The sequence below is a fragment of the Sciurus carolinensis genome, chromosome 12 (assembly GCF_902686445.1).
Source record: "Sciurus carolinensis chromosome 12, mSciCar1.2, whole genome shotgun sequence".
Lineage (NCBI taxonomy): Eukaryota > Metazoa > Chordata > Mammalia > Rodentia > Sciuridae > Sciurus > Sciurus carolinensis.
In genome coordinates, this window is record NC_062224.1 from 27,358,538 (window position 1) to 27,460,766 (window position 102,229).

At 36.9% G+C, this 102,229-nt stretch overlaps 1 protein-coding gene across 1 annotated transcript; it reads right to left on the reverse strand.

Annotated features, from left to right (window-relative positions):
* Positions 1-15,818: 15,818 nt before the first annotated feature.
* Positions 15,819-99,649, reverse strand: Mrc1 (mannose receptor C-type 1). Its single transcript, XM_047521459.1, has 30 exons — positions 99,473-99,649; positions 86,483-86,884; positions 83,118-83,291; positions 78,974-79,138; positions 72,043-72,156; positions 67,955-68,101; positions 63,712-63,897; positions 60,818-60,975; positions 59,118-59,228; positions 57,299-57,414; positions 54,333-54,481; positions 51,177-51,376; positions 48,015-48,142; positions 47,455-47,542; positions 46,093-46,237; positions 44,528-44,569; positions 43,170-43,333; positions 42,043-42,110; positions 40,583-40,683; positions 39,668-39,810; positions 39,029-39,143; positions 35,987-36,153; positions 33,065-33,167; positions 29,516-29,748; positions 26,141-26,306; positions 25,198-25,347; positions 19,699-19,812; positions 19,033-19,197; positions 17,787-17,828; positions 15,819-16,749 (listed from the first exon to the last, which is right to left on the reverse strand). The coding sequence occupies exons 1-30, from the start codon at positions 99,531-99,533 to the stop codon at positions 16,499-16,501; spliced, it is 4,368 nt and encodes a 1,455-aa protein (XP_047377415.1). The 5' UTR covers positions 99,534-99,649; the 3' UTR covers positions 15,819-16,498.
* Positions 99,650-102,229: the final 2,580 nt, after the last annotated feature.

Here is a 102,229-nt window from a genome sequence, read left to right on the forward strand (position 1 = left end):
TCACTCCAAACAAGATGTGTGACCCCTCTCGGTTTTAGTGCATCAGAAGTCCAAAAAAACTCCATGGGCTCCTCTGCTTTAGGGTCTGTCACAAGGTCACAATGCAGTTGTCACCAGGATTGGAGTTCCTTTAGAAGGTCCATGTGTTGGTCAGCCTTATATCACTGTGATCGAAATAACTGACAAGGAAATTTAGAAGAGGCAAAGTTTATTTTGGCTTCACAGTTTCAGAGGTCTCAGTCCATGCTCAGCTGACTCTGTTGCTCTGGGCCTGAGGTGAGACAGAACTTCGTGACTGAACACGTGGCAGAGGAATCTTCTCAGCTCATGGCAGCCAGGAAGCAGGAGAGAGAGAAAAAGAAGAAGTGAGCGTGCAAACCACAAAGAACAAAACACAAACGCTGTAGTCACACACCCAGTGAGCTACTTCCTCCAGCCACCCCTGACCTGCCTGCAGTTACCACTCAGTACAGAAATCCATTCGGGGGCTGGGGAGATAGCTCAGTTGGTAGAGTGCTCGCCTCACAAGCACAAGGCCCTGGGTTCAATCCCCAGCACCAAAAAAAAAAAAAAAAAAAAAAGAAGAAATCCATTAGAATTATGGATTGATACCCTGATCAGGTTACGGGTCTCCTAATCTAATCATTTCACTTCTGAGCATTCCTTCATTGTCTCACACATGAACTTCCAGGGGACATCTCATATCCAAACCATAATGGTCTGACTGGGCAAGCATCCCCTTTTGAGTTCCTGTGGTTGCTAGTAACCTGATGGAGTCTAATCATAGAGCGACATCCTTATTTTACTCTTAGAAGTGAATCCCACCAATCCTCAAGTAGATGAAAAGGTATAGGACATGAATACCAGGAGGCAGGACATTATCGGGTGCCTTATGGTACCAAGGGTAGAAGAGTGGAGAATTTTGAGTCATCAGATTACCACAACATTCTAAAAGACTGTCACCCATACTCTTTTCTGAGGAACATGTAGCTTCTCACATTTTCTTCATCACTTAACCACTCTAACTTTACTTGAGTTAAAGGACCCATGGATTAGCTATAAATAATACCAAACAAGAGATACAGTCTCTTGATTTATTTCATTAATATTTAATTTATTATTTAATATTTATTCAGAACCTTGAGTACTAATGTAAAATATTGGGGATTTTCTTTTTAATTTTGTTTTTATTTTTTAATTTGCTGGATCCTAAAATTAAGAACTCATTATAGTTTGAGATTTAAGGATAACCATAACCATTGCTATGGTTTGGATGTGGTTTGTCCCCCACTCTGTTAGAAGCTTCATCCTCAGGGTGGTGGTGAAGGGACATGGTGTGAAACCTTTAAGAAGTGGGGCCTCCTTATCGGTCCTTAGGACAAAGTGAGCTGCCTTGTAAGAATTTGAGGTAGCCCACTTAGGACCCCTAAGTTTTAAGACTGAGCCTGACTCGTGAATCTCTTTTTGGCTTCCTGATTTGAGATGTGATTGCTTCCTCCTACATGTGATTTTACCATCATGATGCCAGTCACTGCTAGAACCTACCAAAGACTGTAACAATGGAGTCCCTCTGATCTTGGGCTTTGAACCCTCAGAACTATGAGCTAAGTAAACCTTTTTATCGGTATAAAGTTAACCTGTCTCATATATTTTGTTATAGTAATGGAAACAGACTTATATAACCAAACATGTTATTTCACAAACCAAAAATATTACCATCTTCAGAAAGTTTTTAGAAAAATAGACCTCTGCTTAATGCTTTATTCTGCTTTTAAGATTAAAATTTCCCTTTTGAATAGCTTTAAACTACTGACAATTTAAAAAAAAAAAACTTTGAACTCAAATATTGCCAAGAAAGAATAAGTTGACATTATTTAACATTATTTATATTACTTAAATTATTGGCATTGACAAACTTTCCACCAAATAAACTATTCAATGTTTATTCTTCAATAAATTTTAATCTTAGTATAAAAAGGAATCTTTCTAATAATTGTGCAGTCTATGTCATTTTTTAATCATTTATATGTAATGTTATATAATGACTATGTAAAATATACACATGGCAAAATAGTATATCATAAAGTATAAATGATATTTTTCCTCTTAGGGATGAAATACATAGGGTTTTCCTTCTATGTTTTATTCTTCCCAGGTTTTCTATATAAACATGTATAATTTCACATAGCCAGGAAAAAAAGAATTTTTAAAAAATGAAGATTGGACTAAACCAATGAGTTTTCTCTGTATAGATGGTTTGTGTTAGCCTCAAAACTCTTCCAAAACGTTCCTAGAGGGTACTCTGATCTATAATCCTGAGAAGAGTGGTCCCTGTGTTTTCGAAGTTATGTTATATTGTTTGTGGAGCTGAAGGTCCTCCTTTGAAACCGAATTTTAAAACCACAGGCCTTAAATTGGGCTATGGCAGCCGTGGAGTCCCACAGAACTGAGAAACAGAGCATCTGCTCCAAGTAGGACTTCTTAAGGAACCTCTGATTCTTCCTTGTTTCATTTTTAAAATAGAAGTACATCTGTCCCTGGGACCTTTTGGGGTTTTGCACATCCAGATGCTCAGCTAATGGGACTTTCACACCCAATTATTATCCAAGTTTTACTGTGTCATTCTCAAAGAACATCCCCCACTAGTCTCTCTCCTTTTGGCTCCTTCTCCAAAGTCACCTTCCTTTGCTTCTATGACACTACACTTATCCCAGACTGCAGTGGTCCTTTCTCCACTCTCTATTTTAGGTTCCAGCTTAAATACAACTTCCTTTGGAAAGCCTCCCATGATTCCCCCTGGTGGTAGAACCTCCATCACATATGTCCTATAATACTTTGTTTTTATGGTAATTAATACGTTTATATCTGTTCTTACCCATTAATGGGGCCTGGGTCTTAATCATCTTTGTATCCCGAGCATCTAGCCTTGTGCTTGATAGCACTGTGAGCTGTCTACTTTAATAGAGCCACTTAGCTGTATCTGACATTACCCAGTTTGAAAAAAAAAAAGTGGATACAAATCAAGCTTTTCAGAATCTACTGATAAAGGTAGAATCAGAGAATGCCTATGAATGAATGGAATTCCTATGTTGGAGGAAAGGCAGGACTGGCAGCAGAAGGTACCAGTTTAGTGAAGATAAAATATGACAGTGCCCTTGAGAGCCAGAGGTGGGCAAAAGCAGCACACTATGGAACCTCAAGTTGGTCCACCAGTTTTCCCAAGAGGACATTTCAGGAGTATGTCACTGAGGAAGTAGAACTTGCTTTGCAGTCACTTGGCTAAACCCAACTATCTAGTATTGAGAAAACCATTCCTTTTCCAAATGGCTATGTCTATCAGTCAATAGGTACGGTGCTATTGACAGAAAATTAGAGTAGTAAAGGTGTGTGTGAGAGAAACATGGTTTCTCTTTATTTGCTTTTATCAACTTCAGTCTAACTCTGAGCCTCCATGGAGGTTGGTTGGAGAGAAATTCCATCCTAAGGTAGAACCAAAGTCCTAGGTCAAACACCAGGGAAGCCCTGAATCTGTGCAGCACTCTGGTGATTGCTAAGGGGTCTCTCATTCCAATTCCTGTGTCTGCTTTTGTTCACTGCCCTTGCTATTTCCACTCTGCATGTGGGGGTCTCAGAATCTTTACTGAGGCTGGAAACCTTTTTGCCTGGTTGTAGGTCCCCTCTGAGGCCTTGTTATCTAGGCCACTGCTTCAGTACTGCGGTAACTTTCTAGTCCCCAGATGACCCCATGCCCTTGTCAGTGACATATCCCTTATTCCTCTCCTTTCTCTCAAAAATGCTTTCTTCTCTCCTCTCATCTTCAAGGACCCCTGGCATCTTTTTGATGAAAATTGGCTCTTACAAAAGACAGAAGGAGCCTTTGATACCAATCAGTTCTGCCTTCTCTGTGCAAAAACTCTGGAGGCAAAAGAACACTAAGATTCTAGCTACTGGCTTGGGATATGGAAGAAAATACAGATTTTAAAATAAATAATCCCAGAATGGTTAATGTTAGGGAATCAAAGTTGTCTTTACCATTTATTTGAAGAAATGTTTCCCTTAACAATATTTGAGAAATGATTTCTAAAACTTCTTTAATAAATAATGATTTACTTACACAAGCACACATTTTGAATGTGGTATGTGAAATAATTTTCACATACTATACTATAGTTTGTGGGGAAAACGAAGATCTATACTATCGAGGCTGTTCTCCCATGTGCTAAGTCCATGGGAGATCACCAACTATCCCCAAATAACCCTAATATGAAGGGGCTGAAGATACAGTTGTTGTTGGGGGGGAATTGCTCAAATCTAACTAGAGAGGTTAGTACTTCATCTTAATGGACTGAATCCACTGTGAAAAATAATTCCACTCAAGGATTTCCTTTTTAATTAAGATCCACAGTATTCTCTTTAAACTTGATGGTGTTGAAATTAGAAAGGAGACCAGCAGAGTAGAGGAAGGGGACCAGGGGAGGGAGGAGGAGAGGGAAAGAGGTACTAGGAAGTGAAATTGACCAAATTATGTTATATGCATGTATAAATATAGTCATAATATATGCCCCTATTATGTACAATTATAATGCACTAATTTAAAAATTAAAAAATTAAAAAATCTGATGTTGAAAAATGACACAATAAAAACAAGTTCACTGGACAGACACTTTACAGAAGAAGACAGACAATTAATAAATATATGAAAAAGTGTTCAACATCTCTAGTAATTAGAGAAATGCAAATTAAAGCAACTCTAAGATTTCATCTTACTCCAATTAGAATGGCCATTATCAAGAACACAAACAATAATAGATGTTGGCATGGATGTGGGAAAAAGGCACACTTTTACATTGCTGGTGGAGTTGCAAATTAGTGCAGCCACTCTGGAAAGCAGTATGGAGAATCCTCAGAAAACTTGGAATGGACCCACATTTTTGACCCAGTTATCCCACTCCTCGGTTTATACCCAAAGGACCTAAAATCAGCAAACAACAGTAACACAGCCACATCAGTGTTTATAGCAGCTCAGTTCACAATAGCTAGATTGTGGAACCAACCTAGATGCCCTTCAACAGATGAATGGATAAAGAAACTCTGGTATATATACACAATTCAGCCATAAAGAATAATAATATTATGGCATTTGTCAATAAATTGATGGAATTGGAGCATATCATGCTAAGTGAAATAAGCCAAGCCCCAAAAACCAAAGACCAAATGTTTTCCCTGATAAGTGGACAATGATATATAATGGGGGTGGGGGGTGGGGAGGGAGAGAAGAATGGGGGAACTTTAGAATATGTAGAAGGAAATGAGAGGGAGGAGGGTATAAAAAATGGTGGAATGAGACAGACATCATTAGGCTATGTACATGTATGATTACAGGAATCGTATGAATCTACATTGTGTACAACCATAGAAACAAAATGATGTACCCCATTTGTGTACAATAAATCAAAATGCAGTTTGTAAAAATTTAAAAGCTAAATTAAAAAAAAAAGAAATAAAAATAAAGTTCACAATGAACTGGCCGTACTGATGGAATTTCTGCCTCTTTCTAGTCAACATCATGACTTTTTTTTTTCTTGAAAAGAGAAAGGATTCTTTAAAATAATGAAATTAATTTCACAAGTCTTTTTATAATCTGGATTTCTTTTAAATTGCATCAGAATAATTGATAAAACACCGCTTGTTTTAGATTTCCAGATTGAAAGAGAAGAGTTCCCAAGACTTCCAAGCACATTTAATTCAGAAGTAGTCCTTTGTGTAAATGTCATTCCAATGACTCCATAATCTTTCTAAATGTGATCTATTAATTAAGTGCTCTGTTAGGTATAGTCCTACTTGTAGCTTTTAATGGTGAATGTGGAAATAGGAATGAAGAGGACCGCCAAGGGGAAAGCTATCAAGTTCCATTCAGAAACTTTAATGACATGGTGCAGGTATTGCTCAAAGTATCCGTGCTGTCTTGGATTTGTTGTTGGGATCTCAAGCATCCTTTTATACTCTGCCAATACAGTGGCGAGAGTAATTTCAACACCAAATATTTCTTTCATTGATAGTTAGCATATATCTCAAACTCCTTGTTGAAAGTTGTAAGGTGTCTATGTGACACTGGTCCTTCAACTCCGTCAGGGCAGGCGCCACGTATGCTATAGACTCAACTCTTCAAGTCTTGGTAGTGATCAATGTCTAAGAGATGAATCCATCGGGTGACAGCATTGATCATTCCTGTGACTGTGATTTGGGTCCCAAAGCTCAACCAAATGGACATGGTATTATTTTCTGTGCTAACTACAGAATGGCCTGATAGAGTCACTAGTCACCAGGGTGATACCCTTTGCAAATGTGTCAAATGTTTCTGGAGTTTGATGTTATAATCTGTATGTTTAGGAGGACAAGATATATATGACCAGGTGCCCTTGACAAGGACCTGGCCACAGCTTTTAAGCTCAAAGCTTACCTTGTTGTCGGTATTCTGTTTTGACTGTTTACATTTTACAACTTGATGCTTCAATATCAGATGCAGGGGAAACTGAAATGTCATTGGTTGAAGATGTGAGCTAAAAAAAAAGTCAGAGCTAAAATAAAAAAATGCATGAGTTATAGATTTTGTTAGCTGCCCAGGTGTTGTGCCTGTGATAGTTCTTGAAATACCACATTTTTCTCTGTTATTTTTTATTTTTTATATGTGTGTGTGTGTGTTCCTTGGGATGGGTGGCAGCTATCATCCCAAGGCAGAGAATAGAAATTGTTGGAGACATTGTGACTCTTTCCACCAAGAGCACTTTCATGGTCCTGGGGCTTTTTTTGGTTTTTGTCTTAGTCTGTGTTGGCAGGTATAACTTCTTGGCTGACTCATTCTGTTTCCTGTGAAGGAACAAGTGTTTTGTAAGCAGTTCTTTGATATCCTGAGGCTTGGCACTCTGGACTACACTTGGTTGAAGACAGTCCAAAGGAACACAGTGGCTTGGACAATGCAAGGGTCAACATCAGGAAGGGTTACCTGATCCTGTCTGGCTCTCCAGGCTTGTTCTCCAGACTCCTTTCTACCCACATGGAAAACCCTGAGATTTTGCTGCCTTTCGGAGAAGGAATCTGGCTTTCAAGAAAGAACAAGAAAGAAGCAAATTAAGCCCAAGACCTATACACATCCTGAGGGGAAGCTCAGAGGAAAGCCATGGTTTCAGAAGCACCCGTTGGCTGAGACTCCTCAGAAATTGTGCCAGATTCTTTCCTGCTTGGCAATGGAGTTAAGTCAGCTGCTCAGGCTGGAGTTCCAGCCGTGTCTGTTTTCTTCATGTTCTGCTAGTTTGGCTGTGTGTCTACACCGGATGAGGCATGGCCCTGCATGGAGTGAAGACAAGAGACCCAGTACCTACTTCATAATACATATATTACAGGTGCCTGAGACTAGTAGCAGGTGCATCCAGCCAGGTTGCCATCTATGTGACTCACAGCAGAAGTAGCCTGGCATATACAATATAGGAACAGACACTTCCCACAAAAGCATTTCTTGAATAATTCATCTCTCACTATAGCCTATTGATACATGGCAGCACCTGAGAGAATCCTGGCATGGCCCCGTCAAATTAGAACTTCTTGTAAGACTCAAACTCAATAACCCAAAAGGCACAGAAACTATAGAAGTGTGGCCCATCTCTTAGCTCAGAACTTTTCTGATGAAATCAAACCTTACCAGTCAGACAAACTGTCATATTCAGAGAAGTAGATTCCTACAGACTATCACCACATAACCTCCCTTCTTCTCTGCTGGAAACTTTAAATTCCCCTCTTTCTCTGTCCCCATCAGCTCAAGAGTCAGAGCCTTTGAGTTTCAGCATCAACCTTGGGGTGGCACATGCCAATCAACAGAGCACTTCAGGATTATGTGGAATCTCATTTGGTTACATGCAAGTGTGTCTAGGATATGATAGGTAACCAGTTCCCCCATTACAATTATATCCAAGTGATACTCTGATTTTCAAAAAAACTGAGTAAGAAGAGACCGAATCCCCTTCAAAATATCCTTGGTGATTATTTTCTCAAAGAAGCTGATATCATTTGTTTCATCTGCCATCTCTTTTCTAAGGAGAATAAAGCTGGATTACTAAATCTTGACAGTCACAAGCACCAGAGGTTTCCACTTTACTTCCTTTTAGAGGATGAGCAAACCCTGACCCAAGAAGCCTGGCATCTTTGTGGAGTACATCTCTATGGTGAAAACACTCTCTTGGTATTACCCACAGCCCAGAAAAATGGTTCTTTCACGAAGATCTAGGTTCTTACCAGGATTACAGAATGTTTGGCCCTTCCCTTCCTGGGGTTCATATTCCAAGATTAGACAAATAAGGCAAATATTTGCATGTACATACTCCTCAATGGTGCTAGTAAAGGAGATGTGGGAAGAGTATAGCACCTAGAAGAGAGTACAGGGGAAAGTGCTGTGTTAGCTCTCCATCACTATAATAACATATCTGAGTCAATAAGCTTATAAAAAGAAAAGGTGATTTTTGACTCATGGTTTTAGAGGTTCCAGTCCATGATTAAGAAGACCCATTGTTTCTGGTGGTGTGATAGCAAGCACTTGATAACAGAGGTGCACAACAGAGCAAGATCACTTATATCATGATCCAGTGAGCAAAGAGGAAGAGAAAGGGGTTGGAGTCCCACAATCCTCTCCAAGTGCACATACCCAATGACCTAAGGACTTTCTACAAGGTTCCCACCTCCCAAAGGTTCCATCACTTTCCAATAGCACCAGCCGGGACCAAGTTTTTAACGCATGGGTCTTTGTAGACATTTGAGATCCAAACTATAGCAAGTACAAAAGTGGATTTTAGTCTCTATGGTTCTTAGTTAATAAACAGAAAGAATAGAGAAGTTGTAGCTTTAGTTAATGCCTGTGCTCTTGGACATGGATTATGTAAGATTTCCTTTGGGGAAATTCTGTTTCAATACAACATGATTCCAAAATAGAGTGCTCATCAAAGTCATAGTCTAAGACTGCATACCTCAATCTCCTGAGATGTCTACTGAGATGCATATTTCAAGACTCTCATGCAGGTCTATTTAATCAGAATTACAAGCATGAATCCAGATAGAAATGAGTTTTGAACAAGCTCATGTGGCTCTTAGACCCAACAAAATTTGAAAACTCCTGCTAAGACCAGGAATCAAAGACAGACCCAGAGAATTTGAACTTTCTTGCCTTTAAAGAAAAAATATTGAATCAACAGGAAAAAAATAACCTGTGTTACTTTATAGGGTTCTTTAAAACTCCCAGGGAACTGTGTGCACAGAAACTATAATCAGACCCCTAAAAGGAAAGTCATGATAGGAAAGATTGCCACTCATCCTTCAGGGCTAGTCAATGTGATCAATAATGGTTGCCAAAGCCTAATCAGGTAGAGCCACCATGAATAATGCTAATATTTTAAGGCCACCACAGTACAGTCAGGATCTCCTGCTGGTTCAGGAATCTTTCTGAAGTCAGTGTCACTTTCCTTTGAAGAAGCTTCCTGTCCAAATGAAAAACACTGTTTACATAATGTTAAAGAAATGCTAACACCAAAAGGCATGTTCCTGGTACGCAGTTCAGTGGTTTGGGTGAAATTTCCTGTTGAAACAGTCTCTTGATACATTTTTTATGATAATATCTATTGAGGTTTAACCAAAAACAATGTCCTAAGGAAATTTTCTTATTTGATATTTGGACACAATATCAACTCCCTAAGAAAAACCAGAAGTATGAAAAGGGAAATTATAATGTGGCAATTTTGGGTCATAACTTCTCTGCTAAAAAATGCATTATGAGAAGCTATTCTACAGCAGGAAATTTACCAACTGCTCTCCCATAACTGTGGGAGACATTACTATGTTCATGTTCCCAAGAGTTTGACCTAATGGGGAATCCTGAGGAATAATTAATACCTTCAAGCTAGTACTATTTAACATTTTTTTTCTTCATGTCTTTTTTGCTTTGTGCTGCTTTAAGAGAAAACCACAGACCGGGCAATTTATAAAGAACAGCAAAACTTAACTTCTCACAATTTTGAAGGCTAAGTTCACGTTCAAGGCTCTGACATCTTGAGAGGGACCTCTCACCTGCTTGCTATCCTCACATGGCGAGAGGCAGAAAGGCAATAGAACTGAAAATCTCCTGTGGCCTCTTACTGAACCTTAAATACATTCACAAATAAATCCTCTTTGCCTAATCACTTCTTAAAGGCCCCAACTGTCAATACTATTTCAGTGACTTTCAACACCTGCATTTTGTAGGGGACACAGTCAAATCATAGACTTTGGTTATCCAATAGAATCACCTGAAGTTTCTGTTTGCTTACTCTACTGTGTTAAGGTGATGCCTGAATCCCACTTCCAGGTTCTAATCTAACTGTCTGGGGGAAAGCCCAGGTAATTACAATGTGCATAAGAACACTCACGGTTAACAAAATTGTTTTTCCGTAATATGTCAGCAGAGAATAAATTCTCACTCATATAGGTGCTTTATGTTCTTATTAATACAAATGTTTCCAAATTAAGATAGAATTTTCTACCTCCTATTTTGTTACGAAGAAAATTGTTCTATGCATCCCATAGTTATAGGATCTAAATTTCTGGGGTGTATCTGAGTCTAATTCATCATTAATCTACTAGGGTAACATCATGGCCTGAGATTTGAATATCTGAGTTTAAAGGAGTATTATTTTTGGCATCTTTTAAATGAGACCAGATAGCACATAATGCAAGTTTGATTATGTAGAGAGACATGGAGTCTCTTTGGTGGGGTTACATGGGTAGAGCCGAATACCACATCAGGGTGTTATGAATGCAGATCAGCTAGAGGGAGGACCTCACAGAAAAATGACTCCTGTCAATATTTGAGTGTGAACCCCACGCTCTAGTCCCCGACCACCTCTTGGTCCTCCCATTTTATGCCCAGCTATTTCTCAGTCCAGTGACTTTGCTCAAGTTTGTCCTCTATCTAGTGTCCATCTCTGCCTTTCTTTTTCCTCCAAGATGCTTTCTACTCATCTTCAACGTTCTGATCAGGTGTCCCCTGAGTGGCACCTCTCTCGGGACTGTTCCTGACATTCAGAGTCACTCTGTACTAAAGCTAAAGAAGCTTACTTTTCAGGGCCACTCACTTGCAATGGGTCCCTTCCAAGACCCTAGCTGTCTTTACACGGGGTCATATTTTTGAAATAAAATTTGTATATTTTAGCCACAGTTGACTTAGACTTTTCATTTTAACTACAGCTCCATCACAATCCTCTTGTGTTGCATGGTGTCGAGTTGGTCATGAACATTCTGGAGAATCAGGGTAAACACACATTGAGTTTAGAATACATTTGGTTTGGGTTTTAATGGAATAATATTTTGATATGGCTGTTGATACAGGAATGGTATATCAGTCAGGATTCAACCAAGAATACAAATCCAGTTGGAAATATTAAGAGACTGATGATCACGAATAGTGACGTATGCATGTACACATACAGATACACATTACAAGGAATTGGCTTATACAATGTGTCAGACTGGCTATGTTAGCTTCTTGTTACAGTGATCAAAATACCTGACAAGAATAACTTAGAGGAGAAAAAGGTTATTTTGGGCTCACAGTTTCAGAGGTCCCAGTCCATGGTTGGCCAGTTTCATGGCAGAAACATCATGGCAGAAGGGCATGGCAGGAGGAAACCTGCCCAGCATATGGAAACTATGAAGCAGAGAGAAAGAAGCCAGGCGCAAGACAGAGTTCCAAAAATTATACCCCAATCAGGCATCAGACCTAATTCCTCTAGCCATGACCCATCTACCTACAGTTACTACCGAGTAGTCCATTCAAATTAGTAATCCACCAGTGGATTCATTAATGGATGAGGTTACAGCTCTCATAATACAATCTTTTCAGCTCTGAACATTGCTCCATTGCCTAAGACATGAGCTGTTGGGGAAACAGTCCAGATCCAAACTGTAACACTGGATAAGCAAGTCTGAAGTCTGTAAGATAGGCCATCAGAAAGGGAAGATGAGGCAGCCAGAGCTTCATGGGCCAAAGTTATACTCCACAGGCAGGAGTCCCTCCTTCCCTTGCTTCTCCCAAAGAAGAGGCAAAGCCCAATTTTAAGGCAATTCAACTGATTATGTCAGACCAATGCAGGATAGTTTCCCTTTCAACTGACTAATGCAGGCGCACTCAGGGTAACCTTCTGAATGGAAAGTCAATGAATTAGGGACTTTACCTCTGCAACATCTCTTCACTGAAAACTCAGGTTTATGTTTGAGTAACAGTACCAGAGCTCAGCCTACTGAAGAGGACACATTAAAATGCCACCTCCCAAATAGCTTCTGGTAATATACCTGTCATCCCGGGTGCAAAACTATCCAACCTGACAGGAAGATTGAGGGTCAGATTTTACAAAGTATTAGTGTATCCTGATGTACCCAAAGCAAATAGGAATTAGAGGAGAAACAAGATTAGAAACACTTGAAACCCAATCTACTCCACACAAACTTTTTCTATCACCAGAGTCTAAAAAAATGTAAGTTGAAATTTTAATTATAATCAATGCCTACTTAAAGTGGAAGATGTAAATAATAGTGTAGACAATTGTACACCCATTATAATTGCTTTTATAATTTCAATTTTTCTTTTTTCTATTTTGATGAAGTTTTGTTACTAGAGTTCTGGCAAATATACAATTTTAACTGTAACTTGGAATGTTCCAATTAAAAATTGAGAAATTCTTCAATAGATTCTGGCAGACTGAAGATTTAGGTGTATGAAAAGTATACATCTAAATCATACTCATCATTTTTTAAGTTAATTAAAGAATTAGGAGAAAATACAAACAAGGTTAATGGGAATATGAAACAAAGCAAATAGTCGTGAAACCAATGGAGATTATTCTGAGATCCAGAAAGAAATTTTTATAAGAGAATTTTTTATCATTCCCAAAATAGTAATTTATAATGAATAGATAAATTAATGAAGAGATTATTAGATTATATCATAATTTAGTTAATGAAAATAAGTAAATTCTATGAACAATAGTGGAAAAAATAATTAACTTTTAAGCTTAATTTGACACAGAATTCAACTTCACAAAAAACTCATAATATGTTGCCATGGTTTGGATGTGATATATCCCTCAAAGATTCATGAACTAGAATCTTGTTCTCTAACATAATGGTATTGAAAAATGTTAAGACCATTTAAAGGTGGGGCCTATAGGGAGGCAGTTAGGTAAGGGAGGCACCACCCTTCTGAATGAATTTGTATTTCTGGAAAGACTGGGTATGTTAGCTTTTCTTCACTGCAACCAAAATACCTGACAAGAACAACTAGCAGAAGAAAAGTTTATTTGGGCTCATGGTTTCAAAAGTTCAGTCCATGGTCATCCAAATCCGTTGTTCGGAGTCTCAGGTGAGGCAGAACATCATGGTATAAGGGTGTGGTGGAAGAAAGTTGCTCAGCATGTGGCACTTGGGATACAGAGGAGGAAAAGGCCATGGACAGACATAGTCCAGGCTATCCAGTGATTTATTTCCTCTAATCATACCTCACTTGCAGTGACCACCCCGTCATTCATTTAAGTTATAATCCATCAAATGGACTGATTCACCAATATGGTTACATTTTGCATAATCTAATCATTTCACTCCTGAACATTCCTGCATTACCTAATACGTAAGCTTTACAGGGGACATTAAAGATCCAAACCAAAACATTCTGCTCCTGGCTCCCCAAAGCTCCATCTCACAATACAAAATGTACTTATTCATCCTCCAAGAGTTCTCCTAGTCTTAGCAGTTTAAGCACTGCTCAACTGTCCAAGTATAAAGTCTCCTTCAAGACTCAAGGCAGACTCTTGACTATAAGCTTCTGTAAAAATCAAAAGCAAGTTACACGCATCCAATGTCTAATGGCACAGAGTAAACATTTCATTCCAAAAGGGAGGAATAAGACCATAGAAAGGAAGGGATCACAGTAAGACTGAAACCTAGCCTGGCAAATACTGGGTCCTGTAATTCTGGCCCACAAAACTTGGCTGTGCCCTGCTAGCAACCAGGTCTGTATATCTCACTCTCCATTTATACCTTTGGCATGTTCTACTAACATATCTGCTATATTGTTTCGAAATGATCTGCTTGTATCTGAAGCACCACTAGACTGCTCTTCTTATGCTTCTTAGCTATATTTGAATCTACAGAGGCTAGCTCAATGCCTGTTAATATATATCAGACATGCAAGAAATATTTGATGAAATAATGGATAAAAATGTAAACAGACACATGAGTGAATACTAAAAAATGGATGAGTCGAGGATCTCCCAGCCTCTATGGACACCACCTTTATTTTTAGAGTTCAAGTAACCGACTTTTCACATTGAGTTCAACCAGGAAAAAATATTCAAAAAATTCTTCCAGCAATTGAATTTTGATGAAAACCTGATATGGTGCAAAAGATAGTGAGGAGATCAACTGCACTTAAATATCCAATCCCCAGAGAGAACTTCCAGTTAACAACAACAAAACAAACACAAAAAACACTAAAATGACCAAAAGCAAATGAATAAAACAGCACAAAGACTGTTCTTCCCCACCCAGCACCTTCTCCCAAAACATGTTGCTGATATTTCAGTACTATGTTTGGATATGCATGACTTATCTATTTGATTATGTGTCAGAATGGATAATGTGAGAGTGTGAAATACAATACTCAGCAACCCTGTCAAACAGTTTCTGCAAATGATAAGATATATATATTGCTTGGAGTCCAAAGTGTTTTCTGTGAGCTACAATGAAAAGACTTGCACAAAGAATTTGTAAACCAGGCTCACTTGTGTATATCTACCATTCCATATTTCTAATTTTCTCACATATTTTGAAGGCAGAAAACACACACACACACACACATACACACAGATTCCCTTAGTACAATTCACCGCATACTGCTTGACTCTATAGCCATTATTTCCACTGGAATTTCTTCAAAGAGAACATGCTTTGTTTTTACCGAGAAAATGAAAAGCAAGTTGTTTTCTATTATTTGTGCTATAAAAGGAAGTTGTTTGAGCCCAAGCTTATTTTCCACACTTGATCACGTTTCCTTACTTCCTTTTGCTCTCTGTCACCAATAAGTTGGGGTATTAGAAATTCATCATGTTCCCCTACTTATTTGGCTACTTCTTAATCTTTTTCAAATTATGAACTTTCTTGAAAATATAGATATCCATCCCCAGATAAAGAAGGAAAAAATGTGAATAAACATGTTTGCATCCCCACCCCATTGCCTCCTCAAGGCCATTTAAGGAGTCCAGTCCCGTTCGTTGGCCCTGGGTAAAGAACTCCTCCCCACCAGTAAAACCTTAAGAAAATAAACGGATGAGCGGGTGGGAGCGTGCTGGGTGTGACCGTGAAAGCTGATATATTTCACAATATACATAAAGCTTTATTTATGACAAAACTCTTAAGCAAAAAGGAAAGAAATTATTATTTTTGTATTTTAATTATTCAATTAAATTTATTAATATAATAAAATAATTTAATTATTTTAGTATTTAATTTTTTTAGCATTGTTGGATTCTGAGTTGAATCAATATTCAAGGGAATATCTGAAAAAATGTGCAAGTATGGTGAAAAACTCATATTCCACTGTGTTTTAACAACATGCCTTTTCCAAACAGATGAAGAGTTCAACTTAAAGAATTCCTCTGCTGATAACATCATTTATTTTAAGATTAAAATTTAAAGTAAATAAATCTCATTTTAAAAGCAAATTTACACTTAACAAGAGCACCAACATGCAAATCTATTAAAAATAGACCTTGTCTTTAATGTTTATTTCACATAATCCAAGTACATCCAGTTAAGGAAATTTACATTTTTCACATCTTTGCCCTCCTGATATACATATAACAGTACAAAGAACAATCTGTAAAGCCTGGCTTAAGGAAACAAGAGTCTCAACCACTTTATTCTTCTGCATGTGGACAAATACATTTCTAAATTATTGGAGTGAAATCAAGACTGGTGAAAGTGAAAACCCACTAAATTTTTATTTCACCTGAGGTTATTTGTACTGTTTTTAAAATTGTCTTCTAGTTGTTGGATTACAATTTAGTGGGTGCATATTTTGGGGAGCTCCTTGAAATATTTCAAGAGGCTTAGTTAGTTATTTCTAGAGCTCTTATAATCTGCATGAAGTTGATACTGCTTACCCGGTAATGATGTGTAAAAGGTGGCATTGTAGTGCTATGTATTCACCTAAGATATTTCAAACAGTGCTAATTGACATTACTAACTTTCTTTGGTGAAAAAATTAGCAATTACTTCTTCAATTAGGCAAGGAAAAAGGACATACTATTATAATACAGTCCTAATTTTTAAAAGGAACAATCACATTGAATCAAAGAATTTAAAACTTTAGTTACAATTTTCTGAAATTCAAATACAACAAAATCACATTATGAAAAAAAATCACATTATGACACTAGATGACCACGTGTTCATTCTGCTCAATGTTGCTCATGAGATCTTTCGTATCACTAGTTCCTGGGCTCGATCGACTGTTAAAATAGAGAGTGTTTTCAAAGGTGCCCTCTTGAGGTAGGTGCACACGTCTTTTCTTATACAAGAAATAGGCAGCAATGCCAGCACCCACTAGAATCAGGAGGATGACAAAGACCACAGCTCCTGCCACGTTGGAAGACGGTCTGGAAGGTTCCATCTTCCTTGAGTCAGCTATAAATAAAATCATTAGGAAACAAGTGGAGAGAGAGAGAGAGGGTTCTGCTAAGGAACACAATACAACTTTCCTTGTTGAAAAACTAAAATACATGAACATTCTTTCAAGTGATATTTATCAAGCAGAAATGCAAGGCATAAAAACAAAATCAACAAGACATAGAGGATGATTTAGAATGTTAAGACTATGATTCAGTTGCAGGAATGTTGTATGTCATAGCACTGAGCTAACTAATCAATATTTTAAAAATTACACTCACATACGCGTTTTGTTTCAAAGTAATTCAAGACAAACACATTATAAGAAGGTAAATAAAAATTATAACAATAATAATGGTTATTTAAAATAAATGAAAAAATTTAGGGAAAAACTAAGAATGATGGAGATTTAAATTCATGAATATAATTAGTACACAAATAGCGTTCATGAGGATAATAAGGGCACTCTAGGCAAGCCATAAATTTCACCTTGAGCTTCTTTCAGCAGTCAACAAAATGAGTAAAATAGGATTAATTACCTAATTCAAGTTGTCCATAAAAGTTAAAACAAAAAACTTTGCTATAAAAAGAAAAGATTATCTGGGTGTGGTACTATACATCAGCAATCCCACCCAGTCATGGCAACTTAACAAGACTGTCTTGAAACAAAAAATACATATATATATTTAAAAGGCCTGGGGACATAGTACCTGTCTGGCATATCCATGCCCTGGGTTTGATCCTCAGTACCACCACCAAACATACACACACAAACCCTACTAGGGTTGAGAGAAATTTCAAGTTTCCTCCAGGGGTTCTCATAAATTCTTTGTAATAGAGCCAACAATGTATTCAATAACTTCGTAACATAAAAATACCAACCTGACTCCAAGTCCTATTTTACTAAAATATCAATCAAGGTAGATTGATGACATGAGAAAGGCTAGTTAACTAAAACAATTTTACTTAAAATGCAAGAGGAGTAGGAAATAATTATTATGACTTTTAAATGAAACTATCATATTACTAATACTGAAATTTCATAATGGTCTTACCTTTTGTTGTCATTAATGTATGAGTAGGTTCAGCATCAACAACTGTAAAAAATTTTTAAAAATATTTATAAAAGTCCAAAGTAACTGCACGTAGATAGCAAATTTTATTTGGCTCAGTAATATACGGAATCCTGCATATTTGGTGATATGGTATGACATGGATGGATGGATGGATGGATAGGATCAACAGAGAGATACAGATACAAAAAATCTCCATCTCCATATATCTATTTTTCTGTCTATCCAAGCTATAGTAGCATCCTACAAATATACAGTGATTGTGGACACATTGGAAGATCTGAAAATGTGATTCTCTAACTTGTACTTGAGCACTGATATTTTATAAAATCCTACCAAATCTACCCATAAATAAAATATTCTAGGCTAGGAGTATTGAAATTCAGCCCACTGAAGCCTAACACATCACACAACATTTGAATGAAAAGTAAAATAAGGCAATCTTGGACTCTGGGGTGCAAACCATTAAACCAACATTCCACCGGAGGGTGTAGAATATTTTGAGTTAAAGAACACCAAAACTTTGAACAATTCTAAAATAACAAAACCAACCACCCAAGGCCCTGGGTTCAATTCCCAGCACCAGAAAAAAAAAAAAAAAAAAAAAAAAGAAAACAAGGCAATAGAAGTAATTTGTCTAATTTGTGTATTGAAACCTCTATCTCATTAATCATTTTCTCTCTCAGAAGGATATTAAGCTGGGTGGAATGGCATCAAAATATTATTGAAGTCCATACAGTGACACATGGTGAACCATTAACACTCTTAATTTCTCAATCCCTTTCCTTTCATGGTCTTCCACTCCATCTCAGATGGAAACTGAGTTAGTCTTATATGACTTATTCCATGATCAATTCTGATTCCTCTCCAGAGTCCTGGCCTCTTCTGTTTTGAACTGGTGACTACTTTACCCCTTTCCTCTTGTGTAGTAAGGCTTTGTAAATGGGCTGTCCAGATCACTTGCAATTTTGCAAATCCATAGGCATGAACATCCCATTATAAACATATTGAGAAACCAAAATCACTATGTCAGCTAGCAGCCAGAGCATTGTTCACTCACTCACAGCTGGGCAGCAAATGATCACCATGGCAGAATGAATTTTTCACTATTAATGGAAGAAAGCTTGCAATGAACCTGTAATCAATTAGAATCCCACACCTAGCATCTTACTATATGAAAGAAACTGGCCTGTGAACATATTTGCCACATGATAAACTTCTTACTTACTTTTTGGTCTTTTACAAATATATCCTTTGTAGGAAGAACAGTGAATATTATTCCAAAACCCAGAAGATGCGTCTAAAGCTACACAATCATTTCGTTCACCAGAGGGATCGCCTGTATTCCAGTTGACAAAGGAGACTGGATTGTTGTTTATCCAGAGCCAAATTCCTAATCATCAAATAAAACCAATAAAAACAGAAGCTAAAAATAACTCATCTCAAAACAAGTTCAGCTTGCTGTGCAAAATTTCTAAGCATATTATTTTATACTAGAATCAATAACTGTTTACAACTAAACAGGAGAGACTATGTTTATTATAGTGAAATAAACCAAGGAGAATATGTTTATTATGTAACTTGAGTTGAAAATATTTTTCTAATTAATACAACTATGTACAGCTATCCTTCCCGAGTTTTTTTATTTGGGAAAAAAAATGTTCTTTAAACCTTCTTAAACTTAGCTAGAGAATATATTTTTTTGTTAGCAATTGTGAAATAGTATAGTAGATAAGAACTTTGGGGGTTTTATCTCAAATAAATATGAGTTTGAATTTTCAAACTCATCACAAAGTAATCATTACTTAAGGCAAGACTTTCTGAAACTGAAACTTTGTTGTATATAAAAAATTTTAAACTATTTGCAGTTAAGCAACAGTTCTGCAAAAGTTACCTTCAACATTTCTGAACAATCCTATCCAAAAATTGGTTTTACTTTTAAGAGGTTCAACACGATAGGATAGAAAACTGGATTCGGCAGCATTTTCAATGGAAACCAGAGTGGAACCTGAAAAGTATAAAAGTATATATGAGGGGTGTAACTTTAAGTAGCCGAAAATATTTTTATAAACAGTATTGATGACAAGGGCAATAAAAATCAGCCAAGCATCTCCACTAAAGAGGAGCAATTTCAAAGAGTGAACATTTGTCTTTTTCAGTTACCATTCTAGGGTAAAAATGTAGCTTTCCAAACCTCATTTGTGTACAAGCCTTGGACTAGAACCCACAAACATGAGGAAGACATAGAATAAGTCAATGAAGTTATGGTTCAGGGACCAGTTACAAATTCAGAATATGTTCAAAGGAATGTAATAAGAGAAAAAAATCAGTGCATTATGCTTCAGACACATCAACTATTCATTTTGGGTGAAGCAGCTAAAAGGGAGGATGGAAAAAATAGAATTTAAGTAGATTGGAGTGCAGCATTTTATGTACAAGGGAACAAAAATAATTCCAGGAAGAAATAATAAGAGGAAAGACAAAGAAAGGAAGTGTAGAACTTCTTTAGGATCAGAGACGGCTCAATAGTCAAGTGTAACACTGATCTGGTCAATGGGGAGATTAAAAAAAAAGATATGGATTAGGACTCTCTGCAGATGGCAGAAGATTGGTATTTAGAGCAACACGATAATAAAGAACAATTTTTTGAGGCAGCAGAATGATGCCATGTCTATAGGAGTATTATTCCAGCTTCATGAATGTCTTCCATAGGACCATTCGAAGTCAGAAGAGAGAAAAGTGGAACTCAGATGAGCATGAAATTAATAATTCATAATGAACTGTCAGTATTAGATTTTATAGTAATAATCTATAGATTTATAATAATAACTAGTATATTCCAAGCATTTAATGACATTTTATTTTGGACTTTAGAAGCATTATCTCATTAAATTTTCACAAGGCTTTATTAAGTAGGTACTGTTAATACCCCATTTTGTAGATAAGGCAAATGAAGCACAGAAGATAAGTAATTTGCTAAGATCCTAACACTAGCAGGGTAAAGACTCATGGTATGACCCAGCGTCCTGAATAAATCTTACACCTATATCCCATTCTACTGGATCCTGAGTTGTTCTCTTGGTGATTGGTTGGTTGTTTTTTGTGTGTGTGTGTGTGTGACATATTGATGAATGAAAATCATTCATCTTATTGGCCAGAGAATAAAATCACCCACAAATGAAAATAAAGTTCCTATATATTCATTGCAAAATTTTAAACATACTTAACAACATGAAAGAAAAACTTTTTTTTTTAAATTTAAAAACCCCAAAGCAGTCTTCAATTGACATTAAAAGAAAAGACAGAGTAAGGGTCTCCAAAAATCATTTCCTTTACAAAAACACTGAGAACAACAACAAATTTGTCAAAAGCAACTTTTGTCAAAAGCAAGTTTTTCAGAATGCTGAAAATTAGACAGAGGCTTGCATTTTATGTAAGAAAAATTATTAGATCTTGGTAATAACAGTAAGAGTTGTGGTGTTTTCACTTGTCCTAATACCATTGTCATTAAGGTCTATAGTACCCTTAAAAACCAACAACCCAAAACCACAGTAAAAATCAACAGCTTAGAAGGCACTGAAAGGATGAGTATGGTGTTGGAGCTCTTTCCCAGCTGTTCTCAAATGCAAATGTTTGTTATTTAAAATATTATTAATAATGTTAATAATTAATTAATAATGTTAATAATGTTAATAATGTTATTATTAATAATATAAATATAATCAAATATTATTGATTAATTATTAATTATTGTTATTAATAATCAAGATTAATTGTTATTCTTATTGATAAACAATATTTATTATTATTAATAAAGAATGTCCATTATTTAACCTGCCAGATAATTTCCTAGAAAAAAACCACTTGAAAAGTATATCCTCATTTGATCTTATTCAGAGATCACTCATTGCAAACAGTTTTTCCTGGAAACATTGATTTAAAAAAAATTATCAGTGGCAATTACTGAAGACATTGATAAGAGTAGGGGCAAACAATAAGCTAACAAAAAATTAATAGTAAGAGATAGGGAATGAAATGTCTATAGGGGACTTTAAAAGTATTGACACATTTTTAGGGAACTAGAAGTTCACAGACATGCACTGGGTATGTAATGCCCAGGGTGGTGTGCATGCCTAAAAAAGGAAAAGGTCTTAAGTTCTTACTTCTATCTAATCTTGAGGCTCTACAAAAGCAGGAGGTGAAGGTTAATGCAGAGTATTAAACTGCATGAACGGGTGTTGAAAGCACATCCCAACACACAGACAGATTCCCTTAGCAAAACCTGGGAGACGTAATCAGTTCTAGGCACTTTAAAACATCTGTGTGTATGTACCATGTCTAGGAGACCCACATCTGTACATGTCCTAATCAAATTGTCAAAAGACTGAGCATCGTGAAACCAGCAAGAAGGACATGACAACGCATACAGAGATTATTTTTTTTCTCAGTAGAGGGTATTGAACCTAGGACCTCACACATGATAGAAAAGTGCTCTACCATGCCCCTAGCCCACCAGATATCTTAACACTAATTTCTCATCAGAAACCACAGAGGCTAGAAAGCTGTCAGAGGAAATATTCAAAGCTCTAAAAGAAAATGTGTATTGATCAGGAATTTTCTATCCAGCAAAACTATCTTTCAAAATCTCAGTGACTCAGGAGGCTGAGGCAGGATCAAATGTTCAAGACCAGCCTCAGCAACTTGGTAAGATTCTGTCTCAAAATAAAAAATAAAAGGAGGCTGGGGATGTAACTCAATAGTAGAGTGCCCTGGGTTCCATTTTTAATCCACAGTGCTGAAAAATAAAAGAAGGAAATATTAAAACATTCCTAGATTTTTCTAAAATGAAGAACCAGGCATGGTGGCATATGCCTATAATCCCAGTGACTCCAGAGTCTGAGGGAAGAGGTCCACAAGTTCAAGGCCATCTTCAGCAACTTGGCAAGGCACTCAACAATTTAGTGAGACCCTATCTCAATATAAAAAATTAAAATGACTGGAAATATAACTCAGTGGTAAAGCACTCCTGGGTTCAACATCTAGTACCAATAAATAAATACAAAGAGAATTTTGCATTATAAGAGACACTAAAAAGGATTCTTCCAAATGGAGAACATCATGCTAAGTGAAGTAAACCAGACTCAGGAAATCAAGGGGCAAATGTTTTCTCTCAGGTGGAAGTTAGAGCAAAATAAGGGAAAGAAAGAGGAAGGATTGAATTTAGATATAAAGATATAGTGAAGACCAACGGAGTATAAGGTGGAGAACAAGAGGAACAGAGGAAGGACAGGAAAGGGGAGGAAATATGGAATGAATTTAACAAAATCATGTTATATGCATATATAAATGTACCAAAGGGAATTTCACCTTTATGTGTATGTAGAAAGCACCCGTCAAAAATAAATATAGGAATGAAAGAAAGATCAGTAGAATAGAGGAAGGAGAAAATGGGGAGGGAGGAGGGGAGGGAAAGGCAGAGGAATGGGGATTGAAAACAGATTGCTTGCATGTATGATTTTGTCAAAATGAATTCCATGACTGCATAACCATAATGCTATGAAAAAAAAAGAGGATCCTTTGGCCTGAAATATGAGAGCATTGTGAAATTCAAATCCACATGAAGAAATAAAGAGTGCTAGGAAAGGTAACTTCATAGGTATGTGTAAAAGATGGTACAAATGTATGGTTGTTTACAACTACTTTGTATTGTGTCTGATTTAAATATCGCTACATATAGCAATAATTGTCAATCTTTGTTGAAGGGTACTTTGTTGAAGTGTACAAAGTATACAGGTGCTTTTGTGTGACAGTAACCGCACAAAGCAGGGCAGAGGGATTGGAGATTTGTAAGAGCAAAGGTTTTGTATACAACTAAAATTAAATTTATGTGAATCTGAACTAGATTGTTGCAAATTAAGATGTTAATTGCCATTCCCATGGCAACTACTAAGAAAATAACTAAAAATATATAGATGCTCCCTGATACAATGAAATTATGATTTTATAGACGATTGTAATGTGAAAACATTTAAATTGAACCATAAGAAGTTAGATGGCTAACTTGAACCATCTACATAATAAAATGGAAAACTAAAAATTATCTATTTAACATAAAAAGGTAGAAATGGAGAAATAGGAAAACCAAAATGCTTAAGACATAACACCGAAAAAAAAATGTCAAAATAGCAGATTAAATCCTACTTTATCAGTAACTACACTGAATTTAAATAGAGTAAACACTAATGGAAAAATTGGAAACTGGCAGAACACTAATGTTAATTGATTAGAAAGAGCCTACTAAATAAATATATCTAAAAAGGAGATACACTGGAGATACAAAGACACAAAGAGTTTGCATAGATAAGAATAGATTATGCAAACAATAACTTAAAAAGAACTGGAGTGGGTATACTAATACTAGACATTCAGAAAAATTATTAGTAGAGACAGTGAAGATAAATTTTCATCAAGAAAAGATAATTGTAGACCTTGTACCTTACGACGGAGCCAGCCTCAAAACAGATGAACCAAAAAAAAAAAAACAAAAAAAAAAAACAAAAAAAACAGATGAACCAAAAATTGATAAAGTAGATTTCATCTATTCAGAATTTAAAATTAGAGGTCAAGGTTGACTTTTGAATAAACCCAAAGACAATGATAATATAGCCCTTACATCTGTTAGATGAAGAACCCCAAGTTAGGGAAATAAAAATGTAGCAAAAGTAATTCAGTAAAATATTCAGTGGGATTTAACTAAGTAACTTTTAAAATGTGCCTTGAAAACCTTTATTTTTCTTGGACTATTTTTTCCAAAGGGAAAATCATTCAACTATATCATGTCTATTTGAGTTTTACTTTGCTTTTCTTCATTCATATAACAGTCAAATGTAAAAAACATGTCTGTTAATGGTAAAGCAAATTGGTTCCTAAGTCAATGAGTGATAAGAGTTTAAGCATATTTTGGAAAACTGAGGATGAGAATCCAAACAATTTAGAACTCTGGGGTAGAAAGATTTGTTTAGCAAATAATCGATTTTTATCTGAATTTCCTAAAATTTCAAAGTTACAAAATTAGAAATTGCATTTAAGGGACATGACGTGGGCCATTCTGTTATTGATTAAAAAAAAAATTAAAAAATAAATAGGTAGAGCTGAGGATGTAGCTCAGTGGTAGAGCGCTTACCTCACATATATGAGGAACACATATATGGGTTTGATTATCAGCAACACATATAAATAAGTATAATGAAAATCCATTGACAACTAAAAAATATTTAAAAAAATAAATAGGTAATTTTACATTCCTTATATTTTTAATGTATAGTGTTAGTAATGTCATTGAACTGTAGGATACACAATTGTAGAATTTTCTTTTAGGAAATGTGGCTCTTACCCATTCGAAGGCACTCTAGAGAAGCTTGACCCCAGTTCCTTGTAAATGAAGACTCAATATAGTAGCAGTGACCATGGAAAGGAATCCAAGCAGAGTGCTCTGACTCCGGACATCTGCCAGGCAGTTGTGGAGGTTCAGTGGCAGGTATTTCTATTCATAAAAAGATAGTTAAAGCAAAACCTGAAGTTTCTACTGTATATAGAATAATATTTTCACAGCTAAGGAGAATTATTATCATCTCAAATAATAAAAAAGAAAACTTCTAGTGTTCCTCATGTGACTTCATTTTTATTGTTGGCTTGTCACTTATCATTTTAAATATATTTCAACAGAATGCACTATGATATAGTAGCAATCAATCATAATTATAATTAAAGAGTGTAAACTTATAAATACCTATAATAATGTTAAAAGTTTAGAAGAGGATATTTGTAAAGGAATTCCTTTTCAAGTCACTCTTTTCTTTTTCTGGAACCCTAACTACTACAAATTCTTCTTAACTATAATAATAATCCTTGTAGTATAATTTATGCTATACTTAAGAATTCCAGGGTTGTGTCCATATTATCATTGGTTCTGATGAATCTGCATGCATTCTGATATAATTCTATTGAGAAGGCTGTGTTTTTGACATCAAAAGAAACATAATTTCTTAGGGAATTTATCATTGTAGATTCGAGGACAACCTCAATAGCAGACATGCAGAGATTTATAAAGAGCAAATAAACTCTAGAAATGAAGAAAATTTCCTCTCTCCATTATTTTGACCTATATATATAGGTTGACAGCCAAGTTGATCTTTGATTAGGTGAAGGAAGATGTTTTAGTTTATTCTTAGCTACACATGACACACTTATTCATAATATCAACAATGGTGCATAGTCGCTTATTCAGAAAATTCCAAATTTTCCAACTGTTTTTGTATATTTGTATATCCAATTACCATCTGATCTTTTGCAGAGAAAGTAAAAACTTTCATTGCAGTATGATGTCTTCCAGTAACCATCAACATCCAGGTAAACACATGCTGATTTCATCTTTGGCTCATCAGCTGCCCAATTAGTGTACCTCATCCTCCATTTATCAGTCCAAACATATTCATTGTTGGTCTGCAAGAATAAAAACAACCATGAACGTGGACACCATGCTTCATTTAGAAAATGCCAAAAGAACTAAGTGAAGAAGTATATTCAAGGCTGTGATTTGACCAAGAATCTTGAATATCTGCCGAGGAGCAGAAGGAAATGGAAAATCAAGTGACTAGTCCAGAGAAAGCGGAAGAAGAAAAACTAAAAGCAAATTATCCTCACGTGGGACAAAAGCCTGGAGGTTCAGATTTTAAGAAAACGATTGCAGAAAGGACAAAAATACTTTGATTCTGGGGATTACAACATGGCAAAAGTAAAGATGAGAACAAGCAACTTCCTACTGCAGCGCCAGATAGGACAGAGGTCTCTGGTGACCAAAGGACCTTCCTCAACTGGAAACCATCCCTTGTTGCTAGCAAGCTGGCTGGCTGATTAAAAGAGCGGTTCTGCATGAATTTTCTAGTTCCCATTATTCTCTTCATATGTTACTTATCCACTTTTTATTCCTTTCATTCACTAAGTCATTTGAGATTGACACTTTGCAGGTACCAATGGTGTGTGCTGCTATTGTAAGGGAATATACATGTGTAGAGGTTTTGATTAGTTTTAACAGTGACTGATGAAAAGGATATGTTAGAGCAACATAAGTAATCTACTTGAGAATATTTGTAGACATTACCTAACTCCTAGTGTGGGTTCCAACAAGCAAATTTTACAATTTTAATGTTTTGGCCTTCCTCACTTCATCTTAATTATAGCTTGGTATGTTACTCTTATTTAATGTAACTTCTGCCTTCATTTCTTCTGTATTTTCCTTTTGGATTTTGTAAAACAGAAGACCACACATTGGAAGAAAGGTCACATAATTCAAACATAAATAGAAGGGACTCCGAAAGATTTGTATAACTGTGCTTGAACTTGAATGACCTTAAACCTGTTTCAGCTTTAACAGTAGAATTTTACTTGAGCAGTATTTGCCCATTCTGGTTAACTTACGTGATTTCAGTGCTTCACAACTGCCCCCGAAGCAAGTATTCTTAATTAGATCTATAGTGCTAAATACCTTTCATTGTTGAAGATGTGAAAAAAGTATGCAGGTGCATCAACTGTTGAATTCACTTTTGTGCCATTTTTGTAAATACAGTAGTTTTTACTGTATTTACACACAACCTTTCATAAATATCTATATTAATTGCACATATTAGAAAGTAGATGATAAGGGGCTGGGGATATAGCTCAGTTGGTAGAGTGCTTGCCTTGCAAGCACAAAGCCCTGGGTTCTAACCCCAGTAACAAAAAAAAAAAAAAAAAAAAAAAGTAGATAATAAGCCAACTAGAAGCACAAGAGTTCCTCCTACACAAAACTCTGTTTTATTCCATTTGGACACTTAATTTCTTATCACATTTAGTCAGACAAACTTACGGTCACAAACTGATAGCATCAAAAATATTATTTATCAATAGTGTCCTTTTAACCATCTAAGGTATTTTATAGCTGACGTATAACATTAACCAGAGATAATTTGATTTTTTTTTAAATTCAAACATTTTCCCCCTTTTAACTTCATTATTTAATTTACCAAGTCAATTGTCAAAGATCCAATGACAAAAATTTAAAGCATGTGTTATCTCATTGGAGCTGGAGAATATCATGCTAAGTGAAATAAGCCAATCTCCCCAAAATCAAAGACCCAGTGTTTTCTCTGATATGTGGATGCTAATTCACAATAAGGGGGTGGAAGCTAGGGAAGAATAGAGGTACTTTGGGTTAGACAGAGGGAATGAAGGGAGGGGAGGGGATCTGGGGGTAGGAAGGATAATAGAATGAATCAGATATTATTACCCTATGTACATATATGATTACACAACCAGAAGAGTGAGAAGTTGTACCCCATTTATGTATGATGTGTCAACATGTATCAACTGTCATGTATAACTAATTAGAACAAATTAAAAAATCAAAAAATAGAAAAGATCACTTTATATACCAAAAAAGAATTTTTTTAGTATTCTCCCATGTTTGATAAAATAATCCCTGAAAAATCACTGATTCCACAGACATAAAGTACTGTTTTAGTCATAAATATTGGGATTTTGGAAAACTAATCATTCTAAAAGTAAAGAAAAGCCTAGTTTAAACTCATAAGAAAACTGTGACCACATCTGTGAGAAGAAAATGAATGATTTGTCGAATGGATTAATTATTAAAAACACAGTCAACAGAAATGTAAAAATGTCTCACCTAAGTTTAATCACTAAAATCATTATGGATGATTTTAAATATTCACTTCCCTTCTTAGAAAATACTCACTGCATAAAGTATAAATGTCCAGCACTGCATCAAGTCACTGGAAGTTGTATAAAATCTGACAGCAATCTACTTTCCAGTTTCACCTCCCTCTTATCCTTTTCCCTCTTCTTGGCATTTCTTCTACCATCCTAAGCTACATTTTAAAAGGCTGACTTTCCCGAAAAAGCCCTCTTGGTCCTCTGCCCTGGCCCAGCTCCTTCAATAACACTTCATAGGTGCCTCTCTTTAAAACTTCTGGTCTTATCCCTTAATTGACACCTCTATTTCCTCTATTTTGGAGGTTTTTGAGTTGACTGACTCGGTCAATATGGAAGGACAGATGGGCCACAAAAAATCAGAAAGGACTCATTTAGGAATATTTTGGCAACTTATCACTCTTAGTTCTGGGCCTTATCCCTTGCTCTGCCTATTCACTGCCAATCTCCCTTTTCTATGAAAGATTATAGGAAATTGACTGCAATGAAGTAATTCTCACATTTGAATGAAAGCTCTACAATTTGGGGACCCATAACAACTCTAGAATAGTTTTCCACAAAAAAAATCAAAAGTATTCCCATCACCTAGATACCCTGACCTGCTTTCTTAATTCCCATTTCAGAGTTGTAAGCTTGACACTGGAAAGAAATAAGCAAATAGTAAAAACTGCTCAGATGAAGAATATAATTTTAACATTTAAAAGCAAGAATAGAATGAATAGCGATCAGAAAAATTTTAGTTTGATTTCTGACACACATCACTAGCCTACTAGATCCTTGAAGGCAGTGAATCCTTGAAAGATGGAGTCTTATTAATGCTAGTACCATTCACATTGCCCACCACAGTTTATTTCACATAAGTGTTCAACAGAATGAACAGAAAGACAATCATTTAACCACAATTTATCAATCATGTCAAGTTGTACATGTTTTCAGCATCTTACCAAGTTACTGTTCAGGGCAATCCATACAGGCACATTAAAAGCTTGCATCTGCATCCATGCAAATGCATTACTGTAGGGATCCAGAATACTAGAAATTAGAGAATTGTAATCCTTGCAATATTTCTCTGCGTCATGCCATGTTAACTTCAATTTCATGAGTGAATAGCTGCTTTCACCATATTTAATAAAGCCACCTTTGGGAGTTGTTGTTGGAGAATGAGGCAAAGAAGGGTCTAGAAAAAAATAATTATTTTCATTAGCATTACCAGTAGTCATTAATCGAACATCATAAATCCAGACTGTCAGGTGTTAAAGTATCTTCATGAGCCCTTTTGCATCAGAAAGCAGAAACTTTATTTTTTAATCCATTTGCCTAATTAAACTAAATAATTTCTGAACTATATTTAGAATACTAAGGTGGATGTTTGATCAAGTATCCAAACTTAAAAAAAAAATGATTGCAAATTAAGTGTGATCTAATAACTGGATGAAAGAAATACCACAGTTTAATTCCACAAATTAAAGAAAACCTGTCATCCTGTCATGCCTGATTTATTTTTCTACCTTGGTCAAATGTCAAAGTCAAGCAGAGTCTTCCTCTCCTGTCCACATTTATTCCACTCTATCCTTGAGTTTGCATTTATTCATACCTGTTTGACTTTACCTGTGAATAATTCACTTTCAGGAGATTGTTATAGATTCTCAAGTGACATTCTACAAACAATAGTTACTGGTTCATTTAACCTTGGTCTAGAATCAAGTTTTACTCTTACCAATGATCTTCTAGATCCTTCCTTAGGCCCTGACATCTTATCCAAACTGAGCCAGGGAGCTGAATCCCCTGTAAGTTAGAGTCACTTCAGCTCTGGATCTTTCCTTCTTAATGTCCTAGCATGGGTTCCTAATCCCTGCTTTATGTTCATGCCAATATTCCAGGTCACATAAACAAGACACAAGGCAAAGCTTGTTTTTGTGGGCCCTAGGTGATGCCCTGGAGCAGAGGTCAGCAAAAAGCAGCCAGAAGATTAAATCTAGTCTATTTTAGTTTTATAGCCCATGTACTACCAATGGCTTTTAAACGACAGGGAAAAAAAATATTGCTTGATATGTAATCATGATATAAAATTCAAATTTGCATCCGTAAATAACATAGTTTTATTGGAACACAGACACACTTATCTGTTTACAAGTTATTTATGACTGTCAATGACCACAGCAGAGTTGAACAGTCCCAACAGACATTTATGGCCAACACAAAGTAAAATATTTACAACCAGGCTCTTAACAGAAAAAGTGCCCCCTGGCCTAGGGTTCTAGATATCCTTGCCTACCTGTTTTTGTCCTGGCCAATTTTCTGACCTCTTACAATTTATACCACCAGTCTACCACCTGCCCTGTTCTGTTTCTATAGAAGTACTGAAAACTTTCTTTGGGTTGTGCCTCCTACGAAGTGACTTCATTTCAGCAAGGGACAGTCTCCCTTTCTTCTGCTGTTGCTGCCATCTTGTGTTGACATAATATCATTAAACTAAGAGACCCTAAAATGTTAAGGCTCACGTGGAACTGCCTTACAGCTCCCCAACACGAGGACATCTGGGCTCATAATAATGACACTGAGAAATTTTGAACCATTAAACATAACAGGTGAAGCTTGAGGTAAAACTAATAGAAAAAAATGTTCACAGGTTATATACACCGAGGTAAATTTAGCTCTTCTATCCATTTTGCTTATTCAGAAAAACATTCATAGAAAAAAAAAAGTAGAAGGAAAAAAACCTAAAATATTAAGAGATTGTTTCTAGTGATTAGATCATAGCAAAAATGTCTTATGTCTTTTTTTAAAACAGTGTTTCTTTATTTTAAAAGATTTTCCTATCTAAATAATATATTTTGTAGAGGATTTGGAAAATACAGAAAACCAAAATGAAGGCACTTCAGCTGCCCTTTATCCCACTATCTGAAGATAACAATTCATTCCTATTTTCTCCTATTTCCTCAGTTTGTTTATTCTTGATTTTTAAGGGGATTGTGATAGCAATTTTGATCATTCATAGTTCATGTGATTTCATATGCTACCTTTTTTCACTGTAGCACTGTGAACTTTTTAAAATATCTTCAAAATATTCTATCACTTAAGTTTATAAGGAGAAAAATAAGATTTTGAATAAGCTTGTGAATCACTATTCAATTCTGAAAAGAGTTCCCTCTTTGCCCATAGAACACAAGAAAGATGGCAGCTCTGATACTCCTGGGCCACAGTACAGGCATCTCTAGGGTCAGCAAGGGGATTAGTCCCGGGACATCCCTTCCTTCCTTGGATCCAAAACCTGCAGGTACTGCAGTTGCCTATATGAAATGACATCTAATCTGATTTAAACATTACACAATATATACATGTATTGAAACATTGCATGGTACTCCCTTGATATGTACAATATTTTATGTTTTTATGTATCAGTTAAAATTAATTGAATAAACAATAAAATAAGATGATGTATCCACTGTGCACATATATGTATATTTTAATCATCTCTAGATTATGTATAATACCTAACACAATGCAAATGCAAGGCAAATGTTGTTATGCTGTATTGCTTAAGGCATAATAACAAAAGAAAACATCTGTACCTGTTCAGTACAAATGCAATTATTTTTTCCAAATATAAAAATATCAAAGATCTGCATCTGGTTTGATCCATGGATGTTGAATCATGATACAGATACAGAGGGCCAACTGTATAAAGAGGGAGGGACATGGCCTAGGGCTGACTTGTCGATGAAGAGTTAGAATATCTGCAATAATTTTCAAACATCTGAAAATATCCAAAGTGATTTTCAGTCCTGTCATGAGCTAACATTAGTTTCCTGATTCCCCAGAAAGTGTTGAACAATCTGTTAGGTCTGGGAGAACAAGTGCCTTCTAACTCAGTCTCATCCTCCGAGGGCTGTTCTCAGGATAAATCCCTTCCTACTCTCAGCCCTCACCTCTAATTGATTTTTAAATTTCTGATTCTTTTGTGTAGTTAGACATTATTACCTAGCCTATTAGCAAATTCACTAAACATTACAATGTGTTGCAACCCTCGTATTGATTCACAGTCAATATTCATATGTTCTGTTTTATTTTTATTTAGGCATGTCCAGTCTTCCTAGGAAAAGAGAAACTTAAAGACAGATCTCTACAGTTTTTAAGATACAGGATATAGGACAAATAATGATGCTTTGTGCCAGCCAATGCTTCTCACATTCTGTGCATTGAACTGTAGTATTCCTATGCTGATGTTTAGAACAAGGTACCCGTAGGAAAATATTCCAGGTTTCTAACAGTATTAGGTTTTGAGTTCAAGTTCAATCAGCACGGAGCTCTCTGTAATGATGAGGGAGCAGACTCCTGAATGAAGAGTGGAAGTGGCTCTCTTTCATCTATCAGCCTCGGATGAAATAAAGCGACGAACAAACCAACCAACTGATGTGCAAAAATGGTTCAGTTTTTAAAAACACACTCTAGAACCTTTCTTTCACAGGCAGGTGAGGCCTGCTAGGACTCACCAGAATCAGTCTGGCATATGTAGCCTCGCTTACTGTCACAGGTGTCGTCCATCCAAGTCCCTGCATCTCTCGATTTGCCTCCAATGATAACAACACAGTCGGCCTGCACATTTATGGATAAAGAAAAAAAAATGAATTAACAACTATTAAACCAGTTTGTTAATAAGCAAAAAAGATCCCTTGATATTCTTAACTTTTGAGTTTTAAGGTAGTCTAAATTACAGTATTAGTTTCCAACTAACTGTATCCACCCTCTGTGCAGATCCTTCACATTTGAACCCTTGCTATCTGATTTTAAAACCAAACAGATTGGGAAATATTTTAGACATAAGTCTGAAACTTTGCTATCAGAATTTTTATTAATTGCTACTGAAACTTAGGAATTCCATATGACTCCTCACCATCCAAAACCAGAAGTAAGTATTTTATGCTTAAGGGAAAATGAATATAATCCATATTTTTCATCATTAACTCAATTTATAAAAGTATTATTTCAGTTTCAGAGCAAATCGCTAGTTCAGCTAGAAAGTTTCACATCTTATTTATAATTTTACTAGGGAGTATGACAGGGTTGGAGATATATTCCATTTTTTAGTTGTGAATGTGTTTTCACTTTCAAGTTTCCTTAGAATAGTCTAACAATCAAAAGTGAATGAGAAAAGTCTCATGAAGACTGTACCTGCCAGTGATTTTTTTTTTAACCTAGCCATTATAATGACTACAGCTTACATTAATAATGTCTGACGCTGGTCTAAGTGCTATGCAAGTAATTAATTCATTTAAACTCACACCCATCCTGTGAGGTAAGTACTATGACTGTGCCAGTTTTTAAGACAAGAGAACTAAGGCACAGGGAAGCTAGAGAGCTTTCCCAAGGTCACACTGCTTAGAGCACTCAGGCTGTAAGCCTACACATTAATGTCAAGTACCACTGCTTCCCAATGAGTGAGAGACGCAAGGTGCCCTGGGGGCAGTAGGGCTCCCAGGGAAAGGGGTCACATAGCCACAAAGGAATGGAAGATTAGATGTAATGCCAGGAACTTTTCCCAGTCTACCAGCACGCCAAGGATAATAGAGCAGAAAGATGGAAAGAACTTGCATCTGTGGCATTGCTAGTGATCCATGTATCTCATTTCACCAATTTTAAGATGCGCATCTTTTGTATACTAACTTTTCTAAAATAAAAGATGCATGTCATGATCAGAAGCACATCAGAGTTTAACTGGCAGTTATGTTTTTGAGTGGCACATACAATCACAGTGAATTTTTCAGTCTATGGTAACTTAGGTATTATACCTTAGATGTAATGAAATACTTGTAATTAGTCTTTCAGACTCTGGACTTTGTGTCATGGAAATGATCCATATTCCTTACTGTTGAAACTGGTTTGGGGTGTGTGTGTGTGGTTTTGTTTGTTTGTTTGTTGTGGGTCTGCTTTTTTTTTTTTTTTTTTTTTTCGTATTTATGGACTACAACATCAGTCTAGATAAACTCACCATCCCATAGAACTAAGTCACTGGTGCTGGGTCACCTAACCACATGAAAGTGGGTGAGGACATGAATGCAGTGGCCAGTTTCTGAAAATTTCACCCAAGTACAAGGCTATGGACGACCCCATCAGCTATCCTTAGCTCAACTCTGCAAAGAGTTAGTTTTGAATCATTTAACTTCCACCCCTATCTTCCTTCCATTTCCCCTTCCTTTTTAAACTTAAATATAAGAAAAATGCACACTTAGAGTGTGCATTCTCTTTCACTCTACAAAACGTACCTTAACAATTTAAAAGAATAGAAATCAGACACACTAAACTCTACACCACAATGAAAATTAACCAGAAATTAGTAACAGCTAGAAAACCCGAAAATACTTAAAATGAAAGAAAATATTGTCAATGATAATAAACTGATGATACAAAAATTTAATTTTTTAAAAATGTGACTGCAGTTCATCTAAACAAAGCAAAATGACAGAAGTATCACTGTGAAGTAAACCTAGCTTTAACCCATTCCCTGAGCCACGGTTGATGGCAGCCCACGCTGCCACATGGCCACCATGTCGACCTCCATGCCTCCAGCATCCTGGTACCAAGAGCCTCAACTATCCTGTACCCTTAAATCCTACGTTCCAAAGATTCTCCACCCACCCCCATCCACAATCTGAGTTCTTTTCTTCCATTAGCCTGGCTCAGAGTCTCTACTCTACTCCAAAAATCCTGTGGGTTTAAGTGTAAGCCTTTTAAAGGTAAAAACAAAATCTTACGTTTCTTCACTCTTCTCACAATTCCTAGCATGCTGCTGGACATCAGCAGGGTGACTGTTCTATTATATAAGAATAAAAGTAGTAGAATAAAGAAGCAATAGTCTGGGCTGGGGATATAGCTTAGTTGGTAGAATGCTTGCTTTGCAAGCATAAGGTCCTGGGTTCTAATCCAGAGCACCGCAAAAAAAAAAGAAGCAATAGTCTTTGGCTAATGAACAAAAACACTTAGCACAATATTTGGCACACAAAACATCCTGTCCATAGGATCTCTGTCATGATGATGCTGATGCTGATGCTGACGATATCTTTAGAAGCAGTAGTAGCTTCCAGACCTGGACCCCAAATACTACAACAGCTGCAAGGAGAAAGAGGCAGCTGATGGAAACAAAGTTGAGGACCCTGGTTTCAAGTGTTACCACCAGCAATCCATCTTATCACAGATCCAGTTTTCCTCCTGCTTACTACCACCAATCTCCCAAAGCAAAGTGCTCCCTACCAAACATATACCCCTTCCCTCAAGGCCTGAAACGGTTAAAATCTGTAAGAATGAACCACAGTAAAGAGTAGTCTTGTAGACTTTTTTCCATGGGAAGTTAATCAATAATAAGATGACTCTATTGAAGCTGAGAATGTATAGAGAAGTGATCTGAAAGTCATATTTACATCTTCATAAGAAAGACTGCTTCTTCTTCCACCAGGGTAACCTTTCCCCCAGTTTGTATAATGAACTCCTCGCCCATCCGTCCAAAGGAACGTGTGCTCTGAATTGACATCGTTCAGCCCAGTCCAGGCATTGAAAGTGGAGTCCTTCATAAGATAGGTAAGAAATGCTAAAAGAAAGTTTCACAAAATCATTTTAAAACTCAAAATATGGAAAATATTTTTAATATGTTCATTTTGAAATACAGAGCATGTAAAAAAAATTCAGAGCATGTGATTCAAGTCTTTATTATTATTTAAAAGCACTTACGGTGAAAACAAACACATACCTTAGTATCATGTTAGCCACTGAGCTCTGGACTTTGAAAAGTTTCCTACCATAAAAGACTAGGTTTTATCTAGGCTACTGGACACAGTTGTGCAAGCTGCACCCTGCACAAAGCACCAGGGTGAGAGACACAAAGGAGGCTGAAGTTCATCCCATGCCCCACTCTCCATGTTATACACCCTGATCTGGGTTGTGGTTCCCTACCATCCAGAAGAAAGAGGTACATTTTTTTTAATTCATAAGAAGTCATCCTATGAATTAGCAGCTCTCCTTATTATGAAAATAAAACACTCCAATTATAACTACTATAGAAGAGAAGGCTCTTAACTCAGAACACTTCCAAAAATTGAAACAAGGAGCATTAGTTTCTCAAACTAGCTGTATCTCAGATTACTGAAGCAAAAGAGCTACCCAGGTGGGATTCCTTCTGGATGGCCAACTCCTAGGGGTCACTGGTACTGAGTGTTCCTGGATCCAGTGCACATATGATGCTGAAGTGTTCACATCATTGGGTAAAGAGATCTGGAGAAATTCAGATCATGTAGAACAATATGGCATCTTGTTCCTTTATCGGTTCTGTGGCGGAGAGGACAGTGGCAAATACCCAGGATCTACAAAAGGTTTCAATGTACATGTGCCACATTCCCTTTCTTTAGCCCATCCCCATTCCACTGTGCCTTCTACTGCCAGCAACTGTGCCTAAACCTTTGGTTTCTAGGTGGATGAGTGCCTGCTTAAAAGAACAGCATTCTGTGAACATTTATGCTTAATCATGTCTCCTGAATGTAAATTGGAATGAAATAACTAAGTTCTTGGGGTTTCTAACAGAAAATGCACTTGAAGTCTACAGAGGTGCATTGGTCTGTTTACTGATGAACCAGTAATTCCAAGAATCGGCCATTGTCATATGCTAACTCTTTGCAGAGTGGTAGAGCAGTAATCAGCTCACCCAGAGACTTACATTTTTTTCTCCATTAACTAAAGGTAAAAAAGCAATAACAAAAAAAAGACTTCTTCCAACATGTTTCAGAGAAATAAGAGCATGGGTAGATATTTACTTTGGTTTTATTTTGCTTCATGAGTAAGATCCTAACTTTTGCCTATTCCCAACTTGACATGAAATGTGGAAAAGTTCCACCTGCCAATATTCAGCACTGACTTTTTTCACTGCCAACAACCACAATAAGAATTCAACAATGTGTGCCTGTTTTGCCAGGAATAATGTTATTTTATCTGAAAATTGTTTCCTTCTGTACATCTCTATTACCCAGGTTCTAATTTTGCTATGCCAGGAATCAGTACTTTGTGGTTAAGAGAGGAAATCAATTATTGTGTTTCTCTGCTGGGTAGCTAAGCCCAAAATATGGAGGCCAGTTAGAGAAATGTGAATGTAATATTCTTGTAATGTGTGCTGTGGTTTGACCCTTTGCTTTGGGTGTCTGGCAAGTTGTTGAACTTGTCAGAGGTTCTCAGTGAACGCTTAGTTGGTCTGTTGTACAATTTGTTCTAGAAAAGCACATGACAGCATTTATACAATAAACACAAGGAAAGCACCCCACAGGTTTCTAGTTCCTTCTTTCTTATACGTTTGAAAATATGTCATTTTTGGTAGTCAGTGATTTTGGAAGTCAAAGAATCTCAGAACAAAGAAAATGTAGAGAATATCCAGTTCACATTTTTTTCCTACAACATTCTCATTAATTTATACATACAACAAACATCTAATGAACCTCTTTGCTACAGTAAGTGTGACTCTATCAAGTGTCCACCTGAGTGTCCCCCAATTTAAGTCTTTGTGTCCTTTGGAAACCTCAGCTCCCTCACTAAGCATCTGATCTGATCAGGTCTTGATATTGGAATGGCCTCTTCATTTTGAGTCCAAATCTATAGCCCTGTAACTGCCACTCACTGGTCCTAGATCTTTCTTTGGGGGCTGCTCAGGATAATCCTTCAAACTGTTGAACCTTAGGGTCTTTGATTCATGACTCACTTGCAGTGGTTCCCAACCTCTTTATCATTAGACTGAATCTCCTGCAGTTGGTCAACATCCTCCTTAAAAAGTGAAAATCACAAATCTAACCTAATACCTATCTTAGCAAAGTCTGCCCCCAAAAGACCACACAAAGTGGTCAAGCAATTCTTTGGCAACAGTAGAATGAATTTCACCATCTGCTATAGGGACATGGCAATATCTCTCCTTTGATGCTCTTCATCACTCTGGTTCATCCTTACATTTGATAAAAAAATTTTTTTCTATATTTGTTCGAAGTTCACATTTATCAGTTTGATTGTATTATAAGTTATAGGATCATGTGACTAGAAGAGAAGTAAATGGGAAATCAGCAATGTTTCCTTTTAGTCTTGGAACCACTCTTCTCTGGATCTTTGGGAAACAAACTGAAATCCAAACTTCACTTTTACCAGTGAAGTTCCCTGACTCAAGTCTCTCTGAACACCATTTCCTCACTCTCCAAATAGGATAATAATTCCTGCTTCATGGAGTGGCTATGAAAATAGAAAAATATTCTATGTCAGAAGTCTACCATGACGCCTGCAACTGAATAAAATCATTCTAAATAAGTGTTGCTGTTGTTGTTGTTGTTTCCCCTTACTGGTTTCTACTCTGAAAAACCAAAAAGATACAATCAGCAATCCTACCATCCATGAGCAAACTTACATATTTAAATTCATCAATGACTGGGAAATGGTCTGCTTACCTTGCTCTTTTTCATTGCGTATGGATACCAAATTTCCTTTAAATCCTATGCAAGCTTTCCGTGCCTCTTGCCAATTTTTTCTTTCTTCTTCAGCAAATCCAAAGATTTTGAAACACTGAGATGGAAGGAGAAAAACTTAGGTTAATTAAAGATAATAAAGTTTGCTCTGTGGAAATCAAAATTATTTTGGCTGGGGTTGTAGCTCGGTGGTAGAGCACTGGCTTACACCTGTAGGACACTGAGTTTCATCCTCAGCACTACATAAAAATAAACATATAAAAATAAAGTTATTGTGTCCATCTACAACTAAAAAATTATATATATATATATACATATATATGCATATATATAAAAACAGAGCTAAATACAAATTTTCTTAATAACCAAATAGGGATTGAAAAAAATGTTAACTTTTGACTTACAAAGTTTTACTCTCCCTTGAGATAAAAGATACAATGATTTGGATACCTCAAGCATGTTCTCACTTTCTATTGAGAATTTGTCATAGGAACCTCCACTTATACTTGCCAAAACTTTCCTAAAGTGCTGAGTAGGCAAAAGCTAACTTTGAGCAGAGAGATTTGCAATGTCATGCTCCAGACTTGTCAATACCAGGACTGCAAATAATTCTCCTAGTACCTTGTTATTGTACAAACTCCAACCTTCTTTACAGCCGCCTGGGCTCGGGGGTGTAGTAGGCATAACAGTGGCATTGATGCTGCTGTTGTGTCTTTGGCAAATGAAGGCATTTGGATAGCCACAGTTAATGTCATTCCAAAACCCTGGCAAAGAGCAAAGTAGTTAAATTAGTCTTACATGTTTATGTTTAAAAACACTTACTCTACTTTAGAAGTGTGTTTATATTATATAAGGATTCTCAAAAATGGCCTAGAATAGGGCTGGGGAGATAGCTCAGTTGGTAGAGTGCTTGCCTTGCAAGCACAAGGCCCTGGGTTTGAACCCCAGCACTGCAAAAAAAAAAAGGTCTAGAATATAATCAAGTGGTTTTTGTACCAGTGACTAGAAGAATCCATGCACTATCCCTTTTGTTATGTCCTTAGACCAATAATAACTCAGCTTTATAGAGAGATTTCTATGAACCAAGCATGTGCTTGGTGTTGCAGATACATTAACTAATTAATAATCACTAATAATAATAATCTAACAATATCTAAGCATCTGTACAGTTTTAGATGCATTATCTCATTTAATCTTCACAAAATCAGATTATATCATTATTCCCATTTTAGAGCAATAATATGGAGCTAGAAAAAGAGATAAAGGTGATAGATAAACATTCTGGATATTGACCACATGTAGGATCATGAAAAAAAATTTAATTTGGGAAGAAATGAGAAGATTGACTATCATTTATTAGTTTAATGGTAAGCATCCTTACACATTTCTCCTTATAAATTGATAGCCATGCCATTAAGATTAGAAATCTCCTTTTCTTGCCTGACTTAAGTGCACACTTGCTACTTTTAGCCTAAGGATGTAGGAAATGACACATAACACCACAAAACAAACTCCAGAAGATTTTTGTGTTGTCACCTGAATTTGTATACATGGTTACACAGTTTTCATCCTCATTTGCAAAATTGGGTTCACCTGTGGCCCAAGCTACGTAATCCACTTTACTTCCATCCATCCAACTGGAAAAGAAAATTCAAGCATTTTGCAACAATTCATTCAGTAATAGTGGGCTACAACCTAGAGATGGGAAAGGGCAAGTCAATCAAGGGTAGGGAGCACAGGATGCTAAGCAAACAGAAGAAGGAACCAAAAGAGACTGGCAGGAAAATCCCAAATGCCCAGGCACTTGGTTGTCCCTTAGCACCATGCCCCTCTGTAGCAACCCTCATGTCTCTGGGTCAAATTCACAAACAATATAAAATTGGATTTAATCTGGCAAAATATCAACTATCTTTGTTTTAGGATATCATCAGTTATTAGTAAATCATCCACTAAAATGTATTATACAGATATGAATAATGGATACTGGTCAGTCTATCTTCTTTCCCTTCCCTGGAAGAAGCTACCTTTAGACCTGAAGTAGGAGAAGAAATGAAGATCCCAATTACTCCGGAAATTGACCAGAAGCAGAAATCCCTCCACAGTAGTATTCAGGTATGATTCCCACATCACCCATAGAGAGGCAGAGAATACAGAATTTCTCATGGGGTTCATTCTTTCAATATTATGTTTCACTCTGGTTATTTGTAAGGTAGGTGGGTCAATGCCTGTTTTCCTAAATTATAGAAACCCAAAGATTGTGAGAGCTGGAAGGAAAAGAGATCATCAGATCCTGCCTTCTCATTTTAGAGATGATAAAATAGGTCCTTTAAAAATAAAGGGCTTGAAGTAAAGACTCTTGCTCAAATAAGTTAATAAATGTCACAGGGAACATATGTGGCTACAATATCTATGCATAAGCCAGGAGGCCATATCTGTGCTTCAAATTCAGAACATACATTTTAATAAATAAGGAAAGAAATCCCAAAATAGTACTAATTTCTTCCCTCCTGCACAGTTTTTCTTGTTTCTATCCAACAAAAAGCAGAACAATCATTTTTTTGAAAGGAAAGTACTTTGAGCAGTTGAGACGTACTCAAAACCCTACAGCTAGGCAGTTCGTAGGAACCAGCAGTCAGAAAAGGATCCTGTGGGTCTAGGAACTATTAGTCCAATGGGACCATGATTTTTAAAATAAATTGAGCATTAATATCTATCTAATTTCCTAGTCGATGATTTACTGATGGCTGAAACAAAGACTGGTGGCATTTGCAGATTAAATTCAATTTTGAGTTGTTTGAGAATTATTAATGTTAAAAATATTTAACAGGATCAATTATAATTCTTTTTTACTTTCTTAAGGAAGACTTCAGAACAAAAAATACTATATAACGCTTTAAAAAGCATTCAGCAAAGCATTCAGCAAAATGCAAAATAACTCAAAGATATTTATCAGATTACTATCCTAAGCAAAGTTGTTGTAGCTTGATTTTACTTACGTAAACTTCTTATCCAAGCTAATCAATAAACCAATAAAATATGGTGTCTGTGCACCATTCCTGTTAACCTGGAAGATGAAATTTTACATAAAATTCAATTCACAACCACATAATAATCAAGTTCTTAAATAAAATCTACATATTAACAAGTCTATATGGAATCTTTTCTAAGGTTCATGAAGAAATGTTTTATGTTCTTCATAGTAATAGAAAAAGATATACACACAATGTATCAACCCACATTTATAAAGGAAATTTCTTAAGTCATTCTCCATAATATCAAATGCCCATAGTAGGTGTTGAAAACACCCTTTAAAACAAAGTAGCTAGAAGAGATTATGCATCAAAGCAAATACTTTTATATATATATGCATATATATGGATTTATATACATTGTATATATTTAATGCATATTACTTATATTTTATATATGGATTTAATACATAATATATAATATAAATATATATAATATTGCATAAATAATGCAGTCAGATTACATACTCATACTGATGTAATCAAATGAATTTTTTTTCTTTCAGTATGGATCAACTTATTTTTTGCTATTCTCCCTCTTACTTCCTTTCTTGGAAACAATTAGGGATGCCATGAATATTTTTAAATCAGAAAGATCCTGAGTCAAGCACTCTTAGGAGAAAATAAACTATACCTTCAGCAATGCCTGACAATTTGGGGACATCCAAGAAAGATTTTTTTACATGAATAATCAAGCTGTACTACTTGTTAACCAGAGATTTGATCCAAATAAGATTTCTGAAAAATTATTAACCAACATATATGACATAAAAAGGGTCCAGGAGTGATATATAACAATTTGTTAAGACTTAATATCTTTGAAAAATCAAATTAATGAATTCAAAGCCATCAAGTATGAATTCTCATAAAGTCCAAACTAAAAAACGCTTCTGGATTCTGCAATTCTGCATTGAATATTCAAACTATAAGGTAAAACATCCGTCAAGGCCCATAAGGGAGGGAGCTTCCATTATAGCCACCCGAACTTAGGACCTGCAACTTTAGCAGTTTGAAATTCTATCGTGGAGCGCCAAGGGTAGACATTATTTGTGTTTATGACAAGTCGCTGTTTCTTAAATTAATCATGTTCTTACATATTTCCATAGGAACTTCTTTTCACTTTCACTTTTAATAGAAACAAGATCACCAAAATTCCTCTTGCAGAATGCTCGGGCATTGTCCATGGTTTCCTTCTCTTTGCTAAAATAATACTGGTAGTCTTTGTAAATAACCCATCCATCCTCAGTGACTGGTGGATCTGAAAAAATGGTGAGAAAAGGTAATGAATTTTACTTGAAGACTCTATAACTTTGAGATCCCAGAATAAGCAGAATTTCTATATCAAATACAGACTGTATTGCTTAAGGCCAAATGTTCACCTCTCACCAACCCTACAAAAACTAGGTAGTTTCTCTCCCTAAATTCCATTTGTCATTAGAGGGTAAAAGAACACCCAGTGTGATCATAGGATAGCATAGCTGGAAGCAATTATGTAAGTGCACCACGGTGTTCTAGGTCCAGGAAAGTGAGCTATGAGAAGTCAGATTTTATCCCAATCTAAGAAATAACTTTTTATAGATGATCTTAGGTACATCAGGGTAGAATTGGAAAACCAAGGAATTCATATACCAAGAAAACTTCTAAGACTTCTTCCAAATAATGGACTTTTGTGGTTCTATGCTATAGGAGACTGAGCAAAGTCCCACAAAAATACTCAGGTCTTAATTCCTGAAATCTGTGGATGCTATCTTATAAGGAAAAAAATTGTAATTGTGATTAAATTAAGTATTTTTTGAAGGCGAGATCTTCTGGGCAGACCCTCAATGTAACACAAGCCCCCTTATAGAGAAATGGAGAGGGAGATTTGACTATGTAAGGGTAATATGATAACTGAAGCAATATCCTGCAATGCTGGTTTCAAGGAAAAAGGGACTGGATGCAAAGGAAGCAGCTCTAAAAGCTGGTAAAAGCAAGGAATCAGACTCTCCCTTAGTGCCTCTGAAGGGAGTATGATTTTGGCCCATTAAGGCCAATTTCTTCCAGAACCATAAGAGAATAAGCATGTGTTATGTAGTGTGGTGCTAGGGATTGAGCCTAGGGCCTTGGGCATGCGAGGCAAGCACTCTACCAACTGAGCTATATCGCCAGCCTAAGTCTGTTGTTTTGAGCCACCAAATTTGAAGTGATCTGTTGCAGTAGTCATTGGCTACATGCTAAAGAAGAGGAAATCTGGGCCCTTTGGTTCATAAACCCATGGGAAGCTATTCTAACAGGTCTTAGGTTTGTGCATATGAACTTCTTTCTAGAAAAGAAAATCCAACCCTGCATGAGAGTCTCAAAGATACAAAGAACCTGCTCTCCACCCTCCTTGGATAATTTTTTTCATTGATAAAGGGTAAAGGTGCGGGGAAAGACTACCAATACAGAAATTGGAAAATATAGAAACACCTACTGTCTTGAGGAGCCGGTGTTGGCTCTGGTTTTAAGGTTTTTCCTGTAAAACAAGAGGAAAAAATAGATATAAAAAGTGCTTGAACTTCTGTGATCACAGGTCCTTCTATTTCCATGGGTCAATAGTGCTAAAATCTTTATTGTTCTCCCCCTACCCCCTCCACTGCCCAACTCACTTATGTTGAGAGGATGAAAATGAAGGAAAAAGAATTATTAATTAAAATTTAAATAAATTAGGTACAATAATGGTCACCAGAAATTGGAAGATAGTTTCTAGGCACATGTGGTAACTTAAAGGAAAGAAAAGAGCACAAGTTTTAAAATCAGGAAGGCCAGCTTCAAATATAAGCCTAGATTTAATGTGTTTATTTTGTTAACTGCTAAAAGGGATTAACGGTATGTGTAAATAGATGGGGTAAAATATGTGAGTTATTGGTATGCAGTAGGTACTCAATAGATATTAGGTTTCCAGTGAGATACCTTATAGTTAGCTGTGAAATCACTTAAAATTTCATTATTCAATTGTGAACTATTTATGTATAAAATATGAATATATTTTCTCAAAGAATCTTATTAAATATGCTTTATTAAAATTTAAATTAATTATTTTTCTTTCTGAGGAGTTAATAATGTATCTGAATTTTCTTGGAATCTGATAAAAGGACTCAGGTTACCCACCTTTTGGGTTAATGTATTTAACATCTAGAACAGTAGAACAGAGTTGTTTTACTAATAATACAAAAAGGATACTAGTCATTGGCATCCAGGACACCTTTTTAGAAACATGGTCCCTGGTTCATCTGTTCCAAAACTTTGAAAGCACTGTCTAAGCAGAAGGAATAAGGAAGCTAAGCAGCCAGGGAGCAGGGGCATTGAGGTGCCCTAGCGGCTGAGTGGGGCAGCTGCCATGATTTCCCAACAGCAGAGGGCGATGTGGTTCCATTTATCTATTAAACAAAGGAAGCTGATGTAGATATTTAGTTCAAGGGTATGTTTGCGTGTTTGTTGTGTGTTTATCTTAACATCAGAACCTGGATCTCTGACCTCAGTGTTTGACTTGGATGTGTGGAACTTTCTGAGTCACCTTATAACATGGTTGGTCTAATGGCATCAGGGACTTCCAAATGGTGCTTGAACTTAATGTCAAATATTGAGGTGAGAAATCAACACTTAAACTATGCAGACCTGGAACAGCTTTAACCTATTTGATGACTGGTGTCAAAGGTTAGAGGTGAAAACCAAAAAAGAAATTTCATTGCGCTTTTATTACTCTGCTTCACAGTGCAGGTCACCCACCCACTCCTGCTACTGTAGAACTGGGCCAAAATCAGAGCTGCTTATGGGAACAGTTTTGGAGGATGTGACTCTTGTCCTGGACTTTTGATCTTGTGTTCCTTTGGAACATTTATCTGTGCATGATGACTTCATTCTTATCCTGTGAAGTGACAGTCCCTGACAGTTCCTTTATTCTGTAGTTTGTTTGGTTCCACTAATATAGAGAGGACTCAGGGGTGTCAGAAGATTCGTGGTCCAATCTCAGAGAAAGGGAAGGGCAGTTGATCATACCTTTTTGTATTTGGCAGATCCAGTTGTTAAGATGTTCACAGTTAATATCATTCCAGGACATACCAGGCTCACCCTTCAACTCACCACAGTACTCAACATTTTGATAATTATTAGGTTCTCCATAAGCCCAGTTTTCATATGAAACCTGTATTAGAAACATTACATTCGATCTTAGCCCAAAGACCAAGAAGCAGTGCTATATTAGAAACAAGATTGCAACTATTAACGATCTGTGTCAGGTCAGTGTCAATCATCTGTCCAAATAGAACAAAGAAATGTTTGCATTTGTCATCCACTTATTTATTTTTTCACCAGAGCTTTGACTTGAAAGCAGTTTATGAACATGAATGAGAAAGAAATAGCTTTTATTACATGGAAACTTTTGAAGTTGACTAAAGTAGGAAATTGATTATTATGACATTTTCTTTGCTCTCTTTAAATAGAATGGATCCAAGGGCCACAAGAGTGGAATTTATACATAGGAAAAACTTAGCAGAAAAGTTCCACTTCTCAGTATGGGAAGCTACTAAAACTACTCTTAAAAGATAATATTTCAGTGAGTTGTTGGAAACTTTCTGTTTATTAGATCGGTAGGAAAAAGAAATATAATTAATTCTTCTTACAAAGAAAAATACCTATAAAATGTTGCTAACAAACCTACCAAACTTTGCCAAAATGAGCAGTGGAAATCAACAGAAGTCCTACATTTAGGTACTCTACAGAGTTTTCATTGTGATCAGAGCCCACAGAATTTTGGACTGAGCACTATGATCTTTTTTCCAGAGATACGAATATAAAATCCAGATATCCATGAAGTCACCAAATAAACCATTCTAAGTACCTTGAAAAATTGCCGGTGGGTTACAAGAGGAGACAGAACTGAAGTGATACAAAATAATTTCCTGTAACAACTAAGATGGCTAAATATTGCCAGCAAGTGCCACAACATTTTATTTCCCCAATTCTGAGAATGGAGAAATCGGATAAACCCTAATGGAAAAGTAAAAAGTTGTGCCCAATTCTGCTACCTAGAAGAGGCTATATAACACTCAGTCTTGAAGAATTTTAACTACTTGCACACCAATTTTGTATAGAATGAAGATATTTTATATGAACTAGTGCAGTGAGTTTCTATTCTTTTTTTTTTTCCATCCAGTAAACCACATTATTGCTTTGGGTTATCAGGAGAACTATTTACCCAAGAGCAGGCTACAGGTCCTCAAAATGTGTTTATTTTGCATAAAATATTGTATCTAGCCATCACAATAGCCTGTCTTACTGAAAATTTTAATTAAGTCAAAGGATAACATCAAAGTAAATACATGAATGGGTAAAAATGATGTATTAAATTAAATTACTCACAGGAGAACCATCACTCCAGGTGAAACCCTCTGAAGGACTTCCATAAGTCAATCCCAACCAAAACAGTTCATGGTAGTGCCCACTACCCCTAACAAAACATAAAGAAAACATGCTATTTCAAGAAACAAGTTCAATAACCTGTAAGACTTACCAGATTTGAAATTTACCTCCAAAATATAAATTAGCAGACTAGTTAAAAGATTTAACACCTAAAATCAAGTATTGTAGAATAGATATGTGTTTTGGTACAACCTAGAAATATAACGAAAATGGCCCACTGTTTGAGAAGAAATCCTTGCAAAGCAATGAACATTGGTAATTTATTCATTCATTTGATAAATGTGTATTGAGTGTTTCCTAGTTGGTGGAGCAATTTATGACTGAATTTAAACTTCTAAAATTAAAGGAATTTGAACTAAAAGTAGATCAACCAGTGCCCATGAATTTGGGACATGAAACAGGTGTTTAAAGTAACATCATGACCCAACAATTTCAGAAATGAAGCATTTTGTCAATATCATTAACATGAAATGCAAACAGGTAAAAGAAAAGGCACTTACGTTATTAATCGCCATATTATTTGCTGCTCCTCTTTATTATTGATGCTAGCTAGTTCTCCACCCAGAGCTCGACAGAAATCTCGAGATTCAAACCATGTCTTCTTCTCATGTTTTCCTTTTGCAAACAGCTAAAAATATGATTTCAGAAACCATTTAACACTTCATAGCTTGCCAAATCAAAAGAAGTAATCATCTGCTTTTGATGAGATGTCATTTATAGAAAAGTAAAACATTGTAATATCCCCAAACAATATAATTCTCTTCATGTAAAATCAACTTATGAGTGAATGCTTGGGTAGGAAAACTTGGGGGGTGATATTTTTGAGAAAACCTTAGAAAATAAAAGCATTTTATTAGATAAAATTATTTCATTAGATTAGAATCATAGAAGCATATGAATTATGTACATAGCTCATTGTGGAGGAAAGAGGTGATTTGGTTAAAAGTGAAAAGAGGACTAGAGATGCAAAAAAAAAATAAATTTTTGGTGCAGAAAAAAGCAAACATATAAGGAAAGCCTTAAGGAAAATGACCTCCCTAAAATTGTGCTCTAGCTGGTTATTCTGTTTAGCTTCAATGGTGAATAACCTCACAATCTTCCAACACGTGGTTGATAGTGTCCTTCAAAACTACCTTGTCTTATTTCCTCCAGCTTGCACATTTTAATAACTAGTGGAGCACAAAGCAAAGACGGACACTCATCTGGCAGAAATCAGTTACAAGGTAAACTTCATTTAGTGACTTTCATAATTTAGGGACTATTTCCTATTCTCCAGGGGACTGCAAATAGAAACTATGAAATGGAATCCACAGTGACCTTCCGGGATGGATCTACCAGTATGTAACAGAACAGGAGTTCATCGTAGCCACTGACTTGTATAATTTTCATTCATTGTTCATGAACATCACCTGGCAGGCTATGGGAAAAGGGATTTGCTTTTAATGGACTCTGGATGCCTAGGTTGTCATCAAGAAATGTGAGAAAACCTTCACCTTGACCTGAATTTGACTTGAGCAAGTTTTCACATCAGTAGCTTCCAAGACTTCCAAGTCTCCAGTGAGCACTTTCCCTGAGGTAGACTCCAATACCAGATTTTATTTTCTTAAATAAATTTACTATTAGCTGAAAATGATCAGTTCCCACATGTTAATACTTACAAAGGTGGTCTATGTATTTCCAAATAACTACTAACTCCAACCCTGTCTAAAACTTCATCATTTCTCATAAAGCAAGTATACTGATCTGTTGAACAGCGATCTGAATATTGTTTAGTGGAATTCCTAGTTCGCTTCCCAGCTCTGGATAATTCTGTTGCTTATCTTAAAAAAAAAAAAAAAAATCTGCAACAAATCTCCACAGCCTACCACCCTCAGGCAAAGGGCTCTATATGCAAGGAACCTGGCCTTTATGTAGTGAAGCAAAATTTACAGAGATAACAATAAAATACCTAGTCAGCTTTGGGTTAGTCCTCAAATAATCCAGTCTCTTCTCTCTTGGCTCAATATATTCCCTTCTATATAAAATAACTTTTAATCCTAACAAGTCTACCTGGATTGAACAACTCATTGATCTCTATTGCTACTGAGGCAGGAAGGTAGACCATGCATACGCAGATAGGATAAGGCCCCAGAGAGGGGAAGGAGGGAATGAGGCCTAGAGAACATCCTGTCCCTGTCCTTGACGGCTTCAACCACAGTGACTCTTCCTTAACTACCCCTACCCCTACTCCTAGCAACGGCCAACTACCAAATCTCTAAAGCACTACTCTTGTGCCAACAAACCCTCACGCCATCTTTATGTAAATAAAGGCTTGAAAACTACTCTCTCTGGATTTGTTGGAAAAGACAAAATAGAATTGACTGGTCCCTCTCTGAATCCTATACCCAACCAATCACCTATAGGGACAGATCGAGACCATAAAAAGCTCTAGACAATAAATCTGTTGGCAACCCTCTCTTGGAATCTCTCCCTCTTGGAGAGCTCTGCTTACTTTCTATTGCTGTAATAAATCCTGTTACTTTGCTCTCACCCTTGTGTTCATGAATTTCATTCCTCTAATTTGCAAGATAATCCATCCATCCATGCTCCATGGTACACTACTAGTGGGAGTGACCAGCTCAACTCCCCATATTCTTTCTTCAATTAGAGACACTAGACAACTTCATTCTGAAACAGGTTTTTTTGTTTTGTTTTGTTTTGTAATGCTCAGATGGACCCCAAGGTCTCACATATGCTACGCAAGGGCTCCACCACTGAGCCATGTCTCTAGGCCTGACAGACATTCTTCATCAGTCTCGCTGAAGAGTCTTGTAAGGCATGTCATGACCATATGCCATCAAAGAGGTCATGACTGCAGGACAATAATATTAAGCAGTAGATATATTTCTGTACTTGCCTAAATGTGACTTTTTCTAGAAAGGATGTGACATATGAGAAAGAAAGAGATGGGGGAAAGGGGGATAGATCCAAATTCTTAATTCATTGAGGTTTTATTTGTTTCTGTTTTTGTTTCTATTTCTGTTTGACTGACTGTTTATTCTGGTGAACTTGACTGTATCAGGAAGAAATAGATGGTCCAACCTTGGAATGTGCAGAATAAGAGTAGATACTGGGCTGATATTTAACGGGCACTGAAAAGCCACGTGCCCCCACCCCTCCATGCCCTCGTCCTCCATTGGTATGTCCATCAGGGATGAAATCAGAAAAATGAAGTATTTTCTCTTGAATACCTCCATGGCACTATTGGAGATTAGTTTGCCAATTAAGTTAGCTGAAGCTCCAAGAGCAGGCAAAAAATGAGATGCAATAGGATAGCAGGAGGGGGAACAAAATTTCTTATCAAGATGAAAAAAATTATGAGCTCACAATAGGATCAGAAAACCTGGATGAACAGAGAAAACAGAGAGGGTATGATAATAGGAGGCGGGTGAGGAAAGACTTCCACAAGTTACATTTGTGTTGTTGGCTGTGTTTGTTGGTCTAAACAGGCCACCAGCACCCACCCAATTGATGGTCAGATTCTCTCTAGATCAATAAAATCAAAATAAAATTTCTAGGGTGTTTGCTTTTTTTTTTTCCTGCATATTTGTCTAATTCCTTAGGTGATTCTTTGGGCTGATGGATATTGCCAATTCTTTATTAGCTTAGGGACAGATGCTTACCTTGAAGCACAAGCTTGTTTTACTGGTGGTGCCCCAATCCTCCGGACACTTGGGCTCGGGAGTTGTCGTGGGCTCTGGTGGCCGAGTTACTCCTTCTGCCCAGTGCTTGCACACAAATTTTGCCTTTTCATCACATTTCAGAACATCCCATAAACCCCCTGCAAGCCCTGTTCTCATGGCAACACATCCCGCCTTTCGCCCTGCATTAAACACAGAAAGCAGAATTCAGTCCCCAGGTGCCGACCGCGGGCCTGCCATGCGCACAGCTGCCTGTTCCAGGCGGAGGGTCAGCGTGCGCGCTCAGATCTGCACGCGGGACGCGGGACAGGAGGGCGGTACGGCAGCATTTGGCCGGAACCATCTCTGGCCTTTTATTTACATGGTCTGTATCCAACTGAATTATGATTTAGTCATAGAAAGTTTTTATAACATTTTGAATTTCTAACATCTGGCAGGGCACCTCACACATAATCATACCGTGATACAACATTTTAGTGTGATCAGAAGTGCCATAATGACAAAGTAGTGGGTTAGTGCTCCTTCCTTCCTTCCTTCCTTCCTTCCTTCCTTCCTTCCTTCCTTCCTTCCCTCCCTCCCTCCCTCCCTCCCTCCCTCCCTCCTTCCTTCCTTCCTTCCTTCCTTCCTTCCTTCCTTCCTTCCTTCCTTCCTTCCTTCCTTCCTTCCTTCCCCTTTCTTCTTTAGTTCTTTAAGAACTTTTTCTCCCCTTGGGTCCTTGGTGGTCTCCCAGGGCTAAAGTGGTTTACAGACTTCAAAATGAGACACTCCTGAGGATGAAGATTTCAGGTAAGTTACTCAACCACTCTGAACTTGATTCCTCATCTTAAAACGCAAGCACAGGGCTTTGCTGACAGAGTTGTGACAAATGTCAACTTCAAGAAGTACTTAAAATAAAACGATGAATATGTTAGGGGGAAGGACGAAGAAAGGGGTCACTTATGGAGAGGGCATTAGACATATCATCAAAGAAAGTCCCTAGGGCTTAGGACAGTGAATCACAGAGAACCTTATTGACACAAACATCTGGAAAATGGGAACTGGTATGTCAAATCTCCCTGGTGGTAGTTAATTGTAACCTCTTAAGGGGACGATGGTTTCAAGATCATGCCACACCCACGCCTTGTGATGAGTTTCTCAGGACCCTCCAAAGGATACTGGTTGAGAGTTATACAAAGGGTCCCAAACCACGTAAGGGAAGAATGTGAAACTAAAGGAACCCCAAACTCAGAGAAAAAAAAAAAAAAAACAGATTCTCTATGAGCCACCTGGTTCCTATATTGTATGTAACACTCATTTCATTTCTACCTATACTCTGTGCAACTCCGTGCAAATTATTCCTTTAGGATTTTAAAAACTGGTGGCTACAGACTCCTGTGGCCACTTTGGCTCCATGGGCAGATCTCCTCTGCAACAATATACTAAGCTCAATGGTTTATAATTCTGTTTCTTCGACATGGTTATTTCCAAATATTAATTAACTAAGAGCTTTGAAATCATCCTAATTTCTTGCTGTTCCAATGAGTTAATATTTTTATGCGTGATATTTTAAAGGACATTTATGGGCTTAGATGTAATTCTCATAATTCTAAGAAGGTATATCTTTTCCAGAATATTTTCTCTTAAATACCTGATGTCCTGACACTCCAAGAGTATTCTCTGACTCCCACAATAATCCCCTCCCCTTTACAGTCCTGAGTTGAAACCTGATTACTCTGGAATACCTGAGAACTGGACCCCCAGAATTGGGTCACCATAGCATGAGGGGAACGGCCCAGCAGTTCCTGCCTGTTCTTCTCATTGCACCACTGTTCCCAGCTACAGTTTGATTTGTTTTTATTCCCCTGAAAGACATTCCTGGATTAATCTTGCAAAATCTTACTGCTGAATGAGCAAAAAGAGGCAAAGTAAAGCCAAAGAGTAAAAATGACCATTCCAACCAATTTTTTTTTAAATACACATTCAGTTCTTAACATCCTACCCAGTAACTTTAAGACTGAGCCATCATCTGATTATTTTTCATAAAGTTCAATAATTTAATAATTATACAAGAATCACGCCATTCAGATTGTGGATCTGCTTTTCTTATTAGAATCTGAGAATGCAAATTAAAATAACTCCAGGAGATTAGGGTATATTATTAGGTCATATAGTAGATACACACACTTGGACTATTGTTTTCTTTTTTAGCTTCTGACTCAGGAACATGAAATATTTTCTATAAAGGATGTTGAATATGCTGTGTTTTGTCAAATAAGATAGAATAGATAGATAATAAAATAGGCAGTTGAGGAAATGGCCCTCATAAAGACTTCTGTAAATGGAAAGGCCACTTCATGAGATTAAACTGTAAAAGCATGACAAACATTCTAGCTAACTCCTTTCTTCCCAGGCTGCTACAAGGGGAAGATGGAATAGACCTGAGTGAAGGCTACAAACTCAAGGGCGAACCAATAGCCTTGGCACTTTTCCAATACCTGATTAGCATAGATTTTGACCTATTGCATTGGTACATCTCCAATGCCTGATTAGCACAGACACTGAGCAACGCCCTTAGTTATATAAAATGCCAGTAGTTATATAAAAACTCCTAGACTAGCACACTTAAGTGACAACCACAAATGGGTCCCCTTTGAGGGAATTCTGTCTCTCTTTTTCTCACTTGAATAAATCCTACTCTTTTACACTCAGTCAAAGGGTTAAACATAATCACACATTCAAGATATTAGAATAATGAATTCCACATAAGCAGTGTTCTTCACCCCACCACTCAAGAACAATAATATTTCTCTTTATAGTTGCACCGAGAAGTTGTATATCCATTTAACAAAGGTTTAAGTTTTCAGAAAGTTCACTATTCAGAACATTTATGACCACTTAGGATTTCATAAGTGTTTTTCAAATAAACCAGTACCGAATAAACCAGCAATTTCTCTCTTCCTCTTTTTTCCCCTTAGAACAATGAAAACTCATGGAGATTTAAAAAAAGAAAAAGAAAAACAAAAAGAGAGAAATATAAACAGTTACTGAAAGCACAATAAATTTCCATATTCTACTTGGAAAGATTCAGGGAGAAGTAACCAGTTTGGTCTGATGGATTCCTAGAACGAACAGATCCCTACAAAAAGGTAGTGCACATACCTGGCATGTCTGAATTCCAGTGGGTGAACTGCACCTCCTCCTCTACTGTCCACTGAAAGGTCCCTTTGTTTTGTATATCTGAAAGTCCTATCCAAAAATATTTTTCAGGTCTCAATCCAACCAAACTAGTCAGGAATGCTTGTTCATATCTTTAAAATAAAAATTAATATTCAACTAATCTTTAGAAACATTTACATAATTTTTAAAATCTTATCAACATGAAAAGTATCTCAGTTCTATGTTTGAGCTATGATTTAGTTGGTAATGCAACCATATTGTATTATAAAATTTTGTAAAAATTTCCACTAAAGTAATGCAAGTTTTTAAAGGAAAAATGTAGAGCTGAGGTGAATAAAATCATTAAAATATACTAACATCACTTCTGTTACCCCTCCTCAAAATACAAAGGAAGGGACTATATTAATTTTTTAAAAAATTCTTTAAACAATCTTTTCACTTCTTAAGCAAGCCAAACACTCCACTCCATTCTTGATTAAGCAAGCAGAAGATGTTGCAAATGCAATAATCTCTGTGGATTTCTCCCTCAATTTCATCCTAATGTCTCAACTCTGAAACAGAAAATTGTCAAGAAATAGAAGCAAAAATCCAATCTCTACAAAGAGCCAGGGCCAGATTCATGAATTCTAACCTTTTGCCTTTGCGTCCTCATCCTGGAATTGACGTCATCGGATAACAATGCAATTTGTTTGACAAAGCAACCAAAGTTTGTCTTAATTGACGACAGTAACACAGACAGAAATCTCTCCAACAAGAGAAAGTTTTCAGAATGAACAGACAGAGAAGTAGATGACTTTAAAGAGAGCAGAGAATGAATGTGGAGAGATGTAGCAATAACAGAACATTATTTGACCATAGTCTGAATGATTTCATGCACCAAATCAGACCAACAAAAGTTCCAAATGCAACACATTTTTCTTAAATATCTGAAAACCAAATTTAACAAGTTAGTGGGCTCCTAAATATAAATGTCACTGAAGACACAGAAAAACTACTGTAAAATACAGTGAAATCTTGTACATAGTTCTTCAGTAGACCAACAAATCAACGATCAGTGCAGATCAGAACTGTCCCTGGGGTACTTAAAGATAGGCACTTTATCTCCCCCGTCAGAAGATGAAAAGTGTTCTGATTTTCAGATGTTTGCATCATGAGTGTGCAGTGATGTATTAGCATTTAACTATACATGAGAGGAAGATATGCGTTGAAATACAGTTGTTTTATAAAGACTATAAATATTATGACATTCATTTTTACCACTGAGCTATATCCCCAGTCTTCTATTTTTTATTTTGAGACAGGTTCTCACTAAGTTGCTTTGGGCCTTGCTAAGTTGCTGAGGTTGATCTCAAACTTGTGATCCTCCTGCCTCAGCCACTCGAGTCACTGGATTACAGGCATGTGCCACTGCAGCCAGTCTATGAAAAGATTTTTAATATCAACAATATCCCCTAGACTTTTTATTGAGTTGGCTTTGAAAGACCAATAAATATAATTTATTTTTATAATATTTACTAATACTCAATTATTTTTGCCTCTTGACTACAAAAAATAATATTTTTAAGTTTCTTTTAATTTTCTTGGGTGCCCAATGCAAGGCTTTACAGAGAATTAAGTGAAGAATGAATAAGTAAATTTGAAAGATGGATTGTATCTTAGAGGTTAAAAGTTATATAAAATCTTCTATATTCATTTGATTTTCTTGACTTGTAAGCCTATTAATGAAGTTAAAAAAAAAATGGAAGGATGGAAAGACTAAAAAAAATATTCTCTGTGATACTTTGAGATAGATAAATAGATAAATAAGAAATAGATAAATAGATAAATAGATAGGATTTTGTCCTCAACTCCAGGCTCAAAATTCTGATATATCTTGTTTTATAGTAAGTCATTATACTGTCTCATTCTGGAGGGGTCCTGCCCCATGCTGGGAGAGAGGGATTCTGCAGAGGAGCCAAGAGGAATGCGAACAGCAGGCCTTTCTGAGTTTCTCCAGCCAGTCCATTAGCAATCATGTCTAGCCAAGGAAGTCTCCATTAAAAGCACAGAAGGACAGGGTTCAGAGAACTTCCAGACCAGTGGACACATGGAGGTTCCTGGAGGGTAGCACAATCAGAAGGGCTTGGAAGTTCTGTGCACCTTCTCCCACACCATACCCTGTGCATCTCTTTATTTATATCCTTCACAATAAACCAGGAAATGTGTTTCCCTGAGTTCCCTGAGCTGCTCAAGCAAATTAATTGAACATAAAGAAGAGGTTGTAGGAAGTCCTACACAGCCAGTCAGAAGCACAGGTAAAACGACCTGGGACTTGTGAGTGGCGTTTGAAGGAGGTTTGGGGAGTCTTGGGACCTGAGTCCTCAACCTTGGGTTGACTCCTTCATCTCCAGGTAGATAGTGTCAGCAACTGTATTGGATTAGTGGAGACCCAGCAAGTGTCTGTTGCAGGATTATTTGCTGACTGGTGGAGAGAAATCTTTACAGATCCCAGAACTGATCTGTGTTGTGTGTCTATAAGGAGCAACTGAGTTTGATGGTCTTTCCTTCTGTATCCTCAAATTCAGTCTTTTCTGTCCTCTTTTTTTGGTGGAGGAAGTGGCAAAAATAAAAAATGGGATTTCAAGTTGACAAATTTTACTTATTTTTCCTGTTTTAAAATTTTGACATATAGTAGATCAAATAAAAGTTCACTCTAAAACCACATTCATTAGATTATTAGAAAATTGTTCTGAATATTGCTTTATAATACTAAAAGTAGCAAAATATTTTACAATAATTGCAATTAAGAATTCAAGTAAGAATATTGTTTTTAATGGTTTTACTTTTGTAAGCCATACAACAAGGTCACACATAATTCACTCTGAAATTTAGAGCATACTGATAGGCCTTACTGGAAACTTTGTATTATTTGACTATAATTTAAAAATAAAATTAAAATAGTTACATACCTGTCTTCAACGGTTGTCAAATAAGCTTTCTCATTTTTGCATGTTTGGTTGGCTTCTGCAAATGTTGAAAGTGTGTGTCCAATCAAATAGCAGTAAAAGCCATGCCTTTTCCAGCCCTATTAATGTCATCAAGCAATAGAGAAAAAAAGCATATTATCATGCATATATGTTAAAAATATTTTTTAATAATTATTCTATCATGAAACAAATTAAACAGAAGTGTCTAAAGAACACAAACCTGAAGGATTTGAAATGCAACAAAAATTATATATATATGTGAATATATATATATGTGAATATATATATATATATGAATAAACAACACAGTATTACATTGTCCCTCCCATGAGAAATTGTGAATGGTGGTCATTCTCCTCAATTCTGATGTGTCCTTCAACTATTTGTGAAATGTTCACTGAAGAAACTGAACAGAATGGCTAAGATTTCAGTTCAGAAAAGTAACTATGGATAATAATTTGAGAAATAGCAAGTCTGGCCATCTATAGGGAACAATCATCAATAGTGAAATCAAATCTATATCATCTGATCATAGAAGAGCACTTGTCCCACCTCAAGCAACACGACTTGATGTGGCTCCTCTCCCATTTGTCAAATACACAGAAATACTAGATAAACACATGGCAATAAATGAAAAACCCATAATGGAGTTTCACAGGAAGAAGGGGAACTCTCCAAGTACCAGACATAAGTAAAATATTAAAAGCTAAATGGAATAATAGACAATCTGAGATTGTTGTTGTCTACTGGTATATCAAATCCAGATTAAGCTCCAAGGGGCTGGGTATTCCTGTCCATACAGAATACAACATTTGTGTTTTAACCCACCTGAGGCAGGGAGTTGGAATTGAGGCCCTTCTATGAAGAAGATACTAGTAAGGATAGCCTTTCTGTGAATGGAGAACTAGAAAACACTAGGCACAGAACCAAAAAATGACTAGAGTCTTGTCATCTGTCTGGGATTCTGGGTATCAGGAAAAAAATATTCTTCAGTTTGAAAATAAATGCCAAGTCTGTGCCACAGAGGGATGCCAATTCCAACTTTACACTATTCACATTGTATAAGATCCATGGCCAAAGTATTAAAGTAATACTTGGTCTACATAGGGGGGTTTCTTAGGCACTGAAAGAAGTAGGATGCGCGCGCGCGCACACACACACACACACACACACACACACACAAACATACAGCAGAAATATTTCCATACCAGATCATCTAAGACGATGACACTTGGGGCTAGGGGTAGGAATAGTAGACCCCCAACTCATAATCGAAAATTACAAACTAGTCAGTGCAGTGGCACAAGCCTGTAATCCCAGCCACTTGAGAGACTGAGACAGGAGGATTCCAAGTTCAAGACCAGTCCCATATATGTAAAAAGTGACTGTGGATATTATGCTATATGCACTTGAAGTTACCTACTGGAAATGTTCTTGACAGCTCACAGGATCATAGACTCCTAACACCTCGGTGGCACTAATTCCCATGACCTGCCTTCATGTCATTGCCCTCACCAGGCTCCATTAGGTGTACCATTTTATTCCCTGTTCTCTTTTCCAATTCTTAATGACATTCTAAACGGAACTACCGAATCATGTGTAGCCCCATATTAACTGTAGAGAATTTTCAAAGAAAACTTTCAAGAGAACAGTGATACCAAACACAGTAAACCACTGAACATTTAGACCATTGAAACATTTTGATTCTAATGAGACCAAAGCAATGTCTCATATAAAGTAAAGCCAACTGTATCACATAATATTGACTGATCTTAAATCACTGTGTACATTCTGTACTCACTTTCTGGCAGCCTGTTTCTACTTCCTCTGATTCTGGAGCTTGGGTTTGTGATTTCATCTTGCAGATGTAGTCAAGTGGCCGCTCACAGGCCCTATCTGCCCAGTACCCATCCTTTAGGGAGCACAGAAAAAAATAAATAAATGATTATCTGTTCTTTGATTTTGATGCTATTTTCTTATAATTGTGATTCCAAAAAGGAAAACTAAGATTCAATGTTGTTAAGGGAATATGGCAACTATAAAAGGGAAAGGTAAATTAATGGTTTACATGTAAACAGCAAATTTAACTCCAGCTATACAGATGTAAAGAGACTTAGGACTTCAAATGATTTTATATCATAGATGTTCAAGCTATTGCTTAGAGGAATCTAAAGATAAACCAAGAATTCCTATAGGTTCCAGAATGATTATTCTCACTTGGAGGTTTTTATGCAGCCTTTTTATCAATCTCTGACTCACCTCAGTCTTCAGGCTAATCAAGTACATGCATACTATCCAGAAAAATATCCTCACCCAATAAACCAACCTTGAAACAAACCTAAAATCAGTTGTCTTTTCTCTCTTCTTTCTATCTTCATTGGTTAGTGTTTTCGGGCATTTAAGCCTCAACTTTCCACCTCATTTCATATTCTACCCTCTAACCCTTCCTTAGACATGTCATGATAAAATGACTTCGCCCCACTTTCCCATAATTGCTAAATATCTTGAAAAATACTTTTGTATTTTCTGTATTTAGTTATTCATCTTTTGTTTGGTCTCAACCCATTGCAATCCTCCACGTACTCAATGCTTCAGTCAGAGTAACATTTATAAATTACAAATTTGGTCTTCCACTTCCAAGATAATACTTGTTTCTTGATCTCAACACTAATGTTCCTATCTACCCTTCTGTCTCTTAACTCCTTCCAGCTCCTTAACAGAATTATGCTCTCTGGTTTCTTCTGCCTACTCTTTGGGTAGTCAACACTCACTCTTTTTTTAAGTTTTCAATTACTGAATATAAAATCAGCAACAATGACAAAAATAGTAGCTAATATTTATTAAACAATAAGTTTGGTCAGGAACTGTGTACAATGTATGCATTAATCCATTTAATCTTTACACCCACATGTGAGCTGGGTAATTATTATCCCCACTTTGCAAATGAAGGAAGAAGTCAAGCAGCAAAACCCAGCTTCTGTCTGCCATATGCATTGTCTATTAACAAAATACAACTAGATGATATGTGTCAATTACTATAACATCTCCATGTAACCTGAAAGAGCAAATGTAACTCTTGAAGTACAGATTCTTAGTTTCCAGAATGAAAATCAGATCAGTCTCTACCCAGAGCAACCAGATGAAGAAAGAACCAAAGCTCTGATTTGCTCAATAAAACTGTCTGGTTGGGGGTACCATAACCACACATAACCCAGCATAGGAACTTATTAGTAATTAGTTACTAGTTTATTAACTAGTAACTAGTTTCTAGTTTATCTTTGAGCAAAAAATAAAAAATTCTTTCTCTTTTCTTTCTGGTCTTCTTGAAAATGTCACTTTGCAAGACAATTGAGAGAAACTCAAGAAGCTAAATCTGAATCTTGGTTCGATTTTGATCTATATCAAATTATCTCAAATGGAAACACTCTCATCAAGCATGCACGATAAGAGGGACAGAAGAAAGAATCCCTGACTTGACAGATGTCAGTAAAGCTGCCTTACCTTCCCTTTCATCACAACACAGTCCTCCTGCCTGTTATTCTCATGGCTTGGTTCTCCACGAAGCCATTTGGTAAAAGTCACAGGAGTCCCATCACTCCACTCAAAGTACATTTGAATCTTGAGGTCATTTAAGCCAATCCACAACTCATCATTTGGCTCTAAACAGGACGAAAAACACAAAAGTAGTATATATAAAGGTTGTTTTCCAAAGGTCAGCAGGGTACAGGGAAAGGAAGGCACTTTGCTTTGTCAACACAACTCCTCTCCCTTGATACTATAACTGTCATAAAATGTAATCCTCTTGGGTGTTAATCTGACCTACATGTTGTAGACTCAGATGTAAACCACACTTTATGTTGTCAGTCGTAGGTTGTGTAATGTTTTCTTTGCATTGTCAATATGACTGCATTTTTTAGTTGCCACTATTACAAATTATATCTCCTGTGAATTGTGAAAATGAAATTAATGTAGGTCTACTATTATATTCTCTCTTGTGAAGCTGCTATTTGTTACAAATAATTTTCCATGCCAACAATATGTAAATTGTTGGAAATATGGTATCCAATATATAAAAAACTTCTTTGACTAGAATTAAATCATGAATATTTTTAAATAACAAATTTAAAACCAATTCTATTTCACTAATTGTTGGTATCAAGAATATTCTAGGGCTGGGGATATAGCTCAGTTGGTAGAGTGCTTGCCTTGCATGCACAAGGCCCTGGGTTCAATCCCCAGCACTGCAAAAAAAAAAAAAAAAAGAATATTCTAGTTGCTTCTGTTAATGAACAATCACTTTATTAGTAGAAAAAGTGATCTAAACAGTGATAAAAATATAAACGAAGGAGATTGGTATCTGACAATTGGCATTTAGGTTTTAGTCTACAAATACAAATGACTTGAAATCATTTTCACCATGAAATGTCAAGAAACACTAGCAAAACTCAATAACAAGTTTAAGATCAAAATAACCAATAAAGATCATTTATTTTTCAAATTCCATGGAAGACATTGCTGATTTATAAGGAGCTAGAAAATTCTAAATATCATAACAAAAATGGGACAAAGTTGCAGTAATTGAGATATAAGATTCCATGCCTGGAAAAATAAATATTTCCAAACAAAAAAATTAAAGAATCTATAATTCAATATCTGTCTAATTTGTATAACTGGAAATTCCATCATGATTTTTTTTGGTGGGGTGGGAGTACTGGGATTGAACTCAGGGGCACTGAACACTGAACCACATCCCCACCCCTATTTTGTATTTTTCATTTAGAGACAGGATCTCCTTGATTTGCTTAGCACCTCGCTTTTGCTGAGGCTGGCTTTGAACTCACCATCCTCCTGCCTCAGCCTCTCAAGTCACTGGGATTACAGGTGTGCACCACCGTGCCCAGTTGATATATGATCTTTTAATGGTAAAAAAATACTTCAAAGGATTATAAAGATGATTTTTGATAGAAAATGAGAAAACTATCATAGTACATAGATAATTCCCTAAGTGGTTAAGTTTCTTCTTAAAAGTTGTCATTCAGCTTTGCTTTTGGAGAAGTCCTTGACTGGCCTTATGCCAGCTCCAGCAGGTGTTTCCAGAGCCACGAAGCATGAATGACAGTGCCAGGGTGACCCCCCTTTTCCTCTCACTTGAGTTGGCAGATCATGATCTTTTGAGCAACAAATATAGGTTTCAAAGAGATCTCATGCATCCCCTAAGGATTTTAGTTGAAGACCAATGTAAGATTCAATTCCCAAGTCCCACAATTATAATAAAGTATTAAAAGACTCCTAGAAACATATTTTGTCATAAAACTGTTCTCCCTATTCAGCTTTTGCCATTCCTAATCACACTCATGAGCCTACAAAAATAGACAATGTGTGAGTGTAAAGTCATTAGGCAAATTTCCCAGGGTACGCAATATTCTCAATCCCACTCAAGGATGTGTGCAAGGAGAAGGGTTTCCAGTGGACATAGGTGGTAGGAATAACAGGGTTTGGGGACCTTTTAAATCTTTTTCTGCTACTACTCAGTTTTTTCTCATCTACTTGTTAATTGCTTTTCCTCCCGGGTACTCCCTGCGGCTGACATCCATTTCCAGGCAATATGTATGTCAGGAAGCAGCAACTCCATCACCACTATCCACTTCCTCTTGTTTTGCTGGGTGGAAATGAAGAACAGCTGCAGCTATTCAGCAGCCTCATCAGTGGAAGATGAAAATGATAATCATTTAATCAACAAGAACTGCAGAAGGCCCATTATTGTGATGTTGTTTCTTAGCTTGCTCTTCTCCGGGACCAGCATTCTCAGCTCATTTTACCCATCTTTTATTTCTGCTTAGTACATTTTCTATGCACTTTAACAATTATATACCTAAATTGAGACCTCAATTTCTTTCAAACCAAAACCACTCCAAAAATAATGTGTTTTTTCTGCTCTTCAACATCCTAGTAGCATTAGCTGCATTAATAAAGAAAAGAAAATCCAAAGTTTGAGATAGTGCATTCAGAGATGTTTCTTGTGAGATAAAATATGGGCCTTAAAAAAAGAAAATACACACCTACACACAAGTAATTGCAAAAGTTAAACATTGTTGGTAATTTTAAGGTAGACATCTCTGAATCCAGACTCTACATGGGAAAACAATATTTTTAAACTATCCATAATTTGATTACATATTATAAAAAAATAATTGAATTACCTTTAGTGATTAAAAATGCTTTAGATTACTGTACAGTTTTTGCACTGTGAGCATGATTAGCCTTTGCTATTCGATTTGTATTGTTTAGTTATTAATTTAAATTTATTAAAATTAACATTTATGTTAATTTTGAAGACAGAGATGGGAAGGAGAAAGCGCTGGAGCTCAGCTTATTACCAGTATAAGGTTTCTCACCATATCCCAGCTGGGAGAAAATAAAGTCAAACTCCTCAATGCTATGGATACTTGCAAGGTCACCACCTTCCTTCCGACACTCAGTCAAGGCGTCCCTCTGGATTTTCTTCTGTTCTCTGTGAATCTTGTAACAGTTGCCTGCATATGGCCACCACTGACTAGGACACTTAGTAGGCACATCACTTTCTGGAAAAAAAGATGATTTGGAAGGCACTTAAAAGAGAAGTTTTATCTAAAATGATAATAATATTTGCCATCATTCTAAATATAAAACAATTCATAGTGTTAGGCAAATAAAGGTAATATTTATTTTCATCTCTGGCAATATAGATTCATAAATGATAGGCTAGACATAAATTTTTTGCCTTGTTTTTAGACAGAAAAAGTGAATCCATCTTTAATGTCAAATGGGAAGTCTCTTTAAAAATGTGTACCTGCAACAACACTACACTGAGACAAGGTAGACTAATTTTACCAACATCCTAAAACATCAGCAAATCTGCACTAAGCATCTATTATGCACAGTTTCAGGCTGGAAGCCTGAAAGTTTTGACATAATACATCCTCTAGAATAGTTCACTGTATCTTTTTCTCCATGGACCTTAGGGAGCCATGATTTTTCAAGGAGGGCAATACTCATAAGGCAGGCATGAGAAAGATCCGCACTGAGGCAGAGCCACCAAGGAGCCTCTGCAACCACAGTAGCATGAGCCAGCCACCTGTGCCTCTGAACCCACCCACCCATTTACTCACTCACAAAAGATGGTGTATTATTGTGGTAGGAGAGCAACAGAAATTTAGAAGTCTTTCAGGCAAAACTTGAATTTTCCATAGCTATGTGATTTTAAGCAAGTCCTATTGCATACATGAACCAGAGTAATCTCATGTGTAAATATTTTTAAGTAGTATTACTAATACTAATATTAAATTACTCATCCTGTGTTCTTTTGAAATAGAATAGAGATGATATGCTTGTAAATGACAAACACCACACATTTATTATTAAAGAAATCAGTAGTCAACACTTCATTATTGCTATGAATGGCTATGGTCAAATTCATAATTGTAAATGTTTACTCTAAAAGTAATGAGCCAGGGCAAGTAAAGAAGCTTGAAGGTAGACTCACTTCACGCATCCCTGTATGCCCTTAAACCTGACATAGGCCCTGGAACATGACGGCTATAGTGAGTGTTGGTTGCAGAAAAAATTGAAGTTATATTTGATACACAGCAGTTTATTTTTGCAATTCTATAGACACTCTTTTAAACTGCAATGTACCTTGGCTAGAAAGGGACTACATTACCAAATAAAGGTCAATTTTATATATTTAGGCTTGATATTAAATGTTCTCAAACATGCGACTTTAGTAAATGTTCAATTCAGGAGAATTTTGATGTCATTCTTTTAAAGAGTCAATCCCATTTTCTCTAAAAGCAGAGAGTCTCTGAAACATCCTTGGTTAAGCCCAGGATTCCGTGCAGTCACAATTTAAGAAAGTAGACAATGCAAAGCCCTAATACTGCACTATTATAATAGAAAATGCATATGTCAAAAACTCTATTCCCTCAATGCAGTTTAGATTCTGTATACTTCCAGTGGTAATGGGGGTGGGGGAGGGAGAAAAAAAGAAAAATATCTTTTTTTTTTCCTTTTGTTAGCACAGCTCTGCAGCCCTCTGGTGGGATATTTTAATTTTGCTGTCTAGGAAACAAGATAATGTCAGCCAATGCTGAGGACTTTAAAACCTGAACAGATAACCTTTCAACATATTTTAAAGCATGTAAACAACTGAGCAGTGCATGCCTGTAATCTCAGAAACTCTGGAGGTTAAGGCAAGAGGATCCCAAGTCTAAGGACCAGCAACTTTGTAAGACCCTGTCTCAAAATAAAAAGAAGTGGGGGTATATCTCAGTGGCAGAGCATCTCTGAGTTCAACCCCTAGTACCACGAAATAAACAAACAAACATGAAAACAATACGATCAAGTAAAGTAAGAGGAGTTCCCTCGGCAGGATCCCACAAAACATCACTATTCCTCAACAGCAGCATTGTCTACAATGCAGACCACAAACATAAGCCACACACATAACTTTTAATTTGCTTAGTAGCCATAGTAGGTAAAAGTAAAATAAAACAGGTCAACTTCACTTTAATAATACATTTTATTTAACTCAATATACCCAAAAGATTTTCATCTCAATTTGTAATCAATAAAAAATGAATATTTTACTTTTTTTCATGCTGAGTCTTGGAAATCAAGTAGATTCTACATTTGTAGTACATCTCAGTTTGAACTAAACACATTTTATTTTCACAAAAGCCACATGTGGCTAGTGGTTGCCGAACCAGACAGTACAGTCCTATAGACTTGGGAATGTGGGCAAACAAGGTAGTGTTGTAAGAACCCACAGGTACCAGGGTGAGTTCTTGCCAGAGGGTTCACCAATCGTGAATGCTGCAAAATTTGATCTCTGGTATGCTTTCCCAGGCATTGGTTTAGCAGGGTTTATAGACTACAGAATAATCCAGATAGTACAGCTATATGCAAAAACTAAGTGGAGATTGGAAGTAAGGCAAGGAAGGAGCAGTGGAGAAATAAGAATGGACTAAGTGCTTGACCATACACATGCCACTTTCAGGAAGAATTATTAATATTTATATTTTATAGATGAGGGACCTGAAACTGGTGGGTTAAGCAGTAAGGTCAAATTACAGAATTCTGCCTCCCACGTGAAAAGCATTATAAAATAACCTTTCTCCTCTTCCCCAAAATGGCAATTTCAAGTCTTTGAAAGGGAACTAACTGTATGAGCTCTTCCAAGAAAGAAGAATTACACTATTTCAAGAAAGAGGAGATGAAATGCAGCAACGTTTGAGGTCTCCCTGAGACATGTCCACAGACATTCTGAAGAGTCTATAAAGCACAATCAAGCCCCATGAACCAGGACCCTCTTTTACAGCCATTAGAGATCTTGGTCATCTCTATAGCTATTGACATTACAAGCATTCCTACTTTCTGATCCAGCAACTCCACTTCTAGGAATTATCATGTGCATGAAAGGAAATGTATAAAATTATTTACTTCAGGATCATTTGTAATAATGAAAGCTTGGAAGTCAACTACAAATCCATTAACAGAGGATTAGTCAAAAACTATAGTTTGTGCAATGGCTATCATTCAGCCATAAAAATGAATGCAGAAGCTATTCATGCACTATATGGAATAGTGAACGAAACTCTTATTAGGTTAAATTTTAAAAAAACCTTAGGGTAAGGACTATATGGATAGTATGCTGCCGTGTGTATAAAACAGACAAAAATAATTATAAATGCATTTGTTTATGTGTAGCTAAGGATAGACATGCAGAAACGATGCATGTTCCAGAGGGGGGAACAGTGTGGTAGAGATAAGTGGGGGAAGATATTATCATTTATCTTTTGGCACCTTTTGAATTTCTAGCTATGTCAATCATGTTTTAAAATAAATGAAATTGCTTCTAAAAGTCAAGGAGAAAGAACGCAAGAATGCAGCACTGTCAGTTTCCAAGCAGGAAAAAAAAATTAAATAAAACCCTGGGAAGCATTAGTTATTCCTTCACAAACTACTGATAGTAAAAAATGGAGTTTGTTTTTCCTCACTTTGAAGAAAGAATTCATCCTCACCTTAGCAATTTAACTCTTAGATAAGATTTATAATGGAGAGAATCACTGAAGTTTTTCCTGGGGCCCAGTCTATATATGAAACATTCAGTTACTATTTTTTGAATATTTTATTCCATTCTGTGAAAACTTCAGGGTTAAATGCTGCATTGAACAACTTTGGAGCCCAGATTGATCCCTGAGGACATGATAAAAATATCCCTTCCGGTATTTATTTTCTAGCTCAGATTCCAGTGTTGTCACAAGTGCAAGTGGTATATACACTATATATATATATATATCTATATATATATATATCTATATCTTATTTCTCTTTTTTTTAACACGTGAGAAATGATACCTACCTCAAAGGGTTGGGAAGATAAAATTCTTATTTATGTCAAAGACTTTGCATAATGCCTGAACACTGTTACACTCTCAGGAAACATTACAACCAGCGGTAGAAACCAACAATAAAACTGTATCACCTATCAACTATTAACAAGACCTCTGGAGTCATTCCATACAATTTTAATGAGGCTGTAATTTCATTTATCTTTAACTTCTAATATTTTATGCACTTCAGATCAAATTAATCACTCACCTGAAGGAATAATGAAAGTATTCAAGGTATTGTTGCCTTTTTTACATATATAGCCTAGTTTCTGAACACATTCCAAGTTTTCCCATTTAGCATTTTTTCCAGGATTTAGCGACACACAGCTTTTTCCAGGTTCAGTTGATGGGCTTCCTTTGAGAAAATGAGAAAGTTAAAGTGGGACTATTACACGTAATCCAAGTAGACAGTTTCCCCAGTCTCACATCTTCATCCTCGAGAGTTAATGGATCACCATTCTGTCTTTTGCTACACATTCACAAATATTTACTGATTGTAGAGCAAAAGACATGATGGGTATCTATTTTTTTCCTTGTCGTTGGATCATTCCAATCCCGGAAATGTTGATTACAAAAATGCACTTCTTTGAAATAACCTTTTCCCTGTCATAAACAAATAAAGCTAGACTTAAATTTAAACAATCATCACACTAGATTATATCATATATCACAAAGCAATACCTACAAAAAGAATATATGATGCTCCATATTAACCATTGTCAATACCTACTGAAAAACCAAGACATCTTACCAGGGTAACTATGAAGACCAGTCTAGAGGATCTGCATATAGGGAAACTTTCTTCAATTAGAGAGAGGAGACATAAAGAAAGACAGCCAAAGGCCATGGAAGGGAGATCTGGAATTACAACATGCTAAGCTCCCAGAACCAAGTACTTAGTTCTTTCCACTTAGCCCCCTGATGAATAATTGAGGAGTTAAACCGCTTATTCATTTCTTACTCTAAACTGATTAAAGATCCAGATAGAGAACATTGCTGATACAGTGGATACATGCATTGCTACCTGCATTTCTCTGCTCTGTGTTCCTCTGCTGCATGATTTTTAAGCCAGTACTCCAAACAGCTACATCTCACACCTGAAGTCAGGGCAAATGAGCTACATTCTGCTAGTGATTCTGCCCTGTGACTTTTGATGTATATATAACCTATGCCTGAACTTCCCTTCCCTACCTACCAGATGGAAATCATGTTACCTGCTCCACAAAGTTTTAGCAGAAAAACTTCTAACACTACACAAAGAACAAAAGTTAGTTATAAAGAGTTTAATACACTTATAGCTATTAGTTATTAATTCATATATTCAATAGTAAATCACATTATACATTTGTCTAAACAGAGCCACTGCCAACTTTAAGATATCAAACAGTGGTCTTGAATGCTTTAATAGTCATTACATATTTGAATTCACACTTATTCATCATTTATGTAAAATATCCTCACTTGAAAAGCAAATGTTTTTTAACAGATGCACCACTTGGTAAGTGCGCAATTGAAATGCTTGATTGAATGATTTATGCAAAAGTAATTTATAGAATTCTATAAAGTTTCTAATTTTATTTTTAGAAATCTCTTGTGCTGTGTGAGAAGGCAATTTAGTTCTGTACCTACTTTTCAGGAATTTGGTTTAATATTTCCCATTAATATTCTACTTTCGCATCCTCACCTTCACCAAAGTTAACCCCTAAATTCTTGCACTGAGCTCTTAGAATACAAGTGCTTGAAAATTATAATTCTTACTCCCAAAGTGAATAAAGAAAATGACCTATTTTATGTTGTACAATAATTTAGCCACTCTTAAGAGAAGAATATACCCTAGTACCTAATATACAATTATTATTGTCTAATGATCTATTGGAATCCAACTAGTATTCTCTAGCATAATTTGACAGAATGAATAGACAGACAAATGAAATTCTCACTCATAAAAAGTACATCCCTTATAGCAATATTGACTTTTCATATCCCAGAAGAAAATAAAGGTGATTATCATGTCAATCTTAAAGCAATAGGGTAAAGGTTATAGCTTGGTAGTACAGCATGTGCTTAGCATGCATCAGGCCCCGGGGGGGGGGGGGGGGGGGGGGGGGGGGGTTAAAGCAACAGCCCCATAGCCATCATGCCCTGAAGGAATATATCCAAAGTACAATTTCAAAGTAAAAATCTAATCAATCTGAGCCAAAACATAACCTCTAAAACTTCTATCATGTTTTAGCATCTAGGTATGTGGAATACTATTTATCAAATTTCTTATTTTTTAAAAAAAATACAATCAATATAGAAAATAGTTTAGTTTTTGAAGCCAAATGCAACACACTTTCAGTGATGTTAAAAGAAGTCTGAACACATCAAAGAACACTGTCTCAGTATTGTTGTTCATAGTAGAAATGATGAATAAAGATGTGACCCATATGCTAATCTCTTCCTTCTCCACATCCATGGCAGACATTACTGTTCATTAATTGCACTCTTTCCTAAGGAGCCAGGATTGGTACTGTAATGTCATTAGAGGGATTGGAATCACACTCAAAAGAGGGCCTCTAGCAGCTACTAACATTGAGGCAAGAAGGTAGACCATTCATAGGCAGATAAGATAAGGGCTTTGGAGAAGGGACCGAGGGAATGAGATCATTCCGTCCAGGAAGGAGACAAGGGACATTCTGTCACCACCCCTGGCGGCTTCAACCACAATGGTTCTTCCTCAGTTACCCCTAGCCCTAACCCTAGCAACGGCCAACCACAAAATCTACCCCTACCCTAAGCACTTCCTTTTGTGCCAACAAACCCTCACTTCCACCCTTGTGCTAATAAAGGCTTAGAAATCACTTTTCTTCAGATTTGTTGAAGAAGACAAGACAGTTGATTGGCCCCTTTCTGAATCCTATACCCAACCAATCACCTATAGGGACAGACAGATCCAGCCCATATCAACGCCGAGATAACAGACACCTACCGGCGACCCTCTCTTGAGACAACCACCCATCACTTCAGGAGCTCTGTTTTCTTTCTATTGCTCTAATAAATCCAGTTATTTTGCTCTTACCCTTGTGTCCATGGATTTTATTCCCCAAATTCACAAGACCAACAACCCACCCAGCCACACTCTGAGTTACTATTAGTGAATACTAAAAAAACCTTTTAGCATTAGTCTTTTTGTTTTCTCTGAACACATAGGACTTACCTTCAGGAATTAGCCTCCTCTTCTGTTCTGTTACTTGTATGTTATGACAACATAGAAATAATTAGTTCACACCATTTTCTATCCTCCAGAAAGTCAGAAAGCCATTAAAGCTTTAGTCATTCCCTGACTCTAGTTTCTACAACCAAACTACACATTGTCAAGAGAAGTGCTAATTAATGTTTATGCTAGTAGGGAATATTGTAAGCTGTGACTGAGGCAATATTTTTAATCCAACTGTACTAGAGTAAAAACAGCAGAAAATGGTATCAGTGTAGACCTTAAGGTCTTTGTATTAGTAACAGCAATATTGCAGATATTTCACAACCAAATTAAAGAGAAATTTGTTGATCAAGGATAATTTCAGTTCATTAAAAGTCATAGTATGTATATGTGTGTGTATGTGTGCGTGTGTGTATATACATATATATAGATAGAAAACCATAAATATTTAACTACCGTATGTAACATTATATGTTACATATTATAAACATAATTTATGTTTAAGCACTTTCAGGTAATTTATGGATAAGTATTTTCAACTGGAATGTTAAAAAAATTCAAATAGGACAAAGATTTGAAGACCAGTCATATAGAATGTTAAAACCACCTTGCTGGACTTTACAAATATTTGGTGGATAACACTTTCAGGGATAATGAAAAGGTAGAGATGTGTGTGTGTGTGTGTGTGTGTGTGTGTGTGTGTGTGTGTGTGTTTGTATATATCTCTTCTTGTATACATATAGTAATAATTCTGTCATTGTCTTTAATAAATCATGGTTCGGACCAGCTTTTGAGTATAATACCTTAACAAATCAAGAAAGTCATTGAGAATTCATACTGTAAACAGAGACATGTATTAATTTGTGATAATTCTAGAAGACAAGTTCTTATCCCAAGGAACTGGAACTCTATAACCTTATAGTTCTAGAATATTCAAATCTAGTTAGTAGATTGCAAATTAAGGTGAGAAATGGACTGTGATCAATGAAGTCTCCCAGTTCTCCTCTTTGTGTTCTTCATGTGACATGAAAAGGTCTTAACAGCATCCAGGTGAACTAAATTTAGATTAATTCAATCAAAGACAGGCTCAGTTTTACCTGGTAACCAGTTCAAATACCGGAAGGGACTACCACCACTCCACTGCCAACCAGTGGTGAAACTCAGACTGTTAAGTCCAATCCAGAGTCCTGAAGTCAAGGAACTGGTTAATCCTATACGACAAAAAGCAAAAACAAAAATGAAACAGATACTCAGAAAACACAGTGAAATTAAACTCAGAATTGGTGCTTGAATCAAAATGTAAGAGAAATAATAATTATCAAGCCTGACATTTCTCCTTTATTTCTGCTAATAATCAAAAGTAAGTAAAACTATTACCTTCACTGACAGATAAAGAAACTGAGGCCAAGAGCACATAGGCAAGCTAGTAAGACTTTTGCTGAGGTTTCAATCCAGATATAACTACGCCAAACCCCATCATCTTAACTACTACATGCTTTCTCAAGAATATTGTGAATGTGCTTCTTACTTGGATAAGTTGACTGTGATTAACTATCATCAAATGATGACATTTTACTTCATTTGAGAGTAAAAATAAGATTTGTTTCATATAAAAGCCAAAGTTCTCTGTGATCCAAAATTTTAGTGAATATTTTAACCCACCATGTTCATGAGTCATTTTTACTTCAACCTCAGTAAGTTTTGAAAGTTTCAAAACTTATTTTAAGGATTTTATATTTTTATGTCAATTTTTCTTCTTTATTAAAGTGGTGATTCAATTCAAAGCACCAAATGTTTCTGTTTATCTAAACTCTTTACTTAGGCAGATAATAAAGCATAATTACAATCAGATTACAATGTTTAAAACTCTGTATGAGGCCTATTGTGGAAGTTAAAAAGCTAAGCATAGACACAGCATGAACCTCCCAGTGTGAAAAACTAACCATTATTACCTTTATCTTTTTAGAAAACATAGAGAGGAATTCACTGTTCTCTTTAAACTATTTCAGTTGATTAAAAACAAATTAAAAATAAAACTATTCTTTGCTGTAATAAAATACCAACCTAAGCATGTATACATGTTGGTAAACGGAAATGGGCCAGTTTTTGGATATATACTCCCCAGTCAAATCTTTCAGTGCTAAGAGTTACCAATTATGAAGCACTTATAATAATTAAATTGCTGTTTACTCATTTAATTCTCATAATTTTTTTTTTTGTTTTTGCTCTTATTGTTTTGGACCTGGGGATCAAAGACAGAGCTTTGCATATTCGAGGCAAACACTTTGCTACTGAACTGTATTCCAGCTCCTCATAAAGTTTTATAGGAAACTGGGAGTTTAAATGAGATGACAGAACTGGAAATTTGAACCGTGACACCAAAGCTCAGACTCGATAATTCTAAGTCATTAAATTTTTACCAATTTTTCATGAGCTTGTAACAGACACACATTCATGTCATGTGTTAAAATGGATGGGGGAGCTCTGGATCTCAATGTCAAAAGTCATCTCACACTTTTTACACCCCAGTTCTGTAAGAGTGCAGCTTGCTTTCTTAGAGTTCACGTGATCTGTGTGTCACCCTGGTCTTGCTCAGCATCTGGCAGAGAGGCCTTTGCAAACAGAGAACCACTTGAGGATACTGATAGGTTGAAACATTGAGGTAGGTTAAGGCTTAATAAATTGAACCGATCTCAATACTGGATGCTTGTGGTAGAACAATATGGTGGACCATATTGTGAGTTCTTTAAATAAAGCAATAAAAGAAAAATGGGGTAAAATTAAATACTGACATGCAAAATCAGTGGAAATTAATTCAAATCCACTTACTTTTATCTAGCATTCTAGGAAAAGAAGTATTTAAGAGCTAGCACAGTGTCATTTAGTGTGAGAGCTCTTTAGTCCAATTCACTCTACAGATGAGAAGAGAGAGACTGAGCAACTTATTGAGAGTAATGTGGAGGATTAGCAGATCAGGATGGAAACACAAGGTTCAATTTAGTTTTTCTAGTGGATTTAATCCTTATTGAAATTAAATTTGCCTGTGAGTTATTATTATAATACCTTTTGGAGATAATTTTAAATGGTAGAGCACCTTTAAGCAAAGAATGAACTAAGCAAATATTTCTAATTCTAATACATGCTTTAGCTCCCAAAACAATAGGTCATTGCCAGGACTCACTCCTGTCATCTAGGAAGACTCAGAATTGTATACTTCAACCTTAGAATTTTACCACAAAATCCAGAAATATGTATTATAAGGTTTTGTCAAGGAAATAACATTATCAAAAGGGAAAATGTTTGTCTAGTCTTAAATCTGTGAGGTAAACACTATCAAGCATGATTATACTCATTTTAAAAAAACAATAAATGCATCCACATTAAAATCATTTTATAGTTATTCATGTCACCAACTACTTCCTTTTATCATTTTAAAATATTATTTTAGCTGTCATGGGTCTTTATTTTTTTTTTTTTTATATGTGGTACTAAGAATCAAACCCAGTGCCTTACACATGCTAGGCAAGCACTCTACCACTGAGCTATAACTACAGCCCCTGACATTTATCTTAATCATTATGACAATTATTTTGAGTACTATCTTGGTATTTGTGTTCCTTTAGGAGAAAGAAATCAACTAGAGTACTGTCCCTCCTCATTATAAGTGTCAAGAGGAGACACCTGTTTACCACACTGCACCTTAGAAATATTCTGAGATCAATATGATGTTGATAATATTCTTTATGTTAACAATTACTCTATTAATTACCATTGAACACTGAATAGTTTTTAACAAATTATTTAAAGTTATACTAATCTGAATAATGATTATCTGTATACTGGCACATGGGTAAACTAAAAAAATACTACATAGCTATTCCCAAAACCAACTACTCTGGGATTTTAAGAATTTATCAGCTAAGAAAATAAGCATAATTAAATTTTCAAAACTAAATAACTCATTGATTAAAAAAGCATTAAAGTATCTTTTGTCTAAGGTTGCATATTTAAATTCCTATTTGGCATGATGAGCTATTTATAGGAAGTATCTATCCTTTGACATTCCTTGTCAATTCTAGGTACTTCCAAGTTTGTCTTAGATAATTAAATTAATTAATACTTTTTAAAATAGAGCCTGATGTATGGGCCTAATAAATGTAAGTGATTCCTATTATCATTATTATTACTATTAATAGCTACATGTTAAATTAAAGTATGCAAAAAGATGTGATTTAGAAACAAAATTCAAATCCTGTGTTAAATGATCACTTAAAGGCCTGGGATTACAGCTCAGTGGCAGAGTACTTGCTTAGGATACACAAGACCCTGAGTTTAATCCCCAGCACCAGACACATACACACACACAAAAAAAAATCACTTAAAGCATAGCAGCATCAACCATAATTTTTTTCTAACGTGCATTTATTATTTTACAGAGGAACAGACCAAAATATTTTAGGATTGCTAAACGAAGCATCAATTTCACATGCTAAATTTATTTTTAAAATGAATTCTTCTGCACATTCTGTCTGAAATGATGATAAAGCTGCTTTTGAACTCACTTATGATAGAACATGTATTCATGTCCAGTATTACACTGGTATTTTTATTTTCATTTCAATATAGAGGTCCAATTTTGTTTTCTCGGCAATTCCAAAGGAAACTGGTAAAAACATTCAGAACAACAAGCCAAATTTTGCTTCCTCTATCTCATTTCAGTTCTGTAAATCCTAAACCTGCACAGATATAATTATAAATCTGATTCAGGAATTGAAGATTAATAGAGTTGTCCCAAGATTTTTCAGGGCAAAAACAGAAGTGAGATGGTGAAGTGGCTGTGGCTAATGTTGCAAAGGGGTTTCTAGGCAGAAACTTTTTGTCCTACAGATAACATGAAATCAGATCTCCAGCCTGGAATACAATTGCTGGAGCAAGGAGAAGTCAAGTGTAAATTAAGGATCTCAGGAGAGCTCTAGGGAACACCAGAAACCTGTCCATTCTGTGAGACACAGGCAGGGTGAGATGGAAGAGAGACCTGAATTCCAGCTCAACTATTTTCTGAACTGGGGGCATTGAGCAAGTTTCCTAACTTCTCCCTCCTTGTCTGTGATCTTATCTATAAAGTGGGATGATAATATTTAATTACAAAGTTGGTGTGGACTTTGTTTCTGGCTCACACCAGCTGGTCAATAAGTGATAGCAAATTTAATTTCAGAGTCACTACACTGGCTTAGTCATTTATAAAAATGATTATTTACTTCTCAAAATCTTCATTTAAATAAACCTTATTTTTAAAGTATAACTATTTGTGGGTTCCTTTTTATGGCATATTTCTCCAAACAGAGAGGATCACAAACACCTTCTTACCTTTATTTCCTAGATTCTTCCTCATATATCCCAATATTGATTGCTGTAAAATATTATTCTTCCAGTAAAAAAAAAAAAAAAAAAAAAAGGAATGCCTTCCCTCTATTTTATTTTTTACATTTCCTCTTAGACATTCTTTCCTGATTGCTTGATATTTTTGACTTAGAAAGGCAGGAAGTACTACAAATCTCATTAGAAAAGTCACTCTTATCCAGGTTCCTGTTAAACTTTGCTGACTAAAATTCCGGACACATGGATAAGAGTCAAATAAGCATCTGAAGTGAACTCAGCCCTGGATCTCTGGGGGCTTGTTGGCTCCCTGGTGGGCATGCTGATAGCACTTGTTGACCAGGGAAGCATTTCCTGCACTCCCAATCTGATAGTGGAGTCCAGGGTCCAGGACAGACTAGTGGGGTAAAGATGCTATCAGCTCCTATCACCCCTTTCTTCAATGGAGCTGTTGAAGAGAATAAAAAGTGACCGATGCTCCATTCTCTTGGCTTCCAGAAGGCCAGAAAACAAGTAAAAATTGTAGAAGACAAGAAAACACAACCTGCAGGCACCAAAAATACACACCAACTGAAACCATTTCAACTCTGATACCTGTTTCTCCAACAGGTGCAAAAGTACGGCTAACTCCAGCATCGTCTTTAATCTCCTTTTTCTATTTCTTAATTATCTATTTGAATTTACCTTGGTCTCTATCCATGCCTTCTTCTCTCTTTTCTTTACTCATGATTGTGAATATTAATTGCTCTGATCCTTCACCCAATATTAGGAAGGCACCAAAGACCAATACAAAACAGAATAATTGAGCAGACCAAGGCAGAATCCTATCTCTAAGTTCATGAATGCACACAGTGAGGTCATATTGCTTTTCTATCTTCACTCTGTTTAATAATAACTTAGAGGAGCACTGTGTTCCAGCTGATGAAGGATATCATCCAAAAACAGTTGGAAAAAGGGAAGTGCTAGGAAATGAGACAAACCTGGAGGCATGCTGTAGCCTTGTTGGGGCACACACACTCTCTCTTTTAGCAGATGGATTCACTGAGGCATGGAAGCCTCTGGTTGCTCCCCACTCCCCCTCCAAGGTCTCCCAGTTTCAGAGCAGCGACCCAGGCAGTCTGGCTCCAGAGTCTACACACTCTGCTGCCTGGTATTTGTACCTGGATATAGCAAGTGCTAATGCAGTGTTTAGCTAGATGTGATCCCTCAACTACCTGCTCCAAAATCTCCTGGGAGGTGGATAAAATACAGATTCCTGGGCCAGCTACTGGTCTGGAATCTCAGAGATCTAGGTCTGACCAACTTCACTCTAGCAAAATTCCCAGATGATACATAAGCAACTTCACTTTTAAGAACCACTGCACTTATTGTCTTCTTTCCAAAATCTGTTTCATTGTCCAAACATTAGGTGGAATTTCTAAATAATATTTTTTATTATGCTGTATCATTGTTTGTAAATAAGGAAATGTTCATGGAAAGGCTTCTGGAAGTTTCTGTGTGACTCTGCTTGGGGTGGGGGATACATCTTCACAAGACATTCCTCAGTTCAGCCATTTGCCCCCTAATCCAGTCTCCACAGAGACTTCAGATTCCTTCCTTTGAAGGAAGAAATCTTCATTTAGCATTTTGTACCTTTTCATTCATTTTTTTGTTTGTTTGTTTATGTCCGTCTTACCCCCTTAGACTTACTGTTAACAGGACAGGGTTGGCTTTGGTGTCCCCAGAACCTAGTACAATGCCTAACACATGGGTAGCTGATATCTTGTTAAATGAATCAATAAGTTAAAAAATAACAAATTAATGTCTTTATACTCTTGTGGGGGAAGTGGGGTAAATATGTAAATAACTGTCATCAAGGCGGGACACAGATAAGAGAAATGTAAAGGGAAACAGACAGGACCGTCTTGCAACCGTTTAAGATTTTGCAAATTCCAGAATTAAAAAAAAATGGCATGGAAAAGATGCAGAGGTGAGAAGCATGAGACGTCTATGTCATCCAGGAGGAACACAAGACTTTTCTTTTGTCAAGATGACAAAATGCATGAAGGGCAAGAGCAGTAGGTGGACACACGACAGTCTTTGAATCAGGCAAAGGTTCTTTATTAACTATTTGATAAGAAATGAGAGGCCATTAAGGGTATTTGAAACATGGTAGTCACAGGATCAGAGATGTATTAATCTAGTAGCAGTGTCAGTGAACTGGTAGGAGGGGACTCTGAAGGCAGGCATTTGAAAGTGCTTTTGCTCCCAGACTTATTTCTGGCCCTAATCTCTCTGTTTGACTTCAGGTTAGTTCTGGATAATGAATACTTACCCAACACGTACCACTGCCTTTCATCCAAGAACAATATCACGCATGATTGTGGAATCTTTTACTCTGAGTCAGATTAGTCCTCAGAATCCTTCTTAGCATATTCTCTAGAGATCCATCATAACCAATAAAACAAAGTTGACCATGAAATAAGACCTATTTTCCATTCTTGGCATTGTTTTCAGAGTGCAAATCTGTCATATCCTCTGAACTATCTGACCAGAGACCACCTGTATCATGATGTATATAATCATATGTGCTGAGTACTTTTAAGTTCAATTATGTAGAAATAAAATAATCATGACTTTACTTACAACTTAGTTTTCTTTTCATGTCATTACCTGTCAGGTATGTTTGCTCATGAATCTCTGTGACACTCAAGAGCTCAGCATCCTGTTGTTGACAGCTCTTCCTTGCCTGGTGCCAAGTCAAAGCAGATTTGGAGTTTATCTGGTAAAGAACGTTGGTCAATGGATCTTTATTCCAAAGGTTTGCACTGCCCTCAACTGTAAAAGAAGTCAGACAGAATTTGCTGTATGGGACATGGAAATATTTCCAGCAAACAATATTTTTTAGCCCATCCTATTAATATTATCTAAAGCATTATCTTTTTATATCTTTTCTTTCTTTTTATTTTGTTTTCTTTCACTAATTGATAAATCCCAATTGGATTCTCTTCACTTCTGAAATGAAGAGTGGACATTCAAAGAAACAATGGCATCCAATCCCTTCCATGAGACTAAAGAAAGAAAAGGAAGCATCACCTCCCTATTTTCAACAGGGGCATGTGGGATCAGATGAGCCCAAAGTGAGGCAAATATAAAGATGAAGAATAGACACCAGTCCAACTTTCTTAATCTACAAAAGAGTTGGGAGAGGAAATAAATATATGTCTTCTCTCTGCAGGTGGGTGCTTTGCCACATTCCAGTGTGGTCCTTTGAAGAACAAACGGCCTCCCAGGGGAAGGTCATGGACCCACATGGGCAGACCCATCTGTATCTCAAGTGGTTTGGTCTCAGGAACATTGTTTCAGAGCCTCATTTTCTCAGTGCAAGAATATGTTCAGTCTAGGAGAAGCTCTTAGCAATAGTAGGTGCTGATTATTAGCTTTTCTTCCCTCAGAATAAAAAAAATATATATTATTTTAGCTTATCTGTTTCTTCACTTATTGTATGATTCCCTACATACTATACCCTATGAAAGACCAATAAGGTAAGGATTATTTTAACCTTTTGCATATAAGATTTTTGGGAAGTTAGTAAACAAATGGAATATTTTTGTGTGTTTAATGTTGTGAAACTTCCCTTTTTTCTTTAATAATATAAAATTCTGCCTACAAACCATGTAAAGTAATAATCTCATTTATGTTGTAAGGAATAGGTAAAGAATCATGTGCCTTTTCAAACTTTCTGAGTCATACTCAGCTTGCTAAGAAATGAGGCTCTTTTCCTTAGGCATACAGCCTCCAGTGCCATGATTCTTAACTCCAGATCTGTTTTGCTTTGTATCTGATGAGGAAGCAACCGCAGACGTTTCTGTCATACACACACCACACCCTGTGATGCGAAACGTGCAGTCCCATGGCACATCAGAGAGGAAGAAAAACATGTTAGAATTTGATTCAGACAACAACATAGAAATTTCTAGGGTTTTGTGTGTATATGGAGCTGGATATCAAAACTAGGATCTCACACACGCTAAGTGGGCATGCTACCACTGAGATACACACCCCCTAAAATAACTGTAGTTATTGTGTGTTTACATAATACATTATGTATTTGCATAATACATTAATATTTAATATTTGTGTATTTACATTACTATTTATTATTTACATCATATGCTTATATGACACTATATATTTGTATAATACATTAATAAGAAATATGTTTAGATAGTGTTTTAAATTACAGGGATCTGAGGCCTTTCAAGTTTAATGTCCTTACAAGTGAGATCATCCAGATGAGACTAAGTGGGGGTTAATTTGAAAATGAAGATATTTTAAACAAATATTTTTAGAAATTTGGGAGGTTTGTTTATAATTTGATAATAAAGAGATAATAAAGGAGAATTTGTTTCTTGTCTAAGAATGGAGGAAATGGATATAAATGACCAACAGAGGAAACACAATTGATTCTTCATTTAAAGAAAGTATATTTTCATTTTAAAATTAAGAAATTAAAATGCTGTCTCTTGATTAAGCCATAGATTTGCTGACTATGCAGCATCTCAACAAAGAGTTCAAATTCCCACAGCAAAGCTGCACAACTAATGTCAGAGGCTAAAGCTGCGAGCTACAGAGAATCGAGAGAACGGATCTTTTCCTTTTCCTATTCCCAAGATACTGAAAAACAAATATCTAAATAGAAGGAAGACATTACAATAAACAATGTAAAGGATAAGGAAGAGAATATATTTAGTGTCACTAGGTCAATAACTGGTACCTCACTTGTATTGAACCTGCGTATTTCAGGATAATGTAAAATAAAATACTCTTCCAAAAGGAATATAAAGTGAAATGGATTTTGATATGACAAAACCCCTTAAGGTATTACATTTATAAATTTGGCTTTAAATTTTTAATTACGTATTGAAATCAACCAATTTTTTATCTCCTGTCATTATTTCACATTTAGCAGGGAAAATAAATCATTTGACTTTGAAGATAAAAATTAGAAGAGACAAGACTAAATATTTTTCTAATGAATTTACTCAGGATGTCCCTTCAACACATATCCAAGGATAGCTAAGGCTGTGAGGATTTGTGTGTGTGTGTGTGTGTGTGATTAGTGAATTATCATTTATCCTCACATTTTAGTCATTAAATCACACGTTCATGCAACAGCTCCTTTGTGAACACTACATAAGTGAAGGATGCTATAGTCAGACCTATGAAATGACAGATTTATAAAAAAACCATTCCCACTAAGTAAAAGAGAAAGATTCCTCAATCGTTAAAAAATTAGTACTGTTTTCTTGAAAAAAAAAAAGTTCAATATTTTTCCAGACACACACAGACTTCTAATGTAAATATTAGACATCTATAAGCCTTTAATGAGTTTTAAATTTCTAAATGTTGATAGAAAAGAGGCAAATTCTGTCAAATTTAAGCCCTGAGCTATATTCTTGGTCTTTTTTTTTTTTCTTTTTTCTTTTTTTTTTTTTTGAGACAGGGTCTCACTAAATTGCTTAAGGTCTCAATAAGTTGCTGAGGCTGACTTTGAACTTGCAATTCTCCTGCCTCAGTCTGCCAAGCCACTGGAATGTGCACCATCATGCCCAGCTCAAATTTCCTGTCAATGGGATGATTAGGGGCTATAAATCCAAACAATAAGTGAGGAAAATTCTTAGATGTCTCCCTTTAATTTGGCAAATGAAGATATTTTTGAAAACCGTACTGTTTTATAATAATGCTTGGCATATGTAATTACATGTGGGTTTGTGGTCACAAAAGTTTATTAGTAAGTGATGCTATTTCTATTCAGGGGCTGCACTTCCACCCTGGACCACCTTGGATGCTCCGCCTCACCCCCACTTCTTTGCAGAGCCGCAGGAGAAAGTTCTGGAGGATGCCAGGAAACTGCAGTTGCTATGATCTAGTCTAAAATAGGAGGTGAGAGAGGTTAGGGGTCAGAAGTTTAGGCAGCTGGCATCAGGAAGGATGTATGTGATGGGAAAAGTAGAGCAAAGAACCCACTCTTTTCCCTGGCCTCAGCCCCAGTCCTCCCTCCAATGCTGATCCACTTCCCCACCCACCTAAAACCTGCTACGCTGCTGCTTTACAGATTCCCAAGCAAGAGCACCAAGAATCCAAATGTTCTGGTATCTTCCCACCAATAAAATGCAGCGCCACTTATTTTGCATTATTGCAACGACGACTGAACTTTCATTTAAAAAAGATCTTTAAGCATATAATTTACCCATTCCCATTGATGCATAACTATGTTAAATTAAATGACACCCTCTTTAACTTTTCATTTGCTCTGTGAGAAACACTTTTCACTACATTGACACAAAATGCAGAAATCCCACCACCCCCAGCTCCAAAAAAAACCATATCATTTAAATTCTGTGTTTGATCTATGGTTTGGCAAAGGTAAAGCATATATGGGTTGGGGGAATGATGTGCCCACCTCCAGTGTTAAGTAAAGTCTTAGAAAATAACTGAGAGTTGGTAAAACTTAAGGGCTCATCTAATGCAGGGAAATGTTGGGACAATGATAGACTCTTTTTAGCAACATCTAAATACACACAAAAAGCCCAAGAATGGGAGTCAGGTCTGTTTTTGTCTTCAGCCCCTATGGACCATTTTCTCCATTATAAAACAGGAGCAAGGATATCTGGAAAGGATCAGGGTGGAATGCAATGAGATAATAAATGTGAAATAACTTTGGGGGAAAATGATGTAGGGAAACATAAGGTCTTATCACTGTGCTGCAATACTGAATATGCCAAACTTTCTTGGATAATAAACAGTTACTTACATTTCAATGGACAAAATCCAAAGAGCTTATCAGTGTCGTAGTCTGTGGTGGTTCCACACCAGAGCCATCCATCGGACCGCCCAGCACTTGTGCAATCTGCATACCACTTGTTTCCAAACTTGAATGGAAATGCACAGGTGGCTCCATTTGCATTGCCCAGCAGCGTGTACATGACTAGGGAAACATTGATGGGCACTTAGAATGTGAGTGGTACTTCTTAACATTGACTTTCCAGTAAGAAGCACATGAAGGAATTAGTCTACTCTCCTCATCATACTTGGTGTGTCCATGTCGGGGGGATTCACTTTTTTAGGGGGGCGGGGTCTCTCTTTCCCTTCTTCCCATTTTTTGCTGGGTATCTGCATCAGTCTCCTTAATACTACTTCATTTCCACTGCCTTTTGGAACACATTTTCCTCCTTCCTCTTACATGGTAATAGTGGTCAGCTCTATTGATGCCAGTTTTAACTTCTGCATTTCCTCAAAGCAGAAGAGGCCATCCTTCCTCTTGCTTGGAATCATAACATTATTGAATCTTTAGATCGGAAATAACTTTAAAGCTGTGTAGCCCGAAACACACAGGCAACACTTAAATTCCTCCAGTCACTTCCTGCCTAGTCGGCCCCCACTTAAGTCCCTGAACAGTGATTATGAGGAGGGAGGAATTTGGACCTAGTTCTCTAATCCACATCATGAAAGAAACTCAGACCTATTCAGTATCTATAATCAATCGTGATACTTGTCTCTGTAAAGTCTGAATTCGAACAGATTAAGTGGGAAGCTCAGGATTCAACAGGAAAAGAACACTGGAACAAAATGCAGAATCATTGTTGATTATGGCTTGGCTTAAGACGAAGGATTAGAAAGTTCATACCTATCTCCACCAACAACCAAACAACTCACAAAGTTGAATTCTTCAGGATTCCAAAGTCTCTGTTTAAAGGAATCCCCACTTTGGGCGATAACAACCATCTACATTGAAATATTTGACCCTTTGCCACTGATGGACATTCAGAATTTATTTTAAGTAAGAATACTTTCCTTAATTACATTTCATAGATTCCATAACTTGAAAACATTTTCAAAGACATTTAAGCATTTAGAGAATAAAAAGTTTGTAATGCATGTAGCCCATAGTAAGGGTATAACAAATGTCCGCTCTCCCCTCTTCTGCCTTTTCCTTTTCTTTTACTCAATATACTTATTCCAGTAAGATTTATTTTTAATTACCTCAAAATTAATTTTATATCAATTAGTTAGTTGTTAATAATTTCAGAACACTATTCTAACTTTAGATCTCCTAAGTTATAGGACTAGTCTTCCAAATCATAAATTGTCTAGGGATGTGCCAAGTCTTAGTCATTGGGATTCCTGTTCCTTCGTATGAAGAAAATCCATTAAGACCTACTCAGGGCTAGTTGTACTGTTTGTTAAGTTTGTTGGCAAATTTCCTTGCTGAATTTATAAATGCCAATCATAAATGGCTCTTTCAAGACTAACTTGGTTTACTGGACAATTACTGAGGCATTCTGTACACCAGGCATTGATGAAGCCACCAGAATCAGGCTCCGCCCCAGCCACCTCATTAAAGAACCCTAAAATTTTTCTTATGATTCTCCAGACTTCCAGATAACCTAAATCCATCCAGGTCTACAATTCTGATTCTATTATTCTAAAACAATCCTTAGTCTCAGCCAATGCCCCAGCTCCAAAATGCTTTCAGTTCTAATATGTAGTCTTGTTAATGGACCTCAAGGTCACTCTGAGGGGTTAGACCTTCTAGCAGGATGATGATTTTGTTGGGAGATCATTAGAGAGTATGTGATCAATGAACCATCTGCATCAGGTTCACCCAGGTCTTTATAGAAATCATTCTAAAGTTTCCTGGGCCCCTCCTCTTATATGCTAATTCAGAATCTGAGTGGGAAAGGGAGCTTGGGATCTGCATTATTAACCAGTTCCCCAAATGATTCTTGAAACATATTAATAGAGGAGGACCTCTCTCTTAAACCCCGTGGATATTTGTCTTCAAGTAAAGGGAGAAGAGAAAGGACGGGAGAGGGGAACTTTGCTATTGTATTTTAAATAAAATGTCTGATGATGTCTTAATGCCAATCTTCAAATTGAATTCCTCAGTTAGCACAGTAGTCCTATCTATGGAATTTGACCCACTTAAGTTTGATTCTTCCTCGTGCTGCCCTTTTTAATTTTCTATGGAGGGTTGTGTTGCTGAGGATGCCTCTCTTAACATTTCTAAATCTACATTACGGTCAATCAGTGCTACAAAATAGCTTTTTTTCTGAGCTCTACTTTCACCCTATCTCAATTTATACTCTCCTCTTCTCTTTATCTGGACAGAAAGTGAAAAGTGGAAAAACCATCTCCTCTCAAAGAATGGAATTTCTATGCTCTGCCTCAGCTGTGATAAGGTACATTCAACTCAGTCACCCCAGTAACAAAGTGATTTTGGAAATAACAATCTCTTGTTCCCAAAGACAGGTTCTTTCTTTGACCTTGAGGTTGTTCTAGATAACCCTTCACAGTGATTAAGTATCTAATTGAAATGAGGTTATAACATCAACTTACTCAAGAAACCAGCCTTTGTGAAAGATTTCAAGTCCTTTTTTTAAATTGTTGTTTTGTTTCCATTTAGCCACTAGAGAATGAAATTTGGCTAAGATAAAGGAAGACAAAATACTCGAATTTTACTTTTTCTTCAAAAGTTCAAGAAACCAACAAAAAAAATTTCCCACCTGACTACTGCCACTACTTTTAAGAGAGTTAACTAAATAAGTTGCATGTTAATTTACAAACTAATTCCTCAGTTTTTTCAAACTGCATATCATAGTATCTAAATATCCAAAGGTTGACAAAATAAATTAGAAACATTTAGAAACCCAAATTGTCAAGTAATTTGCCAAAATTTCATTTGAGGCAATCTGAATTTGTGAAGAACATCGTTCTTAGGGTGACTTCTCCAGGGGTAACTTACACAAAAGCAAAAGAAAAGTTTGGTTAGAAGTTTTCATCACTACAGCCTTATAATATTAAATAGGTTTTGGATCAAAGACCATAGTGCAAATTGTTTTCTAAAAGTTGTACCCCGTTGCTTAAAAATATATGTAATTTAGAGAAATTCAAAAGAAATGCTTTCCTATTAATTGCAAAAAGCTTAAGTATTACTCAGGACTTTTTAATCACATTTATTCACTATCATGTTCTCTAAGAACACAGAATAATTCAAATCATAACTGATCAATTAATACTTCTAGTGCAGATCATACAAGAACATGTTCATTTTCTTGAATGCCTGCTAAGAAGATGAAAGAAGTTTGACACAAAGGTAAAAATTTCCAAGTCTCTTACCTTCATAACCTCTAGAGCATAGATCATCTGTGGTTCCATAGATCTTCCACCTGCTCCATAAACCAGATCCCTTGTAAAGCATAATATTCTTTTCTTGTCTGTTGCCATAGTTGAAAAATAAATCTTCATCCTTGATCCCAAAAAGTGTGTCGTTCTTGCACTCCCATTTCTGAAATTCGCTTTTGGAGTCGCAGGCATACAGAGTGACAGGAACCCAATCAGTTTTTGATGGCACCCCCAAGCATAATTTAAAAGCAACACTCATAACCTGGGATTCAGAGACCCATCGGAATTTCTGTGATTCAGCATTGGGGTTGCAAACTGCAGTTTGGACTGCACTGGGATTTATTGCTTCCACACAGCGCTTGTGATCCTCATTGTAGATTAAAAACTGCCTAGTGTCTGTCAAGAAGAAGAAGGAAAACATTTGTGAGTGTGTCCACAGAAAGGGGACAATATTTGAGGTCCAAAGCTTCCAATAAATACTTATGCTGACAGGAAAAGACTGAAGGTAACTGTGCCCTGAACCCTCTGTTTCCTTCCTGGGTTCCAGGAACCTGGCGGGAGAGACAGGGGCTGGAAGGGTCCGCCATGTTTAGCACCTGTAGCTGGTGTCAAGATGGCCTGGTTATTATTATGCGGAGCCTTAGGAAAAGGAGCTCTTTAAAAGCTCACGAATGTCAGTGGAGGAACATGAAGAGCAGATAACAGAAAGAATGATATAAATCTGAGAAAAGAAAATGTGCATCATCAAATACAATAAGCCTTAAAATTGATACATATATATCCTAAAACAGGATTTTGAACTGTCATACATTCCAGTCCTTTTGGAAGTAGATAAATGAAACCTAGATATATGTATTCCAGAGATGGCTCTAGGAGTTTTAAAATGATTTTAAAAAATTTTTACTTTATATCATTCTGCAAATGATATAAAGTAAAATATATAATTTTGTTCTCCAAATATTTGAAGTGTTTTCTTGGTAGTCTAGGTCAGACTAATACAGCAAAATTTTTTTGTTTTGTTTTTCTTATTATTTTTTTCTCTCCCAATGGTAGATTACTAAAAGATTTAGCATCTAGAGTATCTATAATATTGTTAACTTTCATTTTAATGTCTATACCTTTTTTATAACCAAAAGATACAAAAATAATTATTTGTAACATTTTCAATAAAACATAAATCAATATAAGGTTTATATCATTTGTGATAATATTTTACATGAATAACTTTCACAATGTATTTTATGCTTATAATTTGAAACTGGTGATTTAAACAAATGTGTACAGATAGCTTTTACTTATAGCACATAGCTACCAACTGGCAAAACAGGACTTCCTCTTGCAAAAAAAGGAAAGAAAAAGAGATCTGGTAAGCATATTTTTTTCTTTTAAATCAAAATTGAATTCATGTTGATTTTTTTTTCTTTTTGAAGAATATACAAATGAAAAGAAATGAATATAAATTAAATACTTCTCTGAAGTTTTCCTAAATGTCTTTTACTGATTTTGCATGGTTCTTCCAAAATGAGCTGGTAGTTTCTGCAGATTTTTGAGAGTCTGAATAAAGGAGCTCACTATTTTTAATCAAATCATTCCAGTGAAATAAAACCAAGATTAGTAGCACTAGATCTTCCTCTGTTTCACAAACCAGGCTCCATTTACTAAATTCAACTGTCCAGTGAGGTTAACACCACCTATACACTGAAATCATTTCCAGGATCTTTCGACTTAAAGTTTATCATGAATCTCGGCCTCAAGAGATTATTTTCTCAGGCATGTTTCTCGCTCTGCTCTTGCCCACACTTGCTGGAGACCTCTTGTCTGTGTCCTACCCGGGTTCTTAATTCTATGCTACTTGGGACTGCTGCATGAATTTCTCAGCTCTTCCTCATTTATGCTGGTTTGGTTTTTGGAATTTGGATTCAATAAAGCCTAGATCCAGAATATGTGCTTCTGTTGGCATCTCTGGAGAAATGTGTCAGTGGAACATCCCATGTCTAACCAAATCTCATCCCCCAATCCCCTTCCAGTGAACCCCTGCCCATGCTTGATCTCATTTTGTTGCTGTCCATGTCCTCATGTGACAAAACAAGTAACTTCCTGCCTTGGTGATAAAATTAAAAATTTAATAACATGGTGTCTTGTTCACAATAAAAAATAGGAGATAAGAAAATACAAACTTCCTTTTTAAAAAAGTTACTATGATCATTTACACACACAAATGGAAATTTGGTCTCCCTTAATCTACAAAGGTAATTGTTATGGTTTAGATATGAGGTGTCCCCTAAAAGCTCATGTGTGAGACAATGAAGGAATGTTCAGAGGTGAAATGATTAGGTTATGCAAATTGTAATCTGATCAGTGGATTAGTCCACTAATATAGGTTAACTAGGTGGTAACTATAGGCAGGTAGGGTGTGGCAGGAGAAAGTGGGCTCTAGGGGCATGCCTTTGTTGTTTATACTTTGTTCCTGGTGAACGGGCTCTCTGTCTCTGCTTCCTAGTTGTCATCCTGAGCTGCTTTTCTGTCAGAACCTTCCCCCATGATGTTCTGCCTCACCTTGGGCCCAGAGTTTTGTAGTCAACTGATCATGGACTGAACCTCTGAAACCATGAGCCAAAATAAAATTTCCCTCTTAGTTGCTCTTGTCAGGTCTTTTGGTCACAGTAATGCAAAGTTGAATAAAATAGTAAATGAATTCTGAAAATTCTTTTATTTATTTTGACTATTCCCTCTGCCATTTTCCAATTGGACTTGTCCTTGACTTCTCAGATGGCTTTGCTCATTGTTAATCATAAATATTTCTTCTATTTCATACCTCAGTCATTTTTATTATGTTGTTGAATAGTAAATTTATTAATTGGTCAAATTTGGTCAGTCATCCAAGTGATAACCAGCCAAATAAGGTTAGGTGCATAAAAGGCAATGCATGACTAGTGTTTCTATTTCAGATGTGTGGGGTTTCTACCATGTCCCATGTGGATGAGAAAAGGGTTAACTGCTGGAGGTCAATGTTGGCTATAAATCAATTAATTACCCATAAACCTATCTAATCAATAAACACACAAGAGCTAACACTCTTTTCAAATGAGAGGGGGCATGAAGGATGGGGCCATACCGGATCTGACCTCTAACAAGATGGAGTAGCCCAACTCTCCTTTATTTTGTAGTCCTACAGGTAAAGAGACCCAGACTGGGAGGGGCTTCTTCTGTGATGGACAGGATGGGGTGGAGTTAGGGGAGCCATTTGCTCAGGGAAACTTTCATATAACTAGATGGTGAACCACTCCCACACAGGGGCCACCTACTCCCCGGGGATCTGGAACAGCCCCCATGCTGCCAGTTCCTGGGAGTCAGGCCTTGGTGTCCCATGGCTCAACCAAGTCTGATTCTGCTAGATAAAGATGGCTCCCCACACAGATGGTTTATACTTATTTGACTTTTATTTTATTTTATTTTGGTACCAGGGATTGAGCCTAGTGGTACTTAACCATTTTGCCACATTCCCAGTCCTTTTAATTTTAAGTTTGAGACCGGGCCTCACTGAAATGTTTAGGGTCTAAGTTGCTGATACTGGTTTTGAACTTTCAATCTCCCTGCCTCAGCCTCCTGAGCTGACTTTGATTTTTATGTGCCTAATTTTCATCTGTAGCTTCAACTTAATTCTATTCTAATTATGGTGACATTTAATGAACAAATATCCAATATGCCTTTTCTTAATGGAACCACCATCCACCCAGATTTATAAACCAAGAACCCTAGGGTGAACCCAGATTCTCTTTCCACTCACATTCCAGGACAATAGTGGAATATACTGATGGTACCTCAAAATGTGGCATGATGACTACTTTTCTATATCAACTTGGCAGGGTCATGGTGACCAGATATTGGATCAAACACCAATCTGAATTTTGCTTTGAGTTCTTCTAAGATAAGATCATCATTTTAATCAATACATTTTAAGTAACTTAGATTACCCACCACAGTGTGGGTGGACTTCACCCATAAGGTCATATGAAGACCTTAAGAGAAAATAAACAGGAAGTTTCCTGAAGAAGAGGGAATTCTACCTTTAGATTGCCTTTAGAGTCTGCTATAGTTAGGATCCCAACAACTCATGGGTTAAAGATTTGATCCCCAGGGTGGTGCTTCTGGGAGGTGGTGAGTGCTTTAGAAGGTGGAACCTTGTGGTTGGTCCTTAAGTCACAGGAAGTATTCTTTTAAAGGGGGTCTGTGGGACTGTGGTCCCTTACTCTCTCTCTTTTATGCTCCCTGGTCATCAAATGAGAGCTTTTGCTTTGCCAGGTGCTCCCACCATGATGAGCTGCCTCACCACAGGCCCAAAACGATGGGTCTAATCAATTGTAGGTTGGAACTTCCAAAACTGTAAGCCAAAATAAAACTTCTCTTGATTATCTCAAGTATTTTGTTATAGTCATGGAAAGCTTACTAAAACACTTGAACTGTAGTATCAGTTCTTTCCTGAGTTTCTAGCCTGTTGACTTTGGATTTGCTGGCATCCAAAACTGTATGTACCAATCCATCAAGTAAGACATCTGTCTGTCTGTCTGACTCTCTCTCTCTCTTTCTCTCTCTCTCTCTCTCTCTCTCTCTCTCTCTCTCTCTCTCACACACACACACACACACACACACACAAACACACAAACACATTCTGTTTCTCTGCCAAACCCTGACTAATACATATGCCCTCATTCATTCTCTTCTCTCCCAACTTCACTGTCACCAACCTACACCAAGTTACCATGGTCACACTGCACTCTTACTCTCTTTGGAATGGAATCATCAAGGAAGATAACACCTGATCTCCCAGTTTCCTCTGGGGATGTGGGCCTGACTTGTCACCTGACTCCATGTTGCAAAACCTACCCCATGAAATGATTGTGTCCACTGAATCATTTAAAGGAGTGAGATTTCTTTCTATTGTTTCTGTCTCTTTTCTTTCCCATATTTTTATGGCCATTATAATTATACATAAAGGTGAGACTCCCTGTTACATATTCTTATATGCACATGCACAAGACACAATATAATTTGGTCTGCAGTATTCCCAAGTATTTCCCTTTTCTCTCCCTTCCTCCCTCCCCCTGGTCCCTTTCCTCTACTTGACTAATATACCTTTGCTTTTCATGAGATTTTCCTCCTTCCACCACCTGCCACCTTTCCTTTCCTTTTTTCTCTCTAGTTTCTGCACATGGAAGAAAACACAACTCTTGACTTTCTGAGTTTGGCTTATTTTGCTTAACATAATGTTAAGCAGATCATAATGACATCATTGAGTCTCTTCATTGGATTGACTGTAAATGCACACCACACTTTGCTCACTCAATAATCAAAGTGTTTTCTTTCTCTTTCACCATTATGGAGAGGATTTGGGGCTGAGAGGAGACTTTGGGCCTAACTAAAATTCATTCTCCAACCACAGAAACCCTTTGAGGCTGGTACAAAGGCAGCCTGACTTCCACCTGACAGCCTTCTGGAGAGGGCATGCTCCCGCCCTGCTGCTCCTCCGCCCTCACCTCCTCTCACCACTCTTACTCTCACTCACCACCTTCGAACCACATGGCCTTTCTCTTCCTCAAACACTCCAAGCTCATTTCCACTTAAGCAACTTCATATTTTGAGTTCCCTCTTCTGGAGATGCTTTTTGAAGTTCCTGCAGATGACCATCCTGACTCCTGTTACTCCTCTATGTTCTAACATCCATGACCATCTGATGAGATCTTTTCTTTCTTTGATTTATTTAGCTGTGTTTTGTCCATATCCCTCCACTGCCAGGTAAACACTATGAAAAGTAGAACTCAACCTTTCTGATTTGGTACTGGAGTCTCTCTCTGGAAAGCACAGATTGTCTCTTAACCATTATTTATTGAATGAATGGAAGAATATTTATGAAATCTGAAGCATCTTGACTAGTAACTCCAGTGAATTATTTTGTGTAAGAATGAATGCATGATTATGGGTTTATTTCAGAGGAGGGCTTTCCCTAAAAGTTTATTTTTTCTTTTAGAGCAATTTATGAACATTTGTACTTATGAAAAGAGTACTTGAAATGAAAGGTTTCTATTTCAATACACACTTATCGACTCTTGTTTCCTTTGCTTATCTTTTGACATTAGGAAGCAGTGCGAGTTCGATATTGCCTTTGTCAGACAATTCAAGGAAATGTAAAATTATCACATTGCGGTGATACATTTCATGCATTATTATTCTCTCCAAATCATCAGCCATGTAGTTTTGCTTTTATCATTGTCCCTGTAAAATGTACCCGATTTCCAATGCTATACTTCTTCCTCTGAAAGTATACTTCTAGCCTTGACCCAAAGGCAACTTGTCACATTATGGTCACTCCTCATCACACCAATGTAACATTTATAAACATCCTAGTTGCACTTCTGTAATAGAAATACTGAAAAATGGAACAATTGAGGACAGTGGAAAAGCTACACTCATTTCTCAGTCATCTCATTTATAGGATCTAACATACGAGTTTCCTTTTTTTAATATTGATACATCGTAAGTTTATGATATTAGATCATTCCTCCCTCTTAACTTCATCTTTTCAATCTCATATTTACTTTTCAACAAGTATTTGTCAAACACCTACTGTGTACCAGGCACTGTGCTAGGTACAATTCAAGGCCAAATCAGAGAAAGTTCCCTGCCCACACCAAGCCCACTCTCCCCCATGATTATTCCAAGGCCAGAAACAGCAAGAGCAAAAATAGATTTGGAACAATGTAATAAGTTCCAATCAGTTATCTCAGGTTGAAAATAACTGAAGACTAAAATATCCAATATTATTGATATGAACTTTCTATTAGGCAAGTTTTAACATAATTCAAAATTGCTCATTAACATAAAACAAGTAATTACATTTCTAAATCTACCAGTAAAGAAACTTAGGTTATAAAACGTGAGAGCCGGGTGCAGTGGTGAGCACCTGTAATCCCTGTGACTCAGGAGGCTGAGGATCACAAGTTCAAAGCCAGGCTCAGCAAAACAAGGTGCTAAGCAACTCAGTGAGACCCTGTCTCTAAATAAAATACAAAATAGGACTGGGGATATGGCTCAGTGGTTGAGTGCCCCTGAGTTCAATCCCCAGTACCAAAAAATAAAATAAAATAAAAGGTGAGTAGCAATAGAACTATGATATGATATAGTTTCTAATATACGTTTAGACTTTTTTCACTATCAACAAATAAAATGCTGATGTTAAAATATGAGAAAATAACTTCTTGAAGAAAGAAAAACTGAATAAGCGAGAGGTAAGGGTGTATTCTACAGCAGTGATTGTCAGAACCCCCTTGATTCTCCTTGGCCTTTGCCATTTCAATCAAGTGGCTCCCTCTCTCAAAATGTCAGCACCACATCTTTCTGCCTGGGGACGTTTTTTGTCCCTTAGGTCCTCCTATGCCTGTGCACACACATGTCTAGAGGGATCAGAGAATTAATGTCCCTTTATGAGCTCTCCTTCCCTGGTGGCTCATGGGTACTGATGAACTGTCCCAATGCCCTTCACCTTGCATGGGATGACCCGAAGACACATATTCCACACTGTCACCCAGAGTTCCCCAGCAAATCTGAGCTCCTCTGGTCACAGTGGTCACTGGCTTGTTAACACACTTTCCCTCCCTGTCCCACTTCCCCATTCCCTGTCAGTCCTTCCTGGGATCCTCCCCATAATGAACTGCCTTCAAATCACAGTACAGCTGTCAGATGTCACCTTCTAGAAGAATCTACACTGTCCATTAGCCTCAGTAAGCAAATTTAAAACCTAAAATGCCCCTCCCCCATACACAAGTAACTGAAATCGAGGGAGAAATGCTTATCTTACACCTAGTGTATGGGGAGTGCTTTGTCAGGTGCTGGGGGAGGGGCGGAAGTCATGGTACTGGGCGGAGGAACATCAGACTCTGTTTTTCACCTTGATTTTTCATTCATTCAATCATGGACATTCACAGAACCTACTCATTTATGACACTGCATTTGGTCATTTGGGAAGGTTCAAATATGAATCCAAAAAGGATTCTGAACTTCAGGAGGAACTAGAGGCCATGAGACTTTTCCAACTCACTCCAACTTCCGTCAAAATATGAATTTCTACAGCTTCCCTGGGTCACTCACTCCCATCTCACTGGAAGAGGCCTCTCACCTCCTGCCTCCCTGATTACTCCTCTCCTCTCCTCTCCTCCTGTATCAACTTCAAAATCCATCCCCACCCCCAGCTTGGGGAGAGACAAACTTTGCAGGTTAAGAAGTTGACTCTACACTTCTCTTTCTTCTTCCACACATAGCCATGCTAATGAATTAATCTTCTGTATCCTGTCTATCTGGACATAATCGGAGCGTCAGTGTTTGGTTACCAGGTAACCAGATTCTTCTGCTCACTGGCTGTGTGCCTTTGGTCAAGTTTCATACAACTCTGTGCTTCCATTTTCCTATCTGTAAAATATAGGGAGGTAAGAGGTTCTATTCACTGCTGAAAAAATTAGAGATAATCTAAACAAAGCACTTAGAACAGATGCTGACACAGAAATTGCTCAATCCGTGTTATTATTAGTATCATTAACTTGGGGAAATCAGTCTTGAACACAGTGTGTAATGGTTCTGAACAAGATGAAATTTGAGACAAGAAAGAGCTCATGCATCAGCCTAAAAAAAAGGGAGAGAAGGATGTGGGCAACAGAGACCCCAAATTTTCAGTCTTGGAGTCGGCAGACTTGGGATCAATTCTGGTTCCACCTTTTCTTAACTGCGCTGCCTTAGTTAAACTAGTCATTCTAGCCTCAATTTCCTCATCTGTGAAATGGGCATAATAAGGTCCTTTGATCTTCTAGATGAGTGAACTTCTAAACAAGAGAACATGGGTAAAGCACTGGATATACCATTTTGCACTTGATAAATATTCATTCCTTCCCTTCCCCCTTTTGAAATAAAAAAGTCTATTAAAAAACTGACATAAACACAGAGATCTAAGTCTTTCTTTTAATGCACTATTGTTTTGAACCACATTTACATTTTCCCTAATTAACCTACTCCAGCTGATAAATTATTTCTACTTCTTAGCCTGAGCCAAAAAAGCTTGATCAAGAGTTCCCTCTTGTCCTCCCCAGTGTGTGGACTTCTGCAACCCATTTAGTCTTCTGAGCCTCAGTTTTGTCATCCAGTAAAAGGTAGAATGTGATACCTTCCCATCTGCTTTATGTGAACCTAGAGACTACTGGGGTCTAAGTTAATTCTATAGTTACAGTAAACCAAAAATTACACTTAACTATCAAAAATCTCATCTAGTTAGCTGTCCCAAAGTCTGGATATTAGCACAGCCTTCCAAATACAAGCCCTGAGAAAGCTGTGCCATGGCGGGGTGGGGTGGGGGGAGAGGGAGGACAGCAGGTATTTTTCTTCTACTTAATTTTTATGAAAAATAAAATAAATACACTTGAGGATTAATATTGTAAGACATATTGACGCTGAAACCAAAGTTCCCAGGAGTGATGGTGAGAATCGGTGCTATGACAATAATTATCTCCTTTAACACTGAGATAAGGAATCTGCAGTAGGAAGAGTATCAATCAGGATTTTTCAAGTTAGCAAGGTATCAAAGTTGAAATCGTAATTTGCTTGATGCCCACCCACGGTGAGCTCCCCATGTATACCACAGGGGCAACTTGACTTGCATGCACTTGGTCTTACATTACAGCAAGATCTAAGGGGAGATGGAAAGCAAGAGCTGAGGCTAAAGATCCAGGTCTGCCTCTACCTGTCAAATGGTGACCTTCTGGACATTTGCCTTCTACAACTGTTGCCTCATCTGTAAAATGAGGATTCAAAACATCATTACCCTCTGTACATGTATGATTACACAAATGGTGTGAATCTACATCGTGCATAACCACAGAAACGGAATGATGTACCCCATCTGTGTACAATGAATCAAAATGCAGTCTGTAAAAAATAAAAATAAATAGATAGATAAATAATTTTAAAAATAGGCAGAAAAAAAACAAAAAACAAAGTTTGTTGTCATTTCCAAGTTGCTTCTTGTTTTAATGGCAGGATGCTAAGGCTGCTCTCATTTTCATGATTAACCCTGGTTCTGGCTTCTTCATACCACTTGGTTCCCTGTTTCAGCTGCATCCTGAGAGCCTAGAAAGATTCCACGTTGCCTGTGACATTAACCCACAAAAGCTGGCTGTCACTTCTCTGCAGCTCTGCCTGATTCGGCATCATGTTGTAGTTCAAAATCAATCATCACAAGATTATTTACACCACAAAAATCAGTAAACACCACAAGTCAAATCGATGCTTTCTGTTCTTCTGCAAACCAGTAAGTTTACCAGCACAGACAGCACTGCCATGAGCCAAAACCTCCCATGGCCAAGCTGAACACTGCTGTGGTCCAAACTCAGGGTCCGAGCAACTCTTACTGTGTCTCTGCTGCAGTTATAACCCTCTAAGGCTACGGTGGCAATGAAGTCTGGGAGATAACAGGGCGACAAGAGTAACCAGGGACCCTCTGCTAACCTCCCTGGGCTCCTCAGGGTACAACTGGCCTGTCCAATGGCTTCAGCCTACTGTTGCTTATGGTGCTAATGGGGTGGGAAGCTGCCTTGGAGATGAAAGGAAGGGTTCTGGGTGGAAAGGAAATAAACCAACCGGAAGTAGGGAGACCCTCCCATGGGTAGGAAGTCAGGGAAAGGGGTCCTGAGAAGTCACATATCCTTCAATCTGCTGCCAACCAAGCTGGTGTTCGGCTTTCACCAGACTCCTCTGGTCAGTCATGTGCTACTTGGAGCAAGGGAAGGTAAAATAAGGATCACAGGCTGTTGGGTAAACAAACAACAAAAAATCTGGAAGAGCTTCTTTGCCCCCTTTTATGGCTTGTTTGTTTCTTATTCTCTAAGTGAACAGATTTCAGTACCTCCCTCCCTTTCCCAGTAGCCCACAAAGAGGAAGACATTACTCAGAGGAGGTCATCCTGCTATCTCAAGGAGAGAAACATTCCTACGAAAACTGAGAAATACTGTTTGCACCACAAGCATTGAGTCATTGCAAAGAATGCTGGGAACTGTATCTGTGCTGCCCAAGATGTGCAGCAGTAGCCCCACGGGACTGTCGTACACTCTGAATGAAAAGAGCGCCCATCAAGACATGCTGACACATGTCAGATTTTGCAGAGTTAATTTGGAAAAATAATGTGAAATTATCCCTATGATTTTTGTATTGGTTAAATTTAAAGATGATGGTATTTTAGATATGTTGGGATAAATGGAATACATTAATAAAACCAATTTTGCTTATTTCTTTTTAGTAATGTAGCTTCCTCATGTAATTAATTATGGTTCTGCTGAACTGTGCCAGCTGACAGAGTCCAGATCTCATGAACTGCCTGTGAATTGTTCATCCCGCATCTGTCTGAAGACCTTTAGTAACAAGGAACTTGCAACTGCTCAGCAAACTCTTCTGCTTGAGACAGCACAATCCTTGGAAGATTTTCACTAGTTAGAGTTTTAACTTTGGCCTTGAAGAATATTTTAATCCTCTTGCCCAAGATAGACATCTTGGAAAAGATGGAGATTGGTTAGTCCTCACTACACTGCAATCTTTTCATGGCCAGGTTAAGCAGCTCCTCCTTCCACACTCAGGATTGACTGAGAGGAATGTTTTGTAGCCAGTGCCCCTTGAGCTCCAGGAATTTTTTTAGCATTTTTCTTTCCTTGAGAAACTTTTCCTTTAAATGCTTAATATACTGTGTTTATTGGATAATTCATTACTATGGAGGGGGGTGTTGCTGCTTTTAATAGCAGACCCTCCTGAAGCACTTACTATGGGCCATACTCCTTTCTAAACATATATATTTTAACTCAGGGAATCACCACAACTGATGGGGCAGGAAATATCATTGTCCTCAGTTTATAGACCCGGAAACTAAAGCACAAAGTTATAAATCACTTGCCCAAGGTCACAGAGTTAGCAAGTGGCAGAGGCGGTGCATAGGGCATAGGGTCTTTGCTTGTGTTTTGATAATCACTACTACTTAATGCTTCTTAGGATTTAGCATTTTCTCTTATCAGATACTCTTTCCCTAGAGAGCTTCCTATCCCCTCCCAGCAGGTAGGGAATAGAACCCCTGCACACACTGCACTCAGTGTTAGTTGATTGATGGAAATGAAGGCAAATGAGGCACCAAAAAAAAATCAAAATTGAAATCCCTTGTCTATCATCTCAAACTAGAAGGGAATGAAAATTCTCCCAGGCACTCTCATTCTGAAGCTTCAACAAGCTGAATCTAGAGAAATAGAAAGACTCAACAATTGTCTTTGGAAATCTGAAAAACTCTGAATCTATCCCTAATGTAATCATTCATCTTCAGACAAAGAGTAATAATTAAAAACCCAAATAAATCCACTTATGAGACAGTTTGAGCAATTTAGAATACAAATAAGAATGAGCTTTCTGGCCATAAAAACTATGAATGATTGAAATGATTCACCGGGGGAAAAATGAGTAGAAGTTGTGTGGAATCTGCTTTGGGGGTGCTCCTTGATCCTCTCCTGGGACCTGGGATAGGGGAAGCCTCTCCCGTCCTCTCCTTCTCAGCCAGAGACACTCCCAAGATATGTTGGGAGTTAGATGGAAAGAACCGTACACGGGAAATAAAAAAGAGCAAACCCCAGAACAGGAAATCCTTGCACGAATAAAACAGAGGAACACCTGCAGAAGAGAGGGATCGCCGGATGAGGGAGGGATCCAGGACCAGACTGCACCAGCTGGAGCCCCCTGCTCCAGCTCCCGGCATGCCTGGCGGCCAGGTGGGGGCCACAGGTTTCCGCAGAACCCTGGTGTTGCCCGGGTGCGTGCCTCCTCTCACAGGTATTGACAGGACCCAGGTGTTCATATTAACCCCAGATGGAGACTGTGCCACAGGCCCCTGGTCGCAAAGTCCCCACCTCAGCGCAGACTCACCCAATAGCTGCACAGCAACGGGAATGACAGAGACAAAAACCAGGAGTAGGAACAGACTCATGGCCCAGAGATGATCCTGACTCCCGCGGGTGGAGGAAACAAAACAGCCAGGGCCCTGCTTGTCCCTTGGCCTGGTCCAGGTCCTCAGAGGTGCCCAGCTGAAAAGGAGTGCAGAGGAAGCTCTCCCTTTTAAAGGGCTCCTGAATTTAGGAAAAACCTCCAATAAGGAGATATCCTGTCACATGAGGGTGGTTAGAAAAACAGGAATTCAAAGTTACAACTTTGCTTGGTAAGCTAACTTCTGAGAAGAGCAGGCAGGGGGAAGGGGAGGAAGGCACACGTGTAGGAGAGGGGTGACCACGGGGGAGGAGGGAGGCCATGGCGAGAAGTGAGCAGCCAGGCCCGGCCTGGAGGGGAAGAAGTGAAACCCCAGGGACCCGGCCTCGTGCAGAGGAGCTGCTGGGCCTCCTGCAGGCCATCACCTAGGCCTCCAGGCAAGGCCCACTCCAGAGACAGACATGGCAGGCACTGAAGGGGGCACTTTCATGGTGGAAACAGGAATAGAAGGGTTGAAACTGACCCTCTCATTCTCTATATCCCGTGCTTTTTCTTTCTTCTTTTATTTTTCCTTCTTGGAAAGCTTCAAGAGACAGAGTTCATGTAGAACTTTCTCCTCTAACCAGAAGAAAAGTGAAAAAGAAGCTAAATCTAAGATGGAACCTCAGGGAGGCCAAAAGGGAGAAGGTTCTAGAAGTCTTTTTTCTCGAAAGCCAGAGACAACAGTGGCAAAGGTTTTGCAAGAAAGTCGCGCTGTCCACCTTCAGCCTTCTTGGTTTTCTTCTGTTGGGAAGGATCCTCTTGCTGGAGGAAAATCTGAATCTTTGGGTCGAAAGATATCTATTGGTTTCATGATAAATGAAATTCTCTCTTAAAATAAAAAGGTTAATAGATCTTTCATGAAACTCAATACTAACCCCCACACACACTCCGAATGTCTGTTTTGTTATTTTTTTTTTTTTAGGAGTAAAACAAGAATGAAGAACGTTTGAAACATGGTAATGATTAGATAGCCCACCCGGAACTGGAGTGTGGGAAATGTTTGTAATTCAAAAGGAAGTTACAGAAAACATTGTATTGTAAAAAAAATTTTAAATGGTTTATCTCCAAGCTTCACAATTGTGATACAATTATAAACTTTACTTCCCAATAAAAACTGTGATACAGTGTCTTTCAATTTTTTAGCATTCTAGATTTAAGATTATTTTGGACAGGAAAAGATGGTAAAAATGTATGTCTCAACTGACAAAAAAAACCAAAAATGCCTGCAAAATAGGACAGATGAAACAACAATGTATCATTCTCACTGTTTCACTGATTTGGGGATTAAAAACATTTTAAATACATCATTTGTGACTTTTACATATAAATAAATCATATACCCTTCAAAGGTGTTTGCCTAATTTGGATTCATGTTGATTTCAGAAGGAAAGAAAATTTAAGTGAATTATCTCTACACTTACATTCAGTTTTTTAAAAAATTAAACAAGTGTGTAACTTGTGTCATTAAAAATCAGAATCAGTAATAAAATTGTTGACTCTGAAGCAAAATGGAGTCACACAAAAATATTTGCCCATGACCTTGACCTTATTGAAACAAAAGTTTCATCATATTACAAGAGATGATAAGACCAAGGCAAAAAAAAAAGAAAGAAAGAAAGAAAGAAAGAAAGAAAGAAAGAAAGAAAGAAAGAAAGAAAGAAACTCTTAAAGGAATAGTATCTTAGATGACGGTAGAGTAGGAAATTCCAGGAATCAGTCCTTCTACGGACCTGGCAGGAACTATCTGAAGAACTCTTGTAATTCTAGAGCCTTATCTCAAAAATTTGGAGCATCCAAGGGAGAAAGTGATAAAGAGATTGGTGAGTGCCCGTGAATTTTAACTTTTCACTTGCTGCTACCACCCTCCACCCCTCGTTCCTCATTCCTTAGGCAGCTGTGTATTGAACACATCAAAAAGGAAATTAAGGCCTGGTGCAGTGGCACATGCCTGTAATCCCAGATGCTTGGGAGGCTGAGGCAGGAAGATCACAAGTTCAAAGCCAGCCTTAGCAATTTAGCAAGGCCCTAAGCAACTCAGTGAGACCCGTCTCTAAATAAATACAAAAAGGGCTGGGGATATGGCTCAGTGGTTAAGTACCCCTGAGTTCAATCCCCAGTACCAAAACAAACAAACAAATTCCATTAATTCCATTTACCATAACATCTAAAAGAATGAAAATACTTAGGAGTAGATTTAACTAAGGAGGCAAAAAAAAGTTATAAACTGAAAACTATAGAATGTTGCTAGAAGATCTAAATAAATGGAAAGATATACCAGAGTCATGGAATAGAAGATTTAATGCTATTAAGAGAATAACATTTCTTAAAGAAATCTATACATTTATTCAATTCTTATTAAAATCCGGTGCTGCGTTTTGTTTTGTTTTGTTTTTGCAGAAATACAAAAGCCTATCCGAAAATTCATATGTAATCTTAAGGGACTCCACATAACCAACATAATCTTGAAAAAAAATAGTTCATATTTTTGATTTTGAAACTTAACTACAAAACCACAATACAGTAACCTGACCAGTGTAATAGCATCATAAGAACACCACACATAGGCCAGGGGAATAGAATAGAGGTTCTAGAAATAAATCCTAACAGATGTGGTCAATTGATTCAATAAAGAAAGAGCAGTGAAACAATTTTGTTCTC

Coding starts and splice junctions, on each gene's coding strand:
- Mrc1 (XM_047521459.1), bottom strand. CDS start 99,533: ATGAGTCTGTTCCTACTCCTGGTTTTTGTCTCTGTCATTCCCGTTGCT. Junction 36,154..39,028: donor ACGCAATGAAAAAGAGCAAG/GTAAGCAGACCA, acceptor ACTTTCTTTTAG/CATTTCTTACCTATCTTATG. Junction 26,307..29,515: donor TTGCCCTGAACAGTAACTTG/GTAAGATGCTGA, acceptor TTATTCTTGCAG/ACCAACAATGAATATGTTTG.